Raw genomic sequence first — 116,660 nt, 5'->3', positions numbered from 1 at the left:
CAATTTATTTTTGTTCATTTTATTAATTATTATTTTAATAATTTTAATAATTATTATATTAATTATATATATATATATATATATATATATATATATATATATATATATATATATATATTAATCATAATTATTAATTATGTTATGTTTTTCACTCTTGATGTTTTAGAGTTTCACCCCTTCATTGCTGAGCACTTTTTTTCTGCATCGTGGCCGATTTGTAGCGAATTTTTGTGTTTTTGTCAATTTCCCATTCATTTCCTATGGGGGTCATTTTTTTACGACCACTTAGCATGCTCGGATCATGAACTCAATTTTTTTTGTGTGTTCACATACCTAATGCCAGAAAAGTCACCAAGTTTTGTAACATTCCGATGAAGCTGTGATTTTTAAAAATTCAAAACAGATTTTTGTAATCTGAATTTATTGGTGTGTATGTGTATAAAAGTGTGTTTGTATGTGTGTGTGTGTGGGTGGGTGTGAATTTTTTGCACTCTTGATGTTGTAGAGTGTCACCCCTTTACTGCGGTGTACTTTTTCTTAGAATCGTGGCCGATTTGTAGATTGTACAGACAAAAATTCAGAGAATTTTTGTGTTTTTGTAAATTTCCCATTCATTTCCTATGGGTCGGTCATTTTTGACCGAAGACCACGAGTGTGACTATTTTTTTTACGACCACTTAGCATGCTCGGATCATGACCTCAATTTTTTTTTGTATTCACATACCTAATGCCATAAACGTCACCAAGTATCATAACCTTCCAATGAAGCTGTGATTTTTAAAAATTCAAAACAGAAAATTATTCGGTCAGAAGGACCATCAGAGGGTTAAATCATCCCACAAAATGCCAATAAAACTACTTTTATAGTTGCATGGATTTTAACAAAACCCCTTTGTCTGAAATTGAAACACAGTTATTGTGCTCTGCATTATGAGCTCAAAAAAGTCTCGGCATCAAGAGAAAATGAAGGTCTTTATGAAATCTGATGCCTGCCCTCGCTCTCCCATTTATGAAAAAACGAGGGCAGTTTTCAATGGCAAACTCTAATAAAGAAAAAGGACAGAAAGATGCACTCAACTACTACATTCCAAGTTGGTCAGCTATAATATTAGAACATTCCAGATCTTGCATAAATTATTCAATATTTTAGAATATCACAGTATAACGATCATCTAATCAACAAGGGTCTATGCACTAAAACATGCACTTTAGAAGGCCAAGTTCTGTTTGCTTTTTTGTGGCAAAAAAGAAACAGAAGGCCAGCTTCCGTTGGGGATGTCAGACTGAAAATGTGTTATTGCTGCAAAACATGTCCATAGAGACCTTTTTAGGTAACACTTTAGAATAATGGACCACCATTAATAAGTAACTATGCAGGAAGATTTGCAGGGCTAATGAGTAGTACTAAATTAACACTTCAGCTAATACTATTAAAGGAGTAGTTCACTTTAAAATGAAAATTACCCATGATTTTCTCACCCTCAAGCCATCCTAGGTGTATATGACATTCTTCTTTCAGACGAAAACAATCGGAGTTATATTAATAAATGTCCTGGCTCTTCCAAGCTTTATAATGGCAGTGGATTGCAACCAACAGATTGAAGCTCAAAAAAGTGCATCCATCCGTCATAAACGAACTCCACGCGGCTTCGGGGGGGTTTAATAAAGGCCATCGATTTCTGAAGCAAATCGATGAGTTTGTGTAAAAAAATATACGTTTAACACATTACAAAGTAAAATTCTAGCTTCCGGCCAAACGCAGTCTACTTGCAACTAATGCGCAACTTATGACGTCGGAAGTAGCGTAGTGCGTCATGGCGTAGCTATAATATCTGTAAATATCAGCAGTACGTCGCTTTACTTGCATAAGTTTCACTTTACACTTAAAGAGGCTATATGCAACTTTTTCCCCAAAATAAACGTAACAATAGCCTTTTTATTTTACCATTTATGACTCAAACATCTCCTGATGAGCATACTGACACCTTGTCCGCTCACAGTGGGTGCACCTAAAAGCCTGTATCCTATTTTTCCTATTTTCTGTCGGGTCGGATTTTTCCCGCGCTGTCTGCGGATGTGACGTCAAGCGCGTTCATGTTAAACGTTTCAGATCACTCTGCCACCACCGCTAGTCAGCAAACAAACTTAGTTTCTCAAACAATATATGTATTTGACTGTTCTTACCTCTGTAAACATAATGTTGACTTCTTTGCAGCGGATGACTTGTGAAGTGTGCACGTACGAGAGCGAGCAGAAAGGAAGAGCAGTTCCGTTTTTTGGCCACAGGTGTCAGTTGCGAGTTTAAATTTCAGAAAATCGCATGTAGCCTCTTTAAGTAAAATCCGTATGTTCATTTGGCCGGAAGCTAGTTATTTTACTTTATAGTTTTAAATATGAATATTTGTCTTACACAAACTCATCCTTTTGCTTCAGAAGTCATATACACCTATATGGGTTGAGGGTGAGTAAATCATGGAGTGATTTTCATTTTAAAGTGAACTACTCCTTTAACTAATATGGAAACAGGCTTAACTAATTAGTAAGTAATATCAAATTTAGGACTAAGACAGTTCCTTACTAGATAATCAATAATTACTTAATGAGATTGCCATCATTAAGAACTTTATCATTAGAACATTAAGAAGGTAATTAAATGATAAAGAATTACTAATTAATTACTAATCACAACACTAACGTGTCTGAAATGTTAGCACACTGTAAAAAATTTCTAACCCCCCCAAATCAAAAATTTCAAGTGACCGATAACATCTAAATTTTTCAATTGGCCCAAGTGAAATTCTTGTTGCAATAGTCTGTTAACATTGGCTCAATGAGAAATAATACGTCAGACTAATTGAAAAATTTAGATGCTATCGGTCACTTGAAATTTTTGACTTGGGGATGTAATTTTTTTTACAGTGCAATTGTCTTTTTTTTACTCTCAACACGGTCATAAAATGCATCACTAATTACTGTGTTACCAAGTCACCCTTCAAGGACTACTATGAAAAATATGTTTTAAAATAATATTGTAGATAATGCTACCCAATAATGTAGTAAAACAATGCTCCAGATCACTAGTAGTTCCTGCATAGTGACTAGGTAACACCTGAGTAATTAGTGATGCATTTTATGACTATATTCAGAGTAAAAATTATGACTGATTAGGTCTCAGACACGCGATAATGTTCTTTATTATTTGTTAGTTAGTTAATAGTTATTAATAAGGCTTATCTCATTAAGTAATTATTGATTACCTAATAAGGAACTATCTCCTAAATGTGATATTTACTGATTAGTTCAGCTTGTTTCTATATTAGTTAATAGTAGTAGCTGAAGTGTTAATGTACTACTCATTAGTCCTGCATTACTTCCTGCATAGTTACTTATTAATGGCGGACCATTATTCTAAAGTGTTATCCTTTTTTATTAGTATCAGTCAACAACAAAAGCAAAAAGAGGTTGATTGGTCAAGACTCAAGAGAGAATAGAATGTTAAGAAAAATCCAAAAATAACTCTACTTCCAACTGACGGTTATGTCTAATATTTTTAGTGTGATCTCAAAAGACAAATACAATGCTGAAACAATAGGAACAGAACAGTGTTGCAGTTAGGAATAAGAAGGAATAAAACGCTAACCATGCATAGCCAGAGAAACAGCATCACTTAAATCCAGCAACAGCACAAACAACATCTGCATAAAGTCAAGCCAAATTCCAATCCCAAGAGTTCACATATTGCAGCACCCTTGAACAGCAAATGGCAATACCACAACACCAAAGAGAACATGTTTAATCCATTCAGTCTCTTCAGAATTGATAGTGCGCTGTAAAGTCATTTTCAACTTTTTCTATTAACTGGTTTTACAATTTCCATCTGTCCTCCATGTTTGCTGTGTTTATTCTGGCCTTAAAGCATTACTCTCCTTTTTTGGCACATTCAGTTTGGATCACCAAAGTTCTAAAACAATGTTAGCATGGGTTTAAGATTTTTCTGCATCCTGTTGTTTCCATAAACAGCAGCAGAATGTAGGTGTTCAATAGTTTACAAGTGTTTTATTTTTACACATGTAAGCCGTATATCAAGTCTGCACATTCAGACTTGACAGGTCTGCACTTTATGAGGATGGCAACAGAAAGAACCCCTGAATAAACACCCAACCAGACGTGTTTACTAGATGGCCTATAAGACGATCTGAATAAATACAACATTTTGTTCTGCAGTGATACAAACATGCCTCTTCTTTCATTATCCCTGTTTGTTATGGATACATATAATTGGTGAGTGAAAATATAAATGATTCGAAAATGCCTGTACTTATTAAAGCTGGAAATATTTTTTCCAGCCTTCCAAAGAAATCCTGTATGGATTTAGCAAACAGCTAATCAAATTACATACAATACATTCTGCAACATTATTTTGTGTTCCATGGACGAATGCAAGCCAAGTCATGAGAATTCTATGACAGATTTTTTTTCTTTTTTAGATAAACTAATTCCAAACAAGCTTTGACCAAAAGGGTAATCACATCAAATAGGTACACAATATATCTATACTAAGCTCAGAAAATCGCTCAAGCCAACAGCTAGAGCTAGTTCTCACTTCTTCCAGAAAACAGTTAAATTAGGCAAGCAGCGTGTAGCCAATGTGGAGAACAGATCTGAGCACTGAGGTCATGCATATCCTATTCATCATGGCTTTAGCATTTCCCTTTTACACTGGAGTCGAAAGCCCCAGCTCCCTTTACAGCAACCCCCCAGACAGAGTCACTGCTTTACATCTGCATTTCTCTCTATGCTTCTCAAGCAAAGGAAAACTCTTGTTTGTTTTGTATGAAAAGCTTCAAGATTCTTAAAAAAGAATGGAATTTAAAACAGTTAAATTTTGTGAACACTGAACAAGACATGAGGATCCGAGTTTTTGAACAGATTTTGTTACTTTAGTAAAGAAAATTAACTTGTGCCAAGCACAGGCAGTTTTGAGAGAAACTAAAAACATGTGTCTCTTATCAATATATTGCAATGGTTTTACTAACCAATGGGGCTTTTTATTTGAGGAGAAGGAGAAGGAGGAGGAGGAGGAGGAGGAGGAGAGCAATACATGATCCCAGGATTAGAAATGGCGGCGTAGATCCATAAACACATAAACATTGAAACGTGTAATTTCTTGATATGCCAAGAAACAACTTTTCTCTCACGAATGCTTGGCTATTGAGGGAGCATATAAAGCAAGAAGCAGCAATGCAAATGAGCATTATTTTATATGCAGTGAACAATATTTAGACACTTAATTGTTCCAAGCATTTAATCCTGAATTGAGGGAACATAACATGCAGAGCTGCAAGTAGCAACACACATGTGCTAACAACAGGCCAAAAAAAATAATGCTATGCTTGACTGTCATTACTCAGCTAACAGCTATTTGAAAGAAAACTTGCTTGGGGCTGCCTTTTATCCTTGTTCTGCCATCAATCAGTCACATGAAGAAGTGAATATGGACACATTTTTGAATGAATCAAGTTTCTCTGCAGAGACATGCACAATGTTTAAGCATGTAATCATTAATTTTAAGAGCTATCAGAATAACAACATAGTGTGACATCAGCTTGACATCACCAACACTTTGCACAATAATCTAGTATTTAAAGATCACAATCCTTTGTTTCAAATACATTTTCAAAGACATAGCAAATGCTGGTATTCACCCTCTATAAGGCTATTAATTGTTTTTTGTGCTTTTTAACTTTAAGCATCATTGAAGTTATCAATCACACCCCCACAATGGAACAGACAAGAGACCATCTACACTAACCACGCATTCCTGTAATGGAGGAGGGTGGTGGGGAAGGGGGCGTGGCTACTGTTGGAGGTTTACACTGAAACTTAGTCTTAGAATTCTTTTACATAAAAAATGACATCAGAAGCATGACTAGAAGTTTTATAATAATAATAATTTAAAAAAAAATGGCCATTAACATGACCCTGAAATGTGAATCTCACCCAAGGCTGACAGACACATAAAACAAGAATAATCCAAGCCAAGCTTAATTTGAAATTCCTTGTTCTATAAAAAAAAAGATTACATAAACTTAGTAAATAAAGTAGAATAAACATCGAGACAACAAAAGCATTAGATTGGTGACCCTATTGGATGGTCCACATGGAGATTACATAAATTACCTTTGCTCAGATGAGCAAAGCAGCAAACTCAGTTTGAGAAAATGTGGTTTATGCTCTAGACTGACCTCTTAGTCATAACTCCTGTGAGCATTTAAGTGTGTGACACACTATTTTGTCTATCTTGAAAAGCATGCATACTTCCAATGCATACTTACTCTGTACACATATTATTGTTTGAGATAAAAAATTCTCTTGGAAAGCAAAAGAGAAGATTGAGAATATGGAGATTGTTCATTTGCATATTTCCCCAAAAAGTATTTCTATACTGAAACCATTTTGAAGCGTCACCTCTGACCTCAGCCCTCCCCTGTTTTACAAAGCTCTGGAAAATCATGCTCTCCACGGCGGTCCCCTTTTGGAGCCTCCAAGCCAAACTGTCTGGAAAGTAAACAAATGTCTCAGCCCCACATTCAAGTAGACGACCACCACCCTCCCCCCAAGATATCCCAGCAGTGAGTCATACATCCAGCCATCTTGCATTTGCTAACATTTTCCAGTAGGTGCAAATCATTTCCCCTGACCAAGAAATACCAATTTCATTTGTGGTTCCTGAGTTAGGAGCACAAACCTCAAAATAATCCTCCCCCTATTTTTCCTTTACTTGCACTGCATGAATCTAAAAAAAAAAACTAGGGGTCCCTTATGTTTTATTGAATTTATTCTAAAGTGTTCTCACTTTTAAGTGATTAAAATGTTAAATTACTATCAGATTTATCTAAATGAAAAATAATAATAAAAAAACTCACATAATATTCTGTCACGATCGGGAAAGAAGGGAAAAATCCAAGGATGCAGTAAGAATGTTTATTAGGGAAATCCAAAATCTTAACCAGTCCAGGCAGGGGTCAAAACCAGGGTAGCAATCCAAACATACACAAGAACAACGAACGGGTCTAAAGACAGGACTTGTGGTGTGATAATAACAAGGACTCCGTGACACACACTAAAACAGACAGGGTTATATACACAGGGAAACGACAATGATAATGGGGAATTGGCTGAGTGCAATGATCAGTGATAAGGGACAGCTGAGTGCAATGATGAGACAAGAATCGTGGGGAATGTAGTTCAAATTGTGACAGACACCGTGAGGAAGGAGGACATCTAGTGGACACCTGGAGAACACAACCTGACACCGTGACATAACCCCCCCTCTACGGAGCGGCTACCAGACGCTACAAGACGACAAAAACTACAACACAAAACAAGAGTCCAAGGCGGGAGGTGGACTGGTGGGGGATCAGGGGGAGGGATGGGGGGCCAGGTCCATGGAGGGAAACGGGAACAGGGAGTGACAGTTCATCTGGCGGCCAGGGAGGAGACGACAGTCCATCGGGCGGCCAGGGCAGAGACGACAGTCCATCGGGCGGCCAGGGCGGAGACGACAGTCCATCGGGCGGCCAGGGCGGAGACGACAGTCCATTAGGGCGGAGACGACAGTCCATCGGGCGGCCACGGCGGAGACGACCCCTCGGGCGGCCACGGCGGAGACGACCCCTCGGGCGGCCACGGAACAGGCACCGACTCAGGAACAGAAACAGACACCACTGGCTCAGGCTCAGGAACAGACACCACCGGCTCAGGCTCAGGAACAGACACCGGCTCAGGAACAGCCACCGGCTCAGGAACTGGAACAGACGCCACCGGCTCAGGAACTGGAACAGACGCCACCGGCTCAGGAACTGGAACAGACACCACCGGCTCAGGAACTGGAACAGACGCCACCGGCTCAGGAACTGGAACAGACGCCACCGGCTCAGGAACTGGAACAGACGCCACCGGCTCAGGAACTGGAACAGACGTCACCGGCTCAGGAACTGGAACAGACGTCACCGGCTCAGGAACTGGAACAGACGTCACCGGCTCAGGAACTGGAACCGACGTCACCGGCTCAGGAACTGGAACCGACGTCACCGGCTCAGGAACTGGAACCGACGTCACCGGCTCAGGAACAGACACTGGCTCGGCCATCTTGTCCGGAGACACCGGCTCGGCCATTTTGTCCGAAGACACTGGTTCGGCCATTTTGTCCGGAGACACTGGCTCGACCAACGTGACGTGAACAGTCTCTGGATCGGCAGACGTGACGTGGACAGTCTCTGGATCGGCAGACGTGACGTGGACAGTCTCTGGATCGGCAGACGTGACGTGGACAGTCTCTGGATCGGCAGACGTGACGTGGACAGTTCTGGGAAACTCTAGGATCTTGAATAGTCTTTCAAAGTAATTCAACAGAGTCTCAGCTGCTCTGTCTACCTCAGACTGCACGGGGACCTCCGGGACAACAGCGGGCTGCCCTGGGACCTCCGGGACAACAGCGGACTGTACGGGGACCTCCGGGATAACAGCGGGCTGCACGGGGACCTCCAGGACAACAGCGGGCTGCACGGGGACCTGCGGGACAACAGCGGGCTGCACGGGGACCTCCGGGACCACAGCGGGCTGCACGGGGATCTCCGAGACAACAGCGGGCTGCACGGGGACCTCTGGGACCACCTCCGGGTCCTTTGGACGGTTGAAGGTCTTCCTCCTCCGCCGTTTCTGATGGCGAGGAGCAGGCTCCGGGTCGGGCAGGAACCACGGTGAAGAGGGCTCTGGGTCGATCATCACCGGCTCAGGGTCGATGAGAGACCGAGGCGGAGAGTGGTGCTGGATGTCGCCTCTAGAACCTCCTCTTCTGTGGCCACAATGGGTACCAGAAAATCTGGCCAGACGGGTTCCCTCAAAAGATGGTTCCCTCCTGATGGACCGAGACTCGAGGGATTTGGCCATCTTGATCTCCTCCGTCTGCTGGGCCCATAGCGCAAAACACTGGAAGATGTTCATTCGTGGAGGTGTTTCCTTGGGTCCTGAATTCCTCCTCTCGATGGTCGGAGAGGAGCCACCAACATTCTTACCGCTGGATCTTGACATGACGGAGTCCTTCTGTCACGATCCACACTCGGGAAAGAAGGGAAAAATCCAAGGATGCAGTAAGAATGTTTATTAGGGAAATCCAAAATCGTAACCAGTCCAGGCAGGGGTCAAAACCAGGGTAGCAATCCAAACATACACAAGAACAACGAACGGGTATAAAGACAGGACTTGTGGTGTGATAATAACAAGGACTCCGTGACACACACTAAAACAGACAGGGTTATATACACAGGGAAACGACAATGATAATGGGGAATTGGCTGAGTGCAATGATCAGTGATAAGGGACAGCTGAGTGCAATGATGAGACAAGAATCGTGGGGAATGTAGTTCAAATTGTGACAGACACCGTGAGGAAGGAGGACATCTAGTGGACACCTGGAGAACACAATCTGACACCGTGACAATATTCATTCAACACCATTTAGCTTCTAACTGACTTGAGCTTTACAGTAAGCAGCAACTTTCCCATTAACTTAAGCCTATTTTTACCATTGTAGACAAATTTTTAGTGCAGAAAAATTAGACTCACATTTTAGTGCAGTAGTAATGTGTTTTGGAGGTAGTCATCACCAAAACATGGCTGAAGGGCAAAAGAAAATGGAGGGAATACCTATAGCAAAATACTGATAGGCAACTTTTGGTTAAGCAAACATAAAGATTTTTTTTATTATTATTATTTTACTGTATTTGTGTCTGTATGTTTAATATGTCCTTTCACAGTTATGTGTATATTGAAAGATTCAACAATGCATCTGATAATCTTTAACTGAAGGCAGAAGCCATTCCTTCACCTTTAAACGCGAGATTGTTGGGGCGTGTTGTGAGGAAGCACAGCAACACAAGGAATTCAAACTTCACTGCGTTCTATCAAAATTCTCGCATCATTTGTATTCACCTCAATTCCCATTAATTCTCATAACTTGTGAGTTGTGCGACATGGGTTTGTTCATTCAATCATATTTCCGTGCGTGCATGCCCGCAAATGTGATGTGATGTGACGAATTCGGAGCACTGATAATGGTCACAGGATAGGCTATAGGCCTACATTTAAAATGCTTATCCTCAAACTTCTGTATTAGCCAAAAAAACATTTTTTTTGTGACTCTCTGAAAATACACCCTTTTCATATTGTTTATAATCATTTTGTAACTGTTCCTTGTCATATATATACAGTATATGAATTCTTTAAAGAACTTTACATATTCAGTTTCTTGTAAGACTCTTCCTTTCACCCTGATGTAATAACAACCTAACTTTTTATTTTATACTTGTAAATGTTTTTTGTTTTGTTTTTTTTGTTTGTTTGTTTGTTTGTTTTTGCAAAATAGATACATTTAAATGTCAATACCAGGTGGAAACAGCAATGCGTCTTTGCTTTCTATTAGTTATAGTTTGAACAGTTTTATAGTTTTGAGCAGTTTCTAGTTATAGTTAGCGCTTATACACTTGCTGGAGTAAATGCTGCATTGGATGAAAAAAAACAACCTCTTGTTCAAAAGAAACCTCTTGTTCAAAAGAAGAAATTTCAATGATGTTCAAGAAGAAACTGAGGAATACTGTTGACGTTAAAGACCATTATATGAATGTGGAAACTTCCTCACATGCCTTGCAAAATGGTCATGCATGGAAAATATGGACAACCATATATAACAGGATCTTCCTTACATGTGGTGGCAACATGTTTCTGGAAACAAACTGTCCCAGGAGACCTGGTGGACAGTAGTTCATAGAATCAAAAGTTATCAGTTACTTTGTAATGAGACCATGGTCATGAAATTTCGTACTTGCACTGAAACTACAAATTTATGAATTATTATTTTTATTTATTTACTTATTTAAAAACATGTAAATTTGTACCTTGAATGAATGGACAGTCTCATGCTTTGTATTTCTCTTACTTATTTGTGCTTTGATTGGATGCAGATGTATCTAGTAAAGATGACTATATCAGGAAAACATGGCCCAAGATTTGACATTGAGGGATCATCATTGGGGATCTCCACCATGTGCAGAAATAGTTAGTGCCGGCTAGCAGAACATAGTATGTGGGAGGATTCAACCAGGAAGAAGTCTTTGCTCAGCTTATATTCGAGTTGCAGAAATCCTCTGGCAATAGTACAGATTGGTACAAATCAGCAAAACTTATCAGAGCAAAGAAAGAGGAGAAAAAAAACCCAGAATGGGGTTAGGGGTTACTTCAATCATATATGTCTGATAGTAAAAATAATCAAACAACAAATTATTTATACAACATTATAAAATGATTGTGTACATAAATGCTCACATGAGCGAATTGTTTGAAAGGAGAGGGTTAAAACATACATGGAAAATTTCACTTTTTCAGCAGATTTCGGGAAATAATTTGAGTGGTTGGGGCAGCAGTCTAAGAAGACAGCTTCATTTTATATGGGAGTATAAGCACTGGCAGGAAAATTAGTTTATAGCTGTATTTGGCAGCTGTTTCCTTGGAGATCTAAACCATACTAATTATTTCCATTCTCTGTGAGCATTTGCAGTGGGTCAAAACAACCTTACTTAAATATGATCAAACAGCACCACCAGTATGTCTTTACAAGGTTTTGTAAATTTATTTCATGTGCATTTATATTTCTAGCAGACTTTCTCTTACCAACATTGCACATTAACTGCAATAAATCATTGCAATTACCAGCAGGGGCACTTCAAGATACCAGAGGCCCCTGGGCTTCTACATTTTTTTTTTTTTTTTAGCTTCCTGCCAATTGTTTATGTCGAAATGTATCTTGTCGTTACACCAGTTAATATTTACAACACTGTGTGTATGCTGTATTGATGGGTCAAATATAAGTGAATATGCATATTCACTCTTTGCCAGTAGATGGCGTTTATGGAACAGCAGAATTATAGAGGTTACATAAACAAAGAATCGCTGCGCTTATAAACACTACGTTATTACAGGCATTATCCGGAGGTAATATGAAAAGAAAATGCCATCAAAACGTTCCTGGCCGAAATGCGAGTTTACAGGAAAGCTACCGCTCCATGATATTAAACACCATATTCATTATTCATCAACAGTAGATAAAAACAATCAGTTAACAAAACTGTGGGCTATTTGGTGATTGCAAACTGCTCTAATAGTGCGAGAATGTAGTAGAACATCACTGCGTTTTTACTGTTTTATATTGCGACTCCTGTTTTTCCATCCCCATTTTTAAAACCTCCTGAGATAAAAATTGAGACTAAAGCAGCACTGAATGAACACAGTTAACTTGCAGATAACCTTCAGATAACATGCAGATATCTGCGTTCAGCGCAGATCGGCTCTTTCGACCTGTATGACATTACAGAAAGCAGAGCCAGCCCAGGCTCTGTTGGTGTCCTAGGCGAGATTTTAGATTGCGCCCCCACCCAACAAATCACACAAAAATGAAATAAAATAGAAATCGACAAAAAGTGCAATAAACTAGCTTCTTGCCTGTCATCCCTGTATTTGAGCGTACACTGGAAAATTATATTATTATATTTAAATGATTGCAAATTATCAATCATCACTACCGTGCTATGGTTTCTTTTAAAATACACAGTTGTTTTAGTTTTTTTAAAGTAAAAGTAAGTGGCAATATAACTGAAAAAACAACAACAACAACAACATAAATTTATATTTATTTGAAAGAAAATACACTGCTCTTTACTTACAGTTTAAAACAAGCAAAACTGCCCAGTGTTAATGTCCAGCCCAGAAAAGAGGTTCTAAAAAAGTTATTTAAAATTTTTAAACAAACATCAATGTCTGCCATGAAGAGTCGTTAACTTAAGATTTCACTCATTTTTTCAAAAGCATAGTTTAAGTGGCGATTGCTGCTATAATTATCAACTATTACTTTTTTCCCCATTGATATCAACTTTGTTATTGTAAACATATTGTAATCTAAAGTGTTAAATAAAGCAATAAGAACAGCTAAGGGGGTTTTCAGCAAAGACTAAGGAGACAGCTAAGGGGGTTTCCGCTCCGCGTCGTGCCTAACAATGCCCCTTAGCTGTTCTAAATTCACTGTAAAACACGACTTCAAGGGGCTTATTGCTTTTATATAACTGTTACTCCATAAAAATATTCATTTTAATATTTATTTTATTCATAAAATAAACACCAGCAACAAAAAAATATGTAAGGGATAATGTAGAGCGAGACGGTTGTTATAGCGAATACAACCCCGACAGGCTGATCAGGACCCCGACGCGAAGCGAAGGGGTCTTGAATCAGCCTGAAGGGGTTGTATTCGCTATAACAACTGCCTCGCTCTACATTATCCCGCTTATTACATGGCTACCTACCAAATAAATCAATAATTTGACACAAAATATTCATTTAAAAAGGAGTTTGTTGATTTAAAAACGATTGTATTGCTTCCGCTAAAGAAAATAGTCCATTCCGTCTCTACGGTTAGAATCCTGCGTCCATAGCAACGCTCTGTTTTTCATGGCAACGGTGTGTTATACTTAGCAGCGGTCTGTTATCAAGAAATAACAGACCGCATTCCACATTAGAATTCAACCAAGCCATGTAATAAAACGTTATAACACATTTATTCCTCCGCTAAGCAATGTAGTTCCAAAGAGGTTGCCAAGCAACACATGCAGCAACAAAGAATCACAAATGGCAGTTGCGCAGTAATTCTAATGTAATGCCGTCACAGGTGTATGTTTGTTGAGTAATATACAACGGCTTCGAACCAAAAAGAATCAAGGACCATAACTATCCGTTTTATAAAGCATAAACGCGTGCAAAGTGCGCTTCATTTAAAAGCACTAAAAAGCTGTCACTCATCTCAGACCCACTTCAAAGTTCCGTTATAATCAATGAAGCGGTCAACACTGCATAATTCATCTCTTATTTACATCGTGTCTGCACTTTGTTATAACGAGACGATTCACAAGTGTGCACAACTCGGCACTGAACAAATCTCTAGCGTTTTGAGCGGTGAGTGGATTTTGACTAACTTGAATGCCTCTGATTGGCCATCGTGTTGGCCAAGAAATCAACAGACATGTCTGTGAATGGCTTCAGTGCTCAACGCTGCAAATATAAACCCTTTGATGCTCTCTTGAGTGCAAACATAAATACACACTGGAGCATTTGTAAATCAGTTTCTCCAATATGATATTATCATAGAATTAACCTGAGGGTGCTCTTTCTTTCATTTGAGGGTGCACCACTGGACAACTGGATCGCTACCTATGTTATATATATAGGTATATAACTGATACAGACTGCAAACTCCTATTAGCCTGACAAGCCAGACCCACATCAAGTTGTTGGGTCTGGGAACACACCATTGGCCGGGCTCAATCCGAGGGGCGGGATAAACGGTTGTCTTTCAGATTCCCTCTGCACACAATAGGATAGCGCTACAACCAACCAGAGTGTTTTCCCACCAGCGGAGCTAGTTGATAGATTAAACTTTTGCCGTATCCAGTCGGCAAACCTCTGAACACATCTTCCTTTTTTAAGAATGACTTCAGTGCCGTTCTTTGTTATTTTCTCAAACAAAAGCTTAACTCCAAGTCTTCCAGAGTCGCGGCCAAAGCCGATTCGAAAGACCGCTGTTCGCCAGCAGCAGCAGCAATCTTCTTTATTTTCAAGTAGCAGGGAATTCACTCGGAACCGTCACAACCCCACCGACTCTATACACGATGTGATTGGCCTGACTAGAGTTTGTTTTTTCCAGCTCGCAATCCAACGGAGAGTTTCTAGACGACACTGGCTAGGGTGCGTCTAGATTTCTAGGCTAAACTCCTATATATATACAATGAAAAGTTTCTGAAAATTTCCTGTCCTGAAAATGTATGGGTGTGTGAGTTTGTTTCTAGAATGCTGTTCTCACTGCTGCAAACTCCTATATATACAAATAATTATTTGACAAATTATCATTTTCGTGAAGCTCCCTTCCCAAGTGTTGACCTCTGGGCTTCAGCCCATGGAGGCCCGTGTGTTAATGCGCCCCTGATTACCAGACACATTATGCTAGCCATCAAACATCATGAAGAAACCTACAGCAACTGCAAACACATTGAAATAAATACTTTACATGTCGGACTTTGTAGTGACATCAAAATGAATCCTAAACTAATGGGCCTTTCACACAGGACGCGGTATGCGCGGACGTTTTGTTGCTGCGTCGACCAAAGCGCAAGCGCAGCGGTGCGCATCATTGGCGTGCTCACGCGCACGCCGCGGTCAAAGTTCAAAATAGTTCAACTTTTGCCGCTGCGCTCTGTGACGATTACCAGCGCGGCCAATAGAATCGGGGGATCCAAACAAGCACGGACATCAAAATGGATGAAAGTAAATTATATTAAGACATCGTATGGTATGAACGATCGTCTCATAGACAGACAGATTTACATTAAAAATAGTTGTGTTTTAACAGTCAGGTAACTTGTAGGTAGACAATGTGTGTAAAGTTTTTTCGCGTTGTATCTGAAGGGCAACGCTGAACCCAGCGGCAAGCGCCGCGCATACCGCGTCCTGTGTGAAAGGCCCATAAACCATAATGTTTAAGCTACTGATACAGATACAGAAAAAGGTACAAAAGCTGTCACTGTGGTGTTACCTTTTCAAAAGGTACACATTTGTACCTAAAGAGTGCATATTATGGCTCGTTTCCACTGAGCAGTACGGTACGGTACGGGACAGTACGGTACGGTTCGGGTCTGTTAACCATGATCTGGCTAGCGTTTCCACTGCCAACAGTACCCTTACTTCGATCGACGTCATTTTCGCGCGAAGAAGAACATAGTAAACTACAATGGATGACATACAGCAGATCTTGTTCTTGCTCCTCGACATGTTTGTCACAAGAAGACAAGCGCCGACATTAGGCTTTTCTCAATATCAAGTACGCAAAGTTTGTACTTGCCATGTGCGACTCCTACATGCAAATAATACAGCGCGTTCTTAAAAGCGTCACTCAGCTCGCTCTGCTACTCCGGTTATCTGCTTTAAACTGCAAGTCATGACAATGAGTAGAGTGTATATAGATGTGTGGGGGATTTTTAAAAAGTAATTCCTGTGAGGTCACTGTGAGTTTAGGTGGATTTTGAAGCTTTGAATGTCATGAAAAAAAAAAACATATATATATATATATATATATATATATATATATATAATATGGTTATCTAGAAAAGAGTGTTTTGTGACTGATTGCAACAACATTTTATTTCCTCACTCAGTGGGACTTCATATTGCGCGTGGCAAATTAAGTGACTAGTACATTCTAGTCTTCTGTTTTGCAAACATGTGTCTGTGTATATATATATGTCAATAGAGATGATAATCACCTTCTGACAGAAACTAGTTAGGCTACTCTACCACACAAGATCTCAGTTTATTCCACATTTCAAAAGCATGAAAACAAAGACTTTAGTTTACTTAACTCATGGTTCTTTGGTGGAAAAATGTGTCTCTGTAATAGAACCACAACCCTTTTGAATTGTCTCTATTTTTCATAAAATATGATCTTGGACAGAAATTTCAGCTGTCAGAATAAAGTAATCTATGCTTTTTGTTCTTGATGAAACTGTGTACAGAGTAAATTTTTAGGAAAATTTTAATTGCAAAGATGATAGTGAACATAAAATTAGTTTGGTCTCTGGAGTACAGAAACAAACAAAAAAAGTGTATTCTTTTTAAAAAAGCTACCTTAATTTGAGCTACTGTGTCAAGGCCTTGACTTTTCCCTCAAATAACAAAACACCAGTATCACATTCAGAGGTTCTATATTCTATCTGTTTACTTGGAGAAAGTGAACACAAAAAACAAGCCAGTACAAGTCAGTATCTGGCTATTCTCCAGACGAGACATTCCTTTGAATAAATCAGTCATTGTATTTGAGTGGGTGGTGCAATAAAAGTTCAGCATTTGTTACCATTTTCAATGCCTTTCATCACAGTCAGTAAAGCATGCATCTCCTACTAAGTTCGAAAGATCAGTCTGCAATTTTCAATAGATATTAAATACTTTTTTTTTTTTTAAGACCACACTGTTAAAAAAACAAAACAAAAACAAAACTTAAACCCTAAACCTTTAACCCTAAAACACAACACAATGCATGATTACAAATATGAAATCTTTGACAAATCAATACAGTAAATTAATTTATATTGACATAGTACACTTTTCCTAAAGTGCACAATCATTTATTTTAAAGAATTATTGTTAAAAACTATGGAAAGCTCTAACTTTGGTCACTCAGCACTGCCCCTGTCAAGCGGTTAGCTAAAATGTATAAACAAAGTCACTGTTACCTATAAACTTATCATTATCACTTCATCCTTGCTAACATGAAAAACAATATCCATGGTTTTTTATATCCATGGTGATAAACCTGCCCAATGGAAAGACAAGTGCATGTTGTAAGCATTCCAATATCTATTGCCAATTGTGCTGATATTACATATTACTATATTCAACTGAGATTTTTCAATGCAGTTTGCACACTTTCATTTTTGCTTTTTTTTTTAAAACTGATAATGCTTACAGATTTCAGAAATAGAAGTTGCATTTTTCCAACTGTAATTGTATATAATACATTTCAAAAGTTTGGGGTCAGTAAGATTTTTTTTAATATATTTTACAAAGTAAGTATGCTCGCCAAGATTGCATCTATTTGATTTAAAAAAAGTAAAAACTATTTTCTTCAGTGTCACATGATCCTTAAGAAATGCTGATTTGGTGCTCAACAAATATTTCTTATTATTATCAATGTTAAAAACAGTTGTGCTGATTTATGTTTGTACATTTGTTTGTACAAAAGTCATACTGTCACATTTGATCACTTGAATGCATCCTTGCTAAATAAGACTATTAATTTCCCTTTGTTTATGCTTTATATTTTTTACGTGTATATTTGTGATGACTTTATAGATACTGTATTGAAATAAATATTTAACCACACAGAAGACAACCACACTTGCTGTACATTTTACAGACACACATCCCAAAGCAGCAAACTTCTGGTGTGTTTGACTACACTGAGCAGATTTCTTCCATGCCAGTGGACCCAAAGCAGCCAGACATGAGCACAAGCGAACAAGGAAACCTAAGCACTATAACTCACTGCAGTGTCTGCCCCTACAGCTTTTAGCTTCCTTTGTGCTACATTCTGTTATGACCCAATACTTGGCTGCCTATTGTAACAGTGTGAAGAAAAAAAAACAGCCTCTCATTCCTTGGCGTGAGAGTATTGCTTCTTGCAAGCAATATTGCAGAGGTTTGGAAGGGCTATTGGCCACTCCATTGGGCTGGGCTTCACAAGCAGAGCTGCTTTGTGACTCAACCCACCCCCTCCTCACCTCTGCTTCTCTGTGCTGTACAAGCATTGGAGATGGAGAGTAAATCAAGAGCTCAAAGAACATGGCTCACAGCTGTTTCCTCTCCCTTCTCTTAAAAGTTTGTAAAAACTGAGGAGGATTCAAATACAGCATTAGTCAAGCATTATTTTGAATACTTTAAGTCTTCTGGTTCACCTTATGCGAGATAATCTCATATTTAGTAGTTGGATGTACTCCTAAAAGGTGTGAAATTTTTTCAGTACGTATGTTCAGCATTTATCTCATCTAAAATAAACCCCCCCAAAAAAGTTCATTACATACACACCAGTTCACATTTAGAATAAAGGTCCTCATGAAAATGCTAGGTAACTAGAAGCTTAGTTTGGCAACATGACTAATTCAAATACAAACTCAAATGTGTCTGCCAATAATGTTCAGATGAAAAGAGGGAGTGGAAAGGAGAAGAATTAGTAGTGAAAACATATTTTGTTTCTAAAATGTATTTTAGAAAATTACTATCTGCTTAAGTAATAGTTAATTGATAAAAACAACACACTGCATAAACATAGCATATCAATCTATATCCATTATAGGCGTGGAGAAGAAAATGATGGAAAATTGGACAAAACTGCTCAGGGCATATTTTGTTATTTACCTGTAATTTTTTTTGTTAATAACAGTTCTGTTTATGGATAGATAGATAGATAGATAGATAGATAGATAGATAGATAGATAGATAGATAGATAGATAGATAGATAGATAGATAGATAGATAGATAGATAGATAGATAGATAGATAGATAGATAGACAGACAGACAGACAGATAGACAGATAGATAGATAGTTGTTTGTGAGCTATTTCAGCTGTTTCGCTTACTTCCTCTAGAATTAGACCACCCAACCCCAATCCTACTCGCCCTCTCAGTAAAAGCCTGCCCTCTGAAGACATGTCAGCCAACCGGACGTCAGCAAATCTGAACACGCAGGGAGCATTTTCTGATGGCTGAAATGCACTGGACGCACTGGATTTTTCTATACAGAGCCTAGAAGTGTCAGCTACAGGTAACAAGTGTGATTCCTCAGGACACCTACATTGATATCTGTCAGGCAGTAGAGTTTTAAATTTTCTTTCATTCTTGGAATAGTATATTTACTGTTCATTGTCAGTTGTGACCAGTCAACATTCATTCAATAATTTCTCACATTAATTATTGCTCCTCACATTCTGAGGAAACTTAATCAAATACCCACTGATGTCTTTAAGCAGTATAAATTATACTAGATGACAGTCCTATTTTACTTTATAGCACGCCATACAATTTTATTGAATTTGAAATAAAATAAAAACAGAGCAAAACCACATGCAAGATCTCGGTCATCTTTCACATAAATGTTTGTGTTAATGAAGTAATTCATACCCATGTGTTCAGCATGTGAAATACGATTAATAAAATGTTGAACTGCACAAGTCTGTGGAACTGTAAAAGATTCCTGACCAGCAAAGGGAATGTTTAGCTGATCCTGTCGTCTAGTTTTTAATACTGAGGCAATGAAGAACGAGCAACAATGAATTTAAACTCCTTCAGAGCAGAATAATTTTTTATTTATTTTTTACCTTTCAACATTGTCTCCCCTTTTCGTTTTACTACTTCTTTAAAACTGTCATCTGCAACCCAAGACAAATGGGATATAAACTCTATTCTTGTTTCCTTGTAAAAAGAGAGCCTATAAGCAACAGCAGTAAAGGCAGTGCAGTTAAGACTGTCATAAAGCCAGTTTATTGTCCTTCTTAGCAACAGACTCAGACTAACATATCAGTGACTAATCACCAAAAACATATTCAAGAATTACTGTTACAATAGAACAACCGATGTTTAAAGAATAGTCATGACTCATGAGGAACATACAGTGTCATTCTACAGAGCCAGAGTGGATGCTTATGAGAGAACACTGACAAAAGGGGGAGGAAAATTAGGGTTGGCAGCATTCTTCTTACTTAAAGCTGTTAAAAAAGAGGCAGCAGAGAGTGGGGCTGGGTCTGATTGCTGCTCTGAGCTGGAAAAACCTCAGTCTGTCTTCATGGTGCAGCGATAACCTGGACTCTTTTTTCCTTCCTCTTTCCTGTTACTTTGCACACAAGAATAGCTCATGTCTTTGATATGGGCATGATGATCTTTGAGCCTTATAGGACTGTCCTGTTTCTGGCTTTATCTGTGGCTTTTTTACAATTTGTGAAATGCCAAGACGAAAACGGTGGTAAGTTGCTGTTTATTTATGAAGCTAATTGTGCTGATGCTAAAGCTGTTGCTTTTGATATTGGTATAATGACATGGGACTAGTCTTATTTTTCAATTATTTATTTAATTATATAAATGTTTACCAGTAAGGTTTATGTATGTATATAAAGTGAAATTGTCTGGAAAGGCTTGAATATCAAGCTTTTTATATGTTAATTGTTTACTGTTTAAAATCGGAGCTTAATTTTAAAGGACGTTGCATATATCTGCATAAGATTTGGCTGTACTTTTGACCAGCAAGCATCTTTAGCTATGCCATAAGTTGGACATTTGGTAGCCTAGTACTTTTGACCAGCAAGTATCACTAGCTATGCCATGTGGTTCCCATACTGTAACATGATTAACGGTGATGTCACTTGGAGTTTTGTGACATATGAGGATGGGCAAAGGGCACAGTTTACTCTTGACTCTTCAACATGCACCATCAGACTTGTTGTCTACTTGCACCAAAATCCTCCTCTCACATCTGCTAAATCGATTTCAGCTTTAGTACTGTGCTCACATGTCTCTACAGGAACACATCTTGCATCCTAATGCGGAGCAGATGTGTGAGGATATTATGAGTAAGGCTCTGACTCTGAACATGCATGGAAAGAGAGAAAAAAAAAAACCCAGCCGAGAAAACACCTGAGTGCTATTACCTCAGTCATGCCCCGGTTTAGAGCATTTCAAACATGTGACGTGTATTTTTCCCTAAATGATGTCACCAGACACAACACTTCTAGGGAGGTTCTCTTGATCTTGAATGTTTAGCAGATTTTGATATATGCCTATCTGAACAACATGTTTTACGTGTGCCTCTTGGATTCAAAACCTATTTTTGGGGTTTCACAGGCAGTGCGCCACCTTCTGGTAAATGATCATTACACCCAAAAAAATTATAATAATTGAAGTTTATTTGAACTCTTTAATAATATTGCATACATAAACAATTATAATATTTTTCTAATGTAAAATCAGATTTTATTTTTCACACTGGTCTGTGCACTTTAGGCTAATAAGTAATAATATTTTATTTAGGTGAAAATTTTGTAGTATTTTTTGGTGGTATTTCTCAAAAACGATGTATTTTGGTCAAGTCAAGTCACCTTTATTTAAATAAATAGCGCTTTTTACAATACAGATTGTATCAAAGCAGCTTCACAGTGATAACATGAAAATAATACAACAAAGTTTGTTTCTAGAAGAAAATTGCGTCATCATCCACCTTAAGTAAGGCAGATCAGTAATATTGTTGAATATTAAATGTCCCCAACTAAGCAAGCCAAAAGCCAAGGCAACAGTGGCAAGGAACCAAAACTCCATCAGGTGACAGAATGGAGATAAAAAACCTTGGAGATTCGATCAGAACATTCAGAATATTTATCCAGTTCCATCCGGTTGGTAGTCGGAGTCAGCACGCCGGTATGGAGATGGGTTTATTGAGGATCAGTGCCGATGGCTGTCGTGTCGATGAGGCCTTCTCAGGGCTGATGAGGCTGGCACTTCAGGGATGCGTTGTGGATGGGTCCAGGCGCAGGTCCACCATCTGATCTGGATACGGCCCAGATCCGACTGACTTCAGTAAACCTCGGAACAAACAGAAAGACTAACATTAGCGTAGATGCCATTTTTCTTATGTGAAGTGTCCCCGATTCCGGCTGACCTAATCTATGCAGCCTAATAATCATGCACTTTTTTGGTGGCATTATCATGTTTCCTGCTAAATTGCATATTTGCCCATTTGAATAGGCTCTATAAAAAAGTTAGAACTGTCTCATATGTATGTTAATCTCTATAGTACATTTAATACAAGTTTTTACACTTGCAACTTCATGTCAACTAACTTTCATTAGAGTATTAGTAGACTGCAGTTGACTGGTAGGTTAGGGGTAGGTGTTAGGGTTCGGGTTAATAGAATAAGTTGACATGTAGTAGCAAAGTTACTTATAGTTAGTAGAATGTCTGCTGGGGAGCATCAAAATAAAGTGTCAGGAGATAATAAGCAGACAGTCAACTCATACTCTAATGTGAGTTAGTTGGCATGTAGTTGCAATTGCAAAGTTACTTATAGTTAGTAGAATATCTGAAGTGGACCATCAAAATAAAATGTTACCAACTTAACTAAAGTATGTTTGTGTACATAGCCTACTATTCCTTACTTGAAGAAAACTACAAGGTTTGGTTTCAAGCTAGTTAAAGTGACTAACTGAAAACAGATGTTTCTTTCTAAACAGTTTTGTTACAACCGTAATATTTATGTAATGTAAAGAGTAGAAAATTACTCTAGAAAAACAAAACAACAAAAAAATTAAATGTGCTTTTTGGCAAATGTGGTTAGGTTGCTAGTATTTTTCTGTCTAATGCATAAAAGATGCTGTTTCTCTCACCCTGTCCTTTCACACAGACATTTCAATGCCAGCACGCACCACATAAAGTCCAAGTGTTGTTGTTCTGTTCTTCATCCATTCCACGTGATCAGACATCTTTTCATCTGAGCGTTATCACATGAAACAGGTTTAAATACCCCTAATCTTTTGGATAATGTGTAATTTTGTGTAGATTTGGTTAAACAAATCCACACAAATTACTTTTCACAATACAGCGAGAAACACTGTAATTTCTCTCTGACCCAAACAGAAGATCGTCTTTCTAGCATTATACCGTTAACTGGATTTTTTTATTATAATGTTGTGTAGCCTTCTGTGCTATTCTACTTTTCTATTTTATTTTATTTACATGAATTAATGCCATTTTTGTTTGTTCAGTCATTGTTGCCACATCAATTATATTACAACAAAGAGAGTGTTTTCACTTTACAGCTAAATATCCAAATATGTGCATTCGACCGAGTCCACAGCTTATGTGCTGATGGAAAACATGTGCTGCATTTTTGAGCTATGACTTGATTACATGCCTCTTTGGTCCTGCAAGAGGGAGGGACAGAGACAGCGAGAAAGAGGGAGCGGGGAGAGAACCCTATTCTCCACATGACACCAATTTTGTAACACTATTAACCTTTACTGTACAATCCGTAGCACCTTTGATCTCCCGCAGAGATGGCACTGGGCGTCTCCATGGAATAAACAATTTAAAGGATGGATTTTTAATGTTTAGCGCGCTCTTGAGCCTACTCCATGGGAACTACTTACAAAGTAAATTATGGCAGTCAGCGAATGCAAGCCCGGGGGATGTCTTCCAGATGTTAAACTGGTTGCTTTGGCAGTATTTGTAAAATATTAAACAAATGTTGGCTAAAATGTGGTTGTGGAGGAAGTCATGTAGCTGATGTAAAGAACACTGTGTTTTCGAACACCACTGAGGACAATTGGGGTTGGAAAATTAGAGGAAATGCAGACATTTTACCACTATAAACTACAATAGCTCAGCAAAGTCTGTCATGTGCGAGCAAGCCTTCAGCCTCATGTTCAATAGATTTAGTGAAAAACCTTCAAATATATTTTTGGCAGTCTTACAGGGTCAGGAAGAAAGGAGGATGAGACAAATGTATGCCAAACATGACTGTGTAGAGAACGCAGAGGTTGGCAGTGGAGGAAATTATTAGATCTCCCCTTGAGATGGTTCATAAGCTTATACACAGCTGTTCCAGGTGGTCTGTATATCATCTGGATTTGGCCTATACGTTTTTAGTCCTATCTGTTTGTCTGTTAATGCTACACTAGTCTCCAAAAACACTTCTTGATGGATAAAAGAAGAAGCCTAGATTTCATATACTGATTATTTTGTGGATGTAGGCTAAATCACTAGTCACCCAAAAAAGAAACTTGTGTCATCATTTACTCACACGCTTGTTGTTCCAAACCCGTATGATTTGAAACACACAAAAAATGATGAAACTTTTGAATAATGCATTAGGCATCAATGAATCATTTCGGCAAATATTGTGAACGGAATTAAAATTTCAACTTAAAATCAACTTATTTGTTGATAAGATCTGACTCAAAAGAATTATTTGTTTTCACATTAAACATCACTAATTATCTCATGAACACTTAGGGGTCTTTAAAAGGTTTAGAATATAACATATCTTCACTACTTTTTTGACATTTTGGAGTTTGTAATTTTGGAGCTTGACATCCTTGACATGAATATGGATTCACTATCAATATGTCCAGACTACTCTTCAAAAGTTCACTTTGTGTGTTTCATTGCAGAAAGAAAATTACAAGTTTGGAACAATATAAGGATTAGTAGAATAATGACAGAATTAACATTTTCGAACTATTCTTGAAGGACAGATACCATGCTCAATGCCACAAGTCATTTTACTAACTGAACCATATCACATCCGCTGCCTCATTTTTATTAGCCCACCTGTCTGGTAAAATCCCCCCAAAATATTATCCATCACTAAATGAGTGAATAATATTTAAAAACCCGATTCCTTGTCTGTTTAACTATAACATACAGCCACACCATTCTCAAGCTTCTCACATTATGAGAAATTTACTGTTGATACCAATACTTAAAGTACATAAAGTCCTTTGTGGCTGCCCAGCTTGAAAATCTATAATGACAAGATGACAGGTTTTGGATTCTGGCCATAAGATCAATTCAACATAACTATTCCACATTACTTTTGACTTTTGCCAGTGACTAATAGAACACAGCCCTATAATTATATCTACATTGTGCTGAAAATGAAACAGATGTCATTCAGACTAGAGTAAGGATTGATGGCTAAACGGAGAAGTCCATTTTTAATTCAAATTGAGTTTGAATGCAAACCAACATATTTGTGGGCTATTCAAGTTTTTCTGAATAGTTTTTTAAGGGATCCTTAATGAATCCACATTTAGTAATACTCTTATTGCAGGATTTGATATTCACCTTAAGTTATTGGGTAAAACTGCATCTTGACATAATGTACTTTTGCAGTGTTTGCGCTCACATTTTTTAAAGTAAATTGAGAAAAATCTACTTAACTGAGCTATGTAAAATTAACAAAGAGAATAAGTACATTTAACTTGGCCATTAAAGGCTGCTGAGTAAGTTCTACTTACTCATTTGAGTGCAATTCTCTGTTTACAGTAGGCTACATTTTACTCAAACAATGTAACTGAATTAAGCCATGCTTTTAAAGTGTATGATTTACATAGAAACATTTTTGTTACACTTTGTAGGACAACATATCTACACAGAGACCTCAATACTTGGTACACAATTCACAATTTTTTGAGCATGAATGGATCATTTTGGGTCGAAAATGAACTCCAAAAGTCACAAAACAGCAAGTAACTAAATCTAACAACAAAAGAAATGATAAAACAGTGAAAAATGCAACCTTATAAAAACATATCAAGCCACGGCACTCGAGAATTTAAGGAAATATATAAAAAGCTTGGCTTGATATGTTTTTATGAGTTGAATTATCCCACCCAAAGAGCACCGGGATGCAGATTCTACACCCCATGCAGCACTTTTTGCGTTCCTTGTTTTAAAAATGCAACCTTATTAATATTCATGCCTCAGTGCATGATGGGAACACCAGTATCAGAAAGTTTTACTTAATTTTATAACTTTGATACTTACTCAAAGAATCATTGTAAACATAACAAACAATTCCAAGTAAAATATAATTCCACAAGCTTGAATCGAGTGCTACAAATATTTAATATCCTTTTTTTTAATTCTTGCCTGAATTAACTCATTCAATGTAGAAATTAAATTTGTTTTTTCTGTAGTATTTACTTCACCGCAGAATCATGTAAAAAAAAAAATATCAGTGACTGAGTCCACTCTAGAGAAAAATGAGAACTCTCAACATGAGAACACTTGTGCTTTTCAACACAAACAACTATCATGCACTTCATTCACTCTAATAACTAGGCCACCTGAGTCAGCCCAGTTTGTATGGAAACATCTGCACAGTTTGAGTCATGGACACAATAAGATTAGATTAATAGTGTTAGAAAAAAGTCATCCTGAGATGCCATGTGGCAGTCAAATTTCAGTTTGTAAATGTCCGAGGCCTATTAGAAAATTACATATTTAATCTTTATTTGTGTGTAATATCCCTTGGTTAAAAACAGCTGCAGTTTGAAGTAGTTCTCAAAATGAAAATCAAGGAATGATGTACCAAATTACTGTTAAGGAGATTGATTCTTGTTCTGTTGCTAAGCCATTTGTGCGTATATCCAGTGTACACTCAATTATTGTAAATACTAGGCCAATTATACCAATTACTTCCTCATGCGGTTTTACTTTTTACATTAAACCAACGTTAAACATTGTTCATGTATCCTTCAAATAAACTAGCTACAATCCGTATGTATCCAGTAGATAAATGTTGCCAAAACAGTTCATATATCATATTAAGGAAGACAATGTGATCCAGGCACAGAACTTCAATCTGCCAGAAGCTTAAAGTTCAAAAACACATTCACGAGAGAGACATTTTTCCACCTTGTAAGTTAGTTCTTTTTCGTTTCTTCACAGCAGGAAGTCTCTCACACTGGCATTTCCTCTGGAGAGAACGCTGAGTAATGTCTAGGTCTTAGCAATGATATCATTCCCTGCTGTCTCATAATGGTTACAGCAAATCTACCTCTTCTTATTGTCTTACATTTTTAGTCAGCCAATAAGGATGCTCTTTTTGTCATAAAAAAATAGTGGATACTAACGACCCCATGCAATTGCATGACGAGTGCAGTTTTCCTTTACATGTGCAACTGATATGACCTCAAAGAGGTATCTTTTTTTATTGCATAATTTCAGTTTATCACATCAAACTGTGCTCTAAAACCCTCACCTTATACCTCTTAGTCATTAAGGAAATAATTTCAATATTTAACCTGCTGTTTAATCTAAGATTTTATGCTCGATTAGGCTTGATTTAAGACTTGCCAATTTAACTTTCATAGGCTCTATATGAACATTTTTTAATAATATAAAATGAATATAATATATTTGAATAAATATAATATATATGAATAAATATTTTACAGTATTTTGTATCTCTAAACAAAATTAGACAGTATATGAATTTTGTTTTTGTATTGTAAAGTATTTAGGTATAGATTGCTGGTCAGACGATTAGGATTGTTGAAATTACTCTGCGGTTAATCACTTATTTCCGGACCAGTATTCTCACAAAAAACTGCAGTCAAACCAGCTGCTCATGACTAATCAGACATTTTCAAAAGCTCTAAGGAGAAGAACTCTATAACCATGGAATCATGAAAAGGAGATAAAGCATCGACTCTCGTCTATTTCTCATCTAATCGACACTGAGTCTACTGTTTCCTATTTTCTAATTTGAGTTTGAAAAGATTCACTTAGTCAATCTGTTTACTTTCATTTATAAAACTAGATCATACAGAAATACATTAAATAAAACATAAAATCTGCGGTAACAAGTCTTTAGACATTCTACTAACTATAAGTAACTTTGCAACATGTCAGCTTTACCAGTCATTAGATTATTAGTACTGTCTGCTTAATATCTGCTTACACTTTATTTTGATGGTCCCCCATCTACTACCCCCATTCTACTAACCGGACCCTAACACCTAACCCTAGCCTAACAGTCAGTCTACTACAGTCTACTAATGAGAGTTAGTTGACATGTAGTTGCAAAGTTACTTATAGTTAGTAGAAAAGACATTCTACTAAAGTGGACCATCGAAATAATGTGTAACCAAATCTGTTTCCAGTCAGTACTTTGTGTTTCTGTTAAATTTGTGATATTATTATATATGCTGAATGAGTTTGCAATACAATATTAAGTACATATGTTAAAAGTTAAAACACAACCAACCAGTATCAGTCTATATAATTTATGGCCTTTGAGAACTGACCTTTAAGCTGACCTTTTGACCATTCAAAACATCATTCTTTACAAGACGCCAATAAACTTCAAAGGTTTCCAGAGCACGTGGGATGCCTTCTAGTGGAGCAGTTTTATGAGATTAAGAACATGTCCATTACAACCGATTTCAAATATCTACAACAGACATATGAGGATTTCTGAATTCTGACTTGTGATGCAGCCTGAATCATAATCACACAGTGTTTGTTCATTGGCCAGAGGAGAACTAGCCCCCTGACTGAGCCAGGTTTCTCCCAAGGTTTTTATTCTCCATTCTGTCACCTGATGGAGTTTTGGTTCCTTGCCACTGCCGGCTCTGGCTTGCTTAGTTGGGAACACTTCATATTCAACAATATTATTGATCTGACTGTACTGACGCTGTTGAATGAGAACTGAACTGAGCTGGATGATGACATCCTTTTTTTGCAGAACTGCTTTATAGATGAAATTAACTAATTAAATAACTGATGATCTTTACAAAGGGACTGAATCAACACTGAACTGACTTCAGCTGAACTAAAATGCATCATTCTCCTGTTATCACTGTAAAACTGCTTTGAAACAATCTGTATAAAATGCTATAAAAATAAAGGTAACTTGACTTGACTTATCACATCTGATCCAAGTGTTTATTTTGATCTCAATTTCATGCCCAAAGAGAAACAAAATCCAGAGATACTATTGAAATATGTATTGCAATATGCATTTCAAGTTTAAAGTTGATTCTAATGACAAAGTTTGAAGCTTAAGTTAATCCAAGGTAGAAAAAAAGAAAAAGGGGAAAGAGGCTGATCTGAAATGGAAGTACCAGTGTGGGGTCACATGAAGTAAATGTTTATATAAATCCACTCCGCTGATGCCTCGAGGTTCTCCATCCAAAACAGTGTAATGTAAGCTAGAATCATGACAGACCAGCTGTGGAAGCTCTGCAAGCTCTCACAACATCCAAACAAAGCAAAGAGGAGGAAACACACTACGAAAAGAAACATAAGGGAGGGATGTTTCCAATCCCTGGAAAAAGGGTTGTTCCTCACAGGATGCACAAAGATAAAAAATAATAATATTAATGAAATCCACAGCCTAAAAAAAAAAAAAAAAAAAAAGATTTATTTTTTCTCTTACGAATGATGAATCATTAATATTGTAAATTTAATTATTTTTTTTAACTGCCCTGATGTTTCCCTCCTGATGCATGAAAGGAGGCTAGGAAAGCAATGAGTAGGCCTATGTCAGGTCATGAGATTTTGTTGATCTCAGCCAAGAATGTGACTGGTATTGACCTGCATAGATTAAATATCTTGCCTGACACTCACACAGACACACATTTACCCTTCAACGTCTGAACATATATTAAGTTTGTATAAAAAGTGCAGGAGTTCAAATTGTGTACATATTAAAAGTTAAGGAATCTATCTATCTATCTATCTATCTATCTATCTATCTATCTATCTATCTATCTATCTATCTATCTATCTATCTATCTATCTATCTATCTATCTATCTATCTATCTATCTATCTATGAAAACAGAACAGTCATTTAAAAATGGCTTTTTTTCTTTTTTGTTAAAGCTAAATAACAAAATGCCATGAACCGTTTTTGCAAATTGTCATAAATGTATTTTCAACAAAGACTTGTATCTATTCCAGGCCTCCATATACTGAAAATCCAAGCTTTGTTTCTAGCCAAGTGTATTATGACACCATGAATTTCGTGATTTCTCAGACATGTGGTACAAGCTGTGTACAAAGACTGGGAGACAAGTTACAATATTGTAGTTGTATATGTAGATGGAAACGTTTTTTTGTATGTCATTTATTCTAGGAAAATGTTTTACAATGTTTTTTTTTGTTTTGTTTTTTGGTAGTTATAGCATTAAAATAGTTTAAATAATAGGTTGCATTTTAAATGATGTGTTAATAAGGTAATAAGGATAGAAGTTAAGATTAAACAAGTTAAATATTGAAATTAATTCATTAAGGACTGGTGGTAAGAATTTTAGAGCACAGTGTGATGTGGCAATAAAATTATGCAGTCCAAAAAAAAAAAAAAAAATCTTCTGGGCCACGTTTCTCACCGCACATCATCGAAAGCACAAAAAAGAAAAAAAGTGGAAGACATGTCCAAACAAGGAAACCATGTTTCCTTCTACAAACGAGGTTGTTCTTCCTAGACTGAAACCAGTGTGACTCCTCATTTGTACCTCAGTAAAGGGTTGTCACAAGGACATAGAGTCAAGGCTTGAATAATCATAGGCTTCACAGTCACTTTGAGGTCTATATGTCTGGAGTGACAGTCTAAATTACAATGTAGACAAATCACCAACATCCCATTTTCACACAGATTCTTCTTCAAAAAGAGGGAGTTGTGTGTGAACTGCGGGGAACTCTAACAGTTAATTACAAGAGAGGTCAGAGGTCTGTGAAACACACAATGTATTTGTGTCATTGACTTTTAAAAAGTAGGACTGGAGACCTTTTAAAGTTTCCTTGGAGTTTGAATGCAACTTATCTGGTTTAACTGTTAAACAAATGCTTCCTTTATGGAAAAAAAGCATTTTCCTGGAATGTGTGATTACCGTACATCTGCATTCATCAATGAAGTTCTTACAATCATCATATAATCAAATTATCATTTAACATTGCCCGGTGTTCAGATGAAACTCTTACATTTATTGAATAAAAGACTGCTCTCTCACACACATATAAACTCATATACTTGGTGTTGGAAAGACAGACTCAGATGAGTCACTGTTTCCATAAGGTCATTTTCTAACCCTTACAGCCTTGTTCCAACAACAAAGTCCCTGAACACAGCAAGTTATGAGTATTTCCACATAAACCAAAGGAAAATACATGTGATTTATATTAGTTAAACTCCCACAATGCAGTATCTTGGTGGAGATGTAAATTGTAAAAAAGCTGCCCATTGTTTTCCTAGACCGTTCCTACGGAAGCCTTAGCATTTAGGGAACCACAGACTTTAGCTGACATGGAGTAATGCTGAGCATGTTCAGTGTGGTCAGGTCAGGCCAGACTGGAAGACTGGTGGAAAATGTACGTCAGAAGTCCACAAAGGACCATGCTTTTGCTATCATCATCACTAGGGGATTTGAGGCGTTGCTGTAGAAAGTGCAGGGTCTGCAATAAATTAGCTTCCCGAGGGAAAGAGTGAGCTTTCTCTTCACCTTTAATGGTAAGGTTTTCAGGGGTGGCTTGAGAAAGATTGTTCTCCTCCCATAAATTTGTAATTGCTCAAACACATTTTCAATGAAATATTCACAGTTCCAGCTGTATTGACTAAAATTCTTACCACTGAATCATTTTATTACTCTATGTGTATGGACTATCTGGATCTGGACTATCTGCTTTTTCAAATGTTTTGTAATTCCATTTCTTTGAATGCCATGGCCTGGGACAATGGAAAAGTGCTTTTTATGTGCAAAACTGCTAGAATATGCAATTATTCACACAATGAATGTGACTATAACATTGTTGTTATGCAGCAGATCTATAAACAAGATATATAAACAAAATTTGACTAGCTTGTTCTTATGTTTTTTAACCTCCAACAATATATATCTATCTCCAAATCCTGCTCTACTTCCAATCCACAATTATCACATATTCAGGCCTGGAATGATACAAAGAGAGAAATTTACTGAATATATCAGCCTGAACACTAGTCTAAATTTACATATAAACTAGAATGTTTGCTGGTGTGTTCTCTGAGGTTGTCAGCAGCTGTGTGTTCAGAAAAATATCTCTCTTTTCATTGGCATCCTTCCCTGAGACATTCATTCCCTCTAATAAAAAAAAAAGGTATCAGCAATTTCCAATCAACACCCTCCTATTAAATCTGCTTCATTCATTTGTGATATGTTTATTCATTAGCTTGTGCACGCACTTTTGGCATGCTTACATTCAGAATTTAATGGTTGTGTCTCCCCTTAAGCTATAAGGTTTAGTCACATTTGATCTGCATCCCAGAGTCAATACGTGATGATCATTCCTCATGAGTTGCCTACAGTGTTAAAAAAGTTTACATCTTTACCTACTTTCTTGCTACAGGTTTTGGTGATCCTTGTCTGTATAGATTAGAGTATTACAGTATATTGAGATACATTCATAGTTCTTACTATTTTAACCCACATTCTCACATGGCGGGGTACAAAAAAATATTCTGAGTGAAGTTTTCAGGGGAGCAGAGAAATACCAAAAGGTTTCATTGAATGGAGCTCAAGGGTGCCACCTGGTGTATTGGTGTTACAGCAGCAAACTGCATTCCTAAATGTAAACAAATGTTTGCCACAGCTGTTCTGCAAAGTTCTTGTAATTAATTGCTTGAAAAAGGGTGCTAGGACATTGTTTGTTATAAATATTTGAATTTTATTTCAATGATAAGGTGAATAGCACACTGCTGGAAACAGTATGTATGAATCAGACTTAGTGGAGAGCATTAGTTCATGACTTCCCACAAGAGCCTTTCTAAAAGACAAGGGTTCACTTTTTCCAGTAATTCCCAGCCACTTTCTCAGGGTATAGTAAAGTCTTCTGTCTGGCCTTCTGGACTAGTTGCATGGCATGACACACACAATCAGGTGATTCCGTGACTGCCTTTTCCATTTTTAAAAGTATGATTTTAAACATTTGATCAAATACAGAATGAAAAAATATGAAGAATCAATACACAATTCGGGCTTTTAATTGTGCATATTTGAATTTGGAAAAATATGGCTTGAAAAAGACCGAATTACATTCTCATGGGAAAAAGGAGAAGGGGAAAACATTTTAAAAGAAAGTTAGTGTATTTTGTTGATGCATTTAGAAAAATAGCTATAATAATACATGTCTAACCTAATTAAAGACATGTCATATAAGCTCCTTATAAGCTCACACACGCATGCATATCTATATGCATTATTTATATAGTTTTTACCTTCTTTTTGCTTGTAGAGGATGAGTTGAGCTGTACAGAGAACGGGCAGGTGTACACAAACAGAGACATCTGGAAACCTGAACCATGCAGGATCTGTGTTTGTGACAGCGGGACCATCTTGTGCGATGAGGTGCAATGTGATGAAGTGTCTAACTGTGGAAAGGTAGTAATCCCAGAAGGAGAGTGCTGTCCTGTTTGTGACACAACACATGACAGTGGCAATGGCAGACCAGGTGAGGATGAGCACCACAAAAACCCGAAAACAAATTCATTTAAAGAATCTGTAGTGTTTTGAAATGTAAGTACAGATAAACAACATTTTTTTTCTTTTTTCTTTCTTGTCAGCGGGCAGAGTTGCCAAGGTAACCTACATAGTTACACTCAGCACTGCCAATATTCAGTTATTTATTTAAAGTGTAAATATAGGCTACATAAAAAGTGACTTCCGGTGACACATTTTCACTATTCTTGATTTCAGGGTCAGAAAGGGGAACCTGGAGATGTCCCACATGTATGTTTGAATGAACATTTACCTTACATTTGAAGATGAGGATGGAAATATGCGTACAGTTTGTAAATAATACAAAAATTCCATCTCGATTTCAGGTTATTGGAATAAGAGGTCGTCCTGGACCCATGGTGAGCTTTCCTCCATTGACTTTTGTCCTGATCACTGGTTTATATATAAAAAAAAAGGATAAATCAAACAGATCCAATTATACAATTAAACATATAGTAAAATAAACCAGTGTGTTCATGCTTATGTCACATATACAGCATCTAGTGGTTTACTTGCTATATGTTTTCTGATGTCTGGACACTAGATGGGGACAGAGCACAGCTCTGTGTATTTCCATAAGCTGGTTTGGTCTTTATTTGAACATATTTTTAAGTAATCATGTTGAAACCTTCTACACTAACTATTCATAACTCATCTGATCATCTTAAAGTCAAAACTTTATGTGTACGACTATGACAAGACCTTGCACAAACTAACGCAATTAGTGCTAATGCTATAAAGACAGTTTTTATTTACCTTAATTATGTTATTACTATTATTATTATTATATAGGGGCCTCCAGGAGCACCAGGATATAGAGGAGACAGCGGAGCGAAAGGTCGACCTGTAAGAAACTACTAATTAATTTCGAAATGTGATTAAAAATGTGAAATATTGTGTAATATTATTGTAATGTTATGTGTTTTTAGCCTGATTTTAATCAATCAATCAATCAATCAATCAATGATGCATTGATGCAATCAATGATTGAATGATTGATTGATTGAATTGAAATGATCGATTGAAATGTTGAAATGTCATTAAAGATGTGAAATATAGTGTAATATTATTGTAATGTTATGTGTTTTTAGCCTGATTTTAATGTCTCTTGTAGGGTCTCAGAGGTCCCCCTGGATATGATGGAGAGCCCGGTATTCCAGGACAGCCAGGAGAGCCAGGGCCCCCAGGACATACCCCAGGAGTGAGTGTTACCAGACTGATTAAGACAGAATATGAAAAACAGAGGATCAAGCAACATCTAACAAAGTGTTACAGCAGTTACAGAATAAATAAGGCCTCATGTCCTCTGTTACTTAGGGTGAGTTGTCTTCTCATATGGCCGGGGGATTTGCTGACAAAACAGGAGCTCAGCATGCTATGATGCCTGGAGTTCGGGTAAGTGGAGATTCTGTAATTTAAACAAAACAACAAAAAATAATTATATCTAAGAACTCTTATATCATGACTGAGGTGCAAGGCACCTAACCCACAATAACTCCACCGGCGTTACAGCAAAAATGGCTGACCACTGCTCTGGATGTGTGTGTCCACAGTTTGTAGTGTGTGTGTGTGTGTGTTCACTAATCACTACTCCTAATGTGTATGACAAATTCTGAGTATGGGTTACCATACTTGGCCTTCATGTGTCACTCAAGTTACTTTGTTTTTCCATTTATTGACTGACACCTCTTCTGTCCCCATGTTGAGAGAAATCAGATGCAGAGGTGTGCTGTAAACATGATGGTTATTTAGTTCTAGACTAAATGTGAGCATGCATTTACTCTTCTCACTTGCACAAAAACAGATTCAGTATTCCTCGAAATGAATAAAAACTGTGAAATGCAAACTCAGAATATTACACAAACCTGCAATAATAAACATGTTAAATAATATACTTGATGTATTTAATATCACTTTATTAACTAATGTCTTTGCTGCTGACCTTCGTTGATCCCATTAAACTATACTAAGCAAAATGACTTTAAATAAATATCACATCTGTGTACCTTTTTTATTGCTGGAGTAAGATGCCCAGGTGAGAGAACGTAATGCAAAAAAAAAAAAAAGTAACATTACTTTCCATAAAAAGTAACCGAGTAACACAGTTAGTTAAAAGCAATATTGTAACGCATTACTTTTAAAAGTAACTTTCCCCAACACTGCATATAAGCCACTCAGAAATGAGAAACATTACAAGAACTGTATCATACTTGATTTACTGCAAAGTTGAGTTCAAACGAGCAAACTAGAGTAGTACATAATGAGACCATTGTATCATTTGATTTGGGTGCTGTGTTGTGCCACACTGCACAAAATGTGCTGTTTCTGAAGCAGTCTGTGATTGTTCCAGTAACAAAGCTATTTTTCAATAGGGTGAGGCTGGAACAAGGGGACCACCTGGGCCAAATGGGTCACCAGTAAGTATTTATTTGATAAGAAATCTTTTTTACACATATCTGGTCCAAAGAATATTACTTCCAGCAGTTGCATATTTCAAGTTTATAAAATTTCCTTTAGGGGCCAGGAGGACCACAAGGATCTCCAGGTGATGTAGGAGATCCAGGGTCAATGGTGAGGGAACATGATTAATTGTGTACTGTCTCTGAAGACTTTACCGGGGAAGTCTGTCCCACACTCTTTATTTAAGTGCAAACATCAACCAGGATAAACTCAAAAACTACTGATTGTTTGCAAACTGCAGTCAATTTTCATGGTTCATTAAAGGGAACCACAACTTCGGATATTCACATTCTCAAAGAATTTGTTGTAGTGGTTTTATACATGTACTTATAATTCTTTTCCCACCATTTAGTGCTTTAATTTATCTTGTTATCAAATTGTAACCTTTAGGAAAACGTATACTTAGATCACAGAGCCAATTAGTGATTTGATACATGAATTATCAACATAAGCTGATGCACAGAAGTCAGCAGGAACTATACATTGCAGATTATTGTTAACTAAAGTGACTTAATAGATAGTTTTGTATTATTTAAAAATTAAATATACAACAATACTCTGAATGAATGACTAATATAGCTGAATTACCCCCATCAGTGCTGCAGATTCACCCTTTATAAATTCCAAAATTATATTGTTTAAGCCTCCTTACAAAAATGATTCTGGTGTTAATGCATTGTTTATTTACTAAAAGAGCACTTAATCTGTACAATGCATCATTGTTTTTATGTTTTAATCAGCTTTTGGTAATTACTCTCTTCATTGTGTAGGGTGGCTCTGGCCAGAGAGGGCCAGAGGGTCCTCCAGGGAAGCCTGGTGAAGATGTGAGTACTCTATGCTGTCATCATGGGCATCCTCACAACAATGTGGAAAAAAGTAAAGAGGATCTGAAATGGAATTTTCTGTTGTCATAGGGAGATCCAGGGACTGCAGGAAGTGCAGGAGAAATGGGATTTCCTGGATCTGCGGTAATATTTGGCATTGTTCACTAGCAGCTTTTATCATTGAATGGTGGTTGCATTTACATGTATGTTTAAATAACTTTTGTGTTCAGGGAGCAAGAGGATTTCCAGGGACACCGGGGCCTCCAGGCTTAAAGGGTCACAGAGTGAGTCAATTCTTAATCTCTAGGCCCCATTTAAGATTGCATACGGTGGGGTCCAAAATTCTGACTTTATATTGAAAGGTTACACTTTATTTAGCAGTATGTGTACTTACAGTGTAATTACAGGACTGTAAAAATAAAGTGCTTCCTTACAGGTCACTAATCAAATACGCTAATGTGTGACATTGACCAGGTGAACTTATTTTGTATTAAATTAGAAAAGAATAGTCACACTTTAATTTAGGGTCCAATTCTCAGTATTAACTAACTATTAACTACGGATTTTGCCTCAATAAACTCCTAATTACTGCTTATTAATAGTTAGTAAGGTAGTCGTTATGTTAAGGTATTGGGTAGGATTTAGGATGTAAAATATGGTCACGCCGAATAAGACATTGATATGTGCTTTATAAGTACTAATAAACAAACAATATCCTAGTAATATGCATGCTAATAAGCAAGTTAACAGTGAGAATGGGACCCTAAACTAAAGTGTTACCAAAAGAATACAAAGTAGAAGCATTGATTTATATGCTCTTTCAAAATCATATACCACTTTTGATTATACCACTCAAGTGTTAGAATCTCATTCTCTTGGTCTGTAGATCTTTTATTGAGTTTGCTTAAATTATCAAACATCGTTGTTTTAGAATTACTTACAGATCATCCATCAGGCCATCAGTTTTGTCTTGAATGCTCATGCCACATGAAACACCTGCAAGCCAGACAGTCAGATTTCACATACAGAATGTTAAAAAAACTAAATCATGTTTGTAATTGCAGCTTATTTTGCACAAGCACCAACCAATTATTGTTCACTTGGTTGAGAAAAAAAAAATACTTTGCAGAATGTACAAAGAATTATTTTCAAGTTCAAAATTTTATTCCTATTGTTTATTTTAGGTTTGTAGATGGAGTGTACCAAAAAATAATCATGTTATTTCCTTTCATAATTCAGGGGCACCAAGGTCCACTTGGTCTTAAAGGAGAACGTGGAGCTGTGGGATCAAAGGTTCAGTTTTTGCAAATATAAAATTTAATTTCATTATGAAGTAGCCACTCACTTAGCTTTTAAAACCGCAGGCTGTATTTGAGTACTTCACAGTTGCCTATACACATATTAAATGTGATTGTATTAACCATTTCATGTTTCTAAGTAAATTCACCATATATTATATTATTATTTTAGGGTGAATCTGGTGGACCCGGTGCAATGGGTGCCCCTGGTCCTATGGTAAGGAGACTGCAACACAATACAATACAAACTTCAGTTAAACAAAAATCATTATTGATGTGAATCCAGTAAACAAAAACAGACGTTCTTCATTCTTACATTGCCACAAATGCTTCTAGCCTTATTTCCAATAAAAGTAAAATGGCCTATTCTTAAATGCAGGGTCCCAGGGGAATGTCAGGAGAAAGAGGACGTCCAGGCCCTAGTGGCACACCGGTGAGGGCAAAAACATTGTGATAACATTCTTCAGATGTCAGAGCTGTATTGGTTTTCTTATTATTCTTAACACTATTAGTTATATTTTTCTTTTGTATTTCAGGGTATGCGTGGTGCTCAAGGAAATGTTGGAAAACCAGGTCCAATGGTAAAACATTTGAATCAACCAAAAGATAAAGTGTGAAATACCAAGCAACTGCAAACCTAATGATGCTTATTTCTAACTGTTTAATTGTTTTAAGGGTCCTTTGGGAATTAATGGTGCCCCAGGGTATCCCGGTACTCCAGGCATGAAGGTTGGCAATGAGACTCTATACATGTGCTTTTTTATACTTTATTAAGTATATATGTAGTTACCAATGATACCTTTATATATTTTATATACTTTATATACCTTTATAATAGTTCAGCTGAACATTAAAACATTGGTAAATTTGGTATTAAAAAGGAATATAAATGCTTTGCAGGGTCAACCAGGACCTACAGGTGTGAGGGGACCAGAGGGACCACAGGGACAGAGAGGAGAGACAGGACATCAAGGCAGACCTGGACCAACTGGACTACAAGTATGTTTGTGATACTCATTTTGTACACAAGTACATGATCGCAAATCCTTTTATTTATTATTTATTTTATTTATTTATCTATTTTTGTTAATCTGTAATGCAAATTAAACATGATTCTGAATTTTTCAGGGGCCTATGGGCACTGACGGTGGTCCAGGTTCCAAAGGGCCAGTGGTATGTTATGATTTTAAATGTTAAAATACTATGCATTATGAATGCAGATATTAGGAACTGACAAAATATTATTTTCTCCAGGGAGTTGCTGGTCCTCAGGGTCCTGTTGGTCTGCTTGGTCCAACTGGGCCACCAGGACCTCAGGGAAGCACTGGACAGCCTGGGATCAAAGGTCAAGGGGTAAGGCATTCTTCATTCACATTGTGGCATGTTTCTTTTATGGACTGAAGATTTGTTGTGTTCATATTACATAAATCATATTTGGGTGATTCTATAATTGCAGGTAAATTTGGTGTCCAAAGTCAGTTTTCTGCTTTTTTTTCAAATAGGTTTTTTTATTTTTTTTATTATTATTTTAATAATCTGTTACTCATTGTTATGGATCACATGATGTTACAGGCTATAATATAATATTTTCTTATATAGTTGAAAATCATTATTTCTTGTTGTCCGAATTAGTCTGTGTATTTTTCCATCATGTATTATTGTGTAATCAAAAAATATTATTTCATTTTTTATTGTATTTATTAATTTTATTTATAAAAGCCTTACATTTAGTAATTTTCCTAATTCTACAACATTAAATTGTTTAAAAATAACTTTTATCTTGTATGTCCATAAATCTTGCGTCAATTCTGTTACCGTACCATACTTTGCCTTTAAATTGGTGGAATTATCTCCCACAACTATATAAGATACAGGAAATTATGTCACTTTCCCTCACTGATAAGATCTGAAGCACTGAAAGGTATGTGTGCTCTCTCTGAGAAAATATTTTAATCTAAAAAGTTATTTTGTAAAACGTCAAAATTCTTACCACAATATCAAAAGGAAACCAGAATTTTTCACTGATCACACAGTGGGTTGTTTAAAAGTCTTCTAATCCTGATTTCATTAGTGCCATGTGCTCTTAGCATTTATGCTAGCAATAGGAGATTTTGGTTAAAAAGTTTAAAATTACCAAGGTAGAGTAACAATGTTGACATTATGTAACAGAATAGAATAAAGTTGACAAACAATACTATACAGAAATTAACTTTTTGAAATGCAAAATGTATCTCCAATTATAGATTTTATCTCCAATTAAAGAATCACTCCATCATATATATGTACTATTTGTGCCCTAAAATGTCTCCAATCAGCCTTTTGTTTTGTTTTGTGTTTAGGGAGATGTAGGTGTTCCTGGATTTAAAGGAGAGGCTGGACCTAAAGGAGAACCTGTAAGTTTTGGTTGATCATAGTGTAAACCTATAATATAATGGTTTCCCAATTTTTTTTTCAAGTTAATGGTGAAGTATATGCCATTTGTGCATCAAATGCATTACAAAACTTTTCTAACTAGTAAAAAAACTAGGAGATGTTTTTTTTTGTTTTTTTTAAAGACACAAATTACCTTTGTCATAGGGTCCACCAGGATCACAGGGAGTAATTGGACCCCAGGGAGAGGAAGGAAAACGTGGAACCAGAGGAGATCCTGGTTCTGTTGGCCCTGTTGGACCTGTTGGCGAGAGAGTGAGTTTAGTTTTCCTTTTATTGCCTATGCTATAGCAAACTGACGTGAATATAACTGCAAAACTGTTTTCATGGGGTTTTTATTGTCTAATTTAGGGGGCACCTGGAAACCGAGGCTTCCCTGGTCAAGATGGCTTACAAGGTCCAAAGGTAATTAGAGACTATTAACTAGTTGAATATAATTGGCTGAATAATGAAATAATCCTTTTGTTTATACTCATCTAAGGGTGCACAAGGTGACCGTGGAATTACAGGAACCTCTGGCCCTAAAGGCTCCACTGGAGATCCAGGGAGAACAGGTGAACCAGGTCTACCAGGCGCAAGAGTAAGTTAAATTTGTAATGCAATGTAACTTTATAATAGAAAAGTTGAGGGCAGAATGCAATAACTCCTCCTTCAAATACAGCTCTAATTAGTTTTTTGCATCCTCTTTCTCTCAGGGTTTGACAGGGACACCTGGAGTTCAGGGTGCCGAAGGAAAGCCAGGACCACTGGTACATTTATCTGATGTTTTCCATTCATAGCTGGAATTAAATATCCACATTTTTAACAGCAAATAAAGAAATATTTCCATTCACCTTTCTGCAGGGTGGTCCAGGTGAGGATGGGCGGCCAGGGCCAGCAGGGTCAACTGGAACAAGAGGCCCTCCCGGAACTATGGGACCAATAGGCCCAAAGGGTTTTAGCGTGAGTAGAATTTTCATTCATTTATTAATTTATTGCTTATATGTTCAAAACTTAATAATAATTTGAACAATATTTTAGGGGGATCCAGGAAAGGCAGGTGAGCAGGGATCTGCTGGAGTTCCTGGGCAGAGGGTAAGTAACAGCAGTTGCTCGCAGTAATCACTGTTGTAATTATATAAAGCAAGAATTACTATTACTATTGCTCATACATAGTTAATAGTAAAAAAATAAAAAAATAAAACATAAAGCATTAAACACAAGCGCATGACTTTGCTACAGACATTCTGGAGAAACATTTTGTACCTTCCAGACAATACAATCATAATTAATTACTTTTGGCTTTGCAACACCCAAGTAAACTGCATAGCAACATGGCAAAAAAAAAACAAAAAAACTCAGAACATCCAAGCAACTACATTGCGATGCCCTGGTCGTAGCAGTTCTGTAACATAATGGCAGCTATTTTTTATGGCCAAGCGCCACTAATATTTTAACATTCTCAAAATATACATCTTCCCTTCAACTCTGACTTTTTCGTAGGGCCTACCTGGGAAAGATGGAGAAGTAGGCCCGGCTGGTCCACCAGGTCCACATGTAAGTGTGCTATTGTGTCTCTTTATTATATTTTCAGTTAGAAAGTACAATTAGAGTCCAATCTATTTTTTTTTTTTTTTAATGATTTTCAGGGTACAGCAGGTGAGAGAGGCGAACAGGGACCTCCCGGAATGCATGGTTTCCAGGTGCTTGATCAATGACTATTTAATCATTCAAAATTATTATTTTCTTTCTTGTTATTTAGCTCTTTTATAATATCTCCTTACTTGTTTCTCAGGGTTTGCCGGGCCCAGCAGGTGCTCCTGGAGAGGGAGGAAAACCTGGTGATCAGGTACAGTTAGTTCAACACATATATCAAATGACAAATTCTTGGGAAAAAATATGACCAAAAAAAAAGGGATAGATAGCATAAAATTGCGCTAATTACCTCTTTCTCTTTTCAAGGGCATCCCTGGGGAGCTCGGCCCTGTAGGCCAAATTGGGCCAAGGGTAAGCTCTAGTTTTACCTGTCACTTCTGTAAACACACGTTGTTGATGTCAAGACATGTATTTAATGGTCAGTCTATGCATTTAACAGGGTGAACGTGGAACTCCAGGAGAGAGAGGAGAGCTGGGATCTGCTGGTCTGCCTGGAGCCAAAGGTATCCCAGGAGCACCTGGTCCTGATGGTCCAAAGGTAGAACTAAAAGCTGTTTAAGTGCTTATTGTCAGTAATGAGACTTTATTTGTTTCAATTATTTCACAATAATATGGCCCAAAGATTTCAATGGGAAGTGTTTGTTTTAACAATCTAACGGATGAGTCAAAATTATTTTCTGTGGTGATCAGCAACATCCCCGATTGTTGATAGAGCTTAACTTACTGTATATTGATATGAAAACAGAATATACCTTTAGAAATAAGCACATTTCATTTGTTATACTATGCAGGTGAACTTATAATCCTGACATATGTAATTAAGATAATATTTGCTTTAAAATGTTCATTCTATTGAATTTTTTGTAGGGTAGCCCTGGGCCTACTGGTACGTTGGGTGATCCAGGCCCTCCTGGTCTGCAGGGAATGCCAGGTGAAAGAGGGATCTCTGGCCCACCTGGTCCAAAAGGAGACAGAGTAAGTAGTAATGCAATTGGATTTACAGTATGTACATAGATATTTGCACAGTGTTTTTTTTTTTTAATTAACCTCTTCCCACACATTTAGGGCGCTATTGGAGAGAAAGGATCAGAGGGAACTCCAGGAAGTGATGGTGCAAGGGTAATTACCATCGAACATTATCCCATTTTTAAAACATCTTAATTATTCTCAGCTGATGGGTTGCAAATCATTCTGATAGTGCCATGGACAAACAATAAAAATGAAATTAAATGAATAAAATGAATTAGCTATGATAATAGCCAATTTTGACTATTCTTATTTAGATGTAATTTTGATTATTTCTCTTCAGCAAAACTAGTTGACAACCACTGCTTTAATGTATCTCTCTGTGATTTTCAGTGAATTATATTTGAAAGGAACATTTCAAGACTGACAAAAATTGAGAGAAAGCATAAGCCTCAGTATGAAGCTAAACAAAATTTCAACAGAGAATGACCTGTACAAGACTTGTTCAAGCAGGCCCGATCACAGATGCACACACAAAAAAAGAGTCTTTATTACTCATGCTTGATATGCATGAAAGGATAATCTCATACTGACATTTTGCCTTTCTCATGTAGGGCTTGACAGGCCCAGTTGGCCCCTCAGGACCGGCTGGTCCAAGTGGTGAAAAGGTACATAGCATCATATTATTGTCTATATTTTAATGCAATATTTTTTTCTTTTAAGGACCACTTAATTCTAACAAAGTATTTTAACAGGGAGAACCAGGCCCTAAGGGACCACCTGGACCTCACGGATCAAGAGCAATGCCAGTGAGTTGATATTTGACACTCAAATACAGAAGGCAACAATGTTTCAAATTAGCTGAAAACTTTGATTTATTAACAAATATTTGTGCTAATACCAAGGGATCCCGTGGTGAACCTGGGCCAATAGGTGCTGTAGGCTTTGTTGGACCACCTGTAAGTAGAAATTTTGAAATCTAACAGAAAACTCACGATAGTTTGATATTATATGCACTAAGCTTTTTTCAGTTAAGTGAGTAAACCGGTTCTGAACATGGTACACTTTCAAAACAACAGGGTATTGATGGTCAGCCTGGTGCGAAAGGACCACCAGGGGAGCCTGGACAAAAGGGTGATGCTGGATCTCCTGGCCCTCAAGGGTTGTCTGGTCCTCCAGGACCACAGGTGATCAAATATTTGCATAAAAGTTATTTTTTTAGAAGATGCTATGAAGATGCTAGTAAATTAATAATCTCCCTCTAATATGTGTGACTACAGGGTAAATTTGGTGTGGCTGGACCAAAGGGTGGTAGAGGAACACAGGGCGCACCTGTAAGTGTAGCTGTAATAACAATGACTGTATAATGGATTTTGAATGACTAGTCAGTTAACATACATCATACTGTTTAGGGCCCAACAGGTTTCCCTGGATCAGCTGGAAGAGTTGGCCCACCTGGTCCAACGGTATGTTACATGGACTACAGAAGTTTACAATTACAAATCAGAAATTAAGAAAACTCTAAACATTTTTCAAACCCTTAAGTATTTGTTTTTTTAGGGTCCTCTTGGTGAGCCAGGTCCACTTGGTCTTCCTGGAAAAGAGGGTCCACCTGGTCTTCGAGGAGACCATGGACCCCCAGGACGCCAGGGAGAGAGAGGTCCCCCTGGGCCTGCTGGAGGTCCTGGAGACAAAGGAGATTCTGGAGAAGATGGACCACCGGTAAGGGCACCAGTCGTTTTTCTACTAAAATACTAAATGTAAAAACAAGAGCCAGAATCTTAACGGTTATTTCCATTAGGGACCTGATGGTCCACCAGGTCCTGCTGGAACAACGGGGCAAAGAGGAATTGTAGGCCTTCCTGGTCAAAGAGGAGAACGTGGAATGCCGGGACTCCCTGGACCAGCTGTTAGTATCCATTAAAAACATTCTGCATTATTAAAGAAAATGGCTAGTTGTTACATGCTAAAATATTAAATAAATATTTAATAGAAATTGAGTTTTGCCTCAGGTAATAGTTTACTGTTCTCAATGGTGTACATATTAAATTACATCTGAGATAAATTCATTTTTATAAGACCTCCTCTAATCTGCTTGCTCACGACTGTCTCATGTAGGGTCCTCCAGGAAAACAGGGCACATCAGGAGCCCCAGGAGACAAAGGACCTTCTGGCCCAGTTGGGGTGCCTGGCGCTAATGGACCTCGAGGGGACCCTGGACCCGATGTAAAATAAATTTAATATAATGGTTACATAAATATACCACTTATTTAATACAATGCTAATGCAAATTTTGATCATTAGGGACCCGCTGGATCTGATGGCCCACCAGGAAAGGAAGGTGTCATAGGAGCCCAGGTGAAACCCAAAAACATCAAATGACCCACGTCTGAATCTTTAATTCAAGTTGTTTGAGCAAATCTTACAGAGTTGCTTAATTTTTAAAGGGTGATCGAGGAGATCCAGGCCCAGAGGGTTTGATTGGATCTGTAGGACAACCTGGTTCCCCCGGTCCTGTTGGTGCATCTGGAGGCATTGGAAAGAGAGGAGAGCCTGTAGGTCTCATAATTTCTTTATATTTAATGTATACTATAGTGACATCTCTAAAGCATTTTTGGCTTACGTTTTTTTCACATTGTCTTATCAGGGATCAAAAGGGCCCTCTGGCCCTCCAGGTCCTGCTGGAAAACGAGGACTCATAGTAAGAAATCTAATAAATAACACAATATGACACAATTAGAAAGGCTTTATTTACCATGAAGTTGCTGATAAAAACAAACAAACACCACAACTGCTCCTTAATTTCCAACTATCTATTTAAGGGACCACAAGGACCAAGAGGAGATAAGGGAGATCTGGGTGACCATGGAGAAAGAGGACAGAAGGGTCACAGAGGATTTGCAGGCTTACAAGGTCTTCCTGGACCACCTGTAAGTTATAACAAAGATAAAGGTTTTTCAAAGTGTGCATCATCTGTACCCAGTCTATAAATAATTGAATATATAATATCAAGCAATATAAAGGTTTCTTTTCTCATTATAACCTTTTACATTTACTTCATTTTTAGGGCACAACTGGAGAACAAGGAGCCCCAGGCATTGTTGGTCCAAGCGGACCAAGGGTATGTGATCAACTTGTTTAATGTGAGTGATTTACAACTAGTCAAAAGGTGATTGATGTCAATGAAATAATTAATCTCACAGGGACCTCCCGGGCCCTCTGGGCCACCTGGAAAGGAAGGGTACGTTGGACAGCCTGGACCTATGGGACCTCCTGGTTCAAGAGGGACTAGTGGTGATATTGGACCAGAGGCAAGTGAAACTTTCATGCCATCTCACATAGTATTACAACTTAGATGCCCACTTATTTTTGTCATCATCCTTAGGGACCTCCTGGAGAACCTGGCCCACCTGGCCTTCCCGGATCTCCTGGACCTCCCACTGCAGCTATGGAAGATTTTTTTGGTGGGCCTCAAGATTATGATGCTGGTCCTCCTCCCCCGGAGTTCAGTGAGGATGAGGCTCTTCCCAAGAGTAACTCTACAGGCATGTTCCAAGCTGATCCTGGAGTTCAGGCTACTTTGAAGGCTCTGAGCAGCCAGATTGATAGCATGCGTAGCCCTGACGGTAGTAGAAAGCATCCTGCCAGAACTTGTGAGGACTTGAGACAATGCTATCCACAAAAAAAGAGTGGTAAGTTAATAGTATTGCACAGGCATGTAATTCATTATGACTAACTGTATGAAGTGGGCCACTGACTTGGTAAACTCTCAGTGGCCTACATATACCAACTGAGGCTCATTAGAAATGCGTGCCTGTTATTTATTGGGAATTAACTGAGTTCATATTCAGTGTTCCTTAAAAAGTTTACAAATACTACATAAAGCACACATACATACAGACACACATATTGGGTTTCCATAGAAATAATGATTTTTATACTGTACAAACTGTCATTCAGTTAGGGACTGATGGATTTTAACAACTTGATCTAATGAATATTTGTGTGTATTTCAATTTTTTTTTAAGTGGTTACCTTTGGGGATAGGCTTAATGCATTTGTAAACATTTTAAGGAACTCTTAATACTAATGCAATTAATGTCTCATAAAGGTTGGTTTAAAGCACTTAAAGTCCCCCTGTGGTGCAAATCAAGCACGTTGTTGTTTATGTCTACCTGGTGTTTTTAATGTGCTTTAAGACAAACCATGTACAAATTCATAAGTCAACACCATTGCTGAATATTTTCTCTTTAAAACTGCAGTGATCAAAGATAAAAAAAACGGGGTTTGAAATCGCTGGTGTTTCTGACGTCACAAACTACCTAACCCATCACGTCAACGTGGGGGTGGGCTTTAGCATATCATTACTATGCTGTGAAGCAGGGTAGTCTTAAGAGAAGCCAGATTATCCCGGTATTTTTTCTGTTAATATGAAAAATCGAGTAGATTTAGCAATATAGTGGGTGTATGATGTATATTACGATGTTATGATGAATTATATGCCTTTATATCTCTAAGTTGTTTAAAGCGTTTCTAAGGATGCTGATTTTTAGAAGGCAGCTGTCTGACTCTGAGATGACAAACAGAAACATGGTTTGTGTAACGTTAGCAACATTATTAGCTGTTTGATAACAGTCAAGCAAAAGGCTAATTATATGAATTACCATTATGTGTCCGACGTTGTAAAGAGCGATAACATTGTGCAGCGTTTACTTCAGTAAAGTTGGCTGAGTGGATCTCTGAGCTGATGTGAGCGGAGGCGGGACTAATTAGCATATTCATGTGTCCGTGTATACTAAATTAAGCAAGGATGTAGAGATACATTCAAACTATTTTAAGGCATGAAGAAAAAAAATTCACAGGAAAAAACTTTAAAATATGTAATTTTGGTGATCATAGATGAGTTTTATGGGATACAATTATTGACTACAGGGGGACTTTTAAAAAAAGTTGTTAAAAATAAGCAAAAAAATTTAACTATCTATGAGCTAATTGAACAATAATAATTTGTTAATTACAGTGACAATGAATGAAGAACTCAGTGTTTGTATACAGTCTATTAATGTATTAACTAGTTTTGAAACTATTAATTAACTATAGTTTGCAAATGATTTGTAAATACTTTATTACTGTATACTAATTATAAAGTGTTACAGATACTGGTAAAATCAAACATCCCCAAATGTTTCATCTCTGCATCATAGGTGAATACTGGGTGGATCCAAACCAGGGCAGTGCAGAGGACGCCATTAAAGTTCATTGCAATATGGACACTGGAGAGACATGCATCTCCGCAATCCCCTCCAGCATCCCCCGGAAGTCATGGTGGAGTTCCCCAGGAAAAAAACCTGTGTGGTTTGGAGCCAATATGAATGGAGGAACATATGTAAGCACATTTAGCCACTCCTATGAAAATTATATTTTAATCATGTAATTTGTGTAATTACTCAATTACTGCTATAGTATTTAGTATAAGATAACATTATGTGGCAAGAAAAAATAGATGTATCTATTACATAAAACTGTACGTGCCTGTTATTTATTTCTTATGTCTTTGTGAAGTTCACTTACGGGAACAAAGACCAGCCAGCCAACACTGTCACAGTTCAGATGACTTTCATCCGTCTGCTCTCCAAAGAGGCATCACAAACTATCACTTACCACTGCAAGAACACTGTGGGCTACAAGGATGAATCATCTGGAAACCTCAAGAAAGCAGTCATCCTCAAAGCTGCAAATGATCTAGAGCTCAAAGCTGAGGGAAATAACCGCTTTAGATACACTGTCCTTGAGGACAGCTGCTCAGTAAGTACACTGCAGAACATCATTTGTATAAAGGCATAAGCCCTTTTTCAAAGCCTACGTTGTCTTGCTCTCCACTGCCTACATTTTCTAAAGCCCCGTTCACACCGCCCGCTAGTCTCTGTACTGTGAGTCGTTTGTGGGCATTCCCAGTGCTGTCGTTGTAATGTTACTGGAAGACTGCACGTCTGTCCATATCTATAGAAAATACAATCACAAGTGACATATTGGCCTACAACTAAGATATAATTCTAATTTAATTAGGAATTAGACTTACAAGAATTAAATGTAGCATTCTGCTGTTGGAGAGTGTTATATTAACCACAGCAGTGCTCAGTGCATTACATCATTAACTAGATTAACGATCGATTTATCAACAAATTAAACTCACTCATACTGTCAAAAATTACTAAAAAGTCATTCGAATTTGACAATTAATACATTTTCTTGTCCCTAATAATCAACATAATGCAGGAGAAACTGTAATATGAACTGCAGCAGTGCTAAAATTGCATCATATAATATAACACCACACAGACTATCAATGTATGAATCAAACTCACTTTTCCACGCATCATTTTATTATATCCATGAATGTGGTTATAGTCAAATCATACAAAACAGTAGCCTAGAAATCTAGACGCACCCTAGCGGCAGCAAATGTAATTTGCAGCCAGTGTCGTCTAGCAACTCTCCGTTGGCTTGCGAACTGGAAAAACCAAACTCTAGTCAGGCCAATCACATCGTGTATAGAGTCGGTGGGCGGGCTTAACATAATGACGGCAGAGTTGTGACGGTTCTGCGTGAATTCCCTGCTACTTGAAAATAAAGAAGATGGCTGCTGCTGCTGGCCAACAGTCTTCACTCCTATTGGTTGTTGCTAGCGAAATTAGCTTCTCATTTGCATAAAGTTGAAATTTCTGAACTTTTGTTGCTTGTCTCGCATCGCTTGACACGCCTACATTATGTCGCCAACGTTCACTGTTGCTCATGTCGCCAGCGCTTCATTGAAAATGAATGGGATTGTGTCGCTTTGTTGCTGCGTGTCGCTGGTGGAGTGAACGGGGCTTTAGGCATCCTAACTCAAAATTGAACCTTGTAAGTGAGGACAGGATTTAAGACACTCTGCATAGACAGCAACCCAGCATCAAAACAATTAGCACTAGTTTATTTTAGCATGTTGCTAAGCTAACAAAACATTAATATACATAGATAGCTTAAGAATTCTTTGGAAGTAATACTGCCTTATAATTCATCCAAAAATAGGTTATAATTATGCTGCTTACCTTCTGGAATATCTTTCATATCAGGAACCATGTAGACAGTTTGCAAGGTTTTGGAACAGAGCCATAGAAAGTTGAGTTAGATTTAACACACATGCACATACAGTATCAGTACTACAGTCCATAAGATACCTCATAACATTTAGTGCCCCCATACAAACCTAAATGAATGTTTTTCTCTTCACAGCAAGCAAATGGTAAGTGGGGCAAGACGGTGTTTGAATACAGGACCCAGAAAACAGCAAGACTACCTATTGTGGATATTGCACCTGTGGACATTGGAGGTTCAGACCAGGAGTTTGGTATTGATGTCGGACCTGTGTGCTTCTTGTAAATCAAGGAGTAGCGACGCATTGAAGAGAATCCTGAGACTCTTAAAGCGACTGCTGACGAGATCAGCCTTGTACATACAGAGCATTGGACTTTTCTGGCCCTTTAGCTAGATATTTATTGTGCCTTCCAAGCGTTTCAAGAAAACAACCGCTCCACAAGGTTTTTATAGAATGGTCCCCTGAAAAAAGAAATTCAATTCAACTGGATTTTTATGCTACAAGACTATCCATCAACTGCTGTTTTAAATTGACATGGCCATTGCAAGCAATAGAGTAATGACGCTACACACTGTACCAACACTATTTGCAATTAAAATGATCTGGATTTGCCTGTTTTCATTAAAGTATGTTTTTTTTTTGTATTATTATTTTTACAAACAAAAATGGTGCTATAGAGGAAGTTTACATTCAGTTGAGTATTTTTTGACTCCCATAACTGCACTCTTGAACATTCACCTTGTAATTACTTTCAAACCGAATTTACAATTAAAGATGAAAACATTTATTCATTACTGCAAGCTACCTCGTTTCTATAAACTGGCGAAAGTTGACAACAGACTTGCTGTACGTGAATTGATAAGGAGCTGTACGACTGGTTGAATTTCTCTAATCAAAAGATACAAAGCAGGGTAAGGAAATGCAAATAAAATAAAATGCATCCGAGACTGCTTTGTTAAAAGGTGCGTTATTATTTCTCTTTCCCAAAATAAAAACCAAGTATCTAAGTATACCACAAGTGCAGTGCAGGAATTATATCTTTCCTCTAGTGACCTAAAAGTAGCTCTTGCATTAGTTTTATGTGTTGAAGTCTTTGGTAAAGGTAAAAGGCACAATGTAGTAAAATGCTGGAGCAGTTAAATAAATTAGAGCAGTATTGACAATTTTTATGATGTCATATTTTCTAAAGCATGCAGGTATACCTATCATTCTTGCGCTTTTTCTTCTTTTATTATTATTTTATTCTATTTTAGAACTCTTTTAAGCCATTTGGAATGGTTTTGAAGCTAATCTCATGTATTTGCTTTGCATATTAAACATATGCTCAGTAGCATTTACCATTTTATTGAATCAAAATTTTTCTTCATCTTTTTTTCAAAATGCTTGTTTCTTTACTCACCTTTTAAGCATGAAAATATATTTTTTATGAATAAAAATGTAAGATACTGCTTTGCTTCATTATATCGAAGTTGCTAGAGTGATTTATTTGTGCAATTTTGTTAAAATTTGTCGGAATGTTTTTATTTTGATTAGTATTTTTTATTATTTTTCGCTTTTAGCAAATAAGAAGTGGCAGGGATAATACTAGTTAATTTTTTTTTTTTCTAAGTGTAAAAATCATTTAAGTATAATTCTCAGATCAGAATGATAAATGTCTAGGATCACGGGGACTGCTTTGTTAAATTAAAAGTGTTTAGGGAGGAGCAAAAAACATGACTATTTAAAGGTGCAATAGGTGATCTCGAAAATTCTAACTTTAGCCTGCTAGCATTGAAAGCATACAATCCCAGCCTCCCTGCAAATCGCCGTCCTAAAGTCACGCCTCCTCCAAAACAATTGAACGCGCACAGACCAGAAGCGAGATGACCAGAGACAACGTTATTGGATTACATCATGTGTCATTCACCAGTGAGAAATCTTTACAGAACAGTGAGTTGTTGTTTTTTACCTGCCATTCTCGCTCTGTCTGCACAGCGTACGTGAATGCGCTGATAACGTGTAATGTCTGCGTGAACAGGCTGCACAGTGGTATGCAATTCACACATTGACTGATAGGGAACACGTTATTACATTCGGACCGAATGGACAACGCATTCTCATCCTAGGGCGTCATATACTGACGCTTTTGAAATTTCTTCAATATCCGACGCAAAGGGCACCCTTTAGCGTCAATATGAGACGCCGGTTATGGGTAGGTTTAGGTCTGGGGTAGGTTTAGGGTTAGACCGCTAGGAGGCGCCTCCTAGACTCATATTTATCTGCGTCTCATATTGACGCCTAAGGGTGCCCTGTGCGTCGGATATTGAAGAAATTTCAAAAGCGTCAGTATATGACTCCTTGGGATGAGAACGGGCTGGAATGGAATGATTGAACGAACATTTTATGGTCCACAGACAATCTATATTTATAACATTTAGACCGCTTAACATAGTGGTTGCTATCAGGATATGAGGAGAATTTCAACCAGCATAACAACAAATGTTTCTATAGAGAATCAACTATTGCACCTTTAATTAACAGGAAGTGTGCTTTTATGAATCCAGTTTTAATGTTATTATGCCTTGTAGCCTATATGTTCTTCAGACAGACTTTCTACAGGTTTCTACAACAATTGCACTGTTTGAAATATCTTTCAACTATGAAAGGAAAAACACTTTTGTTGAACATTCAAAGGATGGGAAAGAGCAGCGATTCGAGAAGAATGTGGTGCTTTTCAGAAAGACACACTGATAAACAGCACACAAAACAATACATAATTGAGCCAAATTACATTTTGAATTTGAAAAAGTGGGGCGGAAACCCACATTTTAAACTTTTTATGCTAATTTTAAGAGAGTATATTTAAAACAAATTCAAAAGTGTGTACTGAAAATGAATGGTGCTCAAGTGTATAATGATTATTTTACTGTAATATTACAATTTCTTTGCATTGTATTTTCTGATTTCTATAAAATATCTTCCACTTGAAATAAATTACTTAAACACTATAGCACGTGAGTGACAAATTTGATGAGCCACCAAAAAAAAACAAAAAACATTTCATACATATTTTTATATATTAAATGCAGGTAAAGGTTTAAGACAGGCATGTTACAAAACAACTTACACAGAGAATATGTACCATTTTCTTTTAATGACTACACCAGCATAGGCTAAAATAATGCTTATAAACTGAATGAACAATAACACATAAACAGAGCTCTTCCAAAGTGCTTCCTTGTGCAAGAGTATACTAAAATATGTAATATAAAATTAAACTGCAATACAAGTACATGTTAATGTGGAAATAGCCCAGTCTTACAATTTATGGCACTGCTGTTCAGTTAAAACATACTGTATTTAAATGGATCCACTGCTATAAACAAAAACAATATCATAATTTTACATGTGATTTGATAAAAAAAGAAGTGTGGTTATGATGTATGTTAAAACATTAATTGTTAAAAATAAAGTTACAAAATAATGTAAAGGGAGCTCTCTATAATGATAAAGTTTTATGGATTTTATGAATTGTAATATGCCATAGAGATATAAAAACAGCGGTTTGTATGTGTAACAAAAGCTTCAAGAATTTGATGAATTATGAAACTTTGACACAGACTGTGCAATTGGACATACTTTCTACATCCTTCATTGCCTGTACAAGCAAGGGGTGTTAAAACTACATTACTAGTTTTTTTTTTTTTTTTAGTTCTTACAAAAATAGTGATCTACTGCTTCTGATTACTCAATATACTTTTTGTAAACCAAATTCAAAATGCAAATACATAAAAAAACGTAAGATAAGACATTGACATCTTGACTGTAAACCCGAGTTTGGCACCTTAATACAAATGGTTTAACATGAAAGTGACAAAACTTTCTTCATGGCATCAGCAACGACCTTCTAGTGGATCAAGGGAAAAGATAGTGCCCTCTACTGTTAGTCCCATTTTGAACCCCTCCTGGAGAGGAAAAAACAACAGGAAAACCAAGGTCTTTTAGTATTACATCTAAACAACCCAAAATCTTCTAAAACACCCACATTATACACAAACATTTATACAAGTGAAAATACTTTTTTAAGCAGGGCATGAGGAAGATGAAAATGACACAGGGCTTAATGTTTGGGTGTAAATAATTTACTTGCGTCATTTACAGGGATAGTTCAAATAATAATAATAATAATTAAAAAAAAAATCATCATTTACTCACTCTCAAACCTGCGTGATTTTCTTCGTCCCCCAAGGAACATAAAAGGAGACGTTTAGCAGAATATTGACACTGCTTTTTTTCATACAATGTAAGTGAATGGTGACTAGGGGCAGTCAAGCTTCAAAAACGATAAAAAGTCACAGAATGCAATTTAACCCATTCCAAAGTCTCAAATTTAATTTGGCCAATTTGAATATGTGCATATTTATGTTTGGCAATGACATTACACATTACCATCACAAACAACCTCACAAAAACTACTGTATGGCTTTAGAAGACTTGGTATATTGGACTCAAGTTTATGTAAACCAGTCACCATTTATTTTCAATGCATGGAAAAGAGAATTGTGGACATGAAGAAAATGAGGGTGAGAAATGGACAGAATTTTTTTTTTTTAATGAACTATCCATTTAAAAAGGTTAAGCATGCCAAATTAGACCTCAGCTTTATGCCATCTGGAAGAAAAAAAAATCAAACTGTCTCAAAATACAAACCATCTTTGCCGCTGCAAGCAGAAAGAAAGCAAAGAGATGGAAAATTGAAGTTGTTAGTTGAGCAAAACTAGCAAATGATATAAATGTTTCATGTAACTGCTCTGTATGCAAGATTTCCTGCATGTTAGTCTATTTTAATCAGGTTCAAAGCATACTGAACAAAAAAGCAAACTTAGCACTTCTCTTGAAAGTTTTGCATCCACATATAGCACTCCAGGGAGCTGCAGCAAACGGCTGCCCACTGCTCCGGGTGTGTGTGTTCACTGGCTTGCAGTGTGTGTGTGTGTGTGTGTGTGTGTGTGTGTGTGTGTGTGCTTTGGTTTATATTACATTGTGGGAACCAAATGTCCCCACAAGGATGGTAAAACCTGAGATCACCTCCATTGTGGGGACCAGCCAGCGGTCCCCATGAGGGAAATGGGTTAATAAACATACTAAATTATATTTTTTTGAAAATGTAAAAATGCAGAAAGTTTTCTGTGATGGGTAGGTTTAGGGGTAGGGTTAGTGTAAGGAGATAGAATATACAGTTTGTACAGTATAAAGACCATTAAGTCTATGGAGAGTCCCCACAAAGATGTGTGCGCCTGTTTGTGTGTGTGTGTGTGTGTGTACTACTCACTGCTCCAAATATGTGTGCTCTAAATTGGATGGGTTAAATGCAGAGAACAAATTCAAAGTATGGGTTACCATACTTGGCCATGTCATAAAGAACTCAGTTCTCTTGCATGGTTTATTGTGCTTTAACTTTCAAGCTCATTTCAGTCTTTATTTTCTCCTTAACCCATGTTTCTTCATTGCTCTAACATGTCAATAACTTTAAGTGTGTGTGTGTTCACTACTCACTGCTCCTTATGTGTGTGCACTAAACTTGGATGGGTTAAATGCAGAGGATAAATTCAGATTATGGGTTACCATACTTGGCCTTCACGTCACTTCACTCACTCCCAAGACAAATCCAAAATGAACATAAAACAAAACTTTATGAAATCATCCTATTGGTCCCTTCAGAATGAAGAGTGTCTTCACAGCTGCAGCAATGCCTGCTTTCAGCTCCATTAGCTGCTCATTCACACCAGTCCATTTGCTAATAATTCACAGACATGCGGTCACCTGCATCTCATCCAGCTTAGATTGGATGTCGGGAGGAAAGTCAGCTGCCCCGCAGGTGAATGGGTCAAATGGCTCTGCACCAAATATGTCTCTCCCTAAAGAAGAAGAAGGGGAGTCTTTTTTCCTTCATTATACATGCCACTAAAGCTAACATCTATAATATATGACAGTAAAAAGACTGCCTACGCAGCCTGACCTTATGGTTGAATGAGCCAACATTTTTCAACATTTTGGTAAAGAAAAACTTACTCATCTCTGTAGGCCTTGCTGGGGGTGGAGGGGCTGAGCCATTACTTGCTGGTAATGGAGCCAATGGGGGCATTGCAGAAAATGGAACCATGTCAAATATGTCAGTGGGGTTCTTCGGGGACATGCCATTTCCCTGCAAATATGAATAATGAGTAGGATGAGCATTCTGAAGAACACCTAATTTGAAAACCCTTTTCATCTGTTAAAGCATAAGAATAAAGTGCAGGTATGACGTCCGAATCCGGACGGGTTTTGATTTATGTGTAAAATAAAGCCTGTGGAAGCATAACTTGATACTTTGACATTTTGTTCACCGTACATTGCACACACTCACTTATCTAGTTACTTATTAAAAATGTCAGTTTTCAAAAATGAACTTAACTGCTTCAAAATGAGCTTTTTCACCATGGGTGTTCACTTTAGGTTGTAGAACAAAACATCAAAGTATCATCAAGTAATGTTTAGCACAGACTTTATTTTACACAAAAATGTAACCTATAGGAAACCCATCTGAAAACCTCACAGGAACCAGGTTTTGACATCATACCTGTACTATTCTATTAAAGAGTATTTATAACGTTAAAGTCAACATGAAATCAGAATTCAATAGATCAATAAAAAAATAAATAAAAAAAACTTCTTCGCTGAAGCTACAAATTTATATCTTTTTCATGATCCAATCAATTCCCAAATTATAAATTTCAAGCCCAACCTTTTTTGCTTTGATAAATTGTATGACTTACTTGTAAATATGTCAACTTACAGAAGTAAAATGGGTCTTAGACAAAATTCATGACCACTTAAGGCTGATCCAACAAAACCCAACAACCACTGGAATCTAGTGTTAGTGTTTGCTGAGGCTGTGTAACTAGCCTTTAAAATCTGAGGATAAAATTTGTAAGCTGTGAAAGCAACACTGAAAGCAACAACCAAGACCACAAATAAAGAAAGAGTAAACGTAAAAGTGCTTAACAGGGGGGCGAGGAACACTGGCTCCACTGGGAGGTTTTGACAGAGCTGGTTTAGCAGGTGGAGGAGTCAGAAGACCAGCAGAAAGGTTAGAGTCAGGTGAGCTCATTGGCGTTAGTGTAACAGAAGAGATTTCGAGACAAGAGAATGATGTCACGTTGTGACACCAGAAGAGAGATGAGGGTCTCTGAAGCATATAAGCCTCATTAGAAGAGTTAATGTGGAGAAGCTGTGGAAAGATCAGAACTAGTCAGCACTGGTGTTCTAGTTTTCCTGCTGTGTTTTTTCTTTAAAAAAAGAAAAGCTCATGAGTTTAGAAAATATCTTTAGGCATAGCTGATGTCTATATGCAGCTAATTAACAGAATGGTGAAGGCAATTAGGTGCACTCTACTGATGAAGTCCATGCAGCACTTACAGGAGGAACTTGAGCAATCATCAGCTGTTCCTCTAAGACTTGCAACTGCTTCTTCAACTCAGAATTTTCAGCTTCGAGATCTTGAATCTATAAAGACAGATATCAATTTGTAATACACAAATAGTCCTATTTGAGTCATTGAGTAACAAGTTATAACATTCTTCTCTAACGATATATCATGCTCACTCTTTTCTGTAGGCCACCTATCTGTTTCCTTGTCTCTACGTCTTTTCCCCCGGACTCCAGAAACTTCTTGTATGCCAAGTCAAATGCTTGGCCGATGGTCAGTGTTATCTCTTCTGCCTGGAATCAACAGATAAATTGCAGATGATTTGCATCATCAGCAGTGTTTTGTTTATTTGTCTTTTGAGACGCACTAAAGTATCTATTTAAATTAAAAGTTAATATAGTTATATAGTATATTTATAATATAGCTATAAATATGAAAGTGTGACAGAATAATTTAATTAAAAAGAACTAGGACTATTAAGACATTATCTGTGGTCTTACACATTTTTCACTGTCAAACACATAGCAGAGATGTTTGTTGGACTCTGAATCTTTACAAATGAATGTGAATATCCTTTTGTCCGTCTTATCATCTGCACAGAAGGATATCCTGTGCAACTGACAGTTGTACTGTACTTCCTGTGAAAAAGAAAACAGAAAAGAAAACAGAATTAGAGACAGTATAGACAATGCGCCCTCGATGCGCACACTGATGCGGGCTCCGCAGCAGACTTCATTATAGTCTCTCAATTGGCTTTACTTAAACAACATGGCTCATGTTCGACACAATTTTGTTTCATAAATCCGTTTGTTAGGCTATGCACATACCTTTGATTTAGGATCTAATATTTTCACTCCATAGATGGATATCTGTAATTCGACTTTTGGGATCTTCTGTCCCTCTGACTTCTTAATATGCCTCTGAAACTTTGAATAGAGAAAGATAAAAAGACCACAATCACATTAAGAGAGATCAAATATGTATAATAGTTATAATAATAATAATAATAATAATAATAATAATAATAATAATAACTGTTATTATTATTATTATTAATTATTGTTCTTCTTATTATTTAAATGTGACATTTCTTATTTTAACCATACCCCTTACAAACGATAATGTAAGATTAAAGGGATAGTTCCCCCAAAAATGAAAACTCTGTCATCAATTACTCACCCTCATGTCGTTCCAAACCCGTAAGACTTTCGTTCATCTTCGGAACACAAAATCTTTTTTATGAAATCTGAGAGATTTCTGTCCCTCCACTGACAGCTACTCAACTACCACTTTGACGCTTCAAAAAGTTCATAAAGAGATCGTAAAACTAATCCATATGAATTGAGTGGTTTAGTCCAAATTTTCTAAAGAGACTCGATCACTTTATAAGATGAACAGATTTAATTTAGGCTTTTATAGGGTTTCATTTCGATCAATCGTGCAACCCTAATTCATATGGAGTAGTTTTGCGATCTCTTTCTGAACTTTTTGAAGCGTCAAAGAGGTAGTTGCGTAGCTGTCAATGGAGAGTATCTCATAGATTTCATCAAAAAGAACTTCAATTGTGTTCCGAAAGTCTTACGGGTTTGGAACGACATGAGGGTGAGTAATTAAATATGTTTTAGGGTGAACTAACCCTTTAAGAGGAGTGTTTATAAAATAGAGTTCTCTATGCATCATTAAACAGCTGTGATCCACCACGTAAGGTCTGTAACAGCTGGAGGGTGCCGATATTACATCCTCTCAAGAGTAATACCACTTCCTGTTTCCAGATGAAAACAATGGTGCCTATTGTGAGCAGCCAATGTGAAGCTAAAGTAACTTACCTTGAGCTTTCTGACAGCATCTTTCACAATTTCTGTACCTTTGGGTTGATCAACTTCTGTATTTCCCAGAAACTAGGGGAGAACACAGATTTTAAAAAATAAATAATAATCCATAAATCAATCAATAAAGTGTGTTAATGAAACAAAAAGCTGAACATGAAGGGGATTATTTAAGACTTTTTATTATTATTATTGAACACAAAGCAAACCACACCAGTACTTTCGTTTATTGTGCTGACATTCTCAGTTATTTTGGGTTCAATTATAATGATAATTTCATCATCATTCATAACCCAACATGAACAACACTTCATTCAGCTTCCAACAGATGGAGCTATTAACCTTTTACCCAGTCCTTGTGGTCAAGATGCTGTGCTAGCTGATTTAACAAACAACATACCCTAATGGCTTACACCTTGCCATTACTTCTTTAGTCTAATGGTTGCTCTATTGAAATTTATAATTGAACAGTATTTTGACAGTAACCACAAAGATTTCCAGACCATACTTATGTGATTTTCTTGTCTGACCTATTTTCACGCATAACATTAAGTAAACATTTCACTCACAAAAACATTACTTTTCTCTGACGAGGCTAAACAGAATCTTTAAATGGTCCCTCCACCTTTCCAAACACTAATTTCTGTGATTTAGTCATTACTGCTGGTCAGCCTCTTTCTAAGAATGCATTGAAAGTAATGGATTTATGATTAGTCCTACTCATTACACAGACAAGTGAAATATTATATTCTTCTGGTGGACAAGAACTGCACTATCTTCCAAACTGGAGTTAAACAAATCAGAACCCATGAACGCATCTGCAGCACGTAGTTATGATTGATGTCGTCCACACTCAAGGGCAAGTGAGCACGGTGGAACAGAAAGTGAGGCAGGAGTGATAGATACACTACATTACACTGGGTGGAGAGTCTCTTGTTCCTGACGACTGTTCCCTGCTGGTCCGAATGTGTTGTTTTTTTGCCAAAGACATCCAGCCTTTGCTCATCTATCACCTCCTAACACTGGCAGAATACCATTTTTTCCTTCTTTAATTCACTTTCTTTGTCTATTCTCTTCTCCTCTCCAAAGGCGGACAACACAGCTGAAACTTCAGCAGCTCTGAGAATCAAAATCCTTTTGTTTTCGGGAGGAATTCAGTAAGACATCTTAGAGTCACTGCTCGGAGCAGACAGGTTCTGAACAGAAGATGAGTCTTTGGTGAAACGGAGCGTAAAACAGCACTGACAGTGTATACGAGATGTTCTTTCCCACAAGAAGTTTGATGAATAACAAAAGAGACACAAACAAATTCATTGTTTTGTGAAAGGACTGAAAAAAAAAGACAGAAAAAAGTGAAAATTGATATAGCGTTTGCATTGATCCTTCCATTTAGGCTGTCTCTGTTTAGACCTCTGTATATTGTTGTAATTTTTTTTTAAGTACAATTCCTGTATTTATGACGACAAGCATTAAAGTCAACATGAAATCAAAACTGACCCCATTATCTTTCTTCATACATACAGTATTTCTGGTTTTATTCCGCAAGCTTCACTGTTATTTCAAATAAAGCCAAGCTATTTATTGTCATAGTTCACAGTACAAGAGTTTTTGTACTAAGGCTGCTACATTTTTATACATAAACTAAATATATTTAATATATATTATTTAATGTATAAAAAATATACAATAAAATATAACTTTGGTTATAAGTGAAAAAAATATATAGATATACATACTACCGTTCAAAACATTGGTGTCATTAAGTCTTTTTTTTTCTTTTTTTTTATGAATCAGAGAGAAAGCCTTAAAATGATCAGTTGATAAGATATTGATAACGTTACAAAAAAATTCTCTCTCAAATAAATGCTGTTCTTTTCAACTTTCTATTGATCAAAGAATCCTAAAAATTAAAAAAAATTGTAAAAGGGATATATTAAAGCATCTTTGGTGTTTCCATGAAAATCGAGGCTAACGTGGATATGACGTCATTGACAGGCGATGCAATGACACTGGCCGTTACATTGGTTAAAACTGCTGATTTCTCTGGATTTAAACATTGTTGGAAATATTTGGGATAATGTAAGTACACAAGTTTACAAAATATATAACACTGCTCTTGTGTTTTTTGGACACAATAATATTTTAGTACAATAATCTTACATATTGTGTCTTTAAAACAAAAATTTTAAAACCAAATTTTTAATTGTGATAATATTTCACAATGTTTTACAATATTTTAGATAAAATAAATGCAACCTTGTTGAGATAATTCTTTACCAAAGATTATTTACCAAAACAGCCACATTCATCTAAAAATACATTTTAAGAGAAAAATATTTAGGTGGAAAAAAAGGTTCATAACACATACCTTGACATTGTATGCTATAAAATGCTTGGCCAGAGCTTCTGGAGTGTGCATCCATGATTTATCTAGAAAGAGACAGAACACTATGAGGTATTATGAAGTACGCAATATCTTAATGATATTCTCAATGTTTCAGGCAAACAGTCTATAAAAAAAAAAGTCCTTTAAATCAGCTGCTGCTTAGACCTCTTAGCAGCGAAAATTCTAGTGCAAATGTGTATAAACAATAAACCAGTTATTATAAATGATTATTTATTAATCAACTGCTGTTCAGAACTCTTAGCAGTGAAACCTGTGTAAATATCTTTAAACAACAGAATTAATAATTTTTAATTAATAATAATAATAATAATAATAATAATAATAATTATTATTATTATTATAAGAAGAAGAAGAAGAAGAAGAAGAAAAAACTATTTTTTTTCTCCTAACTGTTAAATAAAGCAATTTCAAAGATAGTCAAAGAAGAACAACAAAAGCCTGTGCATAAGAAGGATTTCAGCTAATGCTGCAGTGTACTGTAGCTCAACCTGGCTTGTCAGAAGGGGAATTACTGAAATTGGCCTTAAAGGAGTGCAGACGGGGGGTCAGATGTGATGGACAGGAGACACTGCCGTGCCTGTCCTTGTGTGACAGCTTAGAGGAAACTGCAAGGCCTAACTGTGACAAACAAGCCGCAGGAGTCACAACATTCAGAGCGCCCGCCGATTTACTCGGCGTCAACCCCAGGAGCTCATGAACAGAGTTAGCCACACCGTTGTGTGTCCGAAATCACTCCCTATTCCTTATATAGTACATATGGGGTGTCAGCCAACATTTGTAACTCATCACACTCTTTTTCCCCCAATTCTTTCTTTAAACTATGCTTTAATTGCTTCTGAGAGAGTGTTATGCAATGGTATTCTGGACATCGGCCATACAGCCATTTAGAGGGAAACAACGACCAATTAATCTCCCATTTAGCTAAGTATAACTCAGGCAGATCGAAATAAAAGACCCCTGAGGACTCAAAACCTCTTCTGGCATTTCAAGAAAGCAGTGATCGATTTTAATCAGCAGTTAATTGTAAATGTACAGAAAAAGAAATGGCCTACGGACTGAAAAATGAGTAACTCCTATAGATAAGCGGTCATTTCAAAACTTAGCCACACTTTTTGAGGCATTCAGAGCAATAAGGGGTTTAAATTGGTGAGTTATATAACGTGTCATGTAGTACATGTACTTCAAAGTTAATTATCAAGGTTCAAATGTTGTGTATTTTGATCTCATTGTTATCCTCATGAATCCATTGCTTATTGAAAATCTGCCAGTTTGTCTCCTTCCATGGATTGTCAGGGTACAGTTTGCACGCTGAGATTCCTCATAGAGTGCGATTCATTGGTCAAATGAAGAAAGCAAACCTCAAAATGTCACTTTTTGCGTACATCCGTGTGTAAGAACGGTAAGTGATCACAGTGGTGCAGAAACTGATGGCAAAGTGTCTGAAGAAATGCATTGCTTATTCTTATATTTTTGAAGGGAAACCAATATGAATGGAGAATGGGTAACAAAGAGAAAAATCTGCCAAAAGATCATTAGAGAAAGCACTGAAATGTGTCAAAAGTGATTGTGTCTGTGGTGCCATCTCTGTGCATATATGAGCATCTCGACTTTCTCTTTGCCCTACTAATAGCAGGCTGAGCGTGTGTTGTGCATTTAATGAATTGTACTGAATTGGAAGCGTGGCCAAATATCGATAATTTTCCCACACTGTAATATCCAATGATCAATGAGTGAACATCAAGTCTGCCAAATCAGAACATATTGACATATTCTTAACAGGATTCCTCCACAAGGGCTTCAGAGGAGCGTAAGAGCCTTGGTAGTCTCTGCATCTAATTTTACAACTCACTGCTTTGATTCATGGAGCTCTGAATGGCAATAAGGCGACGTCACAGAAAAAATAAGATAATAATGATCTATTACAATAGTAATGCATCTTTAAGCCACTTTAACAAACAGTAAAGAAATGCACTGGGAAGTGGGCACTAAGCTCTTGTTGCATTTCAATTGAAATAGATTTAAGTGTTGAAAACGCATTTTAATACACGTTCTGGAGTGCAAGCACCTGAGCAATTTTTCATTAAAGAAAGATTATGTTTTATCCATATTCGCAAGGTATTTCTGTCATCTCCAGCTGCATGCTATGAAAACCTGGAGGTATTAGTAATGCGATGATGACATCATCCCAAGCGTTTTGCAGGGAAATAAATAAAATGAAAGAAGATACAGAGACAGAAAAAGATGGCACAACTGTTACATGTAATAGAAGTAATTAGGTAGTATTGTGTATAATTTAGCTAAGGTTATTTACAGGATACTGTGAAGTGTTTTGGGAATATTAGATTGTCACTAATTAACCAGCCGAACTCCCCAAACATAATGATTTCTGAGCTTAAAAGCATGAAAAAAAAAGAAGAAAAAAAGACAAACAATTCACATCAGAGATTATGCTAAATCTTTTGTGCTGTTTAGGCTATTCAAACTGATCATGTGTGGGTTCAAACTTGATTTTATTATGCTCTAAATAACAGACACTGTAGCTATTTAATGTTCTGTGTCTAGTAATTGGATGCATAAGTCTGGAAAGAATCTGGGTCCAATTATTTCTTTGTCATCACACAAACAGTGCTTCTGCCTTCGAGCTTTGTGAATTACCAACCATCTAATTCAGAAACTAACAGTCTATACCTGTTAAGTATGCGAACAGTAATTGAACCTGTAACTTTACATTTCATTATTCTATATTTTTTCAGCAGATAACCCTAAAGAATCAAAACATTATTTGGTAACACGATTATTTGCAAACTATTAGTCTATAGTTAATTCATAGTTTATATATTGCAGTCTCTACCTTGTTAATAATAGTGAGTTCTTCATTCATTGTCTGTAATTTTATTATTGTTTAATTACCTCATAAAAAAAAAATAGTATTAGTAGTGTAATGTATTTGATGCTTTGTTAACAACAATAATTAATCAACCCATTATACTTGGTTAAATAACCAACCTAATTTGCTGAGTACAATTAACCCAATATGTGTTCTGTCCTACTGTATATTTACCCAACCCTTTTGTAACTTGATATCTATACATCTATCCATCCATCCATCCATCCATCCATCATAAAGCTCATCAACTTTTACCTAAAAGATTTTATTAGGCTGAGTTTTATGAGACAAATGATCATACATTAACTCTGAAAAAGAATAATAATAATTCATGACCAAAAAGAAACAATAAAGACAGGCATATTTACATTACCTAACAGAACAATGACGAATCACCCACCTCATTTTAAAGCAGGGTGGCATTAGTCAGACTCCATTAGACAGAAACCTCTTCTGTATCATCACATCAGAACTCACACTAGACACTGCTGGTAATGAATGCACGGCCATAAAATGATTACCGTCTCTCTCTGGTAAATGTCGCCATTGTTCGCCATTGAGAATTTAATGCTATCTTTCAGACAGATGGGCTATTGGTGTTCTCCACGGTCCAACAGCACTGTCTAGTGCACCAGAAAGAAGGCGATTGTGACAGCAGGAACATCCGTGCAAGGCAGTGGAGGGAAACGTGTTGTGGCCGCAAGAGCTTTTTTCAGTGCCAAAATAATTACTTTGTTATACCTAACCTCTTTATGAAATCAGATTACAACTTTTTCTGGATAAATTAGCAAATTGTAACTGAATGTAGTACACTAGAGATGCACCAATACGTTTGATTCATAATGATTTCACAAATTCAATGACATTGGTGATCAGCTATAGTGGCCTACTGAATATTATTAACAGTTTGTGAAAACATTAAAAAAGCCACCCTCAAATAATTAATCTCTATGTAATATAATTGAAAATTACTGCACTCATTAAAAAAAAAATGCCGCTATTGGTAATTGAAAGGCATTGGAAAAATGGTATTTTGCATCCCTATGATATGATCTCTCATCCATATAAAAAACCAAATGTGTTACAGTCATCTGTAAACATATCTCTAAACATCATCATATCTTCCATCATCCCAAGGGATTTAGCATTGGACAGCGCTTGCGATTATAGTCCATATCTTCAAAGCGAGCCAGACAGAGCAACAGGAGCTCCTAACACAGAAATATTACCAGTGCAATCCCTGCCATCTGGGATCGAAGACTGGCCAGTTGGGTTTATCACATCAAAGATCCATTAATTCATTTTGGAAAGAAGGGTGGGACAGGTGGTTGTAAATACATAGAGAAAAAAAACAGGCCTCTGGAGTCAGACAGGTTGTCTGCTCCAAGCCACAGAGAAATGACAGAAAGGGAGGAGAGACTAGGGAAGGAACAAAGAGAGGTTGAGGAAGAAAGAATAAGAGAGAGGAACAGGCAGACTATGAAAAAGGAGAGTCTGAATAGTAGATTTTTTTATAAGGGTTTCTGTTAGGCCTGTCAATTTTAGCACATTAATATAATGTGAATAATTATTTTTTTAAAAGCCTAAGTAATACGTTTCCCTGGTCTGTAGTCAAATCTGTACTTTCAGCAATTTCCAACCATCAAAGCAATTCAAGCATGTTCACATGTTCAGTAAATTCAAATACACACAACAAAGTCTTTGAATCAATTTAATATTGATATATGTAAATAATACTGTGATTAATTAAGTGTAATTCATTTGGTTACATTTTTTAGTCATTATAATTTTTGTATCGTTTGACAGCCATAAAGATTCTGTTCAATGGACAGACAGAGAAAAGAGAGGAAAGCAAGACAAAAAACAGGTGCAACGCATACCTTTTTTTCTGTTAAATGCCCGGTTCATGCTTGAAAATGCTCCGTCTTGGCTGCGGTTTCCTGGAATGTGCCACTTCTACCTGCTGGGATGGGAGCATATATGGAAATTTACTCCATGGAGTCAGAGAAGTACGACTAAATGCTTCAAAAAAACAAAATTCTTTGAATTTGCCTTAAGGTTAAATCTCCTAGGGTGTGTTATTGCAGAAAATGTTACTGGGTTAAAAGCTATTGGGTTCACAAGAAATAACCCCTTTAAAAAACAAATATCTTCTCTACTACAAAGAAGTACTACAGCAGGTAGGGGGAATAACAGTCAAAACTATAAATATTATGGGTAACTATGCCCTTCATGGTTCAAATATTTGAACGTGTATTTGTGGAGGATGGTAGATGCAGAGTGTTTTCAAAAGTCAGACAGTGAAATTAAAGGTGCAGTAAGAGATTACTTTTTTTCTTTTTTTCTTTTTTACAAGCTGAAAACACTTTAAATTGCTTAAGATCCCAATGAATATAAAATTGGATTTGTGTGTATGAATTTGAGGCCATCTTTATCCTAATGTACTCTCTAAGAAACGCTGTTAAAAGAGGATCAGACAGAGCACCAAAACACACTTGTAGCCAATCAGCAGTGAGGGGTGTATACACCCATTAGGGGGGAAGGTGCCCGTGTTGAAAAATGTGTTAATGAAATTGGTGGCAGAGCTATCAAGATAGGGGTGTGATCCTTTTGGGTAGGGGCGTGTTTGTTTTGGCGAATTCAAATATGAACAGTTTCTCAGAAATCACTTACTGCACCTTTAAATGTTAACAAACTACACTTTAGCACATATGAATTTACATATGATTTTTAATCCAATTAAATATTCTCTAGAATGAGAATTTCCGTTCCCCCAATGCCACCATGTGAAACTTTATAGTCAGTCAAAATCAGGGGGAATGAAAACTCAAGTGGAATGATATTTTTTTTAAAAACTATCAACACTACAGTAGATTTACTTAAAAACAATATTCACTCAGAAATTGCAAGTAAATTTCATTTATTTATATTTACATTTAATCATTTAGCAGAAGCTTTTATCCAAAGCGACTTACAAATGAGGAGAGCAATAGAAGCAATCAAACCAACAATAGGGCAACAATATGCAAGTGCTGTGACTAGTCCCAGTTAGTCTAGCACTGTACACGTAGCATGTTTTTTTAAATAGATATGTATTGTGCCGATAGACGATAGTATCGTGTATCGACGATAGACAGAGATATCGCCGATGGCAGATGCCTTTGACGATATCAATACGATAATTGGCTCGTTTTTCCATTAATGTATTAAATCATTATTATTATTATGAAGCTAGTATAGTTATTAAATTAATTAGGAACTACAATTATATTTGCCTTGCCTAAATTCATAACGACATCACCACATAACCACACTTGCGCCATATCACGCGCGTATGAGGACTCCTCAAAGAAAATGTTTTTAAAACAGACAAACAAAAACTACATCCCAAAACGAAATTTCATTGCAAGGTGATCCATTCACAAATTGTCAAGAGTGCTTTAACAGACGCATAATTTTTATACAGAGCCTAGATGAAGACGCGGCATCGTTGTTCGTCAGTATTTTGTTTCCATAGCACATTAACAAAATATTTAATGACACGAATAACACTAAAAACAATACAATTACAAAATATTAATTATAATAATAATATCAATAAAATGATATAGGCCGCCTAGGCCTAATAAAAGTCTTTAGTTCACGAAGCATCTGTGAAACTCTGCCATCTGTGAAAATCACAAGCAACTTCAAACTTGTTTAACAAGAAATATTCTTCTAATTTTTTCGCTGTCAATAATGTAAGTCCACAAGAGAAATATTCAGCCAGTAATTAAGATAGTTGCTGTAGCCTACCGTTATCCACCGTCGACTCTGAGAGAACGTGCTGTTAATGCAGCGAAAGCTCAGTCCGTTTCTGCTTTCGTTTTCAGGGATTGAGCGCGTTTACATGCACGTTATTAACTCGATTATGCTGAATAAACTGACAATGCATGTGGTCATGTAAACGGATTAACCCGTTTTCCTTTATCAGAGTCAAGTCATAAGTTTAAGTCGGCGTATAACCGATCGACTTTTAGATTTTTGCCTCTGATTTCTCCTGGCATTTAAAACACCTGCGTTATTGAAGTGCGGGTGCGCATGTGAAGTGCATCCAGACAGAGAGAGCACTGGTAGGAGGACATATATCGCAGACTCCGACTCTTTCTTGAATCAAGAAATTAAAACGTGTTCACATCTCGTCAAACAGTCAAAATGCTGCAGATCTGTAACGGCATAAGAGGATAATGTGTGTCCGTAAATTTCCCGCTGACATGTTGAAATACTCCGAGTCAGATACAAGAATGATTAAGATCTTTTTTTTACCTCACTATACCAGGAAATAACCTGATTTAGCCTATTAATAGACACTCCACCTTTGCTAGCAAAATAGAAAAAAGATTCTCATTTAAAACGAAGTAATAAAACAAGCAAATTGATGAGTAAATAAGCAAGTTAATAATCAAATAAGTAAGCCCCGCCCCCTCACGATAATATCGTGTATCGCCGATCTCACAGGCTGACGATAGGACGATATGAAAATGGAGCATATCGCGCAACCCTATATGTTCACAAATAATTACAAAGAAACGTCAACACATTGAGTGTGAATGTGAAATACTGAGTGGAAAGACTATTTATGTAAAACATACTCCAGTAATGTTTTTATTTACAACTTAAAAATAAAATATGTTATTACAGTAAAGCTTTTCCTAAACCGTTCAGCCCTAAATTATTTTGCCATTAAAAAAGTCTGAAGTAAAAAGTAATTTTTCATCTTTTTCTTTATTATTATTTATCTTTATATATTGCAATATATGGGCACAGAAAAACTAAATATCGCAATGTCATTTTTTTCCAATATCGTGCAGCCCTACCTTATGTACCACTCAAAACGTCCTGCTTCAGTAGGAAAAACAATGGGACAAGACAGAAAAAGGTGCTCATTTCAGTGGGTCTTTAAGCGTGACACTATAGCAAAAAAAATGTCAAAAAGAAATTCCTTTCACTGCATGCTTGTTTCTAAGCTTCTCCCTCTCAGGCATTGTCAAACATCAGGAGATAAGCTAAACCAATGACATATATACACTCACCTAAAGGATTATTAGGAACACCATACTAATACTGTGTTTGACCCCCTTTCGCCTTCAGAACTGCCTTAATTCTACGTGCCATTGATTCAACAAGGTGCTGAAAGCATTCTTTAGAAATGTTGGCCCATATTGATAGGATAGCATCTTGCAGTTGATGGAGATTTGTGGGATGCACATCCAGGGCACGAAGCTCCCGTTCCACCACATCCCAAATATGCTCTATTGGGTTGAGATCTGGTGACTGTGGGGGCCATTTTAGTACAGTGAACTCATTGTCATGTTCAAGAAACCAATTTGAAATGATTCAAGCTTTGTGACATGGTGCATTATCCTGCTGGAAGCAGCCATCAGAGGATGGGTACATGGTGGTCATAAAGGGATGGACATGGTCAGAAACAATGCTCAGGTAGGCCGTGGCATTTAAACGATGCCCAATTGGCTCTAAGGGGCCTAAAGTGTGCCAAGAAAACATCCCCCACACCATTACACCACCATCACCAGCCTGCACAGTGGTAACAAGGCATGATGGATCCATGTTCTCATTCTGTTTACACCAAATTCTGACTCTACCATCTGAATGTCTCAACAGAAAACGAGACTCATCAGACCAGGCAACATTTTTCCAGTCTTCAACTGTCCAATTTTGGTGAGCTTGTGCAAATGGTAGCCTCTTTTTCCTATTTGTAGTGGAGATGAGTGGTACCCGGTGGGGTCTTCTGCTGTTGTAGCCCATCCGCCTCAAGGTTGTGCGTGTTGTGGCTTCACAAATGCTTTGCTGCATACCTTGGTTGTAACGAGTGGTTATTTCAGTCAAAGTTGCTCTTCTATCAGCTTGAATCAGTCGGCCCATTCTCCTCTGACCTCTAGCATCAACAAGGCATTTTCGCCCACAGGACTGCCGCATACTGGATGTTTTTCCCTTTTCACACCATTCTTTGTAAACCCTAGAAATGGCTGTGCGTGAAAATCCCAGTAACTGAGCAGATTGTGAAATACTCAGACCGGCCCGTCTGGCACCAACAACCATGCCACGCTCAAAATTGCTTAAATCACCTTTCTTTCCCATTCTGACATTCAGTTTGGAGTTCAGGAGATTGTCTTGACCAGGACCACACCCCTAAATGCATTGAAGCAACTGCCATGTGATTGGTTGATTAGATAATTGCATTAATGAGAAATTGAACAGGTGTTCCTAATAATCCTTTAGGTGAGTGTAGGCTATGAGACAAACTATTCAAATGTTAAGCCCAATGGGCAGACATATTACAATAGCACAGACGGATGAATGAATGAATGAATGAATGGTGAAAGAAGAGAACATAAGACATCCCCATGGAGGTCTATGTGCGCATTACAGATTTCCCTGATGCAGTGAAGACAAACACTTTTCATAGAGGCTCTTCAGAGAAATACATCTTTAACTTCATAATGACTTCAGTGGAAGCTCATCACTCCCACTGCCTGTCTGTGACTTAGCAGTCATGTTAACTTAAATATGGCGCAAGCCCATCTTTTTCCCGGGTATGTTTATCATTGCATGACTTCACTGAATTTTCACTGAATGGCGCTAATCATGTTCATATCAAAATGCAATAGAAATCTGCAGTTTTAATACTGTACACAACGGAAGATGAGCACAGAAATAATATATTCTTGTTATGAATAATTGAGTAACCTTAAGATTAATTGTCAACTGTACATGGGGAATCTGAAGTGCACTTTTTTTTCTAGTAAACTGATTAAATAGTAATGAAAGGGTGAAACACAGAAAAGCACACTGTTATGTGCTGTCCTAAGGGGAAATGGTATAAGCTTCAATTAAACTCTATTGTCTGAAATGCTATTTTGATATGAGTGAGAATTCACACAGCATCTTGCAAAATAAGCAGTTGTAAGAGGTGATTTTTATAGTGTGTTTTCATTTGAAGGGTGTGGAGCGTCATTGGAGGGAAACAGTAAATTATAGTATTTTGGGATGACATCTTGGCACAGAAGAATGTGATTTAAGGTTTCATGACAGAACAATGCATTTTTTTTTTTTTTATCTTAAACATATCATTCACCCCACTTGGTACAACATGATGATGACAATATGTGAGCAGCTTAATGGTTTGAGCCAATGAGGCTCTTTGTGACCAACTGTGCAAATAAATGCCTCTGTCTGTCTGTAAAGTATGAAATTGTGCCTGTATACGTGTACATATTTAGGCTCCCAAGTGAACAGTGCAAACAGACATCAGCATTACAGACTGCCAAGTTTAAATGCAAAGGGGCTGAACAGGAAGGCAGGCACTTGTATTTTTATTCACAGGCAATTTAGCTGTCAAAGAGCCAAACCAACGTACAAGGACAGCGGTCATCACTGACTGAGCAGGTGAAATCACGAGATTGTCGCGTCACCCCTGCCAGCAGCCTAAAGAGACCAAGAAAGTGGAACAACTCTGAAAGACTTCTTAAATCATAAGGAGTTCAGAAAACTTATGAAAAAGGGCTGACATATACGGAGTCATATTTATGGTCACCATTGCACAAATTTACTAACTAACACATTTGCTCCACAACTTCACAGGAAAAATGCCCATACCATTTCATAACAACATTCTACAGAGAGTGTACAAAATAAACTCTGTGGCTATAATGCCCACTCTTTCCCAGTTATTCTGCTACGCAATATTATCTGTTGCCCGGTCACACCTGGGCAAACACCTGGCTGTGCCGTCCGCCTGCCTGACTGACAGCAGCTGTGTTTGTTCTCCGTTTATCACGTCCTGGCTGGTCAGTCTGTCCCACAGGGGAGACCCTGAGACCGTCCTTTATGCTGAGCTGCAAAGTTTGCTGATAATATTTAGTATCTTCAAAGTCAACTCCGGCTTAGGCATGTCTGAGAGAAGCCAAAGCCATTTATAACTGTTGGGTGGAGAAGCTACGGTCCCCCAGATGTGAGGTCTGATGTTGCCTTGGTCCTTTTTGCTGGATTAAAAATGAAAATATAGTTGCAAACAGCAATTATTGGGAGCCTAGTGCAATTAATCTTTGAGCCCAAAAGCTCACAAAAAGATTTGTTGAAAACAGCTGTGTTTTTTCCTTTCAGGAATAGTCCATTTTAGTGAAATAGGCCATTTTGACGATGGCCCTCTAGACTACAACATTCTGCGGTGTGTCAAACACATAACAGGCGAACAACTTCGTTTTAATAAACTTTTATTTTCTTAAAAAAATTCAATATGTTGGAAAAATGTCTTATGCAAAAATAAATGTGGGTATAGGGGGGATAGTCAAAATTTTACACTTTTTTTTTTTTTTTAAAGAACCTACAATAATAACATTTTTGCACCTTTTACTCTCACATTCATTCAAAGCAGAGGCTACAACAGGATCATTTATGGAAGAAAATTGGTTTCAAAAAGAACCTTTTAAAAAACTAAACTGACTATTAGGAAATTGTGTTTCTTTGAAAATTCTATCCAACTATCAAAACGTTAATTTTCAAATTATTAAATAAGATTTTAGTTTTTCTTATTAACAATATTTTGGGAAATGTTTCAAATAATAGTCCTTAACAATGAGCTGAAAGTAAAGAAAGAACTAAGGAGGACAACAAACATTCACATAACCATACTGATGTTTGGAAATAAAATAAAAATGACCTACTTTCTCATTAGAATTTCTTTTTTATGATGGTGTTCAAAAATCCAGAATTTGGATTTAAAAGCACAAAGCATGCAGCAGCTCAGGATGAACCGAAGAATGTAAACATCCACAGAAAAAAAAAAAAATATGTTAAGGCTGTTCAAAGATGATGAGCATTCCACTGATATGACCCAGATCTGAGTCAACATTGCCAGCATTTACAACAAAACTATGCTTCACCAACTCAACTGAGCTGAGAAAAAGAAAAGAAATAAAACTATCCTTTGTTTCCAACAGAACCCCATTTACTGAGCTCAAATAGCAAAATAGCAATGTTTATTAATTCAACCCTCTGCATTCCTTTCATGGATCAGTTGTTATTCACCGCTGAGCTCGGAGCCATACTCCAAACACTCATGTCCTTTCTGTCAGACCTCTCCACATAAAAAGGCCAACATTCTTACCAATAAAGAGAGGAGATTTCCAAAGCACCAGCCAGTGTCTTCTGCCAAATACGAACCAAATGAGGAAGCCAGTGAGAGCGCTTTTAGACGAAGGCAAAAAGATGGGTGAAATGCAGAGCGACTTATTCGCTTTCACACAAGCTGGGATACTAAGGAGGAAGTTCCAGCAGTGCTTAATAGTTTTCAGCTGTGGACCAGATGGGGTTATGTGAAGTACTAAAGTAAGAGGGGCGGCGGGTTTGCAAGCAAAACGAGGTGTCTCATGAGTGTGAGAGAACCTCTTGAAAGAAAGGAGACAGGAAGAATGAAAGACTGAAATAAGTAGTGCTGTGTAGGGGGAACATTTTTCAGATTTATATCTCTGGAATACTTCATTCCGATTGGCCAATCAAAGCATTGTACAATCAAATATTTCTGTATAATGACAACTAAACTGTATATTTGTATCTGTATATTCCCTATTTATTTTCCTTTTCAACATTAGAATAACCAACTGGCACCATCTTGCAACTCAAAATGAAACCGTAACACTGCAGTAACTGACCAACACTCTTAAAAATAAAGGTTTCACAGCAATGTCACAGAAGAACCATTTTTGGTACCCCAAAGAACCTTTCAGTGAACACTTCCACTATTTCTAGTGTGAATATAATCTAAACTTTTTCCACTATAAAGAACCTTTTATATAATCGAAAGGTTCCATGGATGTTAAAAGTTATTATTATTAATTATTATTAATATTAATAAGATTCCATTTGTTAACACTGGTATCTGTTAATATTATTTAATAGAAGCTAACTGACAACGAAAAGTTAAATTCTATAACAATTGTATTGCTCATTGTTAGTTAATTTTAGTTAATAAATTATCTAACATTAACTAATGGAACCTTATTGTAAAGTGTTAAAAAAATGTATCTAAAAATAAGTATATTGCGGTATTTGGTCAGTGTTAGCAAGGCAAAAACATGCAAGTATCTGTAATTCACATAAGGACATTAACTCACTGAAAACTTGCTGAACAGATTAAAACAAAAAAAGTTTTCCATCACAGAAAAAAAACACAACATCAACCGCAAACTTTCTGGTTCATACTTCAGCCACAGAGCAACTTGAGTGCAAGACAGTGGACTTTGGCAGCTAACGGTGTTATGCTCACTGAAATCTGACACCTATGCCTTATTCAACAAGGTCACAACTGTTACAGATGACCAAGACACTGGGCAGACATGGAAATCCACAGCTTATATATATATATATATATATATTTATATATATATTTATATATTTATATATTATATATATATATATATATATATATATATATATATATATATATATATATATATATATATATATATATATATATATATATATGTATATATGGTGAAAAGTACAGCCATTCTTCTCATCTCCAAAACTAAGTAGAGTGGTCTGGGTGGGGTTGTGCTAGTCTTGGCATCAGCAGTTCTGAGAATATTTTAAAAGATTCCTTTCCTTTATTATCCTAAAATTTGTTTTCCTTTCCATCATCTCGCCCCCTCCGCCTTGTGTGGACAGATGTGGGGAGGGGAAAGTAATGCGTTTAAGACTTTGGCATTTTCCATTTCGTGAGTTAAAAGTACTTATTCTGTAGTTTGGACCATATGCTTTAAGAAGTGCAGAAGTAGTCATAATCTTACATGCACCTGGCTGACATTAGTAAGAAATGTTGACAATTAAATGTTTATCTTGTGAAAATCTGATAACATTTACAGATGAGCCAGAAAAGAAACTAGCACAAGCAGCAGCAACAATGTATACTTAAACTACTAATAATGAATGCAGAACTACACAAATGTAATACAAAAATAATCAACTGTTCATTTTAACGGATCAAATTAAACAGTTACCCAATGACTAATTTGTACTACCCTTCAAAAAAAATTCACAGAAGTGTCCAACTGTCCATTTGTGCAATAATGCAATAAAGGGATTTTAAGCGACTCTTTCTGCAGGTTACAAGTTCATTTCTTAATGATTGAGTCAACTAGAAAAATGCATTTCCGGAGGAACTGCAAAGTGTGCTTGCTCGGGTGCAGTGCACTAACGTTAGCAGGTAGTGGATAGATGCGAAATGCGAGAAAAAATGCGAGAATGCGAGATGCGAGAAAAAAGATGTCAAACTGTCTTTTATTTTCAAATTTAATTGCTCAATCAGCGCTGGACCGGCATTTTCTGTCTTCCGCTGAGCCCTGGCTGTAGACAGATCATATGTTTCACGCTGTCAATGCAGTGGTCTGCGTTGCGCTGATCTTATTCACACTATCGAGTGTAGGTGCAGCATTCTAACATTGAGTCATAATGAGCTGTTTGTGAAGAAATTATCCGCTTCCAAATTATGTCATCTTAATCCCGAAATTGAAACATTAAAAAACAATTTGCTCTTTATGGTGTGCGAGTGATAGAGCGCGGCAGCAACAAACCAACTGATCAGCTCGCAGCGTAACAACATTGAATGCTCGGCCGAACAGCTGATCATAGCTGTACAGTGCGCCTTATTATTTTTCATCTCCATAAATATATCTAGTAGTTAAAGGGATACTTCACCTCTGAAGATGAATGTGTATTTAAAATAGGTCATTTAAGTAGAAGAAATGTGAAGAAATTTTTGAATTTGGAGCTTTCTAGACTGAGAAAAGCCAGAAAATGTATTTTTGGCTTATGTGGATGAAAGACAACAACTCCCAGAATGCACTTGCTTCGCTGCCTTAGGAGACCACGCCTACCGGTAAGAGTGCGCAGTTGAAAACAACAAGGCTAACTTAGCCTACGTGATGAGTTTGCCAGGGATCTCTAGAGATCGCCCAAAATGTCCGGGATTCGGCTTTTGCGTTCTACAGTCGCCATTCATTCATTATGTTTACTGTGGCCAGCAGGACGAGGCTGACGGCCGCGGGAGAACGGCGCGAGGCCGGTGGCGTCATTACTGAGACCCATTACTGAGATGGTCTCCCATCTCTCACGGAGGAGCGGGAATTTTCTTAGCAAGGGTAAAACGCACATCAACCGATCACTTGTTTAGCGTTCATGTAAACACTACATTCAGATTCACCAATCGGAATGAATTCAGTTAGATTGAAACAAAAGGGGTGCATGTAAACAATGAATGGCGACCGCAGAACGCAAAAGCTGAATCCCGGACATTTTGAACGATCTCGCCTGCCGGACAAGTCCGGGAAAAGGAAGATGGTAACCCCTACTTACTCAGCTTTCTCCTACTATTCAGCTTTCTCCACAGAACAAGAGCCTGCTAGCTTAGCTTCCAAAGAAAGACGGCTGACACTGTGTACATTCTGTGAGTGAGATCCCACCCTCTATGGGCGGGTTGAAAACATGCGGAACAACGCCATCTACTGGCTGTAGTCTTTAGCCTCTGGCCAGAAAATCCTCCGATGACGCAAAATGACGATTTTTGCGTCATCGGAGGATTTTTTCCAGACAAAAAATACATAAATCTCTTGTCTCAGGGGGATATGAGGGTGGAAAGCATGGTAATTCGAAAATACTACAGGTTTTCTACTAATACAAAGCTTAATGCTAAATCCTGAAGTAACCCTTTAAGCTAATGCAAGGGCTAGAAATCAATTAATCTTTTGCTGATACTTCCTTGTCATCATGGAGAGCGCAGTTCATGGTTGCATAACTTGCATAGCAACGACAGACGCCACGGGAGAGCAAGCGCGAAAGGAGACAGCGGCGCGCCCGCGCTTTCCACTTGTTTTTACACATCTAAGGTGCGTTCCATTCGACAGGGTCCATACGCAGTGTTCACTGCTCCCCTACTCCCTGAGCACGGTATATCAGTTGAAGTGGACTTCACTGACAATAACCGCTCATTTGAAACGCCCTGCAAACGTCATCAAAGAAAGTCAACTACGGGGTCGCGCAGATTATGATATAACATAAATATATATAGGACTACATTCATATTTTAATTTTTATTATTATATTATATATTTACAATTATATTGCACTATTTTACAACTACCTAAAATAAAATCACTTTACTTCACAAACTAGCTAAGCTGGCTGCATTCACTGAGGTAAATTATAATCATCAAAAATAGTATATGTAATATTCACAACAATAACCGTTAAAAATACTGTCATTTAACAATGGCGAAATGTATGAATACTTACACACACGTTAGTTATGTCCGTTCTTACTGGTGATGACGTGGTGCGCGAAATGACAGTTGGGTGATCATCGCTCTCCACTTCCTGTGAAGTGATGTATTGATGTTCCCTTATTCCCTATGCCGTGCGCAGTGCCCTTCGAACTGAACATGTTCGCTACCTTTGGATTGGAATCTCACTTAAGATGGCGGAATACCCTGTGAAGTCCACTTACGGTCAAATGGAACGCACCTCTAGAGCGACGTTGTTGATTGTTTGAGCATGTGACTGCGCGTTTCTCCTTGTTTTCTATTGTTATGCGCAGCATATTTCCCGCGCATACAAACACAGTTAAAAAACGAAATTCAGGTCCTGCCTTTATTAAGACAAACCTAGTAAAAACGAATGCAGTCTATACACTGACTTGGCAGCTCTGTGAAATGTAATACAACAGTGCCACCTACTGTCTAAATGCATTAACATTAAAAGTGTGAGGTGAAAATCTTTTGCATAGACATAAGTAAATGGGTTTTTGTCAATTAGCCTGAAAAAAAAAAAAAAAAAAAAAAATCAGATCTTGTGCCTCCTCACATTGGAGTCCCGAGTTCATGTACAAAGTTTGGTTTCGATACGTGACAGCGTTCCTGAAATATGAACTACTTCCTGTTTTGGCGACTACGCCGCTGATTTCGTTTGGCTGTGACGGGCAAACGCTTCCGAAAATCAAAAATCCTTCTAGTAACTTTTGTGAGGCTTGGTCCAAGGATCATGTACATCCAGTTTCGTGAAGTTCGGACCAAATTTGTGACCTGTGAAAATTTTGTTTCGCTTTCTGTTCAATCCACTATGGCGGACGAACGACAGACTCGTGATGTCATCTTCGCGAGCAACTTACACCGGTACTGACCGTACGTTTTAAAGTTGGAACGGTGTCTCTGTCTCAAAGGGCCTAGGCGCAGGAGCTGGCCAAAATTTATCTCCTGGGAATAATAATAATAATAATAATAATAAGAAAACTTAAGAAGAACAATAAGTGTGCTGCTTTCAGCAAGCACACTTAATAAGAAAAAGAAGAAAACTTAAGAAGAACAATAAGTGTGCTGCTTTCAGCAAGCACACTTAATTAATTGTCCATTCAATTGATCCGTTCAAAAACATGGATTCAGGGGTGAATGTCTTTATGAGAGAGTCAGTGAATATTTCACTCATCAGATTAATTCAAAATCACTTGGCGCATCCGAAAACACATTAACACCTATACTGTCTGAGTAGGTCCTACATTTGAATTTGAACTTTGTGTCTGTTAAAAAAGTATGTTCTATATAGTGTGAATATGGGGTAGTATGAATGAAATTTGGACGTACTACATCCACCATATTGTTACCGTCACGTGACCTGCCCGAGTCAGTTGCGTTGCTTCACTGCCAAATATACACGACTGGACTACAATAATAGTCAAGTCCAGTCAACTTTATTTATATAGCATTTATACTAATACAGATGGTTTCAAAGCAGCTTTGCAGTGAAAAACAGGAAAATAACAATTCAATGATGCAAACAGAATTCAATTATGCTGTGTAGCAGCTCTAAAAAGACAATAGTAGTCATTATTATTCACTTGAAATCAGTTCAGTGTTGATTCATTTCAGCTCAATAACTGTATAAAGTACATCAATTATAAAATGAGTTCAATTCAGCTATAAAGCAGCTCTGCAGAAAACAGTGATATCATCATCCAGATAAGTTCTCATCCACTAAAGTAGTGCAGTCAAATAAGTAATATTGCTAAATAATAAACAGAGAAAATTGTTAAAAATCTGACAAATATATTTCCCAACCCTTCTAGCCCTAAACTTAAATGTGAAACTGAGTTTATGTATGTAGATACATTGGCTCAGCGACTTACAGAAGATGAAAAGAAATGGAGTGGGTGATGAGATCTTGGCTGGGAGAAAGAGGAGCACAATCTTGTTAAGGTCGGAAGCTAGCTAAGGTAAAAGTCTTTGCATTTCTATTTTTGCTTTACCCCAGTCTTCATTTTCTAGGAATGTACTTGTATCTGTATCTGATCATGGCACAAAAAAGGTATTCAAAACACAGCTCTGTTCCAAAATTCCCAGTGAGCTGCCAACGTAGGGAGCATTTTCAGGCATCATTGACAAGCTTTTAACTTGTTTTTGAAGGGGTACCATTGGTAGTCCTGGCTCACTTGGTTCCAACTTGGGTACTTATTTTTAAAGGCAAAATAATTTGAATCTCCCCTGCACTACATGTAAGGAGCACTCTTAGCTGCCTAAAGCATTTCAAATCAGTCACTTATGAAGTTAAAGTGGTTTTCTTCATTAATTAGGATAAACAGGTTTTGATGAGCCATAATTACAGAAGAACTCTTCAAGGCAAACCATATCATCAACTAATAGCACAACTCCAAGGTCGAGCAACAGAGCAGTTTCCAATAGGTCAGCTGTTGACATTTTCTGATTCAAGAGCCAGAGGAAACCAACACAGATTTTTTTTTTTTATATATATATAAATAGACAAGAGCTTGCTGCTCATTCAGTGAGCAAAGATGTTCTACACTCTTCAATAATTTGATTGGTTTAGGGTTCACCAGGGTTTAAGAAGAGCTTGAAAGGCCACAGTCTACTAATGTCTCTTGATATGATTTTATGAATGACTCACCACACTGCTTCACATAAAAAGAGCACTAAAAGAGACAAAAGAACAATGAATAGATAATTTAAGAATTTCAGAGGCATTTTGCTAAAGAAAGTTTGAGTGCTTTATCATTAAAGAGTATTTATAGACTAATATCAAATGGCAAGTGAGAAGCCCCAACCTCACAAATGCAGGGTCCAAAATTAACATTTTACCACAAGTACTAGTGACAAGTGAATTGGGAAAGGCTACTTCACAGACATGAAAAATATGTCTACTTTTAAACAAATACTCTCTGATTATGTACATTTTTCTCTAAAGGCGCGTCCACTGTACTGCAGAGATGGTGAGTCAGCACCGTCAACCTCAACTTTGCAGCCGACACTGACTCAGAAAACACTAGTTTATTAATAAATAATTGTCTCCTTGCTATTTTATCCGACACATTCATAATCATTACTTTTGCCAGTGCTTTACGGCAAGCTTTATGCGTGTGCTTGAGTTAATATAAGTTGACCAATGGCTTAAATTAACGACTACTATAGTCGACTAGAAAAATCTTTAGTTGGGGGCAGCCCTACTGAAAGTAAAATATTTCTTAGCAGCTATGAAACTGTGAGTTGCATTATTTCTTGATTGTTTTGTCATTGCACATAAGTGAAAAGTAATGAAGTTGATTGCTTATCTTGTAGCATCATTCAAGCTAGAAAAAAAGTACGTCAGTGGAGTTCAGAACTCAATTTAAATTATTCATTAGATTGAACTTCCATGTGAATTTTCCACCCACTGGTGCCCAATTTTTACTTGGCACTTCAAAGTGCCCATATTCAGAAAAAACACATGAACACTACACTTCAGATCCAAATCAACATGCTCAGTGCTAAAGGAGCGACACTACAGTGCTTTTTATGTTTACAGTATTAGTGTAAGGGCCATTTGGACCATTTTTTCCCACATCCCCAGGTCATTCCACCTAAATCAACAAAGCATGGCCTTCTGAAGTAACCACATGATTATCTTTTAAAGCAAACCCCTTAGCAGTACTGAGACATAACATGTGTTTACAACCACCAGTGGATCTTGAGCAGGAAATGTGGGATTCGGCCTCAATGATACACTGAGAAAATATGCCCATCTGTCTATTCAGACTATAGATAGCAGGAAATGAAGTCCTCATCCATTCATTTCAAATAGTACACACTCAATACAATAAGCAAAGTGACAGTAAAGACATTTACAATGTTACAAAATAATCTATTATTTAAAAAACTGCTGTTTGTTTGAACTTTCCATTCAACAAAGAATTTATGTCAACAAAATTAACATGGTTTCCACAAAAATGTTAGCAGAACAACTGTTTTTAACATTGGCATTTATTGACCACCAAACCATCAAATTAGAATAATTTCTGAAGGATCATGGGACTTGGAGTAATGGCTTCTGAAAATTTAGCTTTGCCATCACAGGAATTAATTATATTTCAATTGTAATTATATTTTACGATAGTACTGTTTTACTTTATATTTGTTCAAATAAATGCAACCTGCATACAATCCTTCTTTAAAAAAAGATTTAAAAATACAAAAATATGTATATTACATCAATTTAAATCATATCAACTAAATTATGCATTGAATTTAATAAAAATGTTTCCTCTGTCCGACAGTATAGTCTGACAGCCCTCAAAAATGTAGCCTCTCATATCCCATGATTACCTCTCTCTGCCATGCAAGGTCACATAACGTGGTCCATCAGAGAGAGAATCAGAGGCTCCTGCTCTATATCTGTAAAAACTGAATTACAGCCGGCTCACTCTGTCAAAGCCAATGTACCCACGGCTGCAGAGCCAATGGATCATGATCAAGTGAATCTAGAGCATAGAAAAACCCACCAATGTCTAACCCTCTCTGTCCCCTACACACACTTCTGAAATGCAGCATATTCCCATCTGTGGTCTAGACAATTTCAAACATTTAACACTAATGAGAGAGGAATATAGAATCTGTAAACACTACACTGAGGAGACCTAATTGCCAATTAGAGTCAGTTTGCAGTGGAACTAACAGATGTTGTGCTGCAACCATAAGAAGGACCTTTCAACAGATGAAATGCCATTTTTGATCATCTCTACGAGCATCTGATTTATCATAGAACATTTCCTTTACTAAAATCGGTGTCCTTTCAAACATATTTATGATTGGTGAAATTGATGCCTTGATAAGTCTAAGTGGCACCAGTGCCGACTGTGAAGTTATAGAGCAAGATATAGACCAAGTCTTATTTCTTATTTAAAAGAAGAATGGAATATATTTCCTGTGGGACAAATATGCAGAATATGATGCGACTTCAGATGCAATGTCACTGGAATGAATTAAAAAACATAAAATCATGCAATTTGTTACTTTAACAAAGAAAGGAAAAAAACGTCTAATGGAGTTATTAATGCAAAGAAGTAACTCTAAGACAACGCCACTTGAGACACATGTATAAGAATAATCAAATACTACGGCCGTTATGCAGACAAACATTGCCAACTAAAAAGTAGCTTATTGTTTATCCCAAAGGGTCCTGAAAAAGAAAATCACAGGCAAAGAAGATCAGAAGAATATGGTTCTGGTCATAACTCGGAATAAAAATGGACTCAACACTTTCTCAGTTCTGAGAAAATAATTTCTAAATATACCGCTGGACGAAGACAACAAAACAATGTTCTGAGAAATACCACCAAGGAAATTATCAATCCTTCACTTAGACATTTAGAATCAATGTGAAGCCAAATAGCTTTGGCCGTACGTGAAACCTATTGTACAATACAAACCAGAGTAACTGGGTATCATACAGCAATAGTAGTGTCATTTCATGTCAACTCAACCAGAGGTCCAAGATATCTTAGTATCCTTCTAGATTCTCATTCCTTATCAACTTTTCTTTTGGAATCTTAATTTGTAAAGCCCTAGTTCAGTCCCATAGAAATTGGGACCCCAATGTGACTCCATTTCCAAATTGTTTAATTTTACCCCTTTTCAACGTAGGTAACATTTTAAACAGCTGCTAGTTAGTGTAATGTATCTTATTTCCCTCTATCAAAACAATTGAATACAACACACCTCTCCGAGTCCCCAAAACAAACATTTTTCCGAAGTTTAAATGTCTTTAATTCAAGAAGTATTAAAGATATCTTAATGTCATTTTAGATATTTGTTCTTATGAAACTTTTCTTTTGGAATCTTCATTTTTAAGGCCCTATATGTTTCAATGCAGAGATATTGGGATGTCAATGTGATAACGTATGTTACAATACTGCGTGTTTGAACTCTTGGTAGCTTCAGAAGCTATTAAAATGAATAAAATCCCATCTTCCAAATATCCCTAAAACTGATTCAAATATAGATTCTTATAAAATGTACTTCTGAGAGCAAGTCAATGTGCCTCAACTTTACCATTTTCAGTAGATTTGTGGTACTAAGAATGTTATGTTTTATACAATTCTTTTGATAGAGGGAAACAAGATACATTTCTAGTTTAAACAATATTTATTCTTCAGACATTCCTCTTTAAATGCAGTAAGTATCAGCTGTGTGGAAAGTAAACCACGTTTGGTTTTTGATCACTGAAAATGGGTAAAATTCAACAATTTGAGAGAAACTGAACTATATAGCCTAGGGCCTTGAAAACAAAGATTTCAAAAGGAAAGCTTATTAAGAATGAGAATCTGGAAGGATATTAAGATATATTGAATAATTTTAAAGTTACAGGCATGCAAACTTTGGAAAAACAATATTTATGGCAATCAGACAGGTACTGTATGTTCTATGCAATTGTGTTAATAGAAAAACATGATATATTTCTAGTTTCAACATTATTTGTTCTTCAGATATTCCTCTTTGAAATAAAAGCATCAGCAGTATGCAAAATGACCCAAATTTGGTTTTCAACCACTGAAAATTTGTACAATTTACCAATTTACTCATGTAGCCACATTTAGATCCCCATATCTCTGGGAATGAACCATCGAGGGCCTTTAAAATGAAGATACCAAAAGGAAAGTTTGTTAAGAACAGAATCTAAAAAGATATTAAGATATCTTCTTTACTACTTCTTGAGTTACAGGCATGCAAACTTGAGGCAAAAAACACGTGTTTTTTGAGCCGTCACAGTTGGCATATAATCCAACAAAGATTGCTAATTTGCTGAAGTCAACAGATTTTACTAATATACCTACCAATCTCTGTGTAAAAATAAAATAATGATTCTGCCATCTTTCTAAAGTCATTTTTACTCCCCTGTAATTTGGCTCCAAATCTCAGTAAAACATACATCCATGACATTTAATATTTTGGCTTTCATCACTATTTATGTTTGTCTTTGTACAGAAAAAAATATTAAATTCAAAAAATGAGTGATTTGACATGGAATGACCCAATATCATAATCGTAAGTGGACAAATAATTTCTTTGATAGAAAACAGCATGATTGGAAACCATGGGAGGTAAAAATGCAGTGTGACTACCAGAAGCTACAGTCAGAAAGTACATTACCACAAAGAACACAAAAGATTTCATCAGCTAATAAAGCATGAGATGGGATTTCATGGTCTTGAGAGCAAAGCAGACAACTTGCACCTCTTCTGAGAAAAGATTTCCATATACTTTTTCCCTTTAAATGATTCACAAATCTCCTTAGCCTAAGTCAGCAACAAAACGCCACAGTACTCCAAAACTCCAGACCAAGCACCACATTACTGTATGCAAACAGGAAATGAGATTTTCTGCTGATGATCCTTTTGAAATACTTGAAGCTATTCAACATTCCTTTTTAGACTTCATTTAAAAGGAAGACGCTGGAATCCTTTTGCACCAATTAATTTTTTTATACATTTTGGTGTAAAAATTCTCCCTAGACAGACTATACTGCCAATCCCAGCAAACCTAGTCTTAAATTTAGCATTCACCCCAAATATTAGGCCAAAAAACACGGTGTACATGCTGTTAGAATCAAGAGGAATGTGAAAAAACCATTTTGACTTCCTGCCCACAAAAACCCAATGATCCCCCGACATCTGGTGAAGTCATACACATTCACCTCAAATGCAGAAAAAACATCCAGGCAGGGGGAGAACATTTTATAGAAAGAAAACTGGATGGCCTGTTTAGTATGTTTAGCATTAAATATACTCATTAACAGAAGTTAGCTGAGACATGATCTTCTATTCCACATGCCAGTGAAAATCATTTTTGTGATTAGTGAAAACTGTTAAGGTCAAAAGATGATTAGGACAGGTCAGTATACAGTATGAAAACATTGGGATGAAGAAGAGCTAGTGAAACACAAGCAAAATGAAACTTGTGTTACTCGAGTTCCTGTGCAATTCATTCAGTCCTTTCTTGAATGGAGAATGGTTTACGAACAATTTTCACAGAAATTCGGGTTTCATCAATACGGCCTGCTGAGTGAACCTTTAAAGGTATGTATGAAAAGGATTATTTAGAAAGCAAGTCAAGGAGGTGCTTTAAAAAAGAAAAGAGTGAAGGATGAACGTACAGTATTAATCAGACACAGACCCTGCTGTCCTGAGGACTGTTCCAGATAGATTGATATTTCTGCTGTCATCAGCAGAAAGGACCCACAGGATATGACAGGCATTTTGTCTTCATTTGATTCACATGAAGTAGTTTGAGGGCTTCTCAAACACACCAGCAGAATGTTCAAGAGCCTTTCTAATACTACTTGAAGATGTCAGCACATCAAAATTTCTATACTTATGGAGGGGAGGAAAATGTGAGTGACATTTAGGACAGAGGGAAATTTAGCCCTTTTCAATGGAGAAGGCTTACTGCAAACACTGCAAGGAAACTAATGGATTCAGTGAATAATGGACTGGCCACATGCTTCTGTTAAAGGTCCCATGACATGAAATTTCCACTTTCTGAGGTTTTTTAACATTAATATGAGTTCCCCTAGCCTGTATATGGTCCCAAAGTTTCTAGAAATTTTAATCGGTGTAAATCGAGCTTTTGCTATCTTTCTCTACCTTTGAGAAAATGGAAGCTCAACCGGGCTGATCTTGAATCTCCTCCTTATGACGTTATAAGGAGAAATGTTACCTCCCCTTTCTCTGCTTTGCCCGCCCAGAGAATATTTCTCGCCCATGAGAAAATGAGCTAGGAAGTAGAACGCGCGCGCGCGTTTTTAGTTTGTCCACGAGAGATATCATGGCTTTTGAGCGAGCGAAGCATAATAATTGCTCAATAATTGGATGTACAAATGAACACCGAAGGGTACACACAGCTACACACCTCGGACAAGTAAGTCAACAAATGATATATAAGTGTGTTGCTTTACTATGGTTACCTAGCTTCTTACACGTAGAATGTGGCTGTAACATTAGCTATGCAGCTATGCAGTTACTTGCGCTAATGTAAAGGTAGACAGCATCAAGTATGTGTGTGAATACACACACTGTAACGCGAGTGTTGTACATTTCTTTGTTATTTAGATAACCGTTTTCCTGTTAGTTATATGGCGCGCGCGATATCCGCATTTCAAGATCGCAGAGCTTGATGTAATTGTAATAAGATAAATTACAGATGTTACAGATCTCTCATGAAAAGGCAACAGTAGGTTCGCGTTAGCTACATGATAATAACTGTAAACCATCCGAATAAAGTACCGTATCCAGACATAATATTTTAAACTAACCATTCGGAAACGTCCTGCTGGAGCCGCTGAGTTGCAACTTCTTCATCCGTTGCTTCTCCATCTGGATCAGATTCTGGGTCAAACTGAAATGCTTGAACGACTGCGTGTCTTTGTGCCATTGCAATATATCCAACATAAACAAACATGCATGGTACCGTTGCGCAAGATGGTCAAGGCCACAACCACCCTCCACCTTGCGCCCCTTTCTCCTCCTCATTAGCATTTAAAGCTGCAGACACCGAAACGGCCCGTCTGAAGGAAGCTCATTCTGTAACTGGCTTGTAGTGGCTATAATTCTGCACCGAGGCTGAATTTTTGGAAAGAGATTTCAGATACAGTACTAAGGACCACTAAGGCCTATATTAAAGCCTACAAAAAGTAGCATGTCATGGGACCTTTAAAAGCAGAGATGTGAAGATGGTTAAAAAAGGGTTAAAGAAATGGGCAGGAAAGGGTTTGTTGTTAGAATCCTCCATAATTTTACAAGGTTTTAAATGGAAAACACATCCTTATTCTAACAGATTTCTCACTCTAAAGGGATTCTGGCCGATGTAAAGCCTTTTAACCCTACTAAGTGCTCCAAGCCACATTTCCACCACAGTCTCAATGCCAATGTTCTGGCATGGGCAGATAAGAGCCTTAAAACCAGCCACATAGACTGCGACAGAATGAATTTTGGAAGCTATTGGAGACAAGCTTCCAAGAGCCAGACACAACCTTTCCATCTATTAAACCAGTTACAAATGCTTGCTAAAACTGAGGTCAACAGAGCCAAACAACCATCCCCCACTGAGCAACCTTAAGGAGCACAAATGGATTATTCTGACTGTAAACAGCTTCAATGGAGCTTCAGCTTGAGAAGGAAACAAAATCAGTCTGAACCTTAATATTCCGAGAGGCCCTACTCCATTATTGTTCTTTTAAAGCCAAAGCTAATAAGTCTAGAGTGCTGAGAAAGAGGGAGGATAGAAACAGAGGTAGTGGCTACATTACTGCCTGACCCAGTTAGAATAATTGATTTCATGTGTCAACTGAGTCAAGTTAAGTTGAACAGTAATTCCGAGAAAGTAAAATGGAATTAATCAGGCTTCAAACCTGAACTGCAGACCGGGAGACCTCTGGCTGAAAAGGACAGGGAGCATTCACGTTATCGATTAAACCATACTTGAATTTCAGTATTTAAACTAGGTGAGTTTACATAACATTGAATACATACTGAAAACAAAAAACAGACTGTAGCCAAAGTTTTTTCTATATATATATTGGGAATTATTGTTTTTTAATCTTCAAAATATCTGTCCAACTGAAGAAAGAAGAGCATACCATTTTGGAACAAACTGATGCCACAATTTTCATTTTTGGATAAATTAGCCTATCCCGTTAAGACTGTGCTAAAGGTACAGCAGTGTACATTGAAAGTTGTTACAACCTTAAGGTACCATTTTTGTACATTTTTTACATTTATTGTTACAGTGCAGTGCATATTACAGTGTAGAATTTTAGACAAACATTTTTTTTCAAACTACAATACTTGTGCAACTTAATTATCTTAATATTTATGAATATAAAAATGTGTTGCACCTTTGCTGCAAGTGGCACTCCATATGTTTGAATGGACATGATGCTTCTGTGAATACCGGCGCAAATAGCAAAGAATAGCAAAGAAAATGCCTCAAAAGATTCAATATACAGTCTCTGTTGATAAGCCTAAATGGACCCAGTTAAAACCTTTCTGCAGTATGTCTGTCTGCTTGTTCACAGCAGGACGGTCAACTATAAACTGCGGTGAAAAACAAGAATGCAGCATTCAGCTTTGTTTTGCAATGGTTCCAGAACAATTCCAGCTTCTATAAATAGAAAGCACTCTAAATTAACAGTACAACAGTACTATGCAAGATCAGGCTATATTTTCAAAAGCTATTGGTGATTGAGCCATTCAAACTGAAAAGCCATTTAAATGCATCTATCAATCACTGTCTGCAGTCCTTTCTCCATTGCTTTTGATGTGAGCAGAACATTATCCAACTAGAAAATAGGTATTTTATTAATTATGGGCTTATAAAACTGGAATTAGAGCTATTATTTTCACATATAGTAGACTGGCAACCCGCTATATTAACTGATCACTCAGACGTGTACAGCTATACTATTTTCTGTTTTACATGCTCACCAGCCATGTACACATTTTCCGAGCTTAGATGTCTGTGCTCTCAATGGAAGAATCGAATAAAGAGCCATTGAACACTAACCCATGGGCCCTTTATCTTGTGTATAGTGTGTCAAAAAATACATGGTGGAAAAACAATCACTGCCATTTTCTGTGGCAGTAACGCTACCCCATATATCAGTCTTGTGACATTAAAGCTCTCATAGATAGCGGAGATGGAGATCAAAATGACCATATTACCAAAGTCGTCTTGACACAAACTCATAATGATCCATAGATGAAAATAATCCTATTGTCAAAGGAAAACATGGAATATATTGCATTATAAAAGCCATTTGATGTTCTTTTTGCTAGGGGCTCTTTTATAAAACTGATTCTCTAAAGCAATGAATTCCACAAATAGCACGTAATATCTCACAAATTGAATACCAATTTAGTTAGAAAAGCTTTATTTCCTGGAGGAAATTAATTGGCCTGGTTAAATTTAGATTAATTAGAGAGGTAATTTGATTAATTATGGTCTATGCCTAGTGGAAAATAATTACATACTTGAATGATAAACTTCTGTTGGAGGCTTTATATTGTGTGTATACATTGTGCACTTATACTGGAAGTCAAAGCTGAGTTAGTAACTGAAAGGTTGTTGATTCAAACCCCCAAAAGAGCCGATCAATAAACTATCTTCTCTGTGCCCTTGAGGAAGACACTTAACCCTAGGCTGCCATCTATGTACTGCAAAGACGCTTTGATAAAAGTCACAACTACTGACAAAGTAGTAAACAACAGTAACTGTAGTCAGAAAGAGAAGAACTGACACCACATCCCATATAAGTCTGATTTGTATGGATGAAATTACGGTTTACAAAAAAAAAAAAAAAAAACACTCGACATCGACACTTCAACACCCAGGTTTTAGATTAGCGCTTCATTCAATTTGAGCTGAAAATGAACAAAAAGTGGTGTGTGGGGGGGCTGAAACACCATTTCCAAAAGAATACTGGGGATCCAGGATCCATGGCTGGTGTGATCAGGATCATGATCCAGGGCTAGTGTGGAACATTTTCACGGTACCATACAGACCTCAACTGAAAATGACCGTGTTAATAATCCAATGATGTTGTGTGACATTGTGATAATTTCATCTATGCGGAACCTCTCACGTTTTCTTCAAAGTGTCTATATTCCGGGTGAGATGCAGGATAAGATTAAGGCTCAAACACAAACAACATGGAAGATGGGTGTCCTTTCATCCTAATGCATTTCCCAAAATGTTCTGGCATACACTAAAAAGACAGGCAAAGGCAGACTGCATGAAATTGAGATCCAAAAAATTTGCACTTAACAGATTTCAATGTATGCCATAAAGTGGTGTTGTAAAACTGGTGAGGTAAATGTGTTGATCCATGGGAAAGCAATTATAAAACAAATATATTATAAAATGGTTCTAAATTCTGATTGGATGAGCCACACCTCAGACCACACTCTCTGTTAATGTGCCAAACTGCCATGTTGTCGTATGACTTCAGTAGACTTGAAAAATAGCACATAGGTCATATGGACTACTATTATGCTGCTTTTGGGTAGTTTCATTGTAACTTCATGGAAAGATTTACCAGAAACATGTAATAAACCAATCTAAGCTCATTGGAAAAACATGCATCTACCTACATTTTTGCAAAACTCCAAAAACTTTCTTATACATTAAATTCACTGCAGTTTACAGCTGAATTGAACACTAGAGGCAGTTAAAGACCAACACATTGTATTCCTCACCAATTATGATTACAATGACAGATAATCCATTAACAAACACTTATTTTCACATGGTTTCTTGCACTATATTATGCTATGACAATTTTACCATAGTGCATGAATTGTAAACTAATACATTTAGATGTTTGCATCACATAACCTGTTGAGTTCCATTTGTACATTATGTCTTTTCTGACATAGCAAACTTGCTTGATAGCTTAGTACTGCATTGCAGTTGCGATAAAGATGAAATTACTGTTCACAAACAAACGTGACAACAGCGACACAAACACCCCATTGGACATTGGACACTTTGAAAGTGTCCTCAAAAATGTAAGAAGCATTGTAATATAATTATGCAGAAATGTTGAGGCACATATTCCCAATGAGCCTGGGTTGCAATAAAAAACAAGAGCATGAAGAGAACATGCCATTTTGCTAGACTCACATGGTCACATGAACAGAATGATTACCATCAATCACAGTCTTTTATCCCAAACACTGGTGGAGCTCTGACAGGTGAAGAGGACAATAATGAGGCACATAGCCCTGGATGGCAATAATGAAAAAGAAGACCACAGCTTACAAGATAAAACCAGGCTGCCAAGATGTCCTACAGCTGCTTGCAGCTCTGTCTCCACAGGAGCTGCAGAAAACACCCAAGGTCAAAACATGAGTGCAAAAGACCCACAACTGAGGAGACATTGATGAGAGATATGATCCATTAGATTACATGGTTTGACATAGACTGGAACATTTGAATTCTTGCAAAAAGAAAAATCCTGTGATTTCAAATAATCTGCTGTTTTGGTGTTCCACACCCTTGTTAGCAGTCTATGTAAAGAGCAAAAAATAAATAAATAAAAGGTATGTAGCACATTCTGCCTCCTGAGACATACTTTAGGCCAATAGCATTACATATATCCTTAGCAGATAAGGCCATCTCATAAAGTAATGTAACTGCTAAGTGAAAAAAAACGATTAGCCTATTAATTATGATTGTAAATATAATTTATTCAATATGAAAAAGGAATCAAAAATTTGTTCAATCTAATTAAAATTGCTTTGCTCAATATCTGTGCAGCTGTGCACAAATGCATATATTTGCTTATTCTTTTACACAAATGTAAATAAGTACAGGCTGTTAAAGGGATAGTGCACCCAAAAATTCAAATTCTTTTTTCATTACTGTATCTACATTAACAGCTGCGCAACTGAAACTTTGACGCTTCAAAAAGTTCATAAAGAGATCGTAAAACGAATCCATATGAATTTTAGTCCAAATTTTCTAGAGAGACACGATCACTTTATATGATGAACAGACACCTCAATTATGGTAATTGGATGCTTAAGCATTTTTGCTTGATGTGCAAATGAGGTTCATTCTCGTGTTATGCAGCACGTTTGAGCTTCAAGAACCAATGAAATTCATTCTCGTGTGTTACGCAGCACATTTGAGGTTGAGCTTCTGTTTATGTCCATTGATCAATGTTAATATGTGAATAAAAGCCTAAATTCAATCTGTTCATCATATAAAGCGATCAACTCTTTTCAGAAAATTTTGACTAAACCGCTCAATTCACATGGATTAGTTTTTCGATCTCTTTACAAACTTTTTGAAGCATCAAAGTGTCAGTTGCGTAGCTGTCAATGGAGGGACAGAAATCGCTCTGATTTAATCAAAAATATCTTCATTTGTGTTCCGAAGAAAGTATTACGGGTTTGGAGCAACATGAGGGTGAGTAATTGATGACAGAATTTTCTTTCTTTTTTGGTGAACTATCCTTTGAGCAAGTTGGTACACACACAAAAGAAACTAATTTTGGAAGAATTAAATTCACAAGATGAAGAAAAATCTATCATTAGTTGAATGATAGGTTTTATCTGAGAATTGCATCGATTTCACTGCTTTATTTGATCATATATGGGTTTATTGTGCACCTCTGAGGAGAATATAGAGGCATTTATCATGTAATCATATAGCATGACTGAAAAAAAAGATAAATCTCTCAAGATTTAAGCTTTGACTTTATCAGAGCAAAGATTTAAAAAAAAACTCAACAGCACAAAATAAGAAATAACTAAAATATAATTCTTGAAATTACATCACAGGCATGATCACAGAATCACATCACTAAAAATGAATGGTGAGAAATTTCACACATTATTTTCTGTGATTAATGTGGACAACATAAAAACAATTAATACAGCATCTCCCCCAGCAAAAAACAACACCACCAGCACTTTCACAAGACGGAACAAGTAAAAAAAAACCTGCTATACATATTTCCAATTATTTATGTTCGTTTTGATATGTTAAGACTAGTTTTTTTTTTCTTCAGAATTGCGACATTGATGTCTTGGAAGCAAAAGGCTTAATTTGCATAATATGGTATTGAGAATGTTGGAATGGAACAGAAAAACAATGTATTAAAATATAGATTTCAATCATAAAGCCCATTTTATAAGCTCCCTCAGTCCTCAAATAGAGAAGAAAAGACTGGTCTGCTGTCAAAATTAAACTATGATACAAGCATAACAAGCATGCATGCAGTATCTACGTGTCCAACCAAATTACTGGTATATAAATCCAATTGCACAGCAATGTATTTACACCCTGTCTAACTATCTTCACAAAGGGCAAAAAAGGTAAAACAAAATGTCCTGGCTCACAGAACAAAAGAAGAGAGGCCAAGCCAGGCCAGCTAGAGGGAGCATGGGGCCAGAAGTGAGATGAAAGGCTGGAAGCACAAAGCAGCAGTGGGTGGTGATGGGTTCTTTATCTTGACTCTGCAATAAAGAATCAGCAATGCCATAAGTGATCTACTTTTCTGACAGAATACTAGCTGTGTCAAAGGTAGTAAAAGGCCATGCTGTACTAAACACTTCAGCTTTCAGAAAACTGCCCAGTAACAGGGTTGATTGCTGTCGGATAGCAGGCGTCAAAAGCACAGGTCGTGTGGTTCAACTTCATTCTGCTGATGGACTGGAACATGGAACATTCCAGAAGACAAAAGTGTTTTTTTTAGGTCTTTCTGAACATCCTCTCTGTCTCTGTGTTTTATTTAAGCGTGTAATTTCTGCGCTACCAGTGTCACCAGAATAAAATTTCTATTGGTCAGCCAAAAAGACAGTACCTCTCTAAACCAAACCATTGCTGTGCCAGGCTATTCGGATTGTTTAAAAAACTAAATGGGAGACCAGCAAAGAAGCTTAAGCTATCTTAAGATGTTTTTTAGTTGTCTCTGCATAAAGTTGAGTAAGGATAAAGTATTATAACATTACATAAATCACCCAGAACGATTAAGGAGAAATACGGCAGATCTTATAAAACTCTTAAGAGTAGCTGCGGGATTCATGTCCAATTTCTAGAAGTTGAAACAAGTGGAAAAAGGGTATTCACACAGTGCATAAATCCTGGGATTATGCATTACTCAGGTTTTCCCACACTCTGTGTGTGTGTGTGTGTGTGTGTGTGTGTGTGTGTGTGTGTGTGTGTGTGTGTGTGTGTGTGTGTGTGTGTGTGTGTGTGTGTGTGTGTGTGTGTGTGTGTGTGTGTGTGTGTGTGTGTGTGTGTGTGTGTGTGTGTGTGTGTGTGTGTGTGTGTGTGTAATTGTAGAACTATCTTTGTGAGGACCAGTTTGAGTTTTAGACCATTGGAGTGAGGACAAAGAGAGTAAAGTGGCCGGTCCTCACTTTCTGAGACCCCTTTAAAGGCCTGTTTTAGGGTCAAGACTAGGTTTTAGGGATAAGGTTATAATTAGGTTAAGGGTAAGGGTTCGGGTTAGGCACTTAGTTGTGATGGGTAAGGTTAGGGTAAGCGGCTAGAGATTGCATTGTATCAATGAATGTCCTCATAAAGATAGATGTGGATGTGTGTGTGTGTGTGTGTGTGTGTGTGTGTGTGTGTGTGTGTGTGTGTGTGTGTGTGTGTGTGTGTCCTTAAATGATACCTTAGTTCAGAAAAACAGATGCCAAAAGCCAAAAAACCTCACTGAGATACTAGGTTATAACAAAACAATGATTTTGTCTCTTGAATAAACATGCCAGAAATTATAAATGCTATTTTCAATAGACACACTACCATTCAAAAGTTGGGGGTTGGTAAGATTTTTAAATGTTTTTAAAAGAAGTATCTTATCGCTAACCAAAGCTGCATTTATTTGACCAAACTGCAGTAAAACAGTTTTCTATTTTAAATATATTTTAAAATGCAATTTATTCCTGTGATGGCAAAGTTGAATTTTCAGCATCATTACTTCAGTCTTCAGTGTCACATGATCCTTCAGAAATCATTATAATGCCGATTTGGTCCTCAAGAAACTATTATCAAAGAAAACAATTGTGCTTGATATGTTTGTGGCATTACAGCACAGTGAAATATACCTCCTATATTCCTCTACAATACACAAGATAAAGAGATAAATATCATGATCATGAGGTTAAATATCAATAAATGTTATTTAAGCATACTCATGCATAATAGGAAATTAGGCAAAGTTCAATCAATATAGCCTACCATTTCATAATTAGTCACATTAGCACCTCTTAAAGGAAAAGTTCAGCCAAAAAACTCCTCAGGCTGAAATCTTATTTAATTTTATATACAGTACCACTAATCTATGATACGATCAGTGCCTCAGGTAAGAATCACATAGATATCCTAAAACGATTACATTTCAGTAGGGGTGAGAGCATTTGTTATGAAAAGAGCAAAATGGTCCAAATCACTCCACATCAACTGAATCATGTGGCAGGAATGACTTAAAGCCTCTTGGGAGAGACTCTGAAGGTAAATACAGCTCAAGTTCAGGGTTGAATGATTCTAATAACTTTGTGAGTGTCTAGAGCTTTGAGACTCTCTTGCCTTTAGTAAGATATGAACCTGAAAATACATTACTGCTGCAGTTTAGACTAAAAAATGGTCGGCGCGCCAGGCGCATCTAAAAGGGTTGTCCCTATTCTTATAATGAGTAATGGGTGTGTTTTGGGAATTACGTGCATTAAACCAATCAGAGTTGTTTGATGATCTTAGTCTTATGCCTAAACTGTAGGCCTTAATAAGCACGCTAGCTGAGAGAATTGGTTTCAATTTGGCTATTGCTCTTAAATAGAAGCAACCATTTATTCTGATGACATTCACCTATATAGCAATTATTTTAATAGATAATTTCTTGTTATACTTAAAGGCACAGTATGTATTTTTTGCTGCTAGAGGTGCATATTCAAAACAATAACAAAGGCATAGCTTGATGACAAGGTGAAGGAGCGTGGAATGATAGGAGTTGTCGTCTTCACCTCCACTGCCGATGGCAATCAATCTGACAGGACTGACAAATCATGTTCATGGATGAAGTAATGAAATAAAGTTTTAGAACCATTACGTTTGATCACAATTTCACATAACTACTACTTACACATTTTTTCATGAGACTCACTGTACTGCCATGGTTTCTACGCCAGTAAAAGTGGAAACCGAGGACAATTCGGACATGACGCCATTGATGCCAGTGTTACACTGGTTAAAATGGTAAATTTCTCTGTATTCAAACAAGGTTGGAAACATTTGGGATAATAAGTACACAAGTGAACAAAATGTATAACACTGTACTAGTGCTTTTTGGATATTTTAATGCAAAAATATTGTCCCTTTAAGGTATTTTTGGTTTCTGTAGCCCTATACGCCTTCATTTCAACCACTCCATGGTGATACCTTAAAACAACACTTCACCCAAAAAAATGAAGTGTACAATTATTTAGTCACCTTCATGTCACTACTTGTAAGCTGTTACTCTTTCTGTGAAACACAAAAGGAGAAATTTTATTCTCCCGTTTTCCTATAAAACAACAGCTCTTAGTGGCCATGTCTATAAATAAATAAATAAATAATGTTGATGTAGTTCATTCCACTTAAGCTACAGTATGTGTGGAAAAAGCCGAAATTGTCATTATTTTGCTGATAATATTGCCCTCCAGTGAACTTTTTGTCGAAGATAGAATTAGTGAGTTGAATTCACGAACGGCTCGATTTGTGACTCACTAACTCAATTATCCGGTCACAGCAATTCTTCAAGGGATAGTTCACCCAAAATTGAAAAATCTGACATCATTTACTCACCCTCATGTCGTTCCAAACCTCTATGAGATTCTTTCTTCAGAAACTCGTTGAACACAAAAGAAGATATTTTAAAGAATGTTGGTAACTAGACAGTTGACGTCACCCATTGACTTCCATAGTAGGAAAAAAGAAATACTAATGGAAGTCAATGAGTGCAGTCAATTTTTGATTACCCATATTCTTTAAAATATCATCTTTTGTGTTCAACAGAAGAAAGAAACTCATTCAGGTTTGGAACAGCATGAGGGTTTGTAAATGATGACAAAAATTTCATTTTTGGGTGAACTAAGTTTACAGCTCAACGGAGAGGGAAATTATCAGTGAATAATGGGTTAAATTGCAGTCTGTTGACTCCTTTCCTCATACAAAGCCAACCGGCTCTGTGGAAAAATTTGCCTGTGGTGACATTTCTGAAAAATTATAATATGTTGCTCTACAGAGGACAATAGTGTCATTATTTAGCTTAATTCAGTTCACTGTTGGTTCAGTTCAGTAAATGAGTAATGTTCATCATTTACAAACGAGTTTAATTTAGATACAAGTAGCTCTACAGAATTATTCAGCTCGAGTCAGTTCAATGTTGATTCAGTTCGTTTCAATAACAGTGTTGATGTTGCAAAATTAATAAAATATGAAACAAAATTCGATTCAGCTCTAATGCAGCAAGACAATAGTGTCATTATTCAGCTCAAGTTAGTTCACAGTTGGTTCAGTTCTGTTTTACTGCCACTATTGTTTATTTCAGCTAGAAACTGCTGTGGATTGTATGTATATGAAGGATTTTTTTTATGAGTTTAGCAAAACTGTAGAGGCACATTTTTCCATTGCGTCCATGTTGCACAAAGCTGTTGTATGATTGTTATTCTGTTATTTTGACTACTTGTGTTCATTCTTTCATTGTAACCAGCCACTCCAGTTGCTGGCTTATGTAAAGAATTCCTAAAGCACTGGATGAAGCACACTTGCTGACTGGAATACAGTAAGTTTGTCACTGAAGAATAGTCTCCTGTGGGAGAGGTTTTCAATAATCCATCACCTGAGGTCAAACATTCTCCTCACACACCACTAAGCCCTTTTTCCCCTTCTCACATGAGCCACTCCAGCATCCTAACTGCATACACATCCTGCGTTGCACAAGCACAATTCATACACCCTTTGGAGATTATATTTCACAAATTTTTTTGTTCTCTCTTCAACTTGACCTTAATCAACTCTGCGCTAAATCAGTATGTCTGCTCATCCAAAAGACTCATTTTAAAAGGGCATTTTCAAATATGTAAATTAGGAACTCAGTGGCAACAAGTGTGCATATAACCAGTGTGAGCCATTTTAAAAGAACAGAACTGAAAGCGCAATTTAGTTTGCAAATAACTCAGCTTTATATAACCTGGCCTTTTATTGCAAAAGCGTGACATTAGACACGATAATGGCTTCACTGGTTTGGGAATTATGTGGCACCGAACAGGCTCTTAGATGAAATCACAGTGGCATGTGAATTATCGAAAAAACGCACAGCTAATACTGAGTTTATTTATGCTAATACTGAGATTTGTGACAATTTAAAGGGATAGTTCACCCAAAAATGAAAATTCTGTCATCATTTACTCAACCTCATGTTTTTTCAACCCCGTAAGACTTTCAGTCATTTTCGGAACACGAATATATTTGTAATGAAATCTGAGCGATTCCATTGACAGCTACGCAACTACCACTTTGACGCTTCAAAAAGTTGATATAAAGAGATCATAAAACTAATCCATATGAATTGAGCGGTTTAGTAAAAAGAAGAGACACAATCGATTTAAATGATGAACAGATGCAATTTAGTCTTTTATTCACATATAAACATTGAGCTTCTGTTCAATGTTCGCTGATCAGTGTTTATATTTGAAATGCCTACAATCAATTTGTTCATCATATAAAGCAATCGTGTCTCTTTAGAAAATTTGGACTAAAACGCATTTCATATTATTATAGGATTAGTTTTACGATCTCTTTATGAACTTTTTGAAGCGTCAAAGTGGTAGTTGCGTAGCTGTCAATGGAATCGCTCAGATTTCATTACAAATATCTTAATTTGTGTGCTGAAGAAGATGAACAAAAGTCTTGTGGGTTTAAAACAACATGAGGGCAAGTAAATGACGGGTGTCATTTTGTGTGAACTATCCCTTTTAGAAGATTGACAAGCACCTTACGAAAAATATGTCTGGACACAGTAAAAGATGCTCTAAAATTTTTAAATAGTCTACACTTTGGCCTAGGCGTTTAAACAATCACAATCAATAAAGAACATAAAAATCAGATGGACTAAGCTGTCCAGCAGCACAACAACTGCTTCTCAGGTGCGCCCATCATCTCTTTATTGCATTAGGATAGGGAAGGTAAATTGCTTTGTGTGGACATCTCAAGACTGGGCATCAACAGCTGCATAAAATCAGAGCAAATCCCATTTCAGTGCAAATGTCAATGGAGACAAGCCTTGTAATGAAGAAAAATAAATCTTATTGGGTTTCATGAGTCTGTGTTTTATGGGTCTAGCTGGGGAAGAACTTGGCACATACTGATTAGGGCACCCAAATAAATAACTTTAAATCAAGTTATACAGGCCTAGCAAAATATTTTAGATAAAAACTGTTTGTTCTTTTTAAACAACTTTGCTTCTACTAGCTGATAGATATAAACTCTAATGGGAGCTTAAGTAATGAGGCAGCATAAGATGGCAAAAACCATTCAGTATTTCATGAACTTAATTTCAAAAACATGCTTCCAGATACTTTTAATGGTAAATAATGAAGACAGCCATTAATGAAAATAATTTTATATAACAGATATAGTGATAAATGAAAAGCAGGAAATTGTGTAAAAAATATACTGGTATATTGGCGATATACGGTAGAAATATGTCAGCCTGCAGAGATTTTGGACTATTGTCTCTATCGCGGTTACATTCACGTGATGTTGCTGTGGTGCATGGTCACAAAAGCTTATCGTTTGCATGCGTTTGTAAGCATTGCGGTTTAAAAACAAGTGAAGCACGGTTTAAACCGTTGAAGCGTGATAAGCAATGAAAGAGAACTAATTTTGCTATATGCGAGCGCTGTCTGAGGGGGTTTACACGACAACAATGTACTAAAAACTGAAATGTTTTTCCTCTGCTTGTTTGATGTTGTTAAAACAATCCCCGTCCACACGGATTTGCGAAAACTATTAAAAACGCTGTATTATTCATGCCAGGCCAGTAGTTGGAAATGTCACTTTGTAAAGAAAAACTATGCGCCTACTGACTGAACACGTAATAAGCATGTGCATGATGTCACCGTTTTCACAAATGCGCGTTTTTGTAGTTTACACAGAGATGCTAACAGTATAGTTTTCAAAAAGTTGCACTTTGAATCACGTTTTCAAAAGTTTGCGTTTTCAGGCCCCCAAAACACATTTGTCGTGTAAATGAACAGCCAAAACGCATAATTTTTTTTTAAACAGTGTCGTGTAAATGGCACCCAGAGAGTTGCAACTTTCCCCCTAATTGGGCTTGAATTAGTTATAATTAACGGTTAATACACAAGTATTTGTGTGTCAAAATAGCTATTTATGTCTTAAGTTAATGTAAACAGTTGAGAAACTGAGCCTAACATACCTGTGGTTATCTGTGTCATTAACGTTAATCTATCAACAAAATATCGCTGCTCTTGACTGAATCACCGTTGTAACTTTAATAAGAATAAATGTATTTAATTTACACAATGAAGACTATGCAGTGTTGTTTATACATTTGATTACTTTATATAATGTATGCATTTATGTTTGTTCTATTGTAGTTTGTTGTCCTATTGCTTGTTAATAGTTTCTTTGTTTTTATTATTATTTACTGACATTACTTGTCTTCAGAAAGCTTGAATTTTTTTTTTACATAGGCTAGTAGTTTTGTAATATTGAAACTGGTGGCAAGAATTATGAAATTTCATTGGTATTTCATTGGTAGAAATTGCTATCATTAAAACCTTATTTAAAAGCAGAAAGATCTATATTAACTGCTGTGAAATAAAATTAGATTTTGGTCATATCGCCCACCCCTAATATAATTTAAACAGCATATAAATCAAAACTGCCTTAAGTTATCGAAAGAGATTTCGAACCCATGAAGGTACAGGACAGTGAGGCGTTGATGAATGAAATCTATTCAATCTCTGTTTTTTATCATCGTTCTAAACCCGATCCAGACGTAGTGTTTGACAATAACGCAATTTTGTTCAGAATTTGGGGGTTTTTTTTATTATTTTTTTTTTAATGAAACTTACCCACATTCAAGTGTTGATTAAAAAAAATGCTTGAAGCTAGAATATTTATTTATTTATTTTCCATTTAAAAGCATAGGCTCTGTTCTTTCTTTTGATATATTGAATGTTCAGATATTCATATGCCAAATATTCTAGGGGCCATGAAAGTTTTATGAAAATGATAAAAAAAAATGCTGGTGCTGGATGGCAGCTTTTTCTTTTCTTTTGGCGAGTTAAGAAAATGACTTTTGCAGTATTAGAACCACTGTCTTTTTGTTCACAGCTATAAGGTCAATGACAGATTGTTGGTGAATGCTTAGATGCTATTTAGAAAATGAATGGGAGAAAGGTTTCCAAGCTAATTAACAAACTAAACTAAATTCATTCTTGAAACTTTATTTCACATAAACTACATCCGAATGACAAAAGAAAAAGTATAGGGGAAACACATGGTTCTCTAATTTAAATCTTAAAAGTGTATCATCAAATACATTTCAAGGGACAATAATGGGCTGCAGAATAAACTACCCCTTGTAGTCAGCAACCTCAAAGATGAATAAATCCTGAAACTCCAAATAGTGGCTGCACCTAAGCATCCAATGTAATAAGATTGATCTCCCATGAGTTATGTCTTAAGCACTCCCAAAGTTGTGCTGGAGAGTCAGAAGTAAAGCCAAGTGCTGGGGGCATGAGCTTCAAACCTCCACGGTCATTTGGTAAAAGTCACAAGAAGAAGAATAGATTAGAACACTTCAGCGACCAAAACGGGCACACAAGTATAAGTATATCCATTTTTCCCCAGGGGAGCATTTCCTCTTAGGTCAACAAAGACAGCAATCTAATTAAGATATGATAGATAGGGAAAATGTTGTATAAACAAATGTTTGTTATACTGAGAAATGCCATAAATAACCACATAGTCTGTGGAGAAAAACAACTTCTGGCATAAGAGATTAAAATATTTTCTAATAAAATAAATAAATTGAAAAAATTATTCCAATAAATTGAAAAAATTATCATCATTTACTTCCATAGAACACAAAAGGTGAATTTCTGAATAACCTGGTTGTGCGGTCAAGCTCCAAAACAACAATGAAAGGCACCATAAAAGTACAGTGGTCCACAGAAGCCATAGTTTTCAAAGCCATGCATACCTTTATGCGAGAAACACAGAGAGTCAGCTTATAAATGATTCTTGACCAAATGTCATTGATGTCAAACCTGAAAGAACTCTTCCAAAAGCACCATATTTGATTGCTGAAGCTCTCCATTTTGCAAAATGTAACTTTTTGTTCACTTCCATGGAACAAAGAAAATGATGCAGATTTGGATTTATATTAGAAATGACAGAATATACATTTCTGAATAAAATATTTATCTAAAACAGAAATGTTATATCATCACCAAACACAATTACAAAGTTAATAATTGTTTTCAAACTGGCAAAACATAGTCCCAGTCTAAGCTCATTCTACTGATTGAGCCAGTGTTCCATTTAAAAAATATAAAATTAAAGAAAAGCCCTAATCTGTTCTTTTCATCAAGATTAATGTTAATCAATCATTCATGCCAACTTGCACTTCTAAGTTCTAATTGTTTTTCTCTAATCTGGACTTCAGCAACAGATGTAAAAAAATGATGAAGTAAAAAAATTCATGCCACTCATGACAGAGCCATTATATTCAGACAATTCACTGTCTGTACCAGTAATGAGGTCATTGGATGTTTGCTTCATCCTTTTCTGTGTGCCCTCATTTGCAATTCGGTGCTTTCAAAAATACATCTGGCAGATGAAAGATTTCTAATCGTTATTTTTTCACATTTAGTGATGACAGAAATGAAAATGGAACTGATTTTGCCGCTAAAACTGCTCTTAGACGTAGTTCACTGTACATGAACAGAGAAAATATGTCAAGTTTAAATTGAGAAATCAAGAGTAGAGTCATGTCATGAATAGCATTGGGCATAAGTTAAAAACTTCTTATTCAAGTACGATATCAATGGTAAAAGGACGTCTGAACGGGAGAGCTGAACATCCCTGAAATAATCGATGTGTAATGCAATTACGGTTATGTATTCTAAGATGTGTTAGGACTATTAACGGATTGTTGATTAGATTTTTCCTTTCTTCACGGTTTCCTCAAGGACTAATGTATCCCAGTGAATGCACATCTGATGTGTGTATGTGGACCGTCTTAGCTATACTTTGGGGACACATTTGTCCACAGAAGTGAGCTAAATCTGACAAAATCTTCCTTGGGGATATCCAGGGACTTCCGCAGCCTCAATTGGAAAAAAGATTAATGTATAAATAATACATATTTTTTATCTTAAAAGTGCAAACGTTTTCATTTAGGGGCTGAGATTAGTTGGTATATAAAACAATATAAGCCGGTATGTCCTCTTTTAGGTAAACAAGATTACCGTTTGTGTGTGTTAGAACCACAAGACTTTAACTTCTTTGGAGCTATGAAACTTGCAAATAAGTAGATCACTGGAAATGAACAGTGTGCACATTTATAAACTTCATCCCAATAAGGACATTTTAAAAACATCTATATTGAATAATGAACTAGATCTGGCATTTGCAATTAAAACGAGATTTGGAGTCTCATGTCTGACAAAAACAAAACATGATTTTAGATTAGTAATGCATCAAATGCAATCTACAGAAAAACACAGCAACATGCTTCAACCTGAAAGGAAACATGTCATTACACATAAAAGCAGGACAGCAAAAATCTCTAAATACTGTAAAAACGTTTTCCATCAAACTAACAAAGTCTGATTGCATAAGTAGACATTTACACACAAACAGAGAGAAAGATAGAGAGAACATCAAAAAAATGTTCATAATATGGTGCAATATTTTTCCTGTTCAAAGGACTAAATTCATAAATTCATAATTTACCCCTTTATGTTGCAAGAAAAGTTCATCCAGCTATTAATCACAAAAAAAAAAAAAAATACACCAAATAGCACTCATGCTGTATGATTAATATTCCAGGTCTTTTTGTGAGGAACAGACCAAAATATAGGCTAAGTTGCTATTCACTGCAATCACGTCACGTTTAAAAATATTAAACTTATAGTATCAGTATATCCAGATCAGATGGAGGAGCTGCACCTAGACACGACCACAATGCATTCTTGAAGTGTCAGCAGAGATTCTGTCAACTAGACTCTTCCCTGTGAAGGCCTCATCGACACGACAGCCATCGGCACTGATCCTCAACAAACCCGTCTCCATACCGCCGTGACTCCAATCTTCAACCAGATGGAACTGGATATTATTCTGATTGTTCCAAACCAATCTGACTTCTGACCTATAATGCTGCCTGAATCATAATCATACACCGTTCGTTCATTGGCCAGAGGAGAACTGGCCCCCCGACTGAGCCTGGGTTCTCCCAAGGTTTGTTTCTCCATTCTGCCACCTGATGGAGTTTTGGTTTTGGTAGAATTAATAACTTTTCTTGCCACTGTCACCTTTTTCCACCTTTGTTGCCATTGGCTTGGCTTGCTTAGTTGGGGACATAAAATGTAACATTTCATTTAATATTCAACAATAATATTGATCTGCCTGCATTGACACTATTATACAAGAACTGAACTGGACGATGACATCACGGTTTACTCTAGAGCGGCTATATATATATATATATATATATATAAATAAACTAAATTAATAACTTTTTTTTTAAACAAAAATGAAACGTCGCTGAACTTAAGCTGGACTGTGACGCTATTTTCTTCTGGAAACAACTGAATGTTGAATGTGCAAATGACTGAATGTTCAGAGAATGGATGGCATGGGGAATTAATTGAAGTCTCCTTGCTGGCAGAATATTTGCAAAAGTACTTTCAGTGATCAGTTTGTCTTTCCCAGAGAGGGACTGTAAATCCAGTAAATCTGACCAGCTCACACTAAAGGAAAAGGTATTGTCATGCAGATTACAGCTTGGAAATGGCCTCTGGTATCCATGGACAGACCTTGCCAGTCTCTCCCTGGGGCGTCACATGGCCAAATAGGAGTTTTAACTAGCCTACTGAAAATCTGAAGTGGGGGAAATCCTTCAACAAGCTATGGAAAACACAAAATAATATGATCAGGATAAGCCAGTGCATAAAAAACAGAACATGATTTACATACAGATGAATTTGAAGATGACAGATATACAAACAGAAATAAATATTAAACAGACAAAATACAGATAGGGAAAACAAGTAAACGGGCAGCTAGGGGAAATACAACATCTCAAAAATGCAGACTGACATACAGATAGGCTACAGTAGATAGACAAATAAACAAATAGACAGGTAGCGCAGCATCTAGCATCTACAGCATCTATCCGACGGGAAACATACAGCTAGACAGACAAATGTTAACAGCTCAGATAAATAAGCAGACATATAGACAAATAGTCAAATAAAAAGACAGACAGACGAAAAAACAGACCTTCGCAAGTTATTACAGGTAAAATATAAAACTGTCTGATAGACTCTGTTAAATGACTTTGTCCCTCACACAACACAGAGGGAAAAACGAAGAAATATATATAAACTTGTTCTACTTTACATATATTCACCTTAAATGCGACCCAATTTTAATATATCGCATGATTCGCATCAATAAAATATAGCATCAATCTGAAACATAAACACCAAACAGCTGTCAGACGCGACAGTAATAGGCTACTTTTTCTGCAGATTAAAAACCAATGCAAAGCTTTAGGAAATTCAACATCTAGTTCCACCAACCAACAACAACAACTACACAATTAAATCCCATTGTCAATTTCAAGATCACAGGAAAGAGCAGAAAGATCCCGCCTCCTGGCACTCGTGCATCCATGTTATAGAATGAACCTGCTCGAGCACATTTCATCCTTACATGACGTCCATAACATTCTTCTAGGATGCAGCTTTAAACAAACCAATGTTACATCATGGCTGAAACTACATCTGACAAACAGAATGTAAAATAAAGTTTCAGTAGGCTACACATGTTCTCTCTACAAGGACTGACTCACTCACTTTCCAGGACTTCAAGTTTCTTTTTAAAGAAAAGCGCCGTACAAACACAATCCACGATCCCGAAACGCTTACTTTCCGAGGCAAACGTATACAATCCACTCACCGAAAAACAGGAATCCTCTGCGCGTCCCAAGCAGTGCACGCACACGCTGTCTTCAACACACACACTCTCTCATCTTCCACACATTCATACACGCGAGCGCGCGCTCGTGCACACACACACACACACACACACACAACCCGCTGGAAAGTTTAGTGACGTCACCCACTCAGTTAAATGCCACCGCAGGAGTCTCGCCAACCAGCTGGCTGTTTAAAGGGCCAGAAATATGGGTTATGAGTGCTACTCTGATACAAACAAATACTGCTTCTCTCATTACTGTTACACATTTTAAATAGGCTAGTGTACCCTACTTTATAAATGTATGAGGTAAACACATTTTAAGCTATAGACATTTTCCAACATCTTGTAGGAAGAAGAGCACAACATGAGACAGAGAAAAACCCATAAACACTGATAAAAATGCATTTACAAATGTTGACCTAACAGTGGGGCATGTTGTCACAATATTGAATAAGTTGTCTCAACAGAAATCAGCTATTATCCTATGTAACATACGGAAATATTAAACCATTGTTTTGAGCAACAAATAGGCCTGTAAATAATAAATTGCATAACATATTGTAACATTTAAAACAAATGTTTTAAATGTTATATTGGTAAAAAAAAGAAACACACAAAAAAACTCTTGTCCTACGAACACAGTTAAACTTTTCAATTAAAATATACTATACTATAAATATATAAAACAATAGCCTTTTCCATGGTGTTCACTTGTTCACCCAGCAGCTATAGCAAAAATGATTTCAGAATTCAAAAAATGCAATTTAAGAGGGTTTTGAACAGGGCATTTAAAACAACATACAAAACCACTGTTGAGGAATGTACACATTTGTGTAACTAGACTTTTGACTCGACATCTATATACTGAGCCCTTATGACAACAACCCCTATGTTTAACACAGGTCTTTTCATCTGATATTCCAGGAATTTCTAGATTAAAATGTCTTTGATCACATATTTTTTTCCATATCAAATTTGTAATTTATATTTTTATATAATATATATATATATAAATTTGTATTGTTGTTTTGTAATTTATACAATTTCATATTTTTATCCAAATTATCATTAAATGTAATTAAATTAAGAAATGTCAAAACCCATTTTACAGCGAAACAGGACATTCATAGGAATTGATTGGATTGTGGATTATATAAGCATTAACAAAGTGTCCTAACTAGGCAAGTGGTGCTCACTGCAGAGCCTAATGATGCCCAGCTTCCATCTCATGGGTGGAGCTTTATAGTCCAGATGCTGTGTCCCAATTCACCTACTTATAGCCTACTACGCCCTAAATGTATGTACTCTTTTTGTGAAGAAAAAGTACATATTTTTGAGTGTGTAGCAAAAGAGTAGACAAGCTTTGTGCAATTGTGTCTTTAACAGTTGCTCTCTGTCGCATCCTGTCATCGTAAACTGGCCTGTCAGTCATCTTGTCACAGTTAAAATCCTCCACATTTAATTTAATTTCCTTCCGTATCGGAGACAAATGTAGTAGCATGTTGATCTGCAGTCGCTGGTCTTTCATGCAGAGAACTCTCCTTAAATTAACCCATTTGTGCCCAAATTTGTCTGAATGGTTTCATGCATATAGTCATGTTAATAGTGGCCTATGTGAACATGGTCTGCATTTATTTTTTCCAGGGGTTTTTTTCTCTTTTTTTTCTTGAAAATCGCATTTGAATGTGCGGCAACTATAGTGGCCGGTGGGCAAATATGTTGTATGCACCCCCTCGATGTCAAATATGAACAGGAGGAGAACATTTGGCATATATCTCAAAATAACTGCATTCAACAGATCAATATTTGAACCCAAAAAAGCTGCATCTAGCTTATAATCTCTTGAATATGAAAACACAACAAAAAACAAATCCATTTGTTTTAACCCTTGTGCGCTGTTCGGGGTCTTTTTGACCCACATTTCTAACTTTCATTCATGGGGATAACATGGATAATTTGACATGGTTTAGTTTAAGATTTTTGCCCATCTTTTGGAAAATGCTGTTTTAAAAGTAACAAATTATCACTTTAACCAGCAGATGGCTGCAAAGCTCCACTATTTGCTATTTGACTAACTGAAATACATCTTTTCACAAGTTTTTCCAGTTGTATTCATATCTACAAATAATGAAATCACAATTATAACAATAAAAGTTACTTTTTGTCAAAGTTTAGGCATTTTTTGTACTGAAAAAAATCTGTTTTTCAATAATGTTATATTATCATTAGAATCAAATGCATTTTGTCAATCTCAAAATCAGAAACAACACAGAACACACATAGACAGAAATGCAGTGGCACACTTTCAATTTGTAGAATTATATGAAAAACAGATGTTTAAAATAAATGATAAACTCTAAAGACTCCAACTTTTCTCTTTGTAACATCCTGATCAGGTTTGATTCTAATCATAATGTGACATTAATTACAGAAACTGCTAGATTTTGACAAAAAGTAATTTTTATTGTCATAATTGTGATTTCATAAAATGTAGATATGAATCTAACTGTGAAAAGATGTCTTTTAGTTTTAAACTTTCAGTACTTTTAGAGCTCAGCAGCCATCTACTGTTTAAAGTGATATATATATATATATATATATATATATATATATATATATATATACATATATTACACTAAACCATGTCAAATTATCCATGTTATCCCCATGAATGAAATTTAGAAATGTGGGTCTTTTATAAGGTGAATTTTACATAAAACTTGTAGGGCCCTGCACCCAGCGCAATTGACTTTGTACACCGACGCATGTATCATTCCTATTTTGCACCCGCGCACAGCGGACCTTTCCCTCCACAGACGCACGTCGGGTAAATTAGGGAATGAACTTGCACTCCCGGGGCCGATTCAGCGCAAAGAGGAGGCGTGTTCCGGCGCAAACGTTCCCTGGTGCTATTTTGCAGGTTTAGAAAACAATTCCGCCACTGACCAGGAAAAACCTAGTCTAAAGTCAGTGGCGCGTTGCGCATGTTATTCAAATGCTATTTTGAGGGCGCTATGCTATTTTAATGTAGCGTGTGCACAACGCGCATACACTCTCTCATCTACACAGAAGCAGCAGTTTTCATTTTTGCAAATCATAAGCTACATTTACAAGGAAAAATATTAACACATGAGGGAAATCATTGTTGTGTCCATGAAGATGTGAAAAAATAGGCATAAATCTAGCTTACACATTTACCCAAATTATCATACGCCTGTTTAACCTAAGCTAATTTGAGTGGGTTTCTCCCATCCCCAATGTTACTTCTCTGTCTTTTACGGCCCTGACGAGAACGTTGGTCTCCTCGGCTGTGAACCGCTTATTACAGTGCAATGGTTTTTGTTGTGGGTGTGACTATCCAGTGAGCCACCCATTCTAAGCAAAAACAAAATGTAGCATCGTACTGTACATGTCTCAGGTGTTTAAACTCTGATTAACGTGGAAGAAATAATTTTTATTGCGTTATCGCGTCAGTATAGTAAGGAATGTGCATTAAAAAAGTAAAGGCTCGGTTTTTATGTTGACTAAGTGTCTTTGACTGATGTGCATTACATTTTTTAATTCACCTGTTCATTTTCTATTCATTATAATTTATAAAACAGTTCAATAGGGATATGATGTGTGCAAGTGATAGGCCTACATTCAGATTATTATAATAAAAAAGGCCATCAGTGCTATAAAAAGGCCTCTCATCAACTGTCAATGAAAACTGATGTGTGCCAGGTGAGGAATCCAAGGAGAATAAGAATGGCTGCTTTAGCATCACAAAAGGAGGTCTCACAAAGAGATCACACTGATTTTTGGAGCACAGTGCCAGCCAAGTGGTGCAGGGACAAAGTATAAGGGAGGTTTTAGACATTAGCTTTGGCTAGCTACGACTGAACATAAAATGTTGGAGCTGTAGATTTATTACTATCATTGTAAAAATGTACAAGAGAAACACAATGCTTTAATCACACTGATTACAATATTCAGCGGCAAACCATGGATATATGAAGCCAAAAAGTACCAAAATGACTTTCATGTAATCACGTCTTTTCAGTGAAATTTATAATATTGTTCTCAAAAACTTGAAAATGAATGGATTCATGGTATGAAATGCTATAATATGAACTAATTTATTCCAAGAGAATATACTTAATCAAGTTGCAACTCTTTTTTTAACTGAAAAGTTTCTAGTTCACAGGCAACAATCAAGACGAAGAGTGAATCGAATTAAAATGTAGCATTTCTTAATCAAAAGAAAGATCTCATTTGCATACCTTGCCATTAATTAAATGGCTAAACTGTGTTAGAGTAATCAATCAAGAGAAAAATAAAAAGCACAGGTGGACCAAAATGTTGGCCTGACTGACACTGAAATGGAATGAAATTTGAAAATCACATTTTAAAAACGATTTGGCCTTTGGAAGGCTACCCTGAGTGTCTTACATTATATTAATAATTCCTCTAGGTAACATTTAATATGGTTGTTGATATGGCCACGGAGTTTGAGTACTTTGGTAGTCATTTAAATGTCAGTCCCATTTTTGGGGGGTATAAATCTTGAATAGGCTCCTTTTGAGCACTTAAGGACTTTGGTCTCTTTTCAAAGAAGACACTTGGCAGATTATTGTAGAAGTGTATAAAATAAATTATTAAAGTGAAAATAAAAAAGTAATAGAAGTTTAAGCTTATGAAAATATAAAATGTAAAAATATACAGTTTAATATTTTATATAACATATATACCGTATTTTACAAAACATGTTCGACTCTAAAACTGCAATAAAAACAAATCCAAAAATCTGAACAAGATGTGTTCCAAATTTTAATCATATATAATTATGAAATGAATGAAATCATATAAAATATACATATATAACTCTTGATGAAATCATATATAATTATGTACAATAACAATTTTAGGAAAAAATAACATCAAGATGTCTAGGGTTTAATTTGTCTTTTAATGAGATCAACTGTGTGTTGTAATGGTATGGTGGTTAGAACTTTTGCCAAGCGTGTCAGAGGTTACGGTTCTAATCCACACGTGTAGTTTTTTTTTTTTTTTTTTTTTTTCATCAAAACTAAATATGTTCATCAGTGGTTACAGTATATATCAAGCAGGGACACGTTTGTGTGCATTTTGTTTTGTCATTTCACTGGAACGAATAGAGAGTCTCCGCAACGGCGTTAAGATAGATTGAAGCGCGCGTGTGAAGACCGTGCGCGAGCCAAAAGAGAACACTGCAATGAGCACTCTGTATGATTTCATAAACAACACATTTTAGTGCTACATCGTCTCTTATTTAATAACGAACTAAATAAATGCTCTGCTAGTTAACTGGAGATGTTTTATTTATTTGTATTATGTACATCCGTGCCTCGAAATGTTTCAAAAAGTGGTGGGGACAATATCGACCCTGAGACAAAGTGGTGGGGACATCCCACCCGTCCCACCCACAAATTACGCCTATGATCTGAACCAAAATAGTTCCATAATTTTCATGCAATTTATGAAGTAGACATTCTATTTAGACGTAGAATGGACAGTTTAGAAGTATTTGATTTGAATTCAACCTCTAACAAACACATAAAACACAGATGTGTGTTAGGCTAAAGCTAGCCACCGCATTGAGAATATAACGTCTTTTCTTTATATTTAAAGTCCCCCTGCATAGTCAATAATTTTATCCATTGTTGCTTTTACGGCTACAAAGCTGTGAGCACTAAATGATATTCAAAGTCACATTAAACTTTTAACATTAAATAAAGCACATAAACAGTACCTGGGATTATCATTGCCACACTTTGTGTTTTTTGTTTCAGCCGCAATGTTGCCGCGGCTGGTTAGGACATAAACTCTGATTAACATGGACAAGATAGGACATGGTGTATAGCCTTAAACGTTTTTTTCCTTGAAAAAAAATTATTCATGCTTTAAAATAGCCTGAATGTAACTCTACACCCTTGCCTCATTGCGGTTCTATAAATATGCAAATAAACCCCGCCTCCACTCACTCACACCAGCTCAGAGATCCATTCATTGACCATCACAGGTTGATGTGATTGGTTACAAGGTAGATTTCAAACCGCGTATTTGAGTCTGTCTTTAGATAACTGCAGTTTTAAAGAGAAAATACTCAACAATGGTGTTGACTTATGAATTTGCACATGGTTTGTCTTAAAGCATATTAAAAACACCACATAGACATATAAACAACATTAAAAGCTTGATTTTTACCAAAGGGGGACTTAAAAACATTTTCAGACCTTTTTTTCTTCGAAAACTAGAATGGATGTTATATTTTGAACTCTTGGCATGAAACCATGAATTGTAAGCTTTCAAATGATATAAAGTTCGTCAATATTACTTTAGGTTTAGACACCAGATGGACGGACGACAAGAACCCGGCTGGGCATCGAGGCTGAGTGCAGCCGTTTTTACAAGGACCTGTTCGCCAGCAAGACGTCAGTCAGCCCGCCCGAAATGCAGCATGACGCCATACCAGCCATCCCGTCAGTGTTGACCAGTGAGGTCAGGCACGCGATCCAGAATATCCAGAAAGACCGGGCGCCAGAGCTGGATGGATTCGAGGCCAAGCTGCTCAAGGAGGGCGGACCGACATTCTGGGCAGCATTGGCCAGCCGTTTCAGCCGCTACATGGTGCAGAGACGAACACCGGATCAATGGAAGACGGCCAAGACAGTGCTGCTGTACAAGAAGGGTGACCGCGAACAGCTGAGCAATTATCGGCCTATCTGGCTCCTGCCGACCGCGTACAAGGTCTTCACCAAGGTGCTGTACAACAAACTAGACAGGCAGTTGGACAAACAACAGCCACCCGAACAGGCCGGCTTCCTGTCTGGCTACAGCACGATGGACCACATCCAAGTGCTGAACCAACTGCTCGAATGTTGCCAGGAGTACAAGATGCCCTTGGTGCTGGCCTTTGTAGACTACGAGAAGGTCTTCGACAGCGGACAGTGTGGAGATCAATGCCGTACTGCTCGCCCCCCAACAACAGTTGTACATGAGTACATGGCCCTTTTGAAGGAGCTGAACAGCGGATGCGCCACCAACATCACCCTGTTCGACCGGCCACTGTACATCCCCGTCACCAGAGGCATCAAGCAGGGCGACCCCATCTCGCCCATGCTGTTTACGGCATGTCTGGAGCACGTCTTTCGACAGCTCGACTGGGACAACAAGGGTATCAGCGTTAACGGCCAGTGGCTCAGCCATCTGCGCTTCGCCGATGACATCGTCCTAATCAGCGAGTCAGTGGCCGACATGCAGCTGCGACTCGACCAGCTTGACCAGGCCGGTGCAGCGGTCGGCCTGAAGATGAACCTGGCCAAGATAAAGTGGATGCGCAACCCCCAGGCTGCCAACAACAACATTCACATCGGCCAGAAGGAGATCGAGCAGGTCGACAGCTATGTCTACCTCGGCCAGGAGCTGACTGCTGGGCACAAGAACAACCGCGAGCTGGCACGCCGACGGAGGGCCGCCTGGGTCAGCTATGCGTCCATAGCAGAGGTGGTCACCAACACGGCCGTCGCCCCCCTGCACGCCCACCTGTTCAACAGCACCGTCCTACCGGCCATGCTCTACAGGGCCGAGACCTGGTCGCTGACCGCGGCCGACAGGCAGAAGCTGGCAGTGACCGAACGTGCCCTTGAACAGGGGATGGTCGGCGTCAAGAGGACGGACCACATCAGCAACAAGCTACTGAGGAAGACAAGCAAGGTCAAGGACGCCGTCAACCACGCCGAACAGGCCAAGAAGCGCTGGGCCGGACACGTGGCCAGGAGTTCGGACGGGCGATGGACGCGGGCCGTGACCGAATGGCTGCCACTCGACATCAAAAGAGCGCTCGGCCGCCCCGCAACCCAATGGTGGGACTCGCTCAGACAAGACATCGGCAGAGACTGGATGGGTCTGGCCAGGGACCGAAAAGCCTGGCGAAGTTGATGTGGCCTGTGTCGAAAGACCGAAATACAGGCCGATTGAAGATGAAGAATGGCAAACGTCCAAGTGACAGTATTTATCACCATGAACTTGGTATTGCAGTTTGTAATAAAGACTCTATCTCACTTTTTTATGTTTTGCTTGTCCAGTAGATTTCTAATACAGGAGGCATTTCTTATAAGGAATGAATTTGAATGACTATGCCCCAAATGCTGTCAGAGAGAGACGTTCTTCTCTCAAAGGGTGCTGAGGAACAGAGATCTAAGAATCTAAAAGCTATCAGACAAGAGGTTGTTGTTCCATCTCATTTTACACAACAAGCCTTTTAAAGATAATTGACTCTCTCTAATGAAAAAGCTCATGCATAGCTTAGTTATCAGATAGCTGTAAGTCATGAAATCCTTTCCTTCAGAGCAGAGACATATAATCTCAGGAACTAAGACTTTACTAAGGGAAAAAATGAAGGCTAAAATTATTTGGTATAAAAAAATGGAAGGAACTGCTAAAACAAAAGGATGAGAAAAATAAGAAAATCAGTTGTATTATTCCATTATTACATACTATTTCAAGACCAACTAAAGCTTTACATGGGCATTAATCTTTTCATAATACATAATACGTCCACTTATTATGGGCTGGTCATGGCATTAGGCAGCACATTTTATAAGGCTCATTGAACACCATGATTTACATTTATGGTGCACTGAAACGCAAAGCCTCATCACAGTAAAGACTTACATGTTTATATTTATCTGTAAATACTGTAAACACAATTACTAAGATAGCTTTTACAGGCCAGTGGTCCTGACTACACATGACTTAAGCAAGAATTATAATCATTTTCAGTCTCTATATCTTTTCATGAACTGAGTGAGATCTAATGAACACCCAGATGTAAAAGGATAGGTAATCAAGGATATGCAAGCTAAATATGCACATCAAAACAACTCCATTTACATTGAAAAGAATCTCTTGATGTATTGGGAAGAGTCTTGTTTGATCAGTCATTAAATTTATAACTTTGTGTATTTTGAAAATTGGCAGCAATTCATCCAAACAAAAAAACTAATTTAGAATCTATCTTTGAACTAATTGTTTCCAATTTGTTGTGTATAACACACACACACACACACACACACACACACACGTTTCATGTATTATGGGGACTTTCCATAGACATAATGATTTCTATACTGTACAAACTGTATATTCTATCCCTTTACACTAACCCTACCCCAAAACCTACCCATCACAGAAAACTTTCAGCATTTTTACATTTTCAAAAAACATTACATTTATAAGCTGTTTTTCTCCTGGAGACAAGAGTTTTGGATATTGCAATCTTTGTGGGGACATTTTTTCCCCATAATGGATTTTTACTGTATGTTTTATGGTAAGTAGTTGCACAAAATAGATTTTTCTACATTTCAGACATATTTATGAGTTCAACATACTGCATTTTGCAATGAATAAGTACTAATACTGCGTTTCTGCTCCTAT

The 116,660-nt window shown here is 37.0% G+C and overlaps 2 protein-coding genes across 8 annotated transcripts; one reads left to right on the top strand and one right to left on the bottom strand.

The window, feature by feature from the left end:
• Window positions 1–20,313: 20,313 nt before the first annotated feature.
• On the top strand, window positions 20,314–51,838 carry col5a2a (collagen, type V, alpha 2a). Its single transcript, XM_084122506.1, has 54 exons — window positions 20,314–20,666; window positions 33,472–33,687; window positions 33,800–33,816; window positions 33,933–33,965; window positions 34,061–34,093; window positions 34,527–34,580; window positions 34,849–34,935; window positions 35,052–35,129; window positions 36,107–36,151; window positions 36,252–36,305; window positions 36,965–37,018; window positions 37,109–37,162; window positions 37,249–37,302; window positions 38,258–38,311; window positions 38,489–38,533; window positions 38,696–38,749; window positions 38,853–38,897; window positions 38,992–39,045; window positions 39,217–39,315; window positions 39,445–39,489; window positions 39,571–39,669; window positions 40,656–40,709; window positions 40,894–41,001; window positions 41,098–41,151; window positions 41,228–41,326; window positions 41,442–41,495; window positions 41,590–41,688; window positions 41,767–41,820; window positions 42,229–42,282; window positions 42,375–42,428; window positions 42,521–42,574; window positions 42,688–42,732; window positions 42,821–42,919; window positions 43,249–43,356; window positions 43,447–43,500; window positions 43,962–44,015; window positions 44,103–44,156; window positions 44,253–44,306; window positions 44,427–44,534; window positions 44,628–44,681; window positions 44,760–44,813; window positions 44,908–45,069; window positions 45,149–45,256; window positions 45,466–45,573; window positions 45,652–45,705; window positions 45,795–45,902; window positions 45,995–46,048; window positions 46,170–46,277; window positions 46,415–46,468; window positions 46,551–46,658; window positions 46,733–47,039; window positions 48,552–48,733; window positions 48,910–49,152; window positions 50,620–51,838. Exons 1-54 carry the CDS (start codon window positions 20,570–20,572, stop codon window positions 50,764–50,766), a joined length of 4,482 nt encoding a protein of 1,493 aa, XP_083978632.1. The 5' UTR covers window positions 20,314–20,569; the 3' UTR covers window positions 50,767–51,838.
• A 1,677-nt stretch (window positions 51,839–53,515) lies between these two features.
• gulp1a (GULP PTB domain containing engulfment adaptor 1a) lies at window positions 53,516–107,324 on the bottom strand. Of its 7 annotated transcripts, XM_084122510.1 has the most exons (13): window positions 107,184–107,324; window positions 66,930–67,012; window positions 62,124–62,185; window positions 59,756–59,827; window positions 58,757–58,855; window positions 58,430–58,567; window positions 58,106–58,222; window positions 57,920–58,006; window positions 57,507–57,731; window positions 56,534–56,666; window positions 56,285–56,379; window positions 55,172–55,182; window positions 53,516–54,426 (listed from the first exon to the last, which is right to left on the bottom strand). In XM_084122510.1, exons 2-13 carry the CDS (start codon window positions 66,955–66,957, stop codon window positions 54,405–54,407), a joined length of 1,089 nt encoding a protein of 362 aa, XP_083978636.1. In that variant the 5' UTR covers window positions 66,958–67,012; window positions 107,184–107,324; the 3' UTR covers window positions 53,516–54,404. The 7 variants fall into 7 exon arrangements, with proteins under 7 accessions (XP_083978636.1, XP_083978633.1, XP_083978635.1 ...); XM_084122507.1 differs by lacking the exon at window positions 55,172–55,182; XM_084122509.1 differs by lacking the exons at window positions 55,172–55,182; window positions 107,184–107,324 and adding an exon at window positions 107,081–107,177.
• Between the last annotated feature and the right edge of the window lie 9,336 nt (window positions 107,325–116,660).

The sequence above is a fragment of the Abramis brama genome, assembly GCF_963993115.1.
Source record: "Abramis brama genome assembly, chromosome: 8".
In the NCBI taxonomy this organism is placed as follows: Eukaryota; Metazoa; Chordata; class Actinopteri; order Cypriniformes; family Leuciscidae; genus Abramis; species Abramis brama.
Note: the sequence above shows the minus strand (reverse complement) of the source record. Positions and strands in the feature narration are given on the sequence as shown.

Coding starts and splice junctions, on each gene's coding strand:
- col5a2a (XM_084122506.1), top strand. CDS start 20,570: ATGGGCATGATGATCTTTGAGCCTTATAGGACTGTCCTGTTTCTGGCT. Junction 36,306..36,964: donor TAGGAGATCCAGGGTCAATG/GTGAGGGAACAT, acceptor TTCATTGTGTAG/GGTGGCTCTGGCCAGAGAGG. Junction 46,049..46,169: donor CTGGAAAACGAGGACTCATA/GTAAGAAATCTA, acceptor TATCTATTTAAG/GGACCACAAGGACCAAGAGG.
- gulp1a (XM_084122507.1), bottom strand. CDS start 66,957: ATGAACCGGGCATTTAACAGAAAAAAAG. Junction 58,007..58,105: donor TAGGTGGCCTACAGAAAAGA/GTGAGCATGATA, acceptor CTGTCTTTATAG/ATTCAAGATCTCGAAGCTGA. Junction 57,732..57,919: donor TGATTGCTCAAGTTCCTCCT/GTAAGTGCTGCA, acceptor ATCTTTCCACAG/CTTCTCCACATTAACTCTTC.